Source organism: Idiotropiscis lumnitzeri, chromosome 13 (genome assembly GCF_059441095.1).
Source record: "Idiotropiscis lumnitzeri isolate Australia: NSW breed Sydney's pygmy pipehorse chromosome 13, RoL_Ilum_1.0, whole genome shotgun sequence".
NCBI lineage: Eukaryota > Metazoa > Chordata > Actinopteri > Syngnathiformes > Syngnathidae > Idiotropiscis > Idiotropiscis lumnitzeri.
In genome coordinates, this window is record NC_142403.1 from 13,157,425 (window position 1) to 13,283,184 (window position 125,760).

General features: G+C 43.7%; 1 protein-coding gene and 44 non-coding genes across 45 annotated transcripts; all 45 read right to left on the bottom strand.

The window, feature by feature from the left end:
* Positions 1 to 62,522: 62,522 nt before the first annotated feature.
* On the bottom strand, positions 62,523 to 62,595 carry trnaq-uug (transfer RNA glutamine (anticodon UUG)). Its single transcript has one exon. It is a non-coding gene; the product is annotated as a tRNA-Gln (tRNA).
* Positions 62,596 to 62,829: 234 nt separating this feature from the next.
* On the bottom strand, positions 62,830 to 62,901 carry trnaq-cug (transfer RNA glutamine (anticodon CUG)). Its single transcript has one exon. It is a non-coding gene; the product is annotated as a tRNA-Gln (tRNA).
* A 405-nt stretch (positions 62,902 to 63,306) lies between these two features.
* Positions 63,307 to 63,378, bottom strand: trnaq-uug (transfer RNA glutamine (anticodon UUG)). Its single transcript has one exon. It is a non-coding gene; the product is annotated as a tRNA-Gln (tRNA).
* A 315-nt stretch (positions 63,379 to 63,693) lies between these two features.
* Positions 63,694 to 63,765, bottom strand: trnaq-cug (transfer RNA glutamine (anticodon CUG)). Its single transcript has one exon. It is a non-coding gene; the product is annotated as a tRNA-Gln (tRNA).
* An 84-nt stretch (positions 63,766 to 63,849) lies between these two features.
* trnaq-cug (transfer RNA glutamine (anticodon CUG)) lies at positions 63,850 to 63,921 on the bottom strand. The gene has a single exon. It is a non-coding gene; the product is annotated as a tRNA-Gln (tRNA).
* An 84-nt stretch (positions 63,922 to 64,005) lies between these two features.
* trnaq-uug (transfer RNA glutamine (anticodon UUG)) lies at positions 64,006 to 64,077 on the bottom strand. The gene has a single exon. It is a non-coding gene; the product is annotated as a tRNA-Gln (tRNA).
* An 84-nt stretch (positions 64,078 to 64,161) lies between these two features.
* On the bottom strand, positions 64,162 to 64,233 carry trnaq-uug (transfer RNA glutamine (anticodon UUG)). Its single transcript has one exon. It is a non-coding gene; the product is annotated as a tRNA-Gln (tRNA).
* Positions 64,234 to 64,473: 240 nt separating this feature from the next.
* Positions 64,474 to 64,545, bottom strand: trnaq-cug (transfer RNA glutamine (anticodon CUG)). The gene has a single exon. It is a non-coding gene; the product is annotated as a tRNA-Gln (tRNA).
* A 240-nt stretch (positions 64,546 to 64,785) lies between these two features.
* On the bottom strand, positions 64,786 to 64,857 carry trnaq-cug (transfer RNA glutamine (anticodon CUG)). The gene has a single exon. It is a non-coding gene; the product is annotated as a tRNA-Gln (tRNA).
* Positions 64,858 to 64,941: 84 nt separating this feature from the next.
* On the bottom strand, positions 64,942 to 65,013 carry trnaq-cug (transfer RNA glutamine (anticodon CUG)). Its single transcript has one exon. It is a non-coding gene; the product is annotated as a tRNA-Gln (tRNA).
* A 388-nt stretch (positions 65,014 to 65,401) lies between these two features.
* Positions 65,402 to 65,474, bottom strand: trnaq-cug (transfer RNA glutamine (anticodon CUG)). Its single transcript has one exon. It is a non-coding gene; the product is annotated as a tRNA-Gln (tRNA).
* Positions 65,475 to 65,557: 83 nt separating this feature from the next.
* Positions 65,558 to 65,629, bottom strand: trnaq-uug (transfer RNA glutamine (anticodon UUG)). The gene has a single exon. It is a non-coding gene; the product is annotated as a tRNA-Gln (tRNA).
* An 84-nt stretch (positions 65,630 to 65,713) lies between these two features.
* On the bottom strand, positions 65,714 to 65,785 carry trnaq-cug (transfer RNA glutamine (anticodon CUG)). Its single transcript has one exon. It is a non-coding gene; the product is annotated as a tRNA-Gln (tRNA).
* An 84-nt stretch (positions 65,786 to 65,869) lies between these two features.
* trnaq-cug (transfer RNA glutamine (anticodon CUG)) lies at positions 65,870 to 65,941 on the bottom strand. The gene has a single exon. It is a non-coding gene; the product is annotated as a tRNA-Gln (tRNA).
* An 84-nt stretch (positions 65,942 to 66,025) lies between these two features.
* trnaq-cug (transfer RNA glutamine (anticodon CUG)) lies at positions 66,026 to 66,097 on the bottom strand. The gene has a single exon. It is a non-coding gene; the product is annotated as a tRNA-Gln (tRNA).
* Positions 66,098 to 66,332: 235 nt separating this feature from the next.
* trnaq-cug (transfer RNA glutamine (anticodon CUG)) lies at positions 66,333 to 66,404 on the bottom strand. The gene has a single exon. It is a non-coding gene; the product is annotated as a tRNA-Gln (tRNA).
* An 84-nt stretch (positions 66,405 to 66,488) lies between these two features.
* Positions 66,489 to 66,560, bottom strand: trnaq-cug (transfer RNA glutamine (anticodon CUG)). Its single transcript has one exon. It is a non-coding gene; the product is annotated as a tRNA-Gln (tRNA).
* A 228-nt stretch (positions 66,561 to 66,788) lies between these two features.
* On the bottom strand, positions 66,789 to 66,860 carry trnaq-cug (transfer RNA glutamine (anticodon CUG)). Its single transcript has one exon. It is a non-coding gene; the product is annotated as a tRNA-Gln (tRNA).
* An 84-nt stretch (positions 66,861 to 66,944) lies between these two features.
* trnaq-cug (transfer RNA glutamine (anticodon CUG)) lies at positions 66,945 to 67,016 on the bottom strand. The gene has a single exon. It is a non-coding gene; the product is annotated as a tRNA-Gln (tRNA).
* Positions 67,017 to 67,100: 84 nt separating this feature from the next.
* trnaq-cug (transfer RNA glutamine (anticodon CUG)) lies at positions 67,101 to 67,172 on the bottom strand. Its single transcript has one exon. It is a non-coding gene; the product is annotated as a tRNA-Gln (tRNA).
* Positions 67,173 to 67,256: 84 nt separating this feature from the next.
* Positions 67,257 to 67,328, bottom strand: trnaq-cug (transfer RNA glutamine (anticodon CUG)). The gene has a single exon. It is a non-coding gene; the product is annotated as a tRNA-Gln (tRNA).
* Positions 67,329 to 67,573: 245 nt separating this feature from the next.
* trnaq-cug (transfer RNA glutamine (anticodon CUG)) lies at positions 67,574 to 67,645 on the bottom strand. Its single transcript has one exon. It is a non-coding gene; the product is annotated as a tRNA-Gln (tRNA).
* Positions 67,646 to 67,729: 84 nt separating this feature from the next.
* Positions 67,730 to 67,801, bottom strand: trnaq-cug (transfer RNA glutamine (anticodon CUG)). Its single transcript has one exon. It is a non-coding gene; the product is annotated as a tRNA-Gln (tRNA).
* Positions 67,802 to 67,885: 84 nt separating this feature from the next.
* On the bottom strand, positions 67,886 to 67,957 carry trnaq-uug (transfer RNA glutamine (anticodon UUG)). The gene has a single exon. It is a non-coding gene; the product is annotated as a tRNA-Gln (tRNA).
* A 232-nt stretch (positions 67,958 to 68,189) lies between these two features.
* On the bottom strand, positions 68,190 to 68,261 carry trnaq-cug (transfer RNA glutamine (anticodon CUG)). The gene has a single exon. It is a non-coding gene; the product is annotated as a tRNA-Gln (tRNA).
* An 84-nt stretch (positions 68,262 to 68,345) lies between these two features.
* Positions 68,346 to 68,417, bottom strand: trnaq-uug (transfer RNA glutamine (anticodon UUG)). The gene has a single exon. It is a non-coding gene; the product is annotated as a tRNA-Gln (tRNA).
* A 396-nt stretch (positions 68,418 to 68,813) lies between these two features.
* trnaq-cug (transfer RNA glutamine (anticodon CUG)) lies at positions 68,814 to 68,885 on the bottom strand. The gene has a single exon. It is a non-coding gene; the product is annotated as a tRNA-Gln (tRNA).
* Positions 68,886 to 69,273: 388 nt separating this feature from the next.
* trnaq-cug (transfer RNA glutamine (anticodon CUG)) lies at positions 69,274 to 69,345 on the bottom strand. Its single transcript has one exon. It is a non-coding gene; the product is annotated as a tRNA-Gln (tRNA).
* An 84-nt stretch (positions 69,346 to 69,429) lies between these two features.
* Positions 69,430 to 69,501, bottom strand: trnaq-cug (transfer RNA glutamine (anticodon CUG)). The gene has a single exon. It is a non-coding gene; the product is annotated as a tRNA-Gln (tRNA).
* Positions 69,502 to 69,585: 84 nt separating this feature from the next.
* Positions 69,586 to 69,657, bottom strand: trnaq-cug (transfer RNA glutamine (anticodon CUG)). Its single transcript has one exon. It is a non-coding gene; the product is annotated as a tRNA-Gln (tRNA).
* An 84-nt stretch (positions 69,658 to 69,741) lies between these two features.
* On the bottom strand, positions 69,742 to 69,813 carry trnaq-cug (transfer RNA glutamine (anticodon CUG)). Its single transcript has one exon. It is a non-coding gene; the product is annotated as a tRNA-Gln (tRNA).
* Positions 69,814 to 70,201: 388 nt separating this feature from the next.
* trnaq-cug (transfer RNA glutamine (anticodon CUG)) lies at positions 70,202 to 70,273 on the bottom strand. The gene has a single exon. It is a non-coding gene; the product is annotated as a tRNA-Gln (tRNA).
* Positions 70,274 to 70,357: 84 nt separating this feature from the next.
* trnaq-cug (transfer RNA glutamine (anticodon CUG)) lies at positions 70,358 to 70,429 on the bottom strand. Its single transcript has one exon. It is a non-coding gene; the product is annotated as a tRNA-Gln (tRNA).
* An 84-nt stretch (positions 70,430 to 70,513) lies between these two features.
* trnaq-cug (transfer RNA glutamine (anticodon CUG)) lies at positions 70,514 to 70,585 on the bottom strand. The gene has a single exon. It is a non-coding gene; the product is annotated as a tRNA-Gln (tRNA).
* Positions 70,586 to 70,669: 84 nt separating this feature from the next.
* Positions 70,670 to 70,741, bottom strand: trnaq-cug (transfer RNA glutamine (anticodon CUG)). Its single transcript has one exon. It is a non-coding gene; the product is annotated as a tRNA-Gln (tRNA).
* A 254-nt stretch (positions 70,742 to 70,995) lies between these two features.
* trnaq-cug (transfer RNA glutamine (anticodon CUG)) lies at positions 70,996 to 71,067 on the bottom strand. The gene has a single exon. It is a non-coding gene; the product is annotated as a tRNA-Gln (tRNA).
* Positions 71,068 to 71,151: 84 nt separating this feature from the next.
* trnaq-cug (transfer RNA glutamine (anticodon CUG)) lies at positions 71,152 to 71,223 on the bottom strand. The gene has a single exon. It is a non-coding gene; the product is annotated as a tRNA-Gln (tRNA).
* Positions 71,224 to 71,455: 232 nt separating this feature from the next.
* Positions 71,456 to 71,527, bottom strand: trnaq-cug (transfer RNA glutamine (anticodon CUG)). The gene has a single exon. It is a non-coding gene; the product is annotated as a tRNA-Gln (tRNA).
* An 84-nt stretch (positions 71,528 to 71,611) lies between these two features.
* Positions 71,612 to 71,683, bottom strand: trnaq-uug (transfer RNA glutamine (anticodon UUG)). The gene has a single exon. It is a non-coding gene; the product is annotated as a tRNA-Gln (tRNA).
* A 396-nt stretch (positions 71,684 to 72,079) lies between these two features.
* On the bottom strand, positions 72,080 to 72,151 carry trnaq-cug (transfer RNA glutamine (anticodon CUG)). The gene has a single exon. It is a non-coding gene; the product is annotated as a tRNA-Gln (tRNA).
* Positions 72,152 to 72,391: 240 nt separating this feature from the next.
* trnaq-cug (transfer RNA glutamine (anticodon CUG)) lies at positions 72,392 to 72,464 on the bottom strand. The gene has a single exon. It is a non-coding gene; the product is annotated as a tRNA-Gln (tRNA).
* Positions 72,465 to 72,547: 83 nt separating this feature from the next.
* Positions 72,548 to 72,619, bottom strand: trnaq-cug (transfer RNA glutamine (anticodon CUG)). Its single transcript has one exon. It is a non-coding gene; the product is annotated as a tRNA-Gln (tRNA).
* Positions 72,620 to 72,703: 84 nt separating this feature from the next.
* Positions 72,704 to 72,775, bottom strand: trnaq-uug (transfer RNA glutamine (anticodon UUG)). Its single transcript has one exon. It is a non-coding gene; the product is annotated as a tRNA-Gln (tRNA).
* An 852-nt stretch (positions 72,776 to 73,627) lies between these two features.
* trnaq-cug (transfer RNA glutamine (anticodon CUG)) lies at positions 73,628 to 73,699 on the bottom strand. The gene has a single exon. It is a non-coding gene; the product is annotated as a tRNA-Gln (tRNA).
* A 17,411-nt stretch (positions 73,700 to 91,110) lies between these two features.
* midn (midnolin) lies at positions 91,111 to 116,242 on the bottom strand. Its single transcript, XM_088313294.1, has 8 exons — positions 115,978 to 116,242; positions 114,254 to 114,485; positions 112,214 to 112,301; positions 112,044 to 112,106; positions 101,491 to 102,030; positions 100,826 to 100,949; positions 100,393 to 100,716; positions 91,111 to 95,166 (listed from the first exon to the last, which is right to left on the bottom strand). The coding sequence occupies exons 1-8, from the start codon at positions 116,048 to 116,050 to the stop codon at positions 94,904 to 94,906; spliced, it is 1,707 nt and encodes a 568-aa protein (XP_088169420.1). The 5' UTR covers positions 116,051 to 116,242; the 3' UTR covers positions 91,111 to 94,903.
* Positions 116,243 to 125,760: the final 9,518 nt, after the last annotated feature.

Here is a 125,760-nt window from a genome sequence, read left to right on the forward strand (position 1 = left end):
ATAATTTATTAGCATTTCAGTCTCCAGATTTATGATGGCCAGGACACAGTAGGCTATAGTTAACAAATAATAAACAAAAATAAAGAATTATGTCAATACTTAACATTATTTTCATAGATCTGATTAGCAAGTGCGTGGTCCTATGTGACCCCCTCCAGAATTTAAGTTGCCCATCCCAAGCCTACTCCATTTGTAGTGTAGTTATGTATTAGCACTAGCTATGAAAGATAGCCATCTCAAGATCCATGCAGTAATAAGCTCTTAGTCCCCTCTAACAGGTCAACTTTGGTACGCTATTAGGAAAACTTCATGTTACTAGTCAGCCGAAACAACTAGTGGGCATTTTGGTGGTCTTTATTTTAAGATTTGAAGGATTTGTTACCTGCCAGAAGACACGAGAGTTAAGAGTAAGGGGGTGTTTAAAAATAGAAGTCCTCACGTGCGAACTGGCCTTCTTTTCTCGACACTTGTACCTCCCACGCGCCCTCAGCACTTCCTGCACAGTGGCGCACTTTTCCATTGTGGTTAACCGCGGCCTGTAAGCAGGTGCGAAGCTGCACTAAAATCCTTCACCAGCACAATTGATGGGACAACTCGTGTCTAATGTACATTTCTATCACACATCCAAAATAAAATCAACAGTTTTTTTTTTGTTTGCTTGTTTTATGGAATTGTACTTAAAGGAGACACAAGGGGGCGCTTTAAGCAAATAAACCTTTTTCCATGCAAAGTGGGCTTCCACTGTCATGTTCATTGACCGTGCGTGTACGTTTGTGTGCGCGTGCATGTGCGTGTATTTGGTCTGATGGCGGGGCTTGCCACACTGCGTGTGATGTGCTGATTGTTATTCTGCAGCCGCAGCTTTGCAGAGGCTCGCTGTTGTCATGCACCTCATTGGTCAGGAATATGTACAGTTATATAGACATAAAATAGATAGATACTATATGTATGCCAGGCAGTATAATGTAATAGACAGATTGCAAATATGCTATTTGCTCTGCACATATCGTGGAATGGATTTTCAATACTGCACTGCTGCTTTGTTCATGTTCAGGACAGTTTGCATGGCACATCATGATTGAACATGTTCAACTTTTACTAGAATGGGGATTTAAATTATTTGAATTTAATTGGAGACTTCAACAATACTTCTCTTTTATTTACAGTATGAACAGCCACTGGCGGAGCTAGGATTATTTTTCCTTTGGTGGCGACGTGCAAGGATTTTTTTGTTAAAAAAACCCAGAAATTTCTTCAGAAAACGCGGAGAAAATTCATTTTATGTTCCCTATTTGGACGGAGACAAAATGTGGGGGAAAAAATCCCAGGAAAAAAAACTAACAGAAAATACCCAAAAGTCAATTATTTTGGAGTACAAGTATATTTCAGTGGGGCGGGGCAAAAGTACACACATCAACTTTTAAAATAGGCTTAATCGAGGGAAATCAATGTAATTAACTAAAAGTACACCTAATAACAAGAATAACTTAACGTAATGTAGTACAGTATACGAGTTGCCTGACATAATCTCTCTTGCATATTTATTACTGATGGAATTTACCTAAACTAACATGCACGAAGCGTTTGTATAAAAAATGTATTGAATGGCATGAAAGATATGCTATGTTCATTTCTTTCTTTCAGTGTGCAAAGCTACACCTTTAAGAGCATCACATTGTTATTCTGGATTTGTCCACAAGCTGAGAGAGGAGGTGGACAGATACTGGTTGTGGGGGAGGGAGAAGGAGTGTGTGTGTTTGTAGATGTCTCCTCCAATGAGTCTCCAGAGGCTCACATGGATCGGAGCGCGAGAGCGAGAATGGGAAGGAGCGAGAGAGCTCCAAGAACATACAGGACGTCCTCTGCATCCGGCATGCTTTAAGGCCTCGGCTCAAGGAGTCACACATTGATCCCATCGGGCCGTGTTTCTCTGGGAATGTTGCGTGGGGGGGGGGGGGGGGGGTCTGACTCCACACTGGAGGGCTACTAAGCCTCCCATTAAGGAGCCAATAATGTGTGTCATTTTGTGAGGCGTGCAGCTGCTGCCGCCGATCCCTCTCGCATGTCAAACCTACGTTAGCCTGGTCATGCTACCCTCTCAGCCTTGACGTCTGCTTGCTTTTCTTTTGTTTTTATTGGAAAAGGCAGCACTTTGCATCAATCAACGCATTAAGTGTTCTCGAGCCGCTTCGTCACTCTGTTTTTTGCGGTGGGAATGTGACGGAAGCTAATTGGGAATGATTGAAAGACATCCACTGCAGTGAAGTCGCAGTGACAGATGAGAACACCTAACACACATGGAAATAGCGGCTCAGTGAATCATTCCCTCCTCCTACTCCTACATAGACGGGTCATACCGCAATGTCGAGCCATCCATTTTTGCTCAGCCACCAAACTCATTTTCCCATCCGTCAGTCATACTTAGCTAGCCACCTACCAATCTATTTTGGCCGTCTTACCTACATGACAAATTCACTTTCCCGTGCATCCATCATACCTATCTAACCAGCCACCTACTTGCAGTACTTACTACCTATCCATCCCGAGTCTCCATCTGATACGTCGGCAATGCATTACGAAAGAAAAAAAGAGCACAGCCAAGTGGTCTTATCTACATTAAAAAAAAAAAAAAATCGGTAAAGGTATTCCAACATGATACAGTTTGATTCTAACTCCGGGTTTGCGTATTCTCCCAGTGCCTGCGTGGGTTTCCTCCCACATCCCAAAATATTCATGCGAGGTTGATTGAACACTCTAAATTGCCCCTAGGTACGAGTGTGAGTGCGGATGGTTGTCAGTCTATGTGTGCCCTGCGATTGGCTGGCAACCAGTTCAGGGTGTCCCCCGCCTACTGCTCGAAGACAGCTGGGATAGGCCCACTACCCTTGTGAGGAGAAGTGGATCGGATAATGGATGGATGGATAGAGATCATGCGATTAAAAAAAAAAACAAACAAAAAAAAAATGTAATAACTGCTATAAGTCTAAATTTCAAACGGCAAAACACACTGAAGCAAAAACGACAAAGAAGAACATACAACTCTAAGTCTAAATTATAAACAGTCAGCCTGGTGCGCATGTGCGTGTACATGACAAAGTGCACCACCGCGTGGCTCACCATCCATTTGAGCGCAGCCCCCGCCCCACCCCACCTTGTGCAAATGCCAAACATGGATGAGAGGATACATTGCTTGTGACATTTCAAAGGAGTCATTTAATGCGTGTACATTGTCAGCATCGTCCGTGTCCTATAATGAGAAGGTGCATACTCACATCGCATCAGAAATAGAATGAGTCCCGCTTCAACGGAACACCTTTCGTCTGGTGCTATTTCGACCCCCGTGATTCACTGTGATTCATTGTGTGTTATCTCTCTGTTCTTCTCCACAGATGAGCTCAATGACCAAGGAGGGCGGAGGGGGGGCCGAGGGGGCAACAAGAACATGGATCATGAGCATGTGTGTGTGTGTGTGGGGGTGTGTGTGTGTGAGTGTAGGGTGTGCCACGTGCATGAGTGAGCGGTACATTGGACAAAGAGAGGAAGCGATGGAGTACTGACTCATGAAGAAGTGCCACATTTGTCGGCTCACTTTTAGAAATAGACATACTTGAAAGAGGAAGGAAGAAATATCACATGAATTGTCACAGCCGACTGGAAGGGTCGATGGCAGTGTGTATCACGGTGTGTGTTGGTTTGTTCTTACTCAAGTTTGATCACAATGTTACCAACTGTTTTCCGACTCGAATCAGTGCAAACTTATTTTCACTCCTTTGTAACAATACAACAATTGGAACGTGATCAATATATACTCAAAGTATAATTTGCCCAATAGTGCAAGGATGCAGAGTTTGGGCTGTGGCCGTCAGAATTTATGGAGGAATTTAAATAATAATAGTAAAGAAATCCATTCTAAATAGCAAGGAACTGTTAAATATTTTTTTTTAATTTCGTTTTAAATGCAAGCATAATAAATAAAACTACAATTTTTATATTATTTTAGAGTATCAAATATAAAATGTCATAAATAATTGAACAACTTCAATTTTATTTCATATATATGATATTAACATTTCAGATCATCAAGTTTTATTGTAATTTTTCTATTGAAGCAGTCTGGTGGTGTCCATTTTGAGTGACGTTACCAAATACGGTTTCTTGCCTTAAAGAAATACCTTTTGACACTGACTCACTCAACCCTGGCTGCACAGTCGACGACGCTTCTGTCGCGTTGCTGTCGTGCACGGGTGCCTGTGCTCTGCATACTGCATGCTACTTTTTTGTTTAGCAAAGGAATCCTTTCTTCAGCGTGTTAGTTCTCCAATTCCAAGCCAGTGTACACCATCTCCCAGTGACCATGTGGGTGTGTGGTGGGTAGTTGCAAGCTGCATGAGTAGCCAAAGGCCATGCAGGAAGACACAGACAGGAAGGGGAAATACAATTTACTGGTCGCCCACTGCTTCCTTGTCTCCCACACTTGCAAGCCCACGGACCAGTCAAAGAAACTTGCACGCTAACTTGGAAACAAAGCAACAAACAAGAAGCAGATGAACCGGAGCAAACAGTGTATTGGCATTGTGACATTATTGTCCACGGTCATGCCTGTTTTGTACCTGGCAAGTAGATCACGAGGCCTCAATAAGAACAACAACAAACTAAAGACACCAAACTGATGTCATAAAATTGTGACAATCACGATAATGTGACAACAAACGTGCTTTTGTCACACAAGAATCAAATGAAACTAACTGCTAACAGTAGAACAGTTGAGTCATTTGGCAGCTAGCTAGCTAGCGGCTTATATGAGAAGCTAACGTCGCTGTGTACATCTTCACTCAGTGCTCTTTCTTGCTTAACAGCACATACTGTACTGACAAATGCGCAGCACCGATTGATCAAACCCTTTGATTGCAGAATTTTGGTCAATGAAGAGTATTTTCGGGATGTAGAAACAAACCAGCATAAAAGCAGCATTAAAATAATGGCTTTGCAGAAGCAAGCTCCGCTACTCATTTACAGCTGCGGCCACAGCTCTCTCTTTCCCTCTCGCTCACTCGCTCTCTTTTCTTTTCTTTTCCCTTGACGCAGACTGAAATGAAGTCGAGTCATATGTGATAGGCTGAAAATTCTGGTCCAAATCCAACTTGCCCAAGGTTTGAATTGGAAACATTACGGAGAATTGACTTTTTAATTACTTGGATACAAATGGTTACGTCTCTTGAGTGCCGACAAATTTGACATTGTGTTTGGTGAGGTTTCGAAGAAGCACTGCATCTATGAGAGCGAATGCTTTTATGGTCCTTATGGCTGGTCACGTGTCGTGTGGGGAAAACACTCAATTCGCCAGCCGTAGCGCACACTCACCGGCAATATAACGAAAGCAAGTGTACTCAGTAACCTGGACAAACACAGCTAAACAGTGGCTGGAACATGCACACAGTGAGATCCAGCCGGTAGCCGGTGTCTGTCTGTCAGTCTGTCACTGATTGATTAACGTAATGGGCATGTGTGCCTTTGAGAGCCCGCTGTTACGCATACACTTGCTGGCAAGATGATGAGCGCCATGCTTACGAGTGATGCGGAATTAGAGATTTACCACTTGCCTGTTTAAAAGTTTGCACACTCACTGGTGAGATCCAGCCTACCCCAACATATTCCCTCGCCAGAGATCCAGCCCACTGCTACGCATACACTTGCCAGTGTGATGAGGAGAGGCAGCACCCTGACCAAAATGGTAGAGGAAATAACGCCGGTCAGAACGCGCTCACTTGCTGGTGAGATCCAACCCAGTGTTACACATGCACTCACCGAGATCAAAGTGTCTGTTACGTATACACTTGCTGGTGAGCTGACGAAAGGTAGCACCCAGAACAATGCAGGCAAGAAAACAGTCAAACCATGGCTAGAACGGGCACATGTTACTACCTGCTGTTAAGCATACACTTGCTGGCGAGATTACAAGAACCATACACGCCTGTCGATAAGGCGCACAATTACCAGCAAGATTGGGACCTCTGTTAAACATTCACTCACTAAAAATGGAGCCCACTGTTACGCATACACTTGCCAGCGAGAAGATGAGAGGCAGTCATCTGACCAAAGAGGAAGAGACAAAAACACCGGTCAGGAAGTGCTCCAACCCACAAGCATGTCATGTGCTATTCAGACACCTGAGAACTGATTTTAATTGTTCAAAAAAATTAATAAATAAAAACCTTTTGAAAGGCGTTTGAGAGTTGAAGTAGCTGGCCCCCCTCGGAGAGAACAGCAAGGCTGCAGAAGCGGGATTCAGCCAGCAGAGGGCCTTCTCTCACCAAATGTCGCCCTCATTTGAAGTGGGAAATATTTGGGATGAGGGAAACTATGCTTAACAAAACAATAGTAAGGGGCAGCGGTCTTTCAACTCGAGTTAATATTTTGGTCACATTTGAATGCAACGTCGCAACTATGTGGGGAGAGACTGACTCATAAGAGGCCCCTTGATTTTCACACATACTCTTGTTCTTGGAAGAGGCAAGCGCCACCCATCCTGCACCCCTCAAGCCCCCCCCCCCCAGCCCTTCAGGGTTTCCCACATCCCCATTGAACTTTCCACCCACTCACAGAGGAATGCACAAAGAGGGAAGAGTGTGGGAGGAGCAGGGGGGTCTGCGAGAGGCAACCATGGGGGCACTAATGGAGAGGAGAGGAGAGGAGATGGCAAACACAGGGGTGTTAGTCGTTCTTTATTTTGTTTGCCTTTTGGGAGGCGATGCTTTTAAAGTGCATGAAATGTTTGAAGTTGCCAACATTCATTAAACATATTTGTTAATGATTAGTGTAATTATCTTGTCCATGAAAAGTCACTATGTTGCCAAAAGTTCCACTTTTGACACGATGATCTTTGCACAAATCATCGTTTTGACCATTTAAGATCTCACTCACGGTGAAGTCAAGGTATCGAAGTTATTTTATCCCTGGACTACTTTGACGTTATCAGAAACTTCCATCGCATCTGGTTCGCAGTCCTACTATTTCGAGGACATATCGTCTAAAAAAACGCGAACAAGAACGATAAAAGAACGGCAAAGGGTGGGGCTTACCAATGCTGCAGTTTCTAACAATTGAGCCTGGTGGCTCTTTGAAAGGAAAATCCCCAAATTCAACCGTACTCTAGCTCAGGGTTGGGCAAACTTTTTGATTGACGGGCCACAATGGGTTCTAAAATTTGACAGAGGGGCCGGACCAGGAGCAGATGGATGGAGTGTTTTGGTAACCTCACCTCATCGGAGAAAAAATAAATTAATTTAATTTTAAATTAAAATGAACAAAGGCATTACAACAAAATATGTCTTTGACACACCACAGTATTTAGAAAATAAAACATGAACAAGGTTTATTTATTTAATTTTTTTCAAGTTCGGCGGGCCGGATTAAAATGTTTAACGGGCCGCATGTGGCCCCCAGGCCGTAGTTTGTAATGAAGATATTTAACTATAGTGTGAGCTATAATATTAAATGTTTTGTCTATATGGTGGGAGATCACTACCTTTGATCAATAAGATTTATTTTTAAATATAACTATTGAAACTGGTATTTTGTCCAGTCAATAAATAATCTCAGACTGGTAACCACAAATGAAATTATCAACATACTCAGATTCATTTACACGCCAAAAATAACAATATATGATGTTTAATTGATAATTCTAACAAAGCAAAAAAAAACAAAAAAAACAAAAGCAATTAAATGTTGTATTGATAAAGTCAAAACTGACAAAAAAAAAGCCAGAGGAGCTTCTTTCCCTTTGAATTGTTTGCCGCTTCCTTCAAGGATCCAACACAGCAGTTGGAGGCATCATTGATAAAATGTGAGCCTGTTTATTATTGTAAATGAAAAGCCCCCGCCTGTCTTGTGCCTACAAAAAAAAAGGGTGGGTGACATTTTGCCTGCATCATGTGTATATGGAAAAGTGTCCGCGGCCAAATGCCACCGTGATCAAAGCCAAACAGAGACGCTGCTGCACAGAAAGAGCCGCCGAGACACCCTTTGATAGTTTCACTTCCCACCAACCTTACCTCATCAAAAGCTATTAGGAGCCTCTGCGCTAATCACCTCTGCTTTTAATGATAAACATTGACAAGTTTGGGATTAGGTTGGCTGCTTGAATTTGAGTGTGTTCAAGGGCACGGTGCAGCATTGGAAGCTCTGTGGGTGGAACATGAAGCGATTTCATAAGAGGAGGCAGGAGGCAGGTGGCGGAGACGTTCTCGCCCGCCCAACGGTGACTTTGCGTTAAGCACGATGACTCACTAGATGCCGCTGTGTTCCCCTCTTTGTTAGATGTACTTTATATTTAATACAGAGCAGCCAATGCATATCTTAAAATAATCTTTATTTTAACTCATTCAGTACCAGCCAAGTAAAAAAAAAAAAAAAAGGACATTTGACGTCTTTAGCCGTCAATGGCAGTAAGTGGGTTAATGTGTGTTTTGATGTGTTACAGCTACTTTGGTCCCACATTTCTGTGCTTTTTTTCTTTTGAATAACATTTATTCTATTTAATACAGAGAAGTGATTCATAAGCAAAATGCATTCGTATAATTTAACGCTTCTTAGAATCCATGTTATTTTTGGGGAGCAATTTCACTGCAGCAGGGGCAAGAGCGGCAGTGCCCCACCATCTGGCGATGTATTTTGTAGTTAATACAGAACAGTGGTTCAATTGTCAAAGATGTGCGCAAAGTATTAATTTACCCCGTCTCACCTTTCTACCCTTTTTTATTTTGGGGGGGGGGGGTGGTCATTTCACTGCGTTAGGGACGAGCGCAGCGGTGCACCACTAGTTCTGTTAAATAATTACAATTGGAAAACCCAGCGGTCATTCTTTTTTTAACTAGAAAAAGAAATGTGTGGAGAAACGTCATTTGAGGAATGGTATGGAATCATGCAACGGAATTATGTCGAACACTATGACATGGAATGAGGTTGAATAACAATGAAATAAATCATGGTGAAAAATATGTAATATGTTGATGAAGAGTTTGCGATGATACGGCATGACATTGAAAGTTATTTCATGATGCTGGTAAAAAATACATAATTTGGGGTATACAGGAATTTTTGGAATGGGGAAAATCGTTCCCAAGGTGTTCACAAAAATAATGAAAAATATTCAAACCAAAAGGATAAAATCTGCTTAAAATTATTAAAAACTTTTTTTCCCAATTTAAAACTGCCACTGTAACCACCCGTCTCCCCCTTCGCCATTCACCCCTCCAAAAACAAGACCGGATAGAGCTGGGTCTTTATTTTTAAGGCTCTTTGTGCAGGTCAGCCATGCTGTTCTGCGACCTTTCCAGCCAGCAGAAAGTCACAATAGCGAGGTCAGAGGTTCATCCGTGTGAGAGGTTATCACAGCAACATGATGTCCAAAGGTAGCCCCCCCCCACCCCAAATGGAGCAGGCAGACTGATCGGGAAGGCAAACACGAATGGCGTATTTGCCTTTTCATGTGAAAATCAATGGGCCCAGATGGCGGCTTGTTTCCTCGCTATTTACTCGACAGCTCCATGACAAATGTCCTGGCAGCCTCTCTTCCCGGACAGCCGCCCCACAGGTAAGCAAAGCGCCCTCCCCCAACACACACACTCACCCCTGCTCCAAACTACAGCGCTTGTCAAGATTTGGTGACAAAAAGCTGCAGCACCCACGTGGAGTGCAGCCAGAGGGTGGCTCAAAAGCCCCGATCTATCCTGTTTTTCCTATTCCAACACAGCTGATTCAAATGATCATCTCATTAGCAAGGTTTGCAAAAGCCTGATAATGTTCCCGATGACTTGAATCTAAAACGGACTTGGGCACGCCTCCGCTTCACACACAATGCTAACGCTAAAGCCAACAATCATGCATCCTCATTTGCTCACTTCCGCGTCACTCAAATGGCAAAGCCCGCCTTTTAAAGGTACACACACATTCAACGTCACAGATACTACAGTATAGACCGCAAATAGCCAGATTTCATCTCACAGACATGCATACGGCATATGTTCTTATCACTGCATTATTTTAAATGCTTTTAAAAAATAAGGTCATAAAATGTGATTTTGAAACATTTGCATGCGTGAGTTACGTTGTGGAATGGGAGGGATGTCGTCTTTTCCGGCAACGTGTGACCATTCGTCTTGCTCATCAGAAGCTTAAAAGTAGCCGGACAGTTTTTTTTTTCTGTTCCATGGACAAAAATACAAATTGCTCACATGAGGCAATGTGTGAATATTTTTAGTGGAGAGGAGATTCCAGCTTGTTAGCGGAGTCTGGCGTGCAAGCAGACTTCCCTATACTGCAGACTGCATAGAGAGATATTTTTACTCTGACAGTGGCACTTCCTCTCAAACGCACTAAAGGAAGAAGCCCGTGGAGTGGATTTGAATTTCTCAGAGGTTTTCGACTGCTTCCCCTTTTATTGGAAGGACGTACAAGCCCAGATGGGGGTGGGCCTGTAAAGTCAGCATTCCGGTTGGAGCGAGCAGAAGGTCGAGCAGGCGTTGAGCGTGCATGGGTGGAGGTGTGGGTGGTTGTTTTGCGGCGGCGGTATTGCCGTGGGCGTCGCGGGGCGGGGAGCAAAGAGCAGTTCCTGATTCCTCAACCTTGAGCTCACCACTTTTTTTTTTTTTTCTGTCACCACTCCTGCCCCCGCCACCCCCTTTCTTATGCTTATTAAATACAGATCTTAACTACAAGCTAAGCCATCCTTTCCCTACACTCCCTCCGCTATGTCAATCCAGCTGTTAACTCCTTATTGGGAATAGTCATCAGCACTGGGAAGAGGCGGGAGGGATCGCAGTTATGGATCTTTCCTGGAAGCGAGGGCGCGTTTTTGCAAGAAAAGTGATTCACCACACATGCCGCGGCGCTATATAATTTGCCCGGCGATTCATCGGAGAGCTGGCATGACAAGTGAACGCATCACCGGATCAATCATACACCCGGCGGCCCTCCTCTCTGAGCGTGAGCTACATCAAGTCATGAATATTAGCTTTATGAGAGCATAGAACAATAGCAGATTACGGCTATCAAGGCAACTATTACCGTGTCATCCCATTCAATATGAAATATGAAAGGCCGGTTAACAATGGAGCATTATTCCAGCGCACAATAATAAAAGAATTAAGCCGGCCGGGAAGGGATGGGTGGCGCACACACACATAAGCATACACACGTTGCATGACAGTGAAGACAACAACATCCTGGACTGGCAAGCCATTGTTATTTATGATCTACTTTTATGGTTAAATTCATTAAGGGTATTTGCATTGTGCAAAACTCAACACGCGAATCTCACAAAGGTCAATTTCTGGACAACCTGAGAATGAATAGAAATATAAATAAGCAGTTCAATCGGTTTTAAGTGTGAAATTTTTGCTAACTCACCACATCAATTTTTTAAGTGAAATTGTAACTTTCTTAACGGTGTTAATTTTCTTATTCACTTGACTACTCGAAACCTACTCAGCCTCGCCTAAACTAAAGGCAAGTGCATGTTAGATGAATGAGGCTCACTGTATTGAATGTGTCATATTCAGTAAAAAAAAAAAATACTTAATATTGTTTCGCTAGCATTCGTAAACGGTCGTAAGACGTGTTGCCAAAGTTCTGTTTTTATTCTAGAGAACACATGACTGTGGTTCCAATATTTGCAGACACATTTCCCTATGTAGCATTCGCCAGCATCGGTAACCATGGCATCGGAACATTTGGAAATGTATGGCTTGCCACGGTCACTTTACAAAACAGACGTCAGGAGACACTAACAGCTTTTTCTACCATGTGGAGCGTGGTGCTAATAATGCCAACGTGGTCAATTCAGTCCTCGTACGGGACAGCGAATTTGCATGTAGACGTGCAGTTTTTCTTATCTCACGCCTGTATGGATGCCACAGGCACGTGCAAGTATTTTGGCAAAAGCGCCGTTCCCCACCTTTTTACCGCAGCTGACCGATTCATACAACTCATTTCGCGAGTATTTGTGTTTAAGATTAGCGTCTGGCGGCAAGCAGGGTTCCCACTTATTACAACAGCGACATTCAGTGGACTGGGTTAATAGATTTAGATGCCAGTCCGTGATATACGTCATTGCATGAAACCGGTCCCTTTTCTTTTTTTTTTTTTTTAAAGAACACAAATTCATGTTGACACATCCGGATGGTGTGGGAGTGCATTCCACAATGTTGTACCTGCTCAGGACTGGGTTGGGCTCAGCAGGTAGGTGCAATCACTCGTCATGCTGTGTCACACACTTGCAACTATGTGTGTGTGTGTGTCTGCAGAATATTACACAATGAGAGCCACACACTGTGATATTTGAAGGTATCGAGTGTACTTTGGCGAAGCATGCAGGTGGCGCGTGCGAACTCAGTGGAAAGAGATGACCTTACGACGGAGCAAGTGACTTAAACGCTCAACGGGTCTCCGCCCCCGACACACATAAACACAAATGCGGTATCCGCTTTTCTTTCTATGATTGTGCCCTTGAGACATGGGAGGGGAATCTTTTTTTTTTTTTTAGTATCAGAGTCAAGTTCTCAGTGGGTCACACAATATGATGAATGAAAAAAAAATTATGCAACAACCGCCCAAAGGCCTTGTTACGATTCCTGGTAGCATTTTTTAGTATTTGATCCTATTTCGGTTGCAGACTGCGCGTCAAAAATACATATGTAACTATTAAATGCATGTACTGAACTTTAAATACGATGTCCTTATTTTTTTTAGATTGTAGTTTTGCATTAAAAATACTAAACAATATACCTTATTTGGTGCAATTTAACAAAATCAAACAAAAACCAGAAAATGTGTAAAAAAAAAAAAAAGATTATATACAAAAAAGTCCTTTATTTTTTAATAAGAATTTCTCAACATGAAATGCAATTGACATGTAAATATGTCGACTTACATAAACGAAAAAAAATAAACGGCACTCATGTTTTTGAAGGTTATTTTTGGAAAATGTGGGTCTCAAAATGGAGCCCGTCGAGAACCAACGCTTTTAAGCCCTTTTTCGCCCAAAATCAAGAGCTCCTCAAAACTTGCAAATTAAAAACCACCGTGTCATACTGTACTCTTGTACGTTGTATTTCATACTTCACCAGCTATTGACTCCATAATCTTTTTCTTCATGCAAATGTGCTCCATCAGCACCAACTAATCGTCAGCTAATTACTCACCGTTTCTGATTACATGAAGCGATTTAGTGGCAGAGGAGAGAAAAGGGTTAATGAACTTGGCCTGTGTCTTGTGCATGTGCTGGTGCGCTCTTGGCTTTTGTGGTACAGAGGATGTCAAATGTAAACACATCCAGTCAGTGGCGAGGAATGTGTGAGGCACGCAGAAAAACCCTGCGGACAAACTCCAAGGGAGAGACGAGCTGAGGGGGGCAGGGGAGAGGGGGGGGAGTTCTGGGACGGCGACATGGGAGTGGGGAGAAAGGAAAATCAGGTGAAGCAGAAAATGATGTGAGGAAAGAAGTGGGACATTAGCAGCAGAACAGACTTTGATGTAGTACTGTCTCAGTGGTGGAGAAGACTGAAAATAATCAAATAGAATAAAAAGTGTTGTGGTGGTTCACGCAGCCACCGGAGATAACAAGTTACTTTCTCACATCCAGCAGATACCAACAAACTTGCTTCTTATGAAAATAACACCCGGATGCGTTTGTTGGTGTAAGACGATCTCAAATTGCCCTCGTCACATGTGGTCGACTCCATCATCCGCAAGGGGAGATCTTGCAGTTTTCCTTAATTAAAGCTCATTGCATGATACAATGTCAATGTCGATTTCCACTTCCGCAATGTCAAGCACTGCGTGCATTTTGACCGCCCTGATTCAAATGCAAATGAGGGCATTCACTATTCTTGACCAGGATTTGACTACTTTGCATCTCACAACCACGCAAATGGCTCCTTTATGCCCATTTCGAGCTGTGCAAAGTCAAGGAAAATAATCGTCAGAAAACTCCAAACTCGGCTAGACTTGCACTGGGCACAGAAAAGAAAAAAAAAAAGAAAGAAAAAAAACGGCCTTTAATTGTCGTAATGGCTAGACTAAACAATTAGAATGTACATTGTTTATAAATATGAAAATTTAATTTGGGAACCTCCTGCAATCTGAAGGTGCGTTCTCTTCAAGTTTGTATGCATTCTGTGTTGCAATCCACATTTTTTAAAAATATTTTCGTGTTCATGAAGCTAGATGATCTGTAGACGCGCACACTGTGCAACCAACAATATTTTTGTCTTCAGCTGATACAAAGTCAAAAATTACTGTACTGTGTACTCCAGCTTGAAAACATGAATCTCTCGCCTTGCCATTACCCGCCAAAGAGATGGAGCAACACTGCGGGAGGACGTCACCCCGGAGACAGAACTGCAAAGCGGAAGGACAAGAAGTTTGATTGCAAAAAAAAAAACGGGGGAGCGAGTAGACAAACGAAGGGAGGCTGGGTGCAGGACGGCAGTCCATCACTCATTGCTCGTCGTCCGGCGTGAGTTGAAGGAAAAGCCATGAGCGACTTCAAAGGCCTCATCGGAGCAATGGGGGTTCGGGTTCTGTAATCCAAGCGGAGGTTAGGGGTCTGCAACTCTGATCCCTGCTGCTGCTGAAACTAATTTAGCCAGCGGAACCCGAGCGAGGCCCGCTTGTAACTGGAGCAGCTGTGAGTGACAAACTGCAGGCGGAGATGCACAACATAACGCATTTGCTTCAAGAGTGCAAGGCGGTGGGGACGAAAGTAAGTGCGCCCATTCAGAAATACTTTGCTTCGACCACATCTTTCAATAGGCCTCGGGCGGGGGAAAAAAAGGGGAACTAATTGCTCATGAGCAAGCCAAGTTTTGAAAGAATTAAGCACTTTTGCAAACTGGTCGCTGCGACATAGTGGGCCTGAGTCATTAAAGATGTGCACATTCAAAATGGTTGCTAATGCAAAAAGGAAATATGAAAGTGATCAACTAATGGGATACACTCGGGATTACATCTGCCAAACAGCTTGGCTGCGTATTCTGCGAAGAATCTATGCAAATAGCACACGCAATCTGATTGATCCAACCTGAAACAAATGGCATTGGCTGATTTTGTGTCTTTAAATAAAGAGTGTGAAAGGGAAGTGCAAAGCGGCAAATTCTCCGGTGCCAAAATGAGAGAGGGCAGGGAGAACTTTTTGGAGTAGCGCGACATATCTATTTAAAATTGCAATTTAGCAGATTCTGAATGCTTTAAGTGCTGCATGGAGACAGTCACAGGGAACAACAACTTATCTCACCTCATCTCAGCTCTCCATGCTGTAACATCTCTTGTTTTTCTTGCCAAAGGACGACTCTTGGGGGCCTATTTTTATGCCCAACGTAAGACGAGTGCAAAGCGTAGTCTGACTGCGTGCATGGGAGGAATTTTCTTTCTTTTGGTATTTTCCTAGACAAGCGTAGGTAGAAGAGGGCGTTTGCGCCGTTGTGGGAGGCAACGCAGCCAAGTAACAGCTGGGCAAAGCCGCTCCTCGCATTCCCTTTAAATACAGTGCAGAGAGAGCCGCGTGATGTAAAGTTACACCACCTGTGCTAAAATCTACACCTGGTTTTACCTTACACCTGGAATCTACTTTTGGTCACCAAATTGCCAGATATGCTTGTCCTGCCATGAAAAGGAAGATACGCCACTTTTTATGCCGAGCGTACCGCAACCTGTCTATAGAAATGGGGCGCTTGGTGTTTATTACAGTGATATAGACCAGATCTTCTACTGTGATGCGACAATTTTGCAGGAATCTCTGCGTGAAAGATGTCATACATTAGTGGTTGACCTCTATACAGAAAGACCAAATACATCTGCTTTTCTGTTATAACTCATTTGCCTCAAAGGTCGAGGCATGAGGTGCACACGTATGGCGCATCCAGTAACAATGTATTCATTTCCCGACAAAGTTGATTCGCTGTTCAAACAATTATGCGTTTGCGATCACCCACATCGAATTTCTTCTTTTGCTGACTCATGCCAAGTGACGACATTGCCTCGGAAGCATCCAAAAATGACAGAGGGTTGTAAAATGTGGGACGGCCCCGCGAAAGCAGACCGAGCGCCGGTTGAAAGGAGTCTAACATCAAGCGTCGACATATTAAACGCGCCAAAGGCATTTGACTTTTGACTGGGACTGCATGTGCGTTGTGAAACGCGCGTGTGGGTGTGTGCAATAAATACAGATATGCAACGATGTGCATGTGCGACATCAGGCCACGGCGAGTGAGTCATCTTGCATTAATCATACAAGAAAAGGCTCGGATCTTGCTCATGTCTTTGTCTGGCGGCCTGTATTGAGTTGTCCATATACGGCGTTTATGCAAAAATCAAATTGGCAAACTATTTCGCCGAGCTGTGCAGAGATGATAAAACCACACGTCAAGTCATGAATTGACTCAGAGGAGTAGTCAGAGCAGATTTAAAGCGGAGGGGTCATGATAAAGGTAGGACGCGTAGCGGTCGAGGCTGTCTGAAGTTTTGCCCAGTCCAAACTCAGCAACTAGAATTTAAAAAGCATGCAAAGCATTTTAACTGCGGCAGATGGTATAACTTAGAAGGAAGGAAGGAGACAGGGTCTTTTATTTAAACAAGTCAAGATTGGGAAGGGCCTTTCTTTGTATGCATTCATTTGGTATGCAAGAGGTTTGGCCAACAAGCAGTCTGAAAATCTCACAGCTCATGCTCCGTCCTAAAGATTGACTCAAGAGCATCTGGAGTCGAGCTTCTCCAAGACCTCTGATCCAGTAGGGGCTTCATCAGTTCTGACAGACTTGGCGGGGAGCTGGAGACAGATATTTAACCTTTTGCCGGAGGACTTCTGCAACACAGCCCCCCCCCCCCAAGGGGTCTTGGGATCACATGTGGTTCTTCTGTTGTCTGACGGGGGAAACGCAAGACAGCAAATGGACCTTGCTGATCTCCAAGAAGATGTAACGATGACAATTTGCTCACCAATCTTTACACGTCTATTGGTTGGTCAGTTAGCACGATTGTGCAAACACACATTTTCTCTGAAACTTAGCGGATGGTACAAGGAGGACCCACAATAATCTATTGCCTTGCCAACAAAATATTTCCGCCACGGGCTATGTCTGCATTCCACTAATTTCTTCTGAATTCTATTTTTGAGGCTCTCAGCTTTTCTTAAGACTTGAAAATATTTGTATTTAGGGGTGCCCCAACTATACGCTGCATGCAGCTGTAATTTTTGCCCACGCAAGAAAATGTTGGCTGAGCATGATGTCATCAAAAGTGGACAGAAGAGGGCGAAGACAAAGTAATCACTCTCATTCAAGGAATACGGACGGAGTAGTTGGTGTCTCCGTCAGCTTTTGCGGTGTGTGCGTTCGTCATTTTCCGGACACGCAAGTTGGGCACGACGACCGACGTCCGATTGGTGTGTAGAGACCTTAAGGCTCCTTCCAGCTTGAATTCCTGTCTTTGTAGATCCTCTTGTTTAGTCTCTAATTTGGATGGCGCATGTCTTCATTTGACTGGCTGGTGTGTGTTTCCACCAGTTTGAGGTGACTTTGGTCAAAGCGTATCACACATTTTCAAAGAAGCACTTCTTTGGAAGAAATCAATGGGGACACGTTGACCTCATTTTCGCATTGCACATGCTGCAAAAAAAAAAAAAAAAAAGTGGACCTGAGGTGAGCAAACGTGTTTATCTAGGGAAATGGAAAGCCCCCCCCAAAAAATGATCATAGTATGGGAATCGAGAATAATGAGCATCCCCTTGGCGGCGATGAAGGTGGACATGAATGAGTTCAAATGCTGCCTTAATGGAGACAAGTGGCCCCCCCCCACGTCTTTGCAAATTGCAGCAGTCGCCGAGACACCCGAAGGTGCTGGGTGACCTAGTTAATACGTCCCCCGCGGTGGGTGGTACTGGTTACTCTGACAGGCTCGCATACGCATTTTTTTTTTAGCTACTTCACTTTCCGTCTGACTCTGGTCGACCTAACGCACTCCTACGTGCTTTATCTGTCCACTTAGTATTTATTTCGATTTATCTTATCAACTGTACATCAAGAGAACCTCCTACGGACTACTTTTCATTCATCGGTGCAAAGGTTCCTTCGACAAAGTAATACTGTAAATTCCTATAGCATGTACAGATTCTAACGTAGGCTGATTTTAAGCACCCTTACTCTCCCACAAAAAATATATATATTTTAGAAAAATAATGGAAATAGAATTTGTGTTTCAGGGTCAAACTATCGCTCTGAATTTAGTGGCGATCATTTCTATACAGTGATCCCTCGCCAAATTGTGCTTCACTTTTCGCGGCTTCAGTGTTTTGCAGATCCTCCACCAAAAAAACATTTTTAAAAATCGGAAAATTGGTTTCTAGATCACGTTTCTCTCACAGAATGCAGCTTAGTATTAATTCATTTTTGTTTTGCATTTTCAAAATTGAATTTGTTGCGTAACAAACGCGTCATAACAGCGTAATCGAGCCGTAAATCCTCCCAAATTAATATAAATAAATAAATAAATAATGACATGAGCCATTTTCTATATTACTTCTCCTAATTAGTGATTTGGGCAAACTGGACCCGGTTGCAGCTGACTTTGGGTGAGAAGTTTGGGAGAGGAAACTTTGAAAAGATTGAATTGGAAGGGTGATTGGAAGACAAACAAATTGATTACTGACTTTCCAGGAAAAGTAAAATCCTTTTCCAGTAGCAGCACCATATAAAAGCCACGATTTCTCGGATTGGAATTGTTCAGGTAATTGGCGGCTATCTGCTCATACTGCATGACTTTTGTTTTTAAACTTGGAACAGCACGTTCCAAAAAGCTGCTGGCAGCACAAATGATCACAACGTGCTGAAAGACCCGGACACAAGAATGCAGAGTTGAAGAGACTTTTGTCAGGTGGTATGACAGGACTCCTTTTTGTGACTGACTTAAATTCAACGCTGAGATCATTTTCAAGCTCCAAAATTGCATTGCCAAATAGACCACGGACTATTTTCGTGTCTGGCGCGATCTAAATCTGCGCAGGGGCGGGTTTTGGCATTTTCACAGATGGTGTAGTTAAAAAAAGGTGTTTTGCTCTGTTGTGGGCGTGAACACACACACAAACACGACTTGATTTTCAGCTTGTTGAATCAGCTCCTCTCATTCCAATTAAAATTGGCAAGTTCATGCAGGTGGTCATTTATATGGAACTGGAAGAATATCCTCCCGTAAGCCGTATGATGGGAAGGGATGAGGCACCTTCCATGCCGTAGGTGTCTGTGTGTGTGAACAACCCAAGTTGCTCGGTCTGAGAAAAAGCAAAACGTCAGTCCTGTGATGCCTGCCGCACGTTTCCTCCCGTGCCAGACACGTGTTCACACGCGTGTTGTGAATTGGTGTCATTCACAGCACTTTTCAGAAAAAGGTGATTCTCAGAATGCGGCATTGAGGTCACAGTGCACGTACGCAATGTGTGTGACGTTCAGACGCTGATGTCATCGCAGGGGCGGGGCTAAATGTGCCATTTGGGAGGACGATCACAAAGAGGACACTCCAGATCAGCTTTGTCGTCTTTTCATTTCCTGTAGCATTTAGCATCGCCCTCTTTCTATCTTCCCTCCCTTTTATTTCATTTCTTACCATCCCTTTTTCCTTCCATTGTTCTCTTCTCGCCTGTTTCTCGACCGTTTGACCATAAAAGAAAGAAGTCTTTCTTTATTCCCTTCCTCAATTCCTTTTTCCTTCCTCATTGCTTCTTCAGTTTTCCCATCTATTTTCCTTTACCCAGAGCTCATTCTTTCCTTCTCCCAACAGTGTTTCGTTTTTTCCTTCCATGTTTCTTTTCCCTTCATTTCTTCTGTCCTCATCCATTCCTTGCCCAAATCTTTCTTTCGTTCCTTCCTTCTCCTCAAATCCTCTCCCAGATTTTCATTTCATCCATCTGTTTCAGTTTCCTTCTTTCTTTCCACCTTCTGATGTTCTTGCATTCCTTGAAAATAAACTCATTTTTTCCTCTTTACGTTTACTCTTCCACTTTCTTTCTTCCTTCCTTACGCCCTTCCTTCTCGTTTTTCTATCTTTCTTTCTTTTTCTTCCTTCATTTCATTCCCTTGCTCGCTACCTCCCTCCCACTTTCTCTTTGTTCCTTTGTTCCTTCCATCCTCTGTTTTTCTCTCCCTTTTCTCAGTTTCCTTTCCTTCCTTCCTTCCTACATTGCCTGCCATCTTCCATTTTTTCCCTTTACCTCTTACCACAGCCCTTTCGCCTTCTGCTCTGTCCTCTATTTCCGTTTTTATTCTTCCTTTTTCCTCTCCACCTTTCTTCATTCCTCTTCCAGCAGCTACAGTATATTCTCACGCATTTTCTTTCTTTACACAGTGGCTCCGGGGTTAATGACCACCGCGCATGGCAGGCAATGAGCTAAGCACCAGCATCATGTTTTGCAATTTCATTTCTGTACGATGAATCCAAGTGTGTACGTTGGAGCGCATGGTGAAGCCTGCAAGAAAAGCAACACGTAAGAAGAGCAGAGGAGAAGGTGCGAGTGGGAAGAGGTAGCTGTCAACTGTGGGACGTGATGAATGACAGATAGTGGGGGTGTGGGGGGAGGGGGGGGGGGGGCACATGGGGGGGGGCTAATCCCAGAGCTTGTCGTGACTCCCGTCCTGACCCGTCCAATGACCAGGAGAGTGGGAGGATGAGTAGAGAGACGGATAAACACAGACACGGACCGATGTGGAGGAAGCTAAAGAGGGACAAGGGAAAAAAGAGAAAGCGAGAAAACAAACGTGGGCCGAACTGTTTGAATTTTTCTCTGCAGCGAAACGGAGGACACGGCAGGAGGGGTAGGTGGGTGTCAGAGTGGGAATAGAGCATCATCTATTTGTCATCTGTCTTTCTCGTTCCCATGCAGGCAACTCTCCTGCGTTTTTCCTTCTTTCCACGCCTCTGTCCTGCTGTTTGCAGCTCGGCTCGTCGTGGGAGTTTGGCGCAGGCAAATAAACAGCCATTGTTTCATTTCGCCAGTGGGGACTAACAGTGCATTATTAACCTTGTGCTACCTTGCCTTGGGTGAGCTCAACTTGTTAATTTGTGATGAGGAACATTGTGTGACGACGCCTCCTCCTCCTACTACAGCACAGACGCATGCAAAGGCGATGAATAGGAAAGTTAATGCACGGATGCACACACGTACTGTTCGCAAATACCCTCACTTGACATTTGCTTTTTTGCGGTTCCCAGATTTCTTTTGTCCCCCCCCCAAAAAAAAATGTTTGGCCTCCACTCAGCCATTCAAGCTCCCCGCAAGAACAACAAACATGATTTATTTTGTTGGAGGTTATCATAGTTTTGGTCTCTTAAAAAAATGTTTCTTCAACAAAGATCATAAGAAAATAACTCATTTATATTTGGTTGGTTGAAAGAGCGCAGCTAAACAAACAACACGGCCTCAATTTGTATATTAATGACGGATTTTCCACCCGACGACTGCTGGTGACGGGCTGCTGTCTCGCTTCAAGCCTTTTGAAAACTTTTGTTTTGCATCCAAAAAGAGTCATACCCTCTTTTCATTTTCACCTTTTCATTTTACCTTATTCGCAGTTGATTTCTCCTTTGATTTGTTGAAGTTTGTCAGATTTGGGGTCAACAAAAACTGTACATTCCCCGCTCAGTGATCATGTAACAAGAAAGCATCATAACTAGAGTGAGACGGTAACTAGACTTGGGATGTCAATGCAGTAATTACGATTAATTAATTACCCAAAAAAAGAATGTTAAAAATAATAATATATATATATATATATATATATATATATATATATATATATATATTCGATTTGCAGAAAGAGCACACACTTACACGTGAATGCACGCACGCACGTACGCACGCACAGGCAGCTTATTAGCTTCCAGCGTGCCAGATGTGCCACCCACACACAAACACGTGAGTCCCGTCGTTTGTGCTTGACAATCACAGGAAGTTTGTGTGCGTTTGCTTGTCATCTCCCAAAGGACACCATGTTGTGACAAAATGATGGCAATCTTTCGAGTGTACATGAATGAAATTAAACTACCTTAGCATCTGTTATTTAGAGCTGAGCATTGAAACTATGTTGAATCAATGAAATTACAATAGAGACAAATATGAGATTTAATTAGGATTCATGGGGTGCACCGGCACAATTGAATGACATCCAATGCAAGCAGTTTATCAATAGAGTTTCAAATATTTGTATTTCTTTGTTTCAGAATTATTGTACGGAATCATTATTAAATTAATCAGGGTCTTCACATAAATTAATGTTGTAAATTATAAATAACAAAGGTGGGCCCCCCAGCCCTAATAACGACAACATATAATAATATTTCACGAGAATACATCAAACTGGTAGCGTTCACACTAATTAGCAGCCAGAAAAAAAGGTCGGTGACCCGGGCCAGGTCGAGACAAACAGCCACAAATCTTGAGGGGGCATCGTGCTGCATTGTCTCCGTAACCTCCGAATGACCATCACAATTGAATCGCTACACGAGTGTTCTGTTGTATGCCACTTGTTTACAAGACTGAGTCCCCGAGGAGAATGAGATACACAAGGTTGGGACAGGCCTGCTGAAAGCTTTGCAGGGGTTGGAAAGTGAAGATGTAAGATATCAGCCAGATTGCAGAAGTTGGGAGGGGGCGGGGCTTTCTCGAGGGGCCGGCACACAAAGATAATTTATGCTCAGTCTGTGGCAGGGAGCGGACGGGGGCATGACGAGGCTACATCTTACCAACTGTAAGAATTTGGTTATATGGTTTATTGTTGTTGACTGAACAAATGAAGATTTTCAAGAAAAACATTAACTCTTGTTTTTATTTTATTAGAATAGCAAATAAATATGTCACGACACAAAACACGATGAACGAATTTAATAGCTCATTTGCTTCGCATTTGCAGTTGACTGCTGCAAACTGCTATTCGGAAAACAGACAGTGGCTCATTTGCATACTGAAGTATGATTGGAAGTTTGGTCTCCGCTCACTGCAGGCGGCTATCCCTCACAGCGAGGCCGATACTCTGAGCAGAGTAAAAAGCGGAGATGAAATGAGAAACATGACGAGAAACAACTTGATATGTTTTATGTTTGTGGGGGAAAGCAAGACTTTTGGGGGCAAAGCCCCTTTTTGCCCTTTCCTAGACCTGGCCCTGCTGACCCCGGCTTTTTTTTGTCAGCTTGGTTGGACTGCTTCTCTTTTGATGTGATACAAAAACTAGAAGAGGCTCTTAAATAAAACTTATTCCGTCCACCATGTCATGTTTGCAGCCTCATGACATCGCCATCTACTGGCCCGGCATGCAAATGACAACATTTTCAGCCATCTGTATGTTGACACTTTACACAATTGTTGTTTTTACTTGACGTGATAACACAAGCATGCACGCATGAATGCATTGGGTGTGTACCTGACGCCTCCCTTCCTCCCGTGCAGACACTGCCATAAAGAGGTGATAATTACCTCTGGCTGGATGTTGTTTGACTCAACATGCGCACAAAACGTGACACAAAGAGAAACAGCCGCCTGATTGTCCTCCAGGAAGCTTTTTGTCGGCCATGTGCGTGCTTGCCCACATGGGTGTGCGTGCAACCACACTCAACCCCCCCCCCCCCCCCCCCCCCCCCGCCTCCCAGTCGTTTACAGCCCCGCTGCGATTCGCACCTCCCGCCTTGGTAGCGTCTCTTCACCTCTGACCCAGTCTGGAGGTGTCGAGCCTGCAGCGATCTCTCCTTCTTTGCCCCGGGGAGATTTGGCTGAGTAACAGCACAGGCTGCCGGGCACGAAGCGGACGTCCAGCGTGCTACAACAGCTGCTCCCACACACATCAACAAAGAGCCATATAAGCCATATAAACTCATTCGTTGCGATTCTCAACCACTGGGCCCGTGAGAGATCATCAGGTGTGCTGCGGGAAATGATCCAATTTCACTTAATTGGTCCGGAAATTATTTTTTACTGCCAATTATGTATCGTTTGCTCCTCTATGTCAATGATTCATAGTGACAGGCAGAACACTTAAATGGCTTTCCATTTGGTCTATTTATATAAAAAAATAAATACATAATCGTAATAATAAATCAGTCAGGTCAATGTCTCATTGTTCTCCGAAAAGAAGGCGCAGATTTCATAAAAAAGTATTCTGAAGATTTGATTTACGTTGACAAATTAGAGTCAATGAACACAACATGCATGATTTTGGAATTTGGGAGGACGGCAGATAACTCATAGAAAACATGCGCGAGCACAGATGCTATAACCGATAGCTGCATATGTTACACACAAATAGGGGGATATAAAAAAACACGTAAAAAAAAAAACCATGAATTCCACTAATACTAAATGTCACTTAGGGCACAGGTCCCCAACAACTCCAAAACTTTTGCGGACCGGCAACCAGGGGGGTGACGAGCGATCTTTGTACATTGCCATCGTTACTCATTTCGCTAGCAAGTGTGGTTAATATCAGAGTAATACGACTGAGACAATTACCATGTTGACATCCGTCAAATGGAATTTTTTTTTCCCATCTGTGCGGCCCAGCTCAAAGTCGCCTGCGGACCGGTACCGGGCCACGGGCCAGTGGTTGGGGACCTCTGACCTAGGGAACGTTTCACTCCCCTGTCCACTCTGTTTCTGTCAGGCCTATAAAGCATGAGTAGTTTTACTTTAGAGTAGTCAACTTTTTTTTTATTTCCATTCGACGTGTGAAGAATGTTAACTTGCTACTTAAAACACCGTCTGTTCACTTAATAAAGATTTGATGGTGGAGACAGTTTGACAGTACGACCCTGGAATGCATCATTTGTATTCATGTGGGAACACATTTTTGAAGGGGGCGGGGTTTGTGGTTTTCACTGCACTATATCATACCACGGCTCGACTCTCATCACCAACTGTGGAAAGCAACTTATTAGAAACCGTGTCGTCCAATCCGACGGAACCACGCTGTCATCGAAATAGTCGTCGAAAAGACAGTTGGCTCGTTAAATTGTTGAGGTGGCCCATGTTGTGGTCAGTGGATATTTACAGAACAAGAAGTGGAAGAGGGAGTGCATTGATTTAGTTGGTGTGTGCTTTACTGGCACGGAAAAAAAACAACATGTTTTCCCGAAGAAATTTGATGCTGAATTATTAATGTCTTCATTCAAGTTTGATGCCTTTTGCTTTTGTTGGAGAAGTTCCTGGCCTTCATATCAAACCTCCTCCACCACTGGCACATCCACACATCTGTCTTTCACCTCCATCACCCCATCCTCTCTGGCCTGTGTAGGAGCCCTGCTAAATTGGATGGGAAGAGTGCTCGAGAGGGGAGAATTAGATCATGTAATGGGAGATGCTGGCAGTGTGACCAAATTGACTAACTATAGCTAACAACATTACACACTGTCCATCTGGGCCTGCCTTGTGCTCCCTCTGCTCCTCTTTGTACAATCAGCTATGTGAAGGACTCCCTTATCCACCAAGGGAGCGGGATGCTTCTCCTCTTGGGAATAGCAGGAAGCCAGTTGTGAGTCCAATGAAATTTGGGAACGTGATCTCATGAGAATTTGGTACAAAATCAGATAAGAACTCAAGATCGGTTATTACGTGCATGTCACTGGATTATTTTCGCATATGACTGGATTATGGTCGCTAATGTTGGAGCAGCAACAGTCACCCATGATGCATTCTGAGGTTGACTTCACAGTAAATACAAAGCAAGTGACTACTCAAGAGAAGATGTTTAAGGAGGAGGGTGTCATTCCCACAGAAAAGAAACCTATTTGTTAAAAGTGTCATGACCTAAAAAAATAAAAAAATAAATAAAAATAATAATCAGACTTTGCACATCTTGCCACTTGTAAAAAAAAAAAGGATTTTTAAGAAATGACCACACCCGCGGAAAAGCAACCAATCAGAGAACTAGCTGATTGCGTAAATGTCGATTTGAATGCCCGCCGCTGTGCACTTTCCTGACATTTGATGATTTCTGAAAGGCACGGTATAAAAAGTGTGCTGGATCCTCAACGGTCCCAGCCTGCGTCAACAGCTGGCCGCCAGCCTGGTTTTGACGCCAGGCAAGCTGTTGTGCCCCGTAAGAACGTACAGCCGCTGCCCAGGCAGATGCCGGGAAGGATGCCACGCAGGCGTCCGTCGACACAGGCGGACTGACGTCGGCGGCTCTCCAGAGGTGCTTTGAAGCCAAGATCATAACGCACGGCCACCGGATTAGAGGCTTAAAGCGGGTTTGGCCTTCCAATGGGGGTTATTTTTGAATGTACAGATAAAATGAGCAGATGGAAGGAGAAGGGCTGGGAACGTCATGGTGTAAAAAGAGTGGGCGGGGAGGATTTTTTTTTTTTTTTGAAGAGCGACTGATGGATGGGGTTAGCGCAAGCACGGAGGCGCAGTGGAAGTGAGGCGGAGAGAGGGAAAGAAAGGAGAGGAGAAAGAATGAAAGAGAAGGGATAATAGCCGGCGAGTAATAGCACACGGCTTCCAGGCAAAGATGAAATATTTGCAATTCCGTTGGGTCTCTGGGCTGCAGGCTCTCACTCCATTTGTATGGAAATGAGTTTGTCTTTCTTTGCCTGAGCACTGAGGAGACCATCGAGGAGGAGGAGGAGATGCGGGGAAGGTGCAGAAACTGTCAGCAATATTGTGATTCCTGCCAATGCTTTTGGAAGTCCGGAAGGGCCCCCAGTTTGTTTCTGGGCGGCACATATGGATGAAATAAATCCATGCCTCGATGACACGCTGATCAATGTGGCTGTCGGCCAGGGAGTGAAGGCCTTTGTCTGCTATTGACACTTTTGCTCACCTTTCCTCTCACTCTCTCCTTCTCCCAACGTCAGTGTCCGTGCACGCCGGACGCACAGCTGGGACGACTCTCATCCCTGATCCCGCTGCTGCTTTTCATCCAAGATGGCGAGCAGATGCTGCAGGAGGCTTTCTGTTTGGCTATTTTCAGCAGCGGCGGCAGAGTTGAGGCGGGCTGCCACTCATGTATTCATGGCCAGCTGCTCATCTCTACTCGCCAGGCTCAGAGGACGGTAAAGCTGGGTTAGGGGTGGGAGGACATCTCATCTCGGGCACCCTCAGCTCGCTCCCTTGACTCCTTCCCTCCCTCCCTGCCTGAATTCCTCTCTGAGTCACAGCCGCTAGCCACAAGTCTGAGTCATGCCTCAACTCTCGTGAGATGTCTGTGAAAGCACCGACGTGAGGTATGAAAAGAATGGAAGATGAGAACAAGTGTGATATGACGTTAGATTCTTGTACTGGGCAAGAAACATTTCGGGATGAAATATCCAGATTTGAGAAGCACCCTGCATGTTGGGTCGACATTTCAATCCAGCAATAAATAAAACTAAACATACTGATGAGTTAACGCTGGCAAGAAAGTGGTAAGAAGTAGATCATTATAGCTGCGGTTCAAAATAATAAACATTTTATTCCCAACATATTCAAGGAGGAAGCGGCCTTTCGGATGTAACACAACCTTTTTTTTTTTTAATCACAGGTTGGGACCAGCAGTGGCTTGGAATTGGCATAAAGGGTCTTTACAAGGGACTCAACTAAAAGTCTGCAGGATTTGAATTTCCATGTTCAAAGTCATCCGCGGGATTCCCTACTGACTCATCCAACCAACATTTTCCAAGAACTTCACATTAAACTGACATCCACTTCACGACACCATAACTGACCAAAATGCTGACCAGCTTCAGACCACCCGAATTCAATCTTCAGACTAATTGACAGGGTAAAAAAAAAATGCATTCAATCTTGGGTAAAAGAAACCTAATCTTAAAATGTGGGCGTGTTGCTGGACATATATCTTTGTACGTTATCTGTTTGCTGGCTTTCATATTAGCGTAATGCGTAACGGCAATTAGAATCTTGACATGCATCAAGAGTCCATCAAAGATGGAAGTACCAGAGAGAAGCCGGTCACTTTTCAAAATAAAATATTTTTCAGCCTCAAATAATAAATGAATTGTAAGTACTGCAAGTTTTTTTTTCTTTTATCTGTGCGGCCCATCCAAAGTGGCCCGAGAACCGATACCGCGTCGCGGTCCGATTCTTTGCGACCTTTGCGCTACACCACGGTGCTGCTAAATTCATAAAATAAAATCATATCGGAACACTTAATGTTGTGGCCTCAGATGTTTGCGTAATCGTACATGCAGTGACATTGTTGCAACCCATTTCCCCTAATCACACACATTTAAAAACAAAGCAGGCAGTGGACCTGACCTTCAGAGTCAGCTCCTCGTGCCAGCCTGCACCCAACTTCCAGCCTCCTTCGATATTCCTGCTTCAGCCTCAGCGCTACCGTCCCGAGGTCCTCGAGGCGGCGGTCAAGCATTATTGATCCCCGGAGGTGAGAGTTCACATGGGGGCAGCCACGCCGCGGGCGAAGGGTCAAAGCAAAGCGGGTCAAGTGAGATTGAATGTGCCCGTCAGCTGGATCCAGTTCATTCTGTGACCCCTGCTGGTCAATAGTGCCGCCTGTCTATTATTAAACTGGGATTCCGTATTAGATTTTTAGATTAGATGTGTTGCCCATGTGCATAATTCCCCTAAAGGGAGGAGAAAGGATGCATACCTTCGATTGATTGGTAATTATCTTAACCTGCGGCAAAAAGGGAGGTTACTACTTCCTGTCGATAGCGGACAAAGCGGGCTGATTTGCTGCTTTTCACGATGTGTAATGCAGAGCTCATCAACTGGGTCAGCAGGCCAATTGCAGGTTTGCAGGTGTAGACACTTTCCTCATCACAGCCTTTACCAGCGTTATGATTGGAGGTCAGTGAAACACTGCACAGGACTCAAAGACTACAGTAAAGCCCTACAAGACTTTTTTTTTTTTTTATTTAGTTTTGTGAGGTCATCTGAGTTCTTGTGACCTGCATTGCACACAATTATTTGAACAAGGGTGTGTAGACTTTTTACATCTATTGTCGCTTTCCTACACTTCATTTGTACAACATTGTAAAAAGATTTTTTTTTTTTTTACTTTTGCTTTAATTTCACTGCATCATTCCCAGGAGAACTCAGTGCTGCCAGGCATGTTGTGGCAGAAGCTGGTACTACACCAAAGTCGCACAACCACGGACTTTCCATAATAATGTCAAAACCCATAAAAAAAAACTATTGTCAAAAATATTGCCACATAGGGGTGCAAAAAAAAAAAATCAACCACAATAATGCAGAGACAATGAATATAGTTTTGTGAAAGTCACGCCTAGATCAGATATTAACAGTGATTGTTGCCGTAGGATATGTACGGTATAATTACTGTACTCGCAGTGATGCCCTCACATGTGGGAAAGGAGAGGCCTCAGTCACAGGTGCTCTTATCAGCAGTTAATTGAATGCCAGAAGGACCATAAAACACAATAAGCACACTCACACAGGAGCTGCTGTCGGCCGCATCTCACACTCAAATGCCGACATCACGCACCAAACCAAATATGGTTTTCAGTGTGTTTAAAAACTGTCTTTCAAAAACTTAAAATTTGCTTAAAGTATGTGGGTGTGGGGAAACTATTTTTTTTTTCGCAGTCAAGGGTTGACTGAACTCTCGTTTACCGTCAGAGGTGCAATTTGCTATCTATTCCCCCGGAGGATGCCAGTCGACCAGAGCAAGTCTTCGGCTGCTCTGCGCATCCACCCAAACACACACCCACTGATAAAAATTTCGGAACGCACAGCAGTGAGGGATGCTCTCACAATACATACAAGGTTGCTGGCCTTGGCACAGGACTTGGAAGCAAGACCGGAAGCCCGAGGAGGGAATGTGGGAGGCGAAATTTGCACACAGAAGAGACTTCTTTGTGAGCTTTATTGGGAAAATATTTTTACTATTGTGCATCGGGCGGAAAAAAAAATAGAAGACAATGGCAATAGTGTGAATGCTTGTTTGCCTAAGAGCCCCGCAACTGATTGTCCGGCGGTGTACTGCACCTTTTAACCAGAAGTGAATTGGGACGGGCTCCACCTTAGCCGAATGACGACAAGCGCAACACAAAAGAGAAGCATAGAATCAAATAATAAAAGTCTTCTTACTTTATTATTTTGTCTTGCTTAACTGAGGAAAATTGAAAGTGGATGATAAATGAGTTCATTAGTGGAATATTTTGGCAGCAAGATTTTTTTTTTTTTTAGCTATTGTGGGTCATTTCTGAGGAAAATCACATTCAACGTGTTTGGCTTGTATTGTATTGTTACTTTACTGAATGGCAAATATCGAAAGCAAGACGTTTACTGCTATGTTGCTCATAACCTCTAGGAGGCATATTTGTTTGTTCTGTGGGCTCTGCAATGACACACTGCATCATATCCAGTAAGTAAGTAGAACCAACCTTAATTCATGACTTTATTTGAGAGGGGGGGTTGGAACCCAGCCCGGTTTTCTTTCTTTCTGAGAACGTGCATTGCTTAGTTTGGCTTATCAATCTCCTGCAGAGTCACACTAAACGAAAAACAAACTACGAGTGTTATTGTTTTCATATTTATGAGGGAAGCGCAATTCATAAATTAACCATGGCTGTTTTGTAGCGGTGCTAAAAACAACTCTCCTCTTTTCCTCTTTAAATCAGCTATTCTGTCTTCCACGCTGCTTGTCACTCTGAGGTGTGTAGGCAGCATTGTGATAGGAATAGATGCCCCCCCCCCTCCCCTCGCCCCCAAGCAAGACCTACAGGAGCCATTTAAACAAAAAAAACAAAACAATAAAAATCAGCTGAATGGAGAACAGTAGGTAAGAGTGGGCCACTTGTGTACTTTTATTTCTTATTCTGCTCCCCATTTGTCCAAAACTTCTCTTCCTCACTCCATCTATCCAGCTCACCTGTCTCTCTCTCTCTCTCTCTCTCTTTTTCTCTTTGTATCTGTATGTCGATCTCTCGCATTCACCGCCCCCCGCTCTCTCTTTGCTCTGCATTTCTTTCACTTTTTCTTTCTTTTATCTGGGCACACATTCCTCTCCTCCCACACTCGAGATTCTCACTAAATGATTCCAAGTGTCTGGGCCCCGTGCCTCTGTGAGCCATACACACACACACACACACACATGCACAGACATAGAAACACAGTTACACCCACAGAAAGATGTACGTAAGCGTCACAGTGGCTGCTGCAGCAAGGGGATAACAAAGTAAACAAAAGGGAGAGGAGATGAGGAGAGAGAGAGCGAGAGTGGAGGGGGTGGGGTGCACCGGCGCTCTCTTTATTCCATTCTGCACAGAGAATCGCAGGCTAAACATCATCCATCCTTCCATCAATCCGTCTATTCAGCCAACAGCCAATGCCCTTTTATGCCCCGTCGCGAGGTCGCAATGCCATATCGCGCGGATTGTGTCCAAACTGGAGTGCAGCACTTTTGACGCCGAAGAAGGGATGTAATTAAAGGGTAGATCCGAAAAACGGGAGGATAGAAATTCACTTGTTTGTGTGTGTGCAGGCTGTGGATGTGCGCTCCAATCCGCAATGAAAGGAGCAGCTAAACTATATGAAGAGGACATATGGGCCGCAGCGAGACAACTCCAACTAAAATTTTGAAAAAATGTAAACCAAAATCTTTGTTTTGCTGCACCCTGAATATTATATCACAGCACCAGCAGTGCATTTATGTCGATCTATGTGAACCACTACACTACAAAAGTCTTCTTTCCAAAAGAATTCATCACTCACACCCGAACTGCATCCTAGACTGGTGGGCGGTCAGTTGCCAGGTGATTGGCCAATAGCCCATCGAGTGAGAATTTGTCACATTCCAGTAGTGCAAAAGTCATCTATGTGAATCAATACACTACAAAAGTCTTCATTTGGTTTTTTAAATAAAGCAACTAGTAGGAACTGATCCTATGCCAGCAAGGTAAGAGTTTCTTTTTTTTTCTCCACCAGAAAAAAAAGTTATTTTGTCTGAAAAAACAAAACAAAAAAAAACCCCTTGAAACCTATTGATCCAATGGTAGTTGTCAAGTCTACTATGTTAACTACTACACTAGCGATCACCTTTTCACGGAAATAACATCCACCCACCAATGACACTGGAATGATCACCAGTCACTGAAAGAGCTATTATGAGTAATCATCGAGCGAGAATTTATATCAACTCTGTAAACCACTGCACAAGCAATAACTTTTTAAAAATGACAACAATCACTGTAGGTCAACTATGTGACCCATTAACACTACTTTTTTTTTTTTTTACCGTTACTTTAAAAATATTTTTATATACGATGTGTGTATTCAATCTTTAAACTTATGTGGACTGGCATGGGAGGCAAAGCAAGTTCATTTCAGGTAAGCAGTTGAACACAAATGAATCTTTTATTGGACACCAACTTGATTTGATCTGATTAACAGTCACAATTTGCAGTCGGTGGAGATTTCATTTAGCGATAAAACAGTACTTAATGATGAAATCACGATTCTTTTCTCCGTCTTGCATCATGCCTCCTGTGCGCCTTTGTGTTGTGTTTTTTTCGGCTTCTTTCTACCAAGATATCAATAATTCAGGCTTGAAGTTGAGGATGAATAATTCACACGCTGATGTCAACCATAAAGCCCACTTTTAGCGAGAAGCTACTTTGGAGACAAGTTGGGCTCAATTGAAACCTCTCGAGCCCCCCCTTTGCCCCCACCCCTTTGCCCCCAACCCCCTCCTGCCTCTCACCTCTGCTCATTCTTCCCGCTGTCATCCCATTTCTGCTGCCTTCATCCACATGGAGTTCTCCTTTTCATTCTTCCTTGTCTGCTAGATTACATGCATGTAGAGCGAGGCGCCTCTGCCTGAAAGAGACAACACGGGGACAAGGATAAGTAGCGGTGGCTGAAAAAGGGATTTGACTGCCTATCCTGTCAGCGCACAAAGCACACCAACAATCCCGGCAACTAATCCCATCGCTGCTTCAAATTGGCGGTGTGAAAACATTGAGGGGGGATTCGTGCATGTCGGCGGGCCGCGCCGCTGCCGCACTGGAGTCATTTCTTCTTTTTAGTGGTTCTTGTCATTCTCAGGCTGTGTGTTGCACTCTGACTTCATCGGCCTCCTTCTCGTTGCCCGTGTGACTCACAGCCTCTGACTGATTTATCCAGCCTCTGGGTCTATTTAGGCACACGCACTGCCTTCTTAACAAGAGCCGGCATTCATCGTTTGATTAGGCATGACGCTAATTAGGATTCATCAATACCATTAATCTGCTCATCCAGCCCCGTGGATCAGAATATCTGACTCATTTCCATGAAGGTGTTTATCCACCGATTGAGTTTTCTTGTCAGACGGCCCGTCTCCTCCCATCTTGTCATGCAGCGATGCTTTGTCACCGCCCTTGGCATTCAATAGCATTTATTTATTTTTGTACACAGCAACCTGTCTTCATGTCCGCAACGTAAAGCCGTATGCGGTGAGTCATTTCGATACGCGCGCACACATCTGGACAAAGAGTGACTCATGTAAGCTTGACCTTGGTCACAGAGCTACAAGCTGAATGGGACCTATATTGTGAAACTGCTCATTTTAGTGGGTATCAAAAAAAAAAAAGGGGGGGGGGGGAGACACATTACAGACAATGAAAAGAACTTTGACCAGCAAGTAGGGCTGAACGATTTGTTCGTTTTGGGAGCGAAATTGCGATCTCAGGTCGACATTGTCAAAGATGCATTTTTTTTAAAGAGCTGCTGACGAAATGTTTAATTATTCCATAGAGCCACTACATTTTTACAGTGATTTGCAGCATTTGGGATTCAGCACTCCAAACATTTCATCGCAACATCCCACGCTCACCAGACAATGAGTCGTATTTTGACTAAATACAATACTATAAAAACAAGTGAGCCAAAAAGATATTAGATAACTGGAAGCCTTGGAAAAGCAGTGGTGTGAATAATAAAAAATAAAGAGTCAAACAGAGCTGAGCAGAAGCTGCACAGTAGATAAAAGCCCCAAACCCCCCACACCCCTAAAAAAAAATAAAGAAAGAAATAAAAATATCATCTGAAAGCTTGTGTGGCAAACTCGTTTTGAAGAGCACTTCACTCCACAGACATGCACATCTTCAGGGAGTGGGAAGGTGCTGTGACAGAGGCGGACTTTAATCGGGAACTAGGCCAGGTTCGAGGGACCCGGCGTGGGAGAGAGGCGGCGGGATACAGGCCTCATGTGTAGGCACCAACTTAACCCTCCACTCTCCCCTTATCTCCAGTCCTGTGCTCACCCACGCGCTCTCCTCCATCCCCCAACTCCCCCTCGCTTCTCTGTGTTGTATTCATCACCCTCTGCCCACACTTCAAAACTTCACGCCGAGACCGAAGAATAAGAGCGCCGGCTTGCACTTTGGCTAAAAAAAAAGTGCCACGGGAGAATGCGCGATGCAGCGTTTTCATTGCGACTTGATGAAAGGTGGAGTGAGTAAAGTCAACAAACGTGAGTGGGGTCAGTCGCATCAAAGCAGTGTGTTGTGTTCAACGTCAGCGGAATCATGGCAAGTGTGACAGCGCAGAATAGTGAAAAAGGAGGCTATTTCAATTTTCATTCAGTCTGCATGAATAACTATGACGCGTTGAGTGAACCAATAAATTTAGAATCACCTCCTCAATTCCACAATTGGTGCCACAGATTTTTTTTATCTAACAACGAGCTGAAAGAAAAAATCGACAACAGGTGTTTGAGTCAAAAATTTGCAAATACATCCACTTGCATGCCTCCATCTTTGTTGCAACCTGCTGCTCTTAACACTCTTGGTCTTAAGATGCCAAATATTGAAGAGCATGTTGAAGACAACAGTTTAAAGGGGAGGTCAATACAAAAAAAAAAATAAATAATAATAATAAATATATAAATATATATATATATATATATATTTATTATCATTATATATATATATATATATATATATATATATATATATATATATATATATATATATATATATATATTAGGGCTGTCAAAATTCGAGACTAATTTAAATAAAAATGTATGCAATTAAATATTTAAATTTTAACTTTAAAGTTGTATTTTCTTCAAAAATATTTTGCACATCTTGCAAAGCCAAATTCAAACACTGTACCATATAAGCTGGTACGCACAGAACAAAACACTGTGCTCAAGTTAACACTGGGGATTGCAAACCAACACTGCTGAAGTGCGGCGCTTGTCGGAAGAACGAAATGTATACGTTTTGAGAATTGTTTCGAAGCAAAATGCGCGTCAGCTCTGCAAACTATAGTTTTCTTTTCTTTTATCTCTCTTATTGTTATTCGTCAAAAAGTGCTCCAGACATCCGCTGACAGCTGAGCTAATACGAAGGTCAGGTGTGAAGGAAAGTGCTAGCATTGTGACTTAAAGGCCTGCGGTGGATGTGGTCAGCACTTCCTTCTCCTTTGAACCCCCCCTCCCCTCCCTCAAAGGGCAGCGTGTGCTCTTTAGCGACGGCGACGCTTCCCTTGCAGTTTGCTAGCTGCTCTCGTGCATTTTCAACGCAAGCTTTATCTCGAAAAAAGCATTCTTCACCACTTTCTGTTGGGTGCTCAAATCACCGGCCATTTATGAATTTATTTATGAAGTTTTTGAGCTAAAATGGATTCTATATTTTATTATATATTATATTCTATTGTTAAATGTAAAATCTGCATGCAGGATAATGCTCGGTTTGCACCAAATCAATTGCGAGCAATTCCGGTGGCGCCATCAAAGCAAAAGACTGTGGAAGGTCATTTCATTTTTCGACACAAAACCTTTTTATTTTTTTATTTTTTGAGGATACGGTAAGGAGTCGCAGTAATAGGCAAAGACGAGAGTATTTGCTGGCAAACGTACACGGGCTGAAGCAGACAGATTGCTGGTTGTGTTTCTGCTCAGTGGCACGTTGATATTTCTCTCCAGTCTGAAGGCTGCTGTCTAGCTGTCAACACAACACTCCCCCTTATACAATCTGCATAAACAAGAAGCGAAGGCAACCGAAATGTGTCAAGACGCCACTCGTGCACGTCACAATTGCCCCCCCCCCCTCCCTCCGACCTGCATCAGCAGCGTATGCCTCTGACGTCACACGAGCAGCGCACGTGTCCTAGCGCACTTCCTCGAACATACGCCTTGGCCGCAGACGAGCGTCACCTTAAGCCAAATAGCAGGCCAAAGAATAATGGAGTGGAACATAAACAGCCAAATCAAGCATAAGAGGAGAGGATGAGAGAAAGACTATTGGACCAACGGGAACATAACTCACTTTGTTATGACACAAAACAACAGCCGGGGTGAAGTGAAAACACACAAAACGAAGGAATGAGAGACAGGAAAATGTTGAAATGAAAGATAAACAAAGCCTGACAGCTAGAATAACATCCACGCGAGTTCTCCGAACTCGGCTATGGAAAGAGTCTGCAATATCAATTATTTCAGCAATGAAAGTCTCATGGGCACAAAACGCAGGCAATGACCAAAATAAGGATTTGGTTGACACGCTGTGACTTAGCGTTTTTCAAGAGTTCATTGTGACCATCAATTCGTACTTCACATTAGTTCCAGAACATCTAAACGGCAGGAAATTCACGTTTTCTGCCGTCGACGACGAAGCAGCTAATGAGCCGCCAATTGGGCTGATTTGGCAGAACGATGCGAAACGACCGTGACCTCCCAAAGAGCACGTGCCCGGGCCTGCCCTTTTCCTTCCTTTCTGTCCGAGTCTGCCCGGCAACAATTAATGCTGAAGTGTCGCCTGCCATGCATTGCAATCTGCTTCCAATTGATTGGTACAAAAATCAATGTTGCTCGGGGGACCGACTGCCAACATTTATAGAGTTGTCATTGCGGCCTTAGCTGAGCGACGGGAGTGGCATCGGTGCACAATAGCTGTACGGATGTTTGTGTAAGGCCGGGGAGGGCCTGTGAGTGTTGACACAGCTGCCAGGGGAGACAGAAATATTTGGTAATACGACATTGAGTCTCAGGGGGTTGTTGTGGGGACAAACGACTTTGAGAGAAGAACAGGTGACTGCTCGAAGAATAGTGCTGAATTGTTTGCGGAGTGAAGAACGAGCGACTGTTTCTACGATTCAAAGCGTTACTGTTACGCCGATTGGCTGGAAGGCAGTATGAAAGGAGCTTCTGTTTGCGTAACTATGAATGTGTCGCTTTGGCCTTTTCAATGAGAGGAACCTTTAACGCGACGCAAGCCTGCAGCCAAGGACTATTGTCTGTCCCGCAGAGTGCAACTCTTCCCGGAGGCAACGATAACACTCCAGAATAACCCGCCAATAGCTATTTTGGTTTCATGTGACAAAGGGCCCCGACTGTGAAAACGTTTTATCGAATGGGAAGTTGTCAGGGCACAGACGTCAAACGGAGCATTTCTGACTAGTAAGCACAGAACATTTAAAATGGGCAGAATGAATCGGTTGCGGGACGTGCACGCGTCTGCCTTCAGTGAAGTCCTACTCAGTCGGACTTGAATAACCACCCATCATAATAACATCATTTAAGACACCACAGCTGGAGAAATAATATAAAGACACACACTGGGTGTTGGACGACCTAAAGCTTGCGAGAGCGAGCTTAAAAAAGCAAGAATATATTTTAGATATTTGAACAGTCGGCGCGTAAGACTGTCTGGTGTCGATTTGTTGATTTCGCACAGCGCTGCCCTTTCACAATATATCGAATCACAGGACGCTTTCGTCACCTTTAACTTGAGGCCTGATCACAGAGTGTATAAAAAAAAAAAAAAAAGATTAGAAAAGAAAAAAATCTAAATAAATAACTGATCACCATTCTGATTAGGATGGATAAATCTATTCCAAACAAGAAGGAGCTGGCCCACAAATGGGCAAAATTTGTCTATAATTGATGGCCAATGAAATGCACTGAGGGAGAACTGGCTGACTCCAAAATGAAGTGCATTACAATAATCTAGCCAAGATGTAACGAAGGCATGGATTACTGTTTCAAAGTGCTGTTGAGAAAGTAAGTGCATCACATTAGCTTGCTGCCTAACACAAGAAAAAAAAAAAAGTTGGATCGAAAAACAAGACTGATCTGCTGGTTCAATTTAAAATCATTGTCCAATTGGCTTTAGATAAAAAAAAATCAATGATAAAACAAATTGTACAACTTCAGGAGCATTCAGCCTGAGAGTTTCACCTGTTGTTTCATTTGGAGCTTCACTGGAAAACATTTATTTCATGTCACAATAGACAGGCGGGGTTTATTCATAAAGCCTTTTAATATGGCACAAATATCCTCGATATGGATTTGAATAAAAGATGTACAGTATATGACAGATACATCGGAATGAGAAAGCAAGAAAAAAGATAACATGGATAAGACAAAATTAGTTTTATGTACTTTCTTTTTCTCAATATTATTCTCTCGAGTACCATTGGGTATTTTCGCGAAGGAAAACATGTTTTAATGAGATACATATACAGATTTTAAGAAGTGTTTCACATCAGCCTTGTCTTTGCCTCGATTGCGATAAGTATTTTTGGGCGTTTGCCCAATAATTCATTTCAATAAAGAAATAACATTACGTGTAATTGTAATCATTGTTGGAATGATAACTTGAAGTTATCATACACAGTGACAATAAAAAACGCCATCCGCGTAGAATTGAAGATCATCCGCGAGTGGCAAGTCTCCACTCTTTGATTCATCGGAAAGACTTTTTATATGCCTCGGTAGGTGCTGCTGTTTTGTTTAAAAATGGAATTAAAATGGGCTCAGCGGTTACTCTCTTAATGAGACCATGAAGTGAGATAAATACATTACATTGGCTTGTTTTTTACCAGATGGGAAAAGGGAGACGATTATAGGTGGATGATGCAACCAGCGACTAATTGGGGCACAGTGTCTGTTATTATCTTTGAGGAATGACTGGATGAAGTGGTGATACTTATTGACACCTCATGACTCCGTGTCAAGTTAGGCAAAATTGAAAGAATTGAATGAATGAATGAATAAATAAATAAATGAATGAAAAAAATATGTACATATATATATATATTTATATAATTTTTATTGATCTTTTTTTATTTATTTCCCCCACACAAAGTATTACATATCCTCAACCTATCATCCAAATATTCCTCCAGCAACAAATTGAACTGAATGTATAGCCACACCAACCTATAATTCATTTCCATTGTGCCAATATGAAACGTATGAAAACAACAATGGTGGCCAGGGACCAAATTACCGCTTTCAGTCAAATTAGCCTCTGGAAACTAATGTAATTATTTAGCACTTGAGTGGGTCATTGAGAAGAGGAGAAAGCATGCTCGAGCTGACGTGATTTCATGCAGAAAATTTATTCAACTGTCAATATCATTTAGATGTGTCTGGGTGAGCACCGGAGGCTGTCGGGGCGGGGGGTTGTGGTGGTGTTTTTTTTTTTTTTTTTTGCGGATTGGCGCTCGATCATAACGACTTTCTCCTCAATCCTCACTTCTTTGAGGTCTGGTTTGTTGGACGTCCTCTCACTCAATGCAATGTGCATTTACAACTTTCAATACCATCGACAAATAATGTGCCTTTTTTTTTACTGGCCTTAATTTCAAAACGGTTATTATTATTTTTTGCCTGGAGAGTAAACCGTTGGTAGCATTCCCTTGTGCATGATGGATGGTTGAGATGAGTGCTGTCTAGTCTGCAGCCCTGAGTTTAATCGTCTTTTTTTTCTATTGACCTGTAGTATTTTCTAAAAATCTAATTTAACAAACATCGATACATTGAAGGAAAAGGCATTTTAATTGCTTGAATAAAGATACGCTCGAGTAATTCATTCTATGACTACCCTTGAGTAACAAAACAATAAAATACATGACAACTTTATTTATATAGCGCGTTTCACAAGAGCTGGAGCCGTAACTAAGCACTTTCCATATAGTGTAATATAAATTAGCAGGAAATTAGAATACAAACTAAAACACATAAACACATATACAATAGATACCAGAACAACAGTAGAACAGTGACAGTCTAGTCCTCGGCACCTCCAGCAGCATTTGGTCCGGAGACCTGAAGCAGCAGGCAGCGGGCAGGTGCGGAGGGGTGGAGGAGTTCGGGGAGGTACGTTGGGGTGAGGCCATTTAAAATATCTTAAAGCAAACTCTAAAGAGAACTGGGAGCCAGTGAAGAGAGGCCAAGATTGGAGTGGTGTGCTCTCTCTTCCGAGCTCCAGTTAAAATAATCAGATGATCTTTCCAAACTCATTTGACTGGAAACGTCATTAATCTGTTCCAGCCCCCATCAGATACCAACAAATGCAAAAAAAAAAAATAACAAAAAAAAACTGTACAGTAAGTCACTTAATAAAAAAAAAACACACACAGTATAATATTATTATATCCAATTTTCATGTATCGTGATTTTTTTTCTTCTGGTGTGTGCGTCTTGTCCACCAGTGGGCAGTATACTACACACGTACAGTACGTGTGTAAACTTTCCGTTGTGTGTTAGCATTAACCTGGTGGAAATTTGTAAGACAAAGTCACGTGGTATTCTGATTCTATTCTATTTTTTTCAAACCCAAAAATGAAGAGCATCACGGAAGACTACGAATCCAAAGATTCCTTCGTCCAGTGTTGGCCCATTCAGTGCTATCATCGCACTCATCCCAAAGTATCGCTGCCCATGTACAGTGCGCAACCATACTGTAGACTAACAGAACACGATAGAGCCACATGCTAGTAATTGGGATTGCTTTATCGTTTGCTTCCTAACGCAATGAGTCAGCACACAAGAAAGGATCGACACAGAGACACTGGCAAAGAATAGATCCTGTCCAAGATTTGCATTTTTAAGCTTGAAGCCTTAAAGCTCACAAAGACATATTTGCATCACCCCCACCCCCCTGGAGTCATTTGCAAAAGGCAATGGAATTGGCCTGCTGAGACAGACATATACCTCTTGTCAGTTGTGACTCAAAGCAAATCTTTCATCTGTAGACTGACTGATTCCCTTTGTGCATTATGCTTGCTTGAAACATGGAGTTATGTAAGACAGTCATAAAAATGCATGCGCGAGCGCCCTCTCAGATGGTATCAAGGTGTCTATTAGTATGTCCTGGAGGGCGGGCAAAAGAGACAAAACATCACAGATGTCAGATAGAGAGAGAGGTATGAGCCCCCGGGCTGCAATATAAGCAGACACGGCTCTGCGTGTTCGCGTTGCAATATTACAGGGGGCGAAATTACAGCTGGAGCTGTGTTAGCGAGCGCATATCGTTCTAATGCCTTTGACACAAGGGCAGGAAATAGCACTGTTTATATTGCGCTAGTTCAAAATGATGGTTTTTACAAAGTATGAATAAATGTCAGTTGGCGTCATCCATGCAAGGAAGACTCAGAGATTGTAAATGTTTTTATGCTGTCGATGAGCTATATTGTCGGGGTACTCGGGAATAAAAAAAAAAGTCTCTATCACAATGTACTGATACAATATTAATACAGCAGTTTCAACATTGTTCAAACGATGCCGTTGAGTTATTCAGAGTGCCCCAAAAAAGGAGAGCTGGAGCCGGACTGCGTCAGACAGAACAGATGGAAGCAGTTTGAGCATGAGATGCTGATTGGTTTCTAACATAGGCCGCGCACAGCACTGCTGCTTCTCCAAACACACACACACACACACACACATTACGGCAGCAGGGCATCAGTGTGAATTTCCCAACACACGCCGGTATTGACGACAGTGAACGCGTTTCTGTTGGAAGAAGCGTGTGTTTCTGGGAGCAGTAAAGTTTTTTTTCATTTTAGTTCAAACATCTTACTTTAACTAGAATCTTGAGGCACATTGTGGCCAAAGGTAGAATTCTGGTCAGTTATTGCACATTTGGATCTTCGTTGTGACGTAATGCTGCGGTTCAAAAAAAAATAATTAAAAAAAAGTTGAACAGTTGAAAGGTTCTTCTGCTTCCATTTTTTCTTCTACTTTTCTTTAAAGGTTGGCAAATATTTTCGGTGCATTTACGGCCGCCCGCTATTGCATGTAGTAAAGAAGGACGGCACGGGCGGCAGGACAACGGCTTCTTCTGTTTGTTCTATTCTTCGACTTTCTTTTGGTGGTTGACGAGTGCTTTCGGTGCATTACCGCCACCTTCTGACACCAAAAGAAAGTCAACACAGTTGGGGAGTAGAGATTTTGTGTGCTAGTCCGAGGTCTAATTTTAAGATAATATAAGTCATACGCTACAAGTCATTTTTGCAGCGTATAAAGTATATGTTCCTGTGAATAATATTATTTTGTCAGTTCACAGGTGTTGCCACACTATTTGTGTTCGGATATTTGCTGCTTAATTAAAGTGTTAAAACAATCACAATATCAATGCTACGTTCATTAGCCTTTCTGCAGCATTTGACATAGCGCATAAAGCTAGCAGACTTTTGAAGTTATGTAACTCTCCACTACAACAACACCCAAATGTTTATTTTCCTGTCCTGCTATTTGTGGATTATGAAGCATGACATGGACCCATTCCCAATCTTTAATAATCTTTATCCGTAACTTAACCGCGTATGTTACGCCTCACCCTTGTTGAAGTTGACTATTCCTGGGGTCCATTGTACTGCATTTGGGTCTCATGTCAAAATGGATGCCTGGATGGAATTTATCTCATTTTCAATCTCTTCCTTTAAAAAAAAATGTAGAAAAGCAAATTATACAGTTCGGGGTAAAAGTACATCTATCCACTTAATAAATGTTTCTTGTAAGTTACTTGTCGCAGTTTTAGTTGTGTTTTCTTTCAAACTGATGTGCGTCGCTATCACTTTTCTGCTTCTTCATCCACCCTCATCTCCTTCCCCTGTCGGCTTCTCATATTCCTCCACCCACACTGACCCTGTTTTATTCAAGACATACTGTATAATAAAACACAATATACGGGGGCTTGGCTCGCCGAGTGCTTCCGAGGGCATCCTCATTGGCTCGGCATCGTGCGCCATCTCCCATGCACCTGAGGCCATTGTGGGTGGTGACAGCGGTTCCGGCCCGGCTTTGCGTCATCCGAAGGGGGGCCGGGGTGGCTGAGAAAGCGGCGTAAATGTCAGAGGAATTAGCTGCTGCGGCGGCGCCCACAGAACGCAGCGTGACAATGGGTGGGAAGACGGGAGTGAGGACAGAGGCTGTAGTGCATCTCTAAGCCGGAATCACAACTCTTCTTTTTTTTTTTTCTCCATCTTCCTTGCCAACTTCCTCACTCGTCCTCACGCCCTCGCTCTCTCCTTCTCGTGCTCTCTTTCTGTATCACTGTCTCGCCCACCTCGCCTCTGCCCGCGAGCGGTTTGGAGCAGATTATAGGCCTGCCACCCCCACTAGCCCATATACACAAGCATTCACTCACACTCCTGCAACGGCAACACACACTTTTGTCGACTTTTTCCTGCGCCACCTACGGTACCACTACAGAGGATTCCTCATGCAGAAGAACATCCTGTCCGGTACAAATGTGGTTCGGCCTGTGACAAAATGTCCTCGCAAGAGTAAACGGAGCCAGGAGGCGAGCAAAACAAGTTGGCCAAAGTGAACTGTAAGGCAAGCGTGTCCAAACTGTTTTAGTTTTGCGGAAAAGTGAGACTTGTAATTAAGAGCCATTGACTGTATGGGCTGTGTAATTGTGGGAGCGCAATCTGTTGGAGAGAAAAGACTTCCGTACCATTGCTTACTCTGCTGAAATGAAATGAAAAGGAAGTTTTCAAACATGCTTCAATGCACCATTGATTACGTCATTGTTGGATAATTTCAATGTCAGTGGCTAGACCGTCCATTACAGATTTTAAACTTGGTGTATTTTACAAAATGAATGCAAAAAGAAACACGACTTTAAAGATATTTTAGATATTTTTAAAATGAAACATTCCCATTCAAAAAAAAAAAATGAATTGAATTGTATATTTTATGCATGAGAGTCCTTTGTATTGGTGGTTAAAAAAAAAAGTGGTTATATTTTGATTGTTCAAAATTTTTGTTGTTGAGGGCTGGATCGTTTATACTGCACATGCAAGAAAAATGTCGTATGAATGATGAAATATACTGAGGGCAAGTATTTTCTCCATATTTAAAATGGCCCGCCCTCCCCCAATTAGCACCAATGACAAATTGCGGCTTTCTCCAACATTTAAGTTGCCTGTCTCTGACCTCTGACCTACCTACTGACGACACATTTGAACAGCACTACAAAATGGTGATTCTAAACGCAGCCTGATCCTCTTTCTTCCCTCTGCCATTCTGGGCCCTTTCACATCTCCATGCCCCACTCACAAAAGCACACGCTCACACACTCACACCACACTCACGTAATGGGGTGAAAGGTGCTCGTCCTCACATTTTGCTTGTGTGGCCCAAATGAAATGTCTACACAGAGAAATGTCGGCCACACAATAAACGAGAGCTGTGCCATACAACCAGAACGACAAGAGCACAACACACACGCACGCACACAATTATCTCAAGAATTACAAATTTAAAAATGTGTTTAAAACTTGGCTTTGATTTCTTGTCCAATTCTGTTTTTTGAATGAAACTACTCCAAATAAAATCATCAATCAATCAATCACAAAATTCCAATATATAAACAAAATGTGAATACAAATAATTTCACTGGCAGTATAGAATGAACAGAGACAAAAAAAGGTGTTGTAGCATCTAAACCTGCTGCAGTGTGTTTTGCAGCATGTTGGTGTGCATCCTCTGTCGTTAATGGCTGCCCTGAGCACTCCCTACAACACCTAACCTATCCTCTAATTGCTTTTCCTCCTCTGCATTTATCATCATCCAGCCAGCCTGTCATGTTAGCAAATCTGCGAGGAGGGACTGTCCACTGGAGGAGGCAGTAGGGATAGTAAGCTGGCCACTGTGATTGTTGCCGGGAAGGTCACCAAAAAGAAGTGAACGTTCAAATGGTGATTGGTGATTGACCGCTTCCTTTAAAGTTAATAGTAAAATGCAAAATGGATATCACTTAGATGTAAAGCATGTTTTTTTCATAGCAAAAAATAGAAAAAGAAACAAAAAACAGAAGCACTGAGTCGAGTGGAGACCTCCACCAAGGCAATTGTACCCTGAAGGTGACGGTAAGGATTGCAGTTTCCCACCCCCCTCCACTCTGATAAGTAACACATTCGACAGACATTCCGCATTATAGGAAAATATATAAAAGAGTGGGTTATTTATTTTTTTTTTTTTGACAATCTTCGACAAATATGTTGTACATTCAATTCCAAGGCTCCATCAGTCTGGAGGCGGCTTATGAATAAGTGTGACAGTGGATCTACTGTATTCCTTGTGTCTACTGTAAGCAGATTTCTCCTGTTTCTTGCAAAGACTGAAGTACAGTTATATAGAAATTTTGTCATAACACGGGTGGAGGTAAAAAAAAAAAAATCATCAACTAATTGATGGCTAGTGCATGAAAATGTTTGCACTGGAATTTGGCATATATGGTGTATTTAAAATATTTTTCCTTGCCCACACACACACACACATGTATTTTTTTCTCCACAAAAAAAGTCACGATTAAAAGTTTTTTTTTTTGCCATTATTTACTTCTGTAGACCAACATACATGGTCATATGGTAAAATGGGGCCGTAAAAATTAAAGTGTTAACTCTGGAGATTAACCTAAAAAAAAATAATGCAAACAAACACTGTCGGAGTGTGCTGCTTGTGGGCACAACTAAATGCACTGTATACATTTTGAGAGAAAAAAATTGCGTTTGGATCATATTCAAGGCTCAAAGAAAGCTATTAGAAGAGTGATTTTACATCCATTCCAATATATTATTAAAGTAAATATCTGTTACAATCTTCACAAAAAATAGTACTGGAAAAATTTGATTATTCGTAATTAATTACAGATTTAATCGCTTGACATCACTACTTTTCTCGTGAGCATATTTTAGGTTCAATGTGACAGATGGTAGTTTAAATTCAGGATCGTGCGTTTGTTCAGGTGATTCAAACAAGTCAATAACCTCCATGGAAACTACACAGCTCAAGGATGGGGAAACCTTTTTCCTATAAGGGGGCAAAAGGTGACCCACCAGTCATAAATGGACAGTAAAAATACATTCAAAATGCAAAGACTCCTCATCACGTTTCCACAAATTGCCTCATTCTTGCAAGGAGGCCCGCAGTTAAGGTGCAAACGCGTGTGGAAAAAAAAAGAGGACACATAGACCGTACTGTATGTAGGGGGAGGGGCTTGGCTCTCCTCCTGGTGGGGATTTGATGCTGATGAGGTCTGTAATGGGAGAGAAAGCGGAGCGTGAGGGGAATAGATTGGGACCCCGCACCTCCCTCAGCACTTTTTCCACGCATGCCTATTTATTTCCATGCGCCTTTGCTTTTGACCTTTCTCCAGCCAATGATGGTAAAAATCACATCGCCGCCAGAGAGTCACACATCTCGTGTGACTTCCTTGTTTCTTTTTTTATTTCTGCCATTGCCCAAGACGCACGGGGTGCGACGTTTCATCCGAGGGGGAATGGAAAGCTTATGACTCAGATAAATTGTACCTGTGACATGGTGCATAAGCTTTGAATATGCAAATTAAGAGGCAGGCATGGACTGAGAACACATGGATTCATACTTGCGCTCATCCATTTGTGCTCTTGCTTCAAACACAATCTGATTTTGCTTCCAGGAATTCGCAAAGCTTATCTGCACTTCTGGATGAAGATAGGATTTTGATCGAGAAAATCTGCAATAATCAATATGCTGGAAGTAAAAAAATATGAAAAATCCCCAATGTTAGCAGCTACAGAATCGATGTTTGATACTGGTTTACTGATATTAAATTATATGATACACATCAATATTATCTGAATAATACGATAAGCCACAGGTGTCAAAATGAAGGCCCGGGGGCCATATCTGGCCCACCACAACCTTTTAGAAAGTGTGCAATAATCACAATGTTGGAAGCAAAAATGCATATTACATCGCAATATTTGATGTTAATACAATATATGACGATAATGGTAAAGTACCAAAGCTGACTAGCATTTCTGTAGAGGATACACAGAAGCCCGCGCATGTGGCTGAATACACGCAGCGATAGCAACAAATGTTGCTATGCATTACAAAGACAATGCTGTGTAATAGGAAAGAATCCAGATCGAGTGGAGGGGGGAGGTATAAACGTATTCGTGGACATGCTGCGTGGCATGACCGCCTCAAACAAAAGGAAGACACGCAGCCAAAAACACAGATGGAAAACACTCCCTCTGTCTGTTCTCCTACCTCACACACACACACACACACACGCACACACATGCTTCCTCCTCATCCTCCTGTTGTGCAAAGCAGATGCAGGCAGCCCGGCAAAGATAGAGAGTGCGTCGGTCCACACGAAAGCAGCCATGTGACTAAAAATAAATGAATCCTCGGGTGAGGGAGAGCCACGCTCAAAGGTCTTAAAATAGCCGCTCAAACAAAGGCACGAATAAACGAGAACGAGTGAATGGGTTTTATTTTCAAGAGGAAACCACCCACCCGACCATCCTCCCCACCTCCCGCGCCCGCCTTTATCACTCTTTCACGGCAGCTACTCCCCGGTTGCTAGGTTACGAGACTTGTGGCCGCCATCCTCGGCCCAGAGGTGCTCTTGCTTGTGCATCATGTTTTTTTATGGGGTATATTTGCGTTGTGATTTAGGGAAGCACTGGGACTGGTAGCGAGGAGGTGGTGGTGGGGGGGGGTGTCCTACAGTTCAATTTGTGAGACCACAAGCTTGTGTTTGGTATGCACCATGGAAACAGAGGAGGCTAATTTGAGTGTGCTAACTGTCGCTGCAGGGGGAGGTGTATGGAATGGAAGGCCCACATGTATGCTCATGTCTTTTTGTTGTGTAGGGAATGTAATATCAAGTCATCTGCTTGTGTTTTTAAACGTATGCATACACAAGTCCTCAAATCGGGAGGCGGAACACCAGCGGGGTGGTGCAATGCGATGCAGTGGCGGTGCGGGTGCGATGCTTTGCACACGACCTGGGGAACATGTTTTTGCCGTGAGGAATGAAGTGTAATTACACATCCAGTACAGTAGGTGGCAGTGGCGCTCTCATTTATCTATTTTTATTTCAGGCAAATTTATGAACTTCAAATCTTTTCTGTGACAAACTAAAAAAAAAAAACATGTCTTTCTTTATTTTGTTTTCATTTATGTTAATATGGCAGAAGTGTACTGAATTTTATGGGCAAATGATGCCATTTATAGTCGCATCAGAAATTTCTTTGGAGGGGCACAAAAAGTTTTCTTCTTCCTGGGTGGGGGAGCCTAATATAATCCAATAATTTGTTATGATGAGAAAAGGAGCATCTAAAAATACTTATTTTTATTTATGGATGCAGCTTCAAACAACCTTGGTGCAATGGCACCATTGGCACAAAGCGGACACTATTATTTTTTCTACCTTGCCTGAGGGAAGCAACTCACAAAGTGAAATAAAACACAAAAGTGACTCATGCACTTTAGTGGGAACAGTTGTTGCCGTTGATGTTCAGCTCTGCATAATTTGGACCCCTCGTGTGAAGCAGCGGAAGAGCTGCTCACTCGGTGAAGGTGACTCTCTGATGTGACGAATACAGCTTCAGCATGATCCCATCAGAGAGGCTTTGCACAGTCGCTATGAAGCGAAATCCATCTTATCACACTGGTTTTCTTTTGCCACATTCCTGACTTTCTCGCCATTTTGGAATAAAACAAAGTAAAAGGAATGTTTCCTCTTAAAAGGATACCTCAGGTAAGTATGCCATTTGCAGCAGAAAAAAAGTTCATATTTTGTCTATAATTAATTTGGTAACTTCATTTTTTTTCCCATTCACACTTAATAACTTTAAAAAGCATTTTAAAAATAATATACCGGCAGCTGACCGCCATGTTCTTTAAACACATCAGTAGATAACCATCACGTGTGTCAACTTTGCACAGTGATACACACACACACACACTCACACACACACAGCTATGGCGAATAGAACACATTCATAGCATTAATCCGAAAGAATGAAACCATATCATTTAAAACCAATACTAAAAAAATCTACAGACAGAGATTCCACTTTTGATGTGAAAGATGCAGCGCCGGATAGTCGTTTCATGTACCAAAATACACTGTGGAGAACGAGCGATTCAGAAAGTTTAGCAGACATGGTGCAAGTTTGCTTGTGGGACACACACAGAGCATGCTGGATAGATTGTCCTCCTACCCCTGCGTGCATTATGAACGCAGTGCTGCTTTGGTCCAGTGTCTCAGTGGCTTCATTTACAAGCGCGGACTCCACTCGCATTATGGACATAACGACCCAGAAGCCACCACCTGAATGGCGAAGGGTTTGACATCCCCCGGGATGTGTTTCCTTTCCCTCCCGTGACTTATGGGGGCTTGGCGGACATTGCTGATTGGTCACACCAACCTTCGCCATCGCCTCCCTCTGCCAACAGGGAGTTGGCCTGTTTTTAAAGCCCACGCTGGGTCCAGGTGATTTAAAGCAGCTTGTGTTTTAGCCAACCCATTCCACCAGTTCCTGTCTTTCATTTGTGCAAAAAAAAAAAAAAAGGTCACAGTCCTTGTGTTCCACTCACCTCGGGCGGTTGTTATTGCATCCTGGGGAGATTTACTGGGCAACCTTGTGTGTCAGGAGATGCTTTTATTGGTTCTTTTCACTTTCATTTTCAGGCTGTTGCACGACGACCTCGCAATGCACAAGTCAACAACTGGGAAGCAGAAGAGTAAATAGTCATTTTGGTAATTTAGTTAATCCTTTTGTTACATGAAGTCAGTGAGGCATCAATTTTGGGATGTACCCAAATGTGAAGAATTCTCAGAAATTGTGGTTTTCGGTTTAACAGAAGATATTTGAGCTGCAAAGAAAAATTAAACAGCCTAATATTATTTTCCTTCAATTTCTGTAAAACAATGGCACATTACAAACATTCTTGATTTGGATTAAAATGTGTAGTTTTTCAAATGACTTCACATATGGAAGTAAAATACATTGGAAAAAATTATATAACAAGAATGCTCATACATAACATGTGAGTAAAAAGTTTAATACAACATGGGCAAAAAAAGTCCTCAAAGAAACAGAATACAGGTCAGCCAAACAGTACACATGAAGTACACACAAACAGAGACATACACCGGATTCTTTCGGGTGGGGAGCTTTGCCGCTGGCTAGCAGACGCTAAGCAGGAGACAAAATGTCTTATTAGGAAGTCAATGCGAACCAGATCTTCTCTGAACTTGTCCTTCGCAAAGCATGCTGGCAGGAAAGCGGAGGTGAGACGGTCATGTGATGGGGGGGAGCAGGAGGAGTGGTGGTTGGGGGACACTTATGGGACAAAGTGCTCGTCCCTTCAAAAAGAAGGAAGAGGAGGATATTGATCTGGCCCACGTCTGTGATGTGAACACATTTATTTAGACGCTCTGTGTTGTCATTTTCTTTTAAGTTGTCCGTGTTGGGAGCTGTGCGGTTTGCGGGGGTGGAGATGAATGCTCCCCGTCAGGCCCGTGGCAAGGACTTTTTAGAGCCAATAAAAATCACTTGAGCAGAGCGCTGATTGATCTTGTGTCAGCGGACGTCTGATGCTTGCTGCCAGACTTGCTCGACTTCTACATTGGCACATGCAAGAAATGTTCCTCCAGCAGGTGGCGATGCCTCTAGGCGGAAGGTAAACACAGGGCGACGTTTCACTTGAAGACACGTTGAGAAATGACACATAGACACCAGATTCGGTACACTTGCTCAATGTCTACAGTTTGTCTGAGGAGAGTGACCCGTTGAATGTTTCACCCCAATCATGGAATAGTGGCCTCCACGTCAATGGATGCCATCCCACAGTAAAAACTAAATGCCTTCCCTCAAGTAGACCTATAACCTAAAATCTAACAAATGGGAAAATGGCGCTTCAATAATCTTTTTCTTTTCACTTTTGTGAGCAGTTCAGCCTTGGTGGAGGTGTGAAGTCTTCGAAGTGCTATTTTATTTTCTCCAGCTATTCTGTTGAAGCCATCGACTGAAGATCCTCCGAAGCTCTCCAGTGGGAATACATCCGAGTTTGCGGCCGTCACCAAAAGTCCCTGTGGCGGGAAGCGTGGGATGTCGCCATGGATCGTTTGCGGGATTCCCTCTGTTTAACCCCACTCGCTTCCTGTCCCGGCAAGGAAGAGTGACGCGCTCGCCAGCGACTCCCCTGGCAGGGGACACAAGCCTGCCGAGCTTTGACTCACGCAGCAACCTTCAGCCAAACCCTCATCAAACTCTCGCCGTCCAATAGTATCCGAGGGGGAATTTAAATTCTTCTAAAAGGAAAAAAAACCTTCTATGCTGATCCAGAAATCAGTCTGATTCATCTAGCCACCTTTAACACAAATTTCTAAAAACAATAATAAAAACAGGAAAAAGAGAATCATCTAATTATAGAATTCACTGGAAAGTCACAAGGACTTAAGACATTCACACGCACGAAAAGTACTCGATTAAATCGACAGTGAAACCTTGATGACAACCAAATCCAAAGCAGCATTTCTCATGGGAAATAATGTAAATCTCATGAATGTGTTCCGGACAGTACAAACGTCAACTAATAGCTAGCAGACAAAAAAGAGTTTGAAAGAAATATAAATGACTAACGAATTGGATAACTTGACTTTGACCTTTCTTGAAGACGCTTGATGGCGGAGACAGCGAACAGGGAGAAAGGGGCGCCGTTATCCGAGCTCTTTCTCGTCTTCTTTAGGAATCGGTTGGGTCCATGAACTTTCTGTATTCGTGTTGTATATAATTGATGCAACAGATGGCAGGACAAATTCCACACTGCAAGCTTTTATATACAACTTTAGGCAATACCAAACCAATAGGTCTGCTCGGCAACATTAGGTAAAGTTGGGGCAACATTGGTGATACATCCTGTCAGAAGTCAGGCCTTCAAAATAAAACCAATCATTGAATATTGCCACCGTTTCACATTTTATTTACTCCTTAGGTGGTGTATTTAACCGTTACACTCTATTTCGTGCTTGTTTATTGACTGTGACTTTCTTTTTGTCTGTTGCCTAGAAATTTGCGTTGGAAATTGCCTGAATGTGCATCTACTAAAAGAATAACCAACATTTGTGTGGAAAGAAAGTAATTCAATATAAAGTGAACAAACCTGTAAGACCGTCACATTGTATGCACGCCGACTGAGTGATGAGTGATTGTTGTTGCGGGGCTGCTTCCTTCCTCCCTGCTTGTTTTCATCGCGGGCCCCTCAGACCGAGACGGGGGCCCGAGCGGTGAGCCTGGACTACATCAAAAACAAAACAGACGCTCGAGCCGGAAGCCAGGCAGGAACTGGTGAGGCTCGTTGCTGTCTGTTATCAGGAACCTGACCTAGAATGAGCACAGACGGGCTCGCCAGGTGGGGAGGGGGACAGAAAACTAACATCCAGTCTGCTTTTGTCTGCGAAGAGAAGATCTCCCACCTGTGTTTTTTGTGTCTGATTACTTAATGGGACTCTCTCTGTGTAGCGTCATTATCCCAATTTGTCTGCAATGCTTTCTCTTGTTACACCGCCTGATGCTTTTTGCTTCTTTGTGAGTGCAGTCACGTTGACATGTTGCCATATGGAATTCACTGGAGCAAAGTCATCCGCCAAGGCCAAGCAATAGTCACTGAAAACACACAGATGCAACAAAGTCAACTACAAGATCATGGAAAATGGAATTCATTTCAGTAGTTCATTTAAAAAAACTCATTTCACATACAAAGTGAAACGTTGCATGATTTTTATTTTTCATCCTTGTTGAGTATTGTATAAACAATTAACATGATGAGGATATAAATTAGCTCTAGGCATTGATTGACTTGGGAAACTGCAAAAAATCAGGCTAACAAAGACCAACAAAGTAAAATGGCGGATTCCATTTTTTAACCGTACTTTTGAGCATAGTAAGGAAACCATCGATCCATTATCAAAGCCACTTCTCCTCACGAGGTTCATGGGGGTGTTGGAGCCTATCCCAGCTATCTTCGGCAGTAGGTGAGGTACACCCCGAACTGCCAGCCAATCGCAGGGCACACATAGATGAACAACCATCGGCGCTTGCACTCATACCTAGGGACAATTTAGTGTTCAATTTACCTACAGGTCTTTGGAATGTAGGTGGAAACTGGAGGAACCGGGGAAAACCCACATAGGCACGGGGATAACCATGCAAACTCCCCACAGAAAGGCCGGAACCAAACCCTGTACCTATGAAGTGAGAGGCCATCGTCCTAACCAGTCATCCACCGTGCTGCTCGTAAGGCAACTAATGAACTAAAATTCATAGGAGACTGACGGCAACGCGGCAGCAAAGTGGAGACTGTGCACTAAAAAAATACAGCAGTTCAAACGGCACAGGACGGGGGTTAGCAATTCAAAGCATGCTGAGTAAATATGGTAAATAATGACTGCTCGGCAGTGGTTTTTATAAGGTATGACCTTGCACACTGAGAAACCTGGTTGACGAGCTGCTTGAAAAAGTACCTAGAAGTACCTGCTTGCACTTGCAAAAAAAAAAAAAAAAAAAAATTAGAAATTTGCCAACAGCCAATGAACAGAGAGCGGGTGTAAACATGGCATTATAAAATTCCAGGACATCTTCTTTAAACATTTTCTCAACATTTCAGCATGAAATGCTAACATGTCATCAGTGAACAAGACCAGACGAGACTGAGCGGAACAAAGCTGGAGGTGGACCAGAATCCAGCCGCTGTCAACTGTCCATCAGTCTGGCCGGCAAGTCGTAGTCTGTCTGGACTCGAATTGATCCCTCCGATTGATCCGAGGCTTTGTCCATCTGCCTGACGCGGGCCCTTAATGCCGCAGAGTACACACGAGCTAAGGAGGCGGCAGGACGGAGAAGATAAACAGATAAGGAGTCCGATAATGATACTGCAGGAAGTGGGTGGGAGGGGGCCGTAGTGAATCTCGCCAGTCTGGTCTGGACAGCTGGTGTTGATAACTAATCTGCCCATTTGCCGGCCGCTTTTTTGTCAAACATGAAACCGGGCAACATGATATAGCGCAAATTAATAAATGAACAATTTCTTACTCAAGGGGACTCTCACCTCCTTCTCCATCGGGGCCCCTTTTCACACAGCGAAACAAAAGATACTGGGAAGGGGCTACACAGATCGGCAGACGGCTGAGAACCACTTGATCAAATAATGAGACGGAGAGATGATACGTGGCCCTTGAGGAAAAACAAAGTGTCGGACTCTGATTTTTTTTTCTCCGCGGGTAAAATGAGGTCGCCTTGTTCAACCAGGTGGGTGGTAAACGCATGGAGTACAGTCTGTTTTTGGGCCCCGGGCATTGGGAGCATCGGGGTAGGGTAAAGAGGTGCAATGGCTTGGGGAGTTTCTGAACACTCAACATATCTCTTTGAAAAGGAGTTCCAAAACGTTCGACAATTGATGGCTGTGATCAATGCAATTGATGACGAAAGACGAAAAGAATGCCGCCCGGGTGTGTTGGGTGTGTAGTGATGCGGTAAAGGAGTTGAGTAGCGGGTGTTGGACTGTTTGCGGGCTTGGCTGAGGTAAAGTGGCAGGTGGGGCAGCGAGTCGAAGCAAGCGCGCAGTTCAGAGCGAGGAGGAGTGGAGCAGGCATGCGAGCTATGTGATGATTATCAGAAAACAGAGGGCCCGTCTGTTCTCCGCCCCGCATGCCCCGGGGTTGGGCTCGAGCACAAGGCGTTGACGGGGAGGGGTGCGATTGTCGGGGTGGGTGGGGGTTGTGTTGTTGCAAACCGTGCTTGGCGGCCAAGCAGGTGTGCACGGCGAAGGAACATGAGGGGGGGATGGGTGGGGTGACAGCCGGAGAAATCAACACTTGGAAAATGAAAAGAAAGCAAAGCGATACGGAGGGCGGACAAAGACACTCGTAAGACCAGTGGGTTCATTTCGTAAGTGTCTGTGTTTTAAAAGGGATTGAAATAATGAGGTTGTGTAAACATTGTTTTTGTACTTTCCCAAGCGGAGGAGTTCAGTACCACGAGGGTGGAGCGATACATAGTCCATTAAAAGTAAGGATGTGACTCAAAAAAACTTTTTGATTTTTGGGAGTCATTTTATGCCTGATGATCAGGTCTGTACTAGACGTCAGGCTGAGCTGCCCGGTGGGCAGGCGTCTAATTCATTTTTGCAATGTTTTAATTTTTTTGTTTTCCCATTCTTTTTCACCCCAAGAGACCATCCCATTGAGCCAATTATCACACAGACGGTAAATTGAACCAATCATTGGCAGACCTTAACGGTAGTCGGCACTGGCTAGAGGGAACATCTAAATGCCAACTCTATCAAAATATGTGCTTTCGCGAAAGACATTTTATTCTTACAACCAATGTAAACAAATTAATTGCCTTCACACTACAGCAAGCCTTAAAATGCCAGCGCTAATTTCTGGCGCCAGTCCAACCCTGCTGATGATTCAACTACTTGAGAAAACAAAAAAAGAAACGAGGGGCTCGTGCACTGCTTCAAGTTCCTTGTTCTTGGGTGTCATTTAACCGACAAAGCACAGGGGAATGCAGAGATAAGAAAACAAGAACCAGCGTTTTAACCGATGGTCGGTGCGCTGTTCTCTACCTTCATTTCACTTACGCCAAGGCAAGAATGAACAATGAGTGAGAAGGAGAACAACATTCTAAGTGTTGAGGGTGCAAGCTAATCTGTCTTGGATGCGCTCCGAAGCTGCACGACTCCGAAGGTGGCCGTTTTTAAAAAGTGAATTTCTATTTCTATTTGGATTCTATTCACTGAGTTATGAAATGCATTATAAAAATAAATTGTCCTTACATTGTCTTGCCCTGAACTTGGCGGGACCTGAAAATCTTAAATTCTATCAAAAATGCAGCCAAGTTTCTTCGTATGAACATGTGACCCAACCAGGAAATCTCGCGAAGGCGCAATCGTCCTATTTAATGAGCTGACGTGACTTTTTGGAGTTGCCTCTTAAATCGTCACCTTCGTCATTGCACTGCGTCTTCCGGTGGCTACATCTTTGGAATTGAGACACAGCGACCAAGCCAGATCAAGTTCAGTTCCAAACCCGGTGGTGGACGGCTACGTCCTACACACCATCAAAAGTGCAGTCCTACTTTTAGTTCCATGAATTATATTGACTTATTTCCAACAGTCCAGTCTCCTGATTTCATAGCATTTTTCTTGTAGTAAAACCGGAATGACTGCAGACTAATAAATGCTTATTCTGTTCTATTCTGCAGTATTAGAGGAACAGGCAGGTCTATTGTTGGGAGATATAATAAGCTCGTTGTTAATCAAATTTTCGTCACAGTGTAATCATAACAGGGCATTATTACACTTGTAAAGGCAAATGTTTTGCGACAATTCTTCAATTGGATCTCATTAGTCGCAGGTGTACCTAATGTTGAGGCCCTTGAGCGTTGCTAAGTGAAGGAAACACACACACATGCGCACATTTATACAGAGTAGTCTGCTGCTGGTGCAGAGTGTGGTAGATCAGGCACATTTCTCTCCAGAGGAAGTGATGGTTTTAGTGTTTGTGTTGAGAGACGTCCAAACGGTGCTTTCATTTGGAGAGGCCTGTCATTAGAAAACGAGGCTCACGCGAGCCGCCCCGGCAGCTCTTTTTTAACAGCGCCGCCGAGACGCTTCAAGGGGCTTATGTGCTGAGCTTAAAAAAAAAAAAAAAAACTCAACCACTCCGCTTTGCAAATAAAGCGATACGCGGTTGGTATGTTGGCTTCCAGCTGCACATGTGCATGCAGCTCATCTCTGCCTGTTTGCTATAATGAATACCTTACGCCGGAATGCCTGAGCTAAGTGTGGCTAGGGCTTTTTAATGCTCTTATTGTTCTATGCGCTATTGAAATATGGATCAATATCTGGAGACAACACAGGCATTAATCCAAACTGTCGTTCACAAACTGAGGTCCCTGGAGGCATTGCTTGCGGGAAATAAAGGATTAGATTGTGCCATTTGGAAAAAGAACCTACCTACAGATGGGGATCAACGCAAACATTAAAAAAAAAAACATAGTACACCAATTTCTCAATTCCTACCTTAGCTTTGGGCAAATTAAAAGCCCTAATGAATAAAATGCTACATTAATAAAGCCCTTTTTTTTAAGAACAAAAGGCAACGTCTCATTATTTTGGAGAACAAAAGGCACATTTTCTCTTGAATATAATCCCATTTTTTATTACAAGAATGAAGTGACTCTTCTTGGCGTGTTAAAATTTATTTTCTTATCTCATAATTTTTTTTTCATGTCATAATATGATTTTATCTTCAGAAATTACGTAAGGCCCGCCACAAACCAAGCGACGCAGCCGAAACCGACTAAACTGGTGCACATTGTGTACAGAAATACTTAACTATATTTAGACTTCAGTATATATACCTGTGGTAAGAAAGCAAAGTGCGGAGAGTCTCTGTCGTCAAAATCCACATGTGTAGACAGTGAACAGGGGGGGTGATCATTGTCAACAGCCTTTCAAACTCCATATTTTCTCTCCTTTATTGTTTGTTATTATTCTTTCTGTCTTATTTTATGTTTGTATGGTTCACAAAAAAAAATAATACTCTATTGGAAACTTATAACACGATAGAGGGTTACAGTTTTTCCCATTGCAGAGTGCCGATAGATGCGCGGTGCTCAATCGCTTGGTGTGTGACGGAGAACAGGCAAGTGATATATTTGCAATGGATTTTTTAAGTTGCTTTGGGCACGGTCGCTCTGTGCGGAGAGTCTAAGATTCTGATTTCTTTTGTCCTGGCAAAATGTACGTTTGTTCTTGGAAAGTTAATTTTTAAAACAATACAAGTTTGTTCTCAGTATCTCTCTCTCTCTTTCTCTCTCTCTCTCTCTTTCTCTCTCTCTCTCTCTCTATCTATCTATATTTATATATATATATATATATATATATATATATATATATATATATAGGGAGGAGTAGTCTACTTTTTCTTGAAATGAAGTAACTTAAATTTCTATAGCATTTCGTTATATTTAATTGGAACGAGGAGTATGAGGATGTACTCAGAAAAAAAAATGTTCCTCATTTGGACCAAAAAGTTTGCAAACACTGAGACTGAAGTAATGTGTGTTAGTGTGTGCGTGTGTGCGTGTGTGTGCGTGTGCGCTCACTGTGCTCCAAAATGTTTCCCAACAACAAGCACATCTTGCACCACCCCAGTCATGAGGACGATGATGAATTGCCTCTAAAGCGAGCCACAATTAAGATTGGATCAGGATAAAGGTACAAGTTAAATGATTTTCATGAGTGCCACCAAACAAAACATTCCTCCACCGAGTGGCCCTGCCTTCTGAACGCGGGAGGAGTCGGCTTCCTTAAATTGTTTGTGCTTTTAATTAATGATCCTGACATGTTTGTGCGCGCGCACGTGTGTGTGCGTGAGTTTTGGTGAGGTAAACAGGACAGCTGAGCTGGGAGGCTCATTAAAATGTTAAGAACAGACACAAGATCCCTTCTTTTCTCCTTGGAGTTGAACTTCTGCTTTTGGAACATCCGCTTTCAAAATCAACTCAATGACGGTTTCCTAAAAAGCGTCTCATTCAAGTCACGACATGTTCTGCATTTTATTCTTGCTCAAGCCCACGTTAAGGTTATTTTAATATGTAATCAATTCACTGAGCAGTTTTGCAGCCTCCCTCGGGGGGCCGCCAGGGGACTTCATGGAGTGTGGAGAAGCTTGAGAGGAATAAAGAAAAAAATATCTATTTTTAAATCGACAAAATGTGTTATTGTCCGATGTAACTATGATAGAACGCTTTGAGCAAAAATCCCCAAAAGTACTGCATGTTTGACGCGCATACAACACTGATCATCACCAAAAGATGATGGTGATAGCATCATGCTTTGGGGCTTTTTTTTCTCCAGCTGGAAATGGAGCCTTTGTCAAGATGAACACAATTATGAACAGTTCCATTTTAGCACAAATTCTTGAAGCTAGAAAACAAAAAAACAAAAATAAAAATCATGTAAAGCCTTCTAGATCTATGTAAAATGTAAAAGATTTTTTTAATGTTATATTTTTTCCCCCAGTTTCATGAGTAGGGGAAATGCTAGAGTTTAAATAAATTAAGATTTTGTAAATTTTTCATTGGACAATAATTTTCTCAAATGTGTTTATCGCCGTAAAACAAGCAAAAGATTCGGTTCAGATGGTGTGGTGTTTTTCTTTAATCAACAAAAAAGTCATGGTCTCAATATAGTTTTTCAAGCTGTTTTAGGGTGACTGGCTGGCTGCTGGAAGCAGTTTTGTTAGTGTTCCATGGCTCAGTCATTGTCTGCATACTAATCCGAAACATCAACATAGCAGTGTGTGGAACGCTAAACTCCAAATTTTCCATTTTATTCGGATCAGGTTTCTTTGACACCTGTCCAAAACCAACGTTTCCCCTTTCCTCGTGACATTTAGATAACATTGCTAAATTGACACGCAGCGCTCCAATTAGATTGGCTTGGAGCACATACACAAACATTTGTTCACATCTTCGAAATTCCTAATGTGGAAAAGTCTTTGTTTGTTTGCACCACGGGATGTTGAAGTGTATCTTGGCCACAGTCGGAGGCTTTTTTTTTTCTTTTTAATCTAAATTTCCAGGCAAGAAAACTGCAGCTAGACAAACTTTGATGACTTGTAATTGTTCACTCAATGGCATGTAGTAGTTTTCAATGAATTCTCAAGTTACATAACAGCATGTTGACCCGCTGAAATTTATCTTGTGACTATTCCGATGTGGCTGACATTTTTGTTAGTCTGATATAAAGGAGATTAAATCCAATACTTCCTGTGTCAAAAATAGCAGATGATACAGTATGTCACAGAAGTGAATACTTTGTGAAGAGTCCAGAAGTGGCCCAGTGGTGCTGCTCATCACGAGTCATGACACAAAGAAACACACATTTATGAATACTGCACAGTGACATGGCTTGCAACTTTGCAGTGTCTTAGTGTGTGTTTGTTTTCACATGCTCTTTGTGAAGCTGCTTGTGTGACAGAGGCCAAGAAGGGGGATGAGAAACACAGTGTGGGTGGGAAACCTTTTGACAAAGTTCCCCATTTTCACAGAAAAAAAAAAAAAAAAACCTTCCCGTTATGAATCGTGTGACACGCGAGAGTTACTCAGAAGATGACGGCGGCGTGCGAGTTTGCGTTTCCACCACCAGACTGCTAATGAGGGGGGAGTGGCCGCTACCGGAGGCGTCTGCATGAGGTCAATTTCCAAATTAATTAGCTCATCCTTTGACATACAAATACAACAGCCAAATGTCAACGCGCTCACATCGGCCATAGGAAACACAATTAGTGGAAGTCGTTATTGTTTTAGCAATGCCGTGCTTGTCCAGCTCCATTTCCCGTGGCGCCGCCCATTCCTCGGGGTACTGCTCCGCACTGTGTGCCATCTGACTTGTTAGCATCGGCCTACCACAACACAAACTGCACTGTTATTCTGTGTTAGCAAGGGGATACTTTTCCATTCAGCTAAGTTTCAGTGATGTCATTTTCAGTCAATATAACAAGTTTACAAATCCCTGTTCAAAAGTCAGGGTGTTGCAATCTAAAAAAAAAAAAAATAAATTAAAAAAAATTACATCAAGATACAATAAATCCATCCATGAACCGCTTATCCTCACAAGGGTGGCGGATGCACTGGAGTCCCATTGCCCAAAAAAAAAAAAATAATAATTCCCACCCAAATGAATGTGAGCTTTAACCTGTTCAACTCAACTCAAATCAAATGTTCACGTCAAACTCAACAACTGAGACATGATGTTACAAACGTGAGCACATCCTCTCATAACTGGGATGTGGCTGTGTTCAGAATAAGCCAATCACGTTCAAATTCATGTGAGATGGGAGTCGGCACACCTGCCACCATTTAAAGCGCCTCTGATTCATCACAAATTAATGTCAGCTTTCCTTCCAGGCTTTCCTTGATACCACAAAGTAAACACTCGGGAATATCTTTCAGCAACGTCTGAAATTTGTGCTTTTGCACTGGCTCCAGATTCATTTTAGGATTCAGTACAAAAAGAATAGCAGTTACTGTCAGAACTTGATTGTTTTTATTTGTTGTTTTTTATTTCAATCTGATTTATGTCATTGATTTGTGTTTGGGGCAACCATTATTATTACATCCTAGAAGAGAACAAGCCATTTTCAACACATTTCAAGATTTGTCAGCAATGTGTAAAAATAAAACTAACATGTGCCAACTGGTTTGTTAAAAATAATGTTACATTTCAAATTGACCAAATTGTGACATGGGAGCAATTTGCAGACTCAAAGATGAACTTTTATTTTGTGTAACGATCAATTTTCTTGTAGACGTGGTCACTCCTTAATATAATGTGAGTTATGTTTCAGGTAGCCATGTGACTTTTTTTTTTTTTAATTCCCAGTCTAGTCTTGCTGTTTATCTGCCTTTCGAAACATCTTTTGTTTTGAACTTCACTTTTGCTTGACATTAATTGTAATTTAGCGGTAACATTGTGTTTGTACAAATAGAGGCTTCCCCCAAATAGTCTCCCTGCCCTCCCTCCATTTGCAGTTGAATAAATAAACGCCCACAGCCACTATTTGCGTAACTTCGGTGTATGGTTTTGTACAATGAAACATTTTAAAGTCTTTGTTATCTTTGTGAGTGTACCTAAAAGCATGTGGGGGTGTGTGTGGGTGTGTGTGTGTGTGCGAGTGCGTTTGTATTAAGTTGAGATGCTGACAGGAAATACTTGGCCTTGTATCTTTACTTGCCACACCTTTGTCTCATTACGCTAATGGATGTACGGGGTTGCGTAAACACAACAGTTGGTCAGAGGAGTGGAAGCGCCGTGTGCTTACACCGGGTGGAACGAAATCTTCGACACAATGGAGAACTTGGTGCAACTAGTGTAGGTGCAATTTCCTGAGGTTGGGTCTTTTTATCAAGACTTATCTTGACATGATGGAGTTGCTTGCCAGACAGAATTAATCCTTTCCTGTGGTGCAACTATCTTGTCCTTCTATCTGCAATGCCATCTGGGCTGGAGGGTCATGCAAGGAATCGGAACCCTCACATGGAAAATTGGAGGGTAATATGATTTAGTAGGGCTGCACTAACGGGACGGAATCAATTGTTGAGAAAATAGACTTTTGAGGTCCCACCAAGAATTGAACTCAGATCACTGGATTCAGAGTGCGGAGTGCTCACCATTAAACCATGGAAACTTCACATACCGGGTGGGATGGTAATACGTTTTTGTAGGGCTACGCAAACAGGCCTGAACAATTTGTTGAGAAATCAAAACTGTTAGGTCCACGGAGACTTGAATTCTGATCAACGGATTCAAAGGCCAGAGTGCTAACCATTACACCATGGAACCATCACATGAAGTGAAGGAGGGAATTGCGTTTTTGTGGGTGTGCACAAACGGGCCTGAAAAATCGGTTGAGTAATTTGACTGTTGAGGTCCCACCGAGACTTGAACTCGGATTACTGGATTCAAAGCCCAGAGTGCTCACCATTACACCATGGAATCCTCACACCGAGTAAAGGAGGGTACTACTTTTTTGTAAGTGTGCGCAAACGGGCTAGAATCAATTGTCGAGAAATAATACTTTAGAGGTCCCACCGAGACTGGAACTCAGATCACTGGATCCAAAGCCCAGAGTGCTCGCCATTACACCATGGGACCATCACGGAAAGCATGGGAAGGTAATACGTTTTTGTAGTGCTACTCAAACAGGCCTGAACAAAGAGAAATAAAGACTTTTAGGTCCCACCGAGACTTGAACTCGGATTACTGGATTCAGAGTCCAGAATGCTAACCATTACACCATGGAACCGTCACACGCTCCGTGGGAGGGTAATACATTTTTGTAGGGCTACACAAACAGGCCTGAACAAATTGTTGAGAAATAAAAACTATTAGGTCCCACCAAGACTTGAATTTCGATTACTGGATTCTGAGTCCAGAGTGCTAACCATTACACCATGGAACCCTCACATCGAGTGAAGGAGGGTAATACGTTTTTGTAGGTTTGCACAAACGGGCCTGAACCAATAGTTGGGGGGGGGGGGGGGGGGGGGGGGAAGACACTGGAGGTCCCACCAAGACTTTAACTCAGATCACAGGATTAAAGTCCAGAGTGCTCACCATAACAGCACAGAACCTTCACATGCTGTCTAGGAGGGAAGCAGGATTTTGTAGATGGAAGCAGGGGCCTAAATCAAACGTCGAGAGACTTTAGAGGTCCCACCGAGACTTGAACTCGGATCACTGGATTCAAAGTCCAGAGTGCTCACCATTACACCATGGAACCATGACAAACAGCGCGGGAGGGTAATACGTTTTTGTAGGTTTGCACAAACGGGCCTGAACCAATAGTTGGGGGGGGGGGGGGGGGGGGGGGACACTGGAGGTCCCACCAAGACTTTGACTCAGATCACAGGATTAAAGTCCAGAGTGCTCACCATAATAGCACAGAACCTCCACATGCTGTCTAGGAGGGAAGCACGATTTTGAAGATGGAAGCACGTGCCTAAATCAAATGTTGAGAGACTTTAGAGGAGGGTACTACGTTTTAGTAGGTGAGCGCAAACGGGCCTGAATCAATTGTTGAGAAATAAGGTTTTAGAGGTCCCACCGAGACTTGAACTCGGATTACTGGATTCAGAGTCCAGAGCGCTAACCATTACACCATGGAACCCTCTCACGGTTTAAAGGAGTGTACTACGTTTTTGTAGGTGTGCGCAAACGGACCTGAATCAATTGTTGATAAATACGGTTTCAGAGGTCCCACCGAGACTTGAACTCGGATTATTGGATTCAGAGTCCAGAGTGCTAACCATTACACCATGGAACCCTCTCACAGGGTAAAGGAGTGTACTACATTTTTGTCGGTGTGCGCAAACAGGCCAGAATCAATTGTTGAGAAATTAAGTTTTAGAGGTCCCACCGAGACTTGAACTCGGATTACTGGATTCAAAGTCCAGAGTGCTAACCATTACACCATGGAACCCTCTCACGGAGTAAAGGAGTGTACTACGTTTTTGTAGGTGTGCGCAAACGGGCCTGAATCAATTGTAGAGAAATAAGGTTTCAGAGGTCCCACCAAGACTTGAACTCGGATCGCTGGACCCAAAGTCCAGAGTGCTCACCATTACACCATGGAACCATCACAAGCAGCAGGGGAGGGTAATACGTTTTTGTAGGGCTACACGAACAGGCCTGAACAAATTGTTGAGCAATAAAAACTATTAGGTCTCACCGAGACTTGAGATCGGATTACTGGATTCAGAATTCAGAGTGCTAACCATTACACCATGGAACCCTCACATTCTCTGTCGAAGTGTAATACATTTTTGTAGGTGTGCACAAACGGGCCTGAAAAAATTGTTGAGAAATAAAAACTATTAGGTCCCACCGAGACTTGAACTCGGATCACTGGATTCAGAGGCCAGAGTGCTCGCCATTACACCATGGAACCCGCCCATCGAGTGAAGGAGGGTAATACAATTTTGTAGATGTGCACAAACGGGCCTGACCTAATCGTTGAGTAATAAGACCTTAGAGGTCCCACGGAGATTTGAACTCGGATCACAGGACTCAATGTCCAGAGTGCTCACAATTACACCATGGAACAATTACATATGGTATGAGGGGGTAATACGTTTTTGTAGGGCGACACAAACAGGCCTGAACAAATTGTTGAGAAATAAAAACTAGTAGGTCCCACCGAGACTTGAACTCAGATTACTGGATTCAGAGTCCAGAGTGCTAACCATTACACCATGGAACCCACACATGCAATGTTGAAGTGTAATACGTTTTTGTAGGTGTGCACAAACGGGCCTGAACCAATTGTTGAAGAGTAAGACTGTAGAGGTCCCACCGAGACTTGAACTCGGATCACTGGATTCAGAGTCCAGAGGGCACACCATTACACCATGGAACCCGCAGTTATTGCATAGGAGGGTAATACGTTTTTGTAGTGCTACACAAACAGGCCTGAACAAATTGTTGAGAAACAAAAACTAGTAGGTCCCACAGAGACTTGAAGTCAGATGACTGGATTCAGAGTCCAGAGTGCTAACCATTACACCTTGGAACCCTCACATAGAGTGAAGGAGGGTAATATGTTTTTGTAGGTTTGCACAAACGGGCCTGAACCAATAGTTGGGGAAAAAGACACTGGAGGTCCCACCAAGAATTTAACTCAGATCACAGGATTAAAGTCCAGAGTGCTCACCATAACAGCACAGTACCTTCACGTGCTGTCTAGGAGGGTAGCACGATTTTGTAGGTGGACGCACGGGCCTAAATCAAATGTTGAGAGACTTTAGAGGTCCCACCGAGACTTGAACTCGGATTACTGGATTCAGAGTCCAGCGTGCTCACCATTACACCATGGAATCCACATATGTTGTCTAGGAGGGTAATACAATTTTGTAGGAGTGCACAAACGAGCCTGAACCAATAGTTGAGTAATAAGACTGTAGAGGTCCCACCGAGACTTGAACTCGGATCGCTGGATTCAAAGTCCAGAGTGCTCACCATTACACCATGGGAACATCACAAGCAGCATGGGAGGTTAATACGTTTTTGTAGGGCTACACAAACAGGCCTGAACAAATTGTGGAGCAATAAGAACTATTAGGTCCCACCGAGACTTGAACTCGGATTACTGGATTCAGAGACCAGAGTGATAACCATTACACCATGGAACCCTTTCACGGGGTAAAGGAGTTTACTACGTTTTTGTAGGTGTGCGCAAACGGGCCTGACTCAATTGTTGAGAAATAAGGTTTTAGAGGTCCCACCGAGACTTGAACTCGGATTACTGGATTCAGAGTCCAGAGTGCTAACCATTACACCATGAAACCCACACATGCTCTGTCGAAGTGTAATACGTTTTTGTAGGTGTGCACAAACGGGCCTGAACAAATTGTTGAGAAATAAAAACTATTAGGTCCCACCGAGACTTGAACTCAGATTACTGGATTCAGAGTCAAGAGTGCTAACCATTACACCATGGAACCCTCACATCGAGTGAAGGAGGGTAATACGTTTTTGTAGGTTTGCACAAACGGGCCTGAACCAATTGGGGGGGGGGGGGGAGACACTGGAGGTCCCACCAAGACTTTAACTCAGATCACAGGATTAAAGTCCAGAGTGCTCACCATAACAGCACAGAACCTTGACATGCTGTCTAGGAGGGAAGCACGATTTTGTAGATGGAAGCACGGGCCTAAATCAAATGTCGAGAGACTTTAGAGGTCCCACCGAGACTTGAACTCGGATCACTGGATTCAGAGTCCAGAGTGCTAACCATTACACCATGAAACCCACACATGTTCTATCGAAATGTAATACGTTTTTGTAGGTGTGCACAAACGGGCCTGAACAAATTGTTGAGAAATAAAAACTATTAGGTCCCACCGAGACTTGAACTCAGATTACTGGATTCAGAGTCCAGAGTGCTAACCATTACACCATGTAACCGCCACAAGCACGGTGGGAGGGTAATACGTTTTTGTAGGGCTACACAAACAGGCCTGAACAAATTGTTGAGAAAAACTATTAGGTCCCACCGAAACTTGAACTCGGATCACTGGATTCAGAGACCAGAGTGCTCACCATTACACCCGCACATGTAGACTAGGAGGGTAATATGTTTTTGTAAGTGTGCACAAACGGGCCAGAGCCAATAGTTGCAAAAATCCACCTTATGGGTCCCACCGAGACTTGAACTCGGATTACTGGATTCAGAGTCCAGAGTGCTAACCATTACACCATGGAACCCTCTCGCGGGGTAAAGGAGTATGCTACGTTTTTGTAGGTGTGCGCCAACGGGCCTGAAAAAATTGTTGAGTAATAAGACTGCAGAGGTCCCACCGAGACTTGAACTCGGATCACTGGATTCAGAGTCCAGAGTGCTAACCATTACACCATGAAACCCACACATGCTCTATCGAAGTGTAATACGTTTTTGTAGGTGTGCACAAACGGGCCTGAACAAATTGTTGAGAAATAAAAACTATTAGGTCCCACCGAGACTTGAACTCAGATTACTGGATTCAGAGTCCAGAGTGCTAACCATTACACCATGGAACCCACACATGCTCTGTCGAAGTGTAATACGTTTTTGTAGGTGTGCACAAACGGGCCTGAACAAATTGTTGAGAAATAAAAACTATTAGGTCCCACCGAGACTTGAACTCAGATTACTGGATTCAGAGTCCAGAGTGCTAACCATTACACCATGGAACCCTCACATTGAGTGAAGGAGGGTAATACGTTTTTGTAGGTTTGCACAAACGGGCCTGAACCAATTGGGGGGGGGGGGGGGGCGGAGGGATGACACTGGAGGTCCCACCAAGACTTTAACTCAGATCACAGGATTAAAGTCCAGAGTGCTCACCATAACAGCACAGAACCTTGACATGCTGTCTAGGAGGGAAGCACGATTTTGTAGATGGAAGCACGGGCCTAAATCAAATGTCGAGAGACTTTAGAGGTCCCACCGAGACTTGAACTCGGATCACTGGATTCAGAGTCCAGAGTGCTAACCATTACACCATGAAACCCACACATGCTCGATCGAAGTGTAATACGTTTTTGTAGGTGTGCACAAACGGGCCTGAACAAATTGTTGAGAAATAAAAACTATTAGGTCCCACCGAGACTTGAACTCAGATTACTGGATTCAGAGTCCAGAGTGCTAACCATTACACCATGGAACCCACACATACTCTGTCGAAGTGTAATACGTTTTTGTAGGTGTGCACAAACGGGCCTGAACAAATTGTTGTGAAATAAAAACTATTAGGTCCCACCGAGACTTGAACTCGGATTACTGGATTCAAAGTCCAGAGTGCTAACCATTACACCATGGAACCGCCACACGCACGGTGGGAGGGTAATACGTTTTTGTAGGGCTACACAAACAGGCCTGAACAAATTGTTGAGAAATAAAAACTATTAGGTCCCACCGAGACTTGAACTCGGATCACTGGATTCAGAGACCAGAGTGCTCACCATTACACCCGCACATGTAGACTAGGAGGGTAATATGTTTTTGTAAGTGTGCACAAACGGGCCAGAGCCAATAGTTGCAAAAATCCACCTTATGGGTCCCACCGAGACTTGAACTCGGATTACTGGATTCAGAGTCCAGAGTGCTAACCATTACACCATGGAACCCTCTCGCGGAGTAAAGGAGTATACTACGTTTTTGTAGGTGTGCGCCAACGGGCCTGAAAAAATTGTTGAGTAATAAGACTGCAGAGGTCCCACCGAGACTTGAACTCGGATCACTGGATTCAAAGTCCAGAGTGCTAACCGTTACACCATGGAACCCTCACATGAAGTCTAGGAGGGTTATACATTTTTGTAAGCCTGCACAAACGGGCCAGAACCAATAGTTGCGAAAAACTGGTTTACAGGTCCCACCGAGACTTGAACTCGTATCACTGGATTCAAAGTGCAGAGTGCTCACCATTACACCATGGAACCATAACACATAAAATGGGAAGGTAATACGTTTTTGTAGTGCTACACAAAGAGGCCTGAACAAATTGTTGAGAAATAAAAACTATTAGGTGCCACCGAGACTTGAACTCAGATTACTGGATTCAGAGACCAGAGTGATAACCGTTACACCATGGAACCCACACATACTCTGTCGAAGTGTAATACGTTTTTGTAGGTGTGCACAAACGGGCCTGAACAAATTGTTGAGAAATAAAAACTATTAGGTCCCACCGAGACTTGAACTCGGATTACTGGATTCAGAGTCCAGAGTGCTAACCATTACACCATGGAACCGCCACACGCACGGTGGGAGGGTAATACGTTTTTGTAGTGCTACACAAAGAGGCCTGAACAAATTGTTGAGAAATAAAAACTATTAGGTGCCACCGAGACTTGAACTCAGATTACTGGATTCAGAGACCAGAGTGATAACCGTTACACCATGGAACCCACACATTCTCTGTCGAAGTGTAATACGTTATTGTAGGTGTGCACAAACGGGCCTGAACAAATTGTTGAGAAATAAAAACTATTAGGTCCCACCGAGACTTGAACTCGGATCACTGGATTCAGAGACCAGAGTGCTCACCATTACACCCGCACATGTAGACTAGGAGGGTAATATGTTTTTGTAAGTGTGCACAAACGGGCCAGAGCCAATAGTTGCAAAAATCCACCTTATGGGTCCCACCGAGACTTGAACTCGGATTACTGGATTCAGAGTCCAGAGTGCTAACCATTACACCATGGAACCCTCTCGCGGAGTAAAGGAGTATACTACGTTTTTGTAGGTGTGCGCCAACGGGCCTGAAAAAATTGTTGAGTAATAAGACTGCAGAGGTCCCACCGAGACTTGAACTCGGATCACTGGATTCAGAGTCCAGAGTGCTAACCATTACACCATGAAACCCACACATGCTCTATCGAAGTGTAATACGTTTTTGTAGGTGTGCACAAACGGGCCTGAACAAATTGTTGAGAAATAAAAACTATTAGGTCCCACCGAGACTTGAACTCAGATTACTGGATTCAGAGTCCAGAGTGCTAACCATTACACCATGGAACCCTCACATGCTCTGTCGAAGTGTAATACGTTTTTGTAGGTGTGCACAAACGGGCCTGAACAAATTGTTGAGAAATAAAAACTATTAGGTCCCACCGAGACTTGAACTCGGATTACTGGATTCAGAGTCCAGAGTGCGAACCATTACACCATGGAACCGCCACACGCACAGTGGGAGGGTAATACGTTTTTGTAGTGCTACACAAAGAGGCCTGAACAAATTGTTGAGAAATAAAAACTATTAGGTGCCACCGAGACTTGAACTCAGATTACTGGATTCAGAGACCAGAGTGATAACCGTTACACCATGGAACCCACACATGCTCTGTCGAAGTGTAATACGTTTTTGTAGGTGTGCACAAACGGGCCTGAACAAATTGTTGAGAAATAAAAACTATTAGGTCCCACCGAGACTTGAACTCGGATCACTGGATTCAGAGACCAGAGTGCTCACCATTACACCCGCACATGTAGACTAGGAGGGTAATATGTTTTTGTAAGTGTGCACAAACGGGCCAGAGCCAATAGTTGCAAAAATCCACCTTATGGGTCCCACCGAGACTTGAACTCGGATTACTGGATTCAGAGTCCAGAGTGCTAACCATTACACCATGGAACCCTCTCGCGGAGTAAAGGAGTATACTACGTTTTTGTAGGTGTGCGCCAACGGGCCTGAAAAAATTGTTGAGTAATAAGACTGCAGAGGTCCCACCGAGACTTGAACTCGGATCACTGGATTCAGAGTCCAGAGTGCTAACCATTACACCATGAAACCCACACATGCTCTATAGAAGTGTAATACGTTTTTGTAGGTGTGCACAAACGGGCCTGAACAAATTGTTGAGAAATAAAAACTATTAGGTCCCACCGAGTCTTGAACTCAGATTACTGGATTCAGAGTCCAGAGTGCTAACCATTACACCATGGAACCCACACATGCTCTGTCGAAGTGTAATACGTTTTTGTAGGTGTGCACAAACGGGCCTGAACAAATTGTTGAGAAATAAAAACTATTAGGTCCCACCGAGACTTGAACTCAGATTACTGGATTCAGAGTCCAGAGTGCTAACCATTACACCATGGAACCCTCACATTGAGTGAAGGAGGGTAATACGTTTTTGTAGGTTTGCACAAACGGGCCTGAACCAATAGTTGGGGGGGGGGGGGGGGGGGGGGCGGAGGGATGACACTGGAGGTCCCACCAAGACTTTAACTCAGATCACAGGATTAAAGTCCAGAGTGCTCACCATAACAGCACAGAACCTTGACATGCTGTCTAGGAGGGAAGCACGATTTTGTAGATGGAAGCACGGGCCTAAATCAAATGTCGAGAGACTTTAGAGGTCCCACCGAGACTTGAACTCGGATCACTGGATTCAGAGTCCAGAGTGCTAACCATTACACCATGAAACCCACACATGCTCTATCGAAGTGTAATACGTTTTTGTAGGTGTGCACAAACGGGCCTGAACAAATTGTTGAGAAATAAAAACTATTAGGTCCCACCGAGACTTGAACTCAGATTACTGGATTCAGAGTCCAGAGTGCTAACCATTACACCATGGAACCGCCACACGCACGGTGGGAGGGTAATACGTTTTTGTAGGGCTACACAAACAGGCCTGAACAAATTGTTGAGAAATAAAAACTATTAGGTCCCACCGAGACTTGAACTCGGATCACTGGATTCAGAGACCAGAGTGCTCACCATTACACCCGCACATGTAGACTAGGAGGGTAATATGTTTTTGTAAGTGTGCACAAACGGGCCAGAGCCAATAGTTGCAAAAATCGACCTTATGGGTCCCACCGAGACTTGAACTCGGATTACTGGATTCAGAGTCCAGAGTGCTAACCATTACACCATGGAACCCTCTCGCGGAGTAAAGGAGTATACTACGTTTTTGTAGGTGTGCGCCAACGGGCCTGAAAAAATTGTTGAGTAATAAGACTGCAGAGGTCCCACCGAGACTTGAACTCGGATCACTGGATTCAAAGTCCAGAGTGCTAACCGTTACACCATGGAACCCTCACATGAAGTCTAGGAGGGTTATACATTTTTGTAAGCCTGCACAAACGGGCCAGAACCAATAGTTGCGAAAAAGTGGTTTACAGGTCCCACCGAGACTTGAACTCGTATCACTGGATTCAAAGTGCAGAGTGCTCACCATTACACCATGGAACCATAACACATAAAATGGGAAGGTAATACGTTTTTGTAGTGCTACACAAAGAGGCCTGAACAAATTGTTGAGAAATAAAAACTATTAGGTGCCACCGAGACTTGAACTCAGATTACTGGATTCAGAGACCAGAGTGATAACCGTTACACCATGGAACCCACACATGCTCTGTCGAAGTGTAATACGTTTTTGTAGGTGTGCACAAACGGGCCTGAACAAATTGTTGAGAAATAAAAACTATTAGGTCCCACCGAGACTTGAACTCGGATTACTGGATTCAGAGTCCAGAGTGCTAACCATTACACCATGGAACCGCCACACGCACGGTGGGAGGGTAATACGTTTTTGTAGTGCTACACAAAGAGGCCTGAACAAATTGTTGAGAAATAAAAACTATTAGGTGCCACCGAGACTTGAACTCAGATTACTGGATTCAGAGACCAGAGTGATAACCGTTACACCATGGAACCCACACATGCTCTGTCGAAGTGTAATACGTTTTTGTAGGTGTGCACAAACGGGCCTGAACAAATTGTTGAGAAATAAAAACTATTAGGGCCCACCGAGAATTGAACTCGGATCACTGGATTCAGAGACCAGAGTGCTCACCATTACACCATGGAACCCGCACATGTAGACTAGGAGGGTAATGTGTTTTTGTAAGTGTGCACAAACGGCCCAGAGCCAATAGTTGCAAAAATCGACCTTATGGGTCCCACCGAGACTTGAACTCGGATTACTGGATTCAGAGTCCAGAGTGCTAACCATTACACCATGGAACCCTCTCGCGGAGTAAAGGAGTATACTACGTTTTTGTAGGTGTGCGCCAACGGGCCTGAAAAAATTGTTGAGTAATAAGACTGCAGAGGTCCCACCGAGACTTGAACTCGGATCACTGGATTCAAAGTCGAGAGTGCTAACCGTTACACCATGGAACCCTCACATGAAGTCTAGGAGGGTTATACATTTTTGTAATACTGCACAAACGGGCCAGAACCAATAGTTGCGAAAAACTGCCTTACAGGTCCCACCGAGACTTGAATTCGTATCACTGGATTCAAAGTGCAGAGTGCTCACCATTACACCATGGAACCATAACACATAAAATGGGAAGGCAATACGTTTTTGTAGTGCTACACAAAGAGGCCTGAACAAATTGTTGAGAAATAAAAACTATTAGGTGCCACCGAGACTTGAACTCAGATTACTGGATTCAGAGACCAGAGTGATAACCATTACACCATGGAACCCGCACATGCTCTGTCGAAGTGTAATACGTTTTTGTAGGTGTGCACAAACGGGCCTGAAAAAATTGTGGTGAAAAAAAACGATTCAGCCCACTGAGATTTGAAATCGGATTACTGGCTTCCGAGTCCAGAGTGCTTACCATGACACGATGGAACCCTCACATAGAGTGAAGGAGGGTAATACGTTTTTGTAGGTTTGCACAAACGGGCCTGAACCAATAGTTGGGGAAAAAGACACTGGAGGTCGCTCCGAGACTTTAAATCAGATCACTGGATTAAAGTCCAGAGTGCTCACCATAACACCACAGAATCTTCACATGCTGTCTAGGAGAGTAGCACGATTTTGAAGGTGGAAGCACGGGCCTAAATCAAATGTTGAGAGATAAGACTTTAGAGGTCCCACTGAGATTTGAACTCAGATCACTGGATTCAGAGTGCTCACCATTACACCATGTAACCATCACATTGAGTGGAGGAGGGAAATAGAATTTTGTAGGAGTGCACAAACGGGCCTGAACCAATGGTTGAGTAATAAGACTTAAGAGGTCCCACCGAGACTTGAACTCGGATCACTGGATTCAGAGCCCAGAGTGCTCACCATTACACCATGGAACCCGCCCATTGAGTGAAGGAGGGTAATACGAGTTTGTAGATGTGCACAAATGGGCCTGAACCAATTATTGAGTAATAAGACTTTAGAGGTCCCACCAATGTTCATGCCCCTTTAAGACGGCTACAGTGCGTCTAGTCACGTGACTCCACCCATCTGAACAAGAACGAAAGCAGACGACGCGGTCGTAGCTGGCGATTCGAATCAAGAAGCGGCTGACATGGCTGAAGACAAAGTAACGTTAGTTGAAGTTGTTCCTGTTGCGCTAGTCATGTCATTATCCACACCGCTTATCTTATACAGGGTCGCGGAAGGGTGCTGGAGCCTATCCCAGCTGACTACGGGCGAAAGGCGCACTACACCCTGAATTGGTTGCCAGTCAGTCACAGGGCAGGCATAGACACCGTCACTGAGTGGGAACTGAACCCACTCTGTCCGCACACAACTCAGGCGAGTGCAACACTACACCGTCAGTGACTGTTGCGCTAGTCCCAAAGAGAAATTCGACATCAGTTGATTGGAAATGTTTTGGGTTCCATAAAGACGATGTTTGAGCAAAAGAACACGAACTACAAAGTGCGCTGTGAGCACCAAAAACAGCGCGTTCAACCTTTTCTTTTTCACTACCCACAACACAACCACGCCATGCTGAAAGTTCAAAGTGAGAAGTAAGGTTCGACAAGTGACATGCCACACGAGAGAGCGTCTCAGAGGTGGATGTGATAGCTTAGCACATAGCTAAAGATATAGCTCCTCTGGCTACAGTGGAGCACACGGGATTTAAACACCTCTTGAAAGTAGCCGACAAGAGGTACGAAAATATTTGTCGCAAACCATACTTCCCGATATGGACAACATCGGGACGGGAGCTTAGACATGTCAAGCATTTTGCATCCACATCCGACTTGTGGCTGAGTCGCAACATGGATCCCTGATTGAGCCTGACTGTGCATTACATAGACGACAAGTGGCGACTGCGCACCAGAGTACTCAAGACGGCACCTTTTCCCGATGATGCACACTTGTTTATTTGGCTTCCATTGACATTTTGTTTTCATTTTATTTAGCATTTTTTTTATTTGGCATGATTTATATTGTTTACAAGAGACCTTTACACAAATCGAGGTCTTTGCACACGGCATGCTTGCATCTTGGCGCAATCTATTTGGAGAAAAGGATTTTGCAAGAGGTACCCTTTTTCTCCTGTTCTTTGTGACATTGTTCAAGTCATGCAAAGCAAGCTATTTGAAATGTTTATACAAATGATTGTTGTACTTTTATTTTTCATTGAAAGTAATCCAGTTGGTCAATAAAAAAAACAGTTAATATGCATTTCCAGCATTTATTTTGATTTTGGCCCATGGGGGGAATTTATCGTGCATTTATCATTATCGGGGTGAAATTGCTCAATTTATCGCGATATTGATTTGAGGTCATATCGCCCAGCCCTACGTGGTGTAAAGGTGAGTGCGCTGGACTCTGAATCCTGCGACCCGCGTTCAAGTCTCAGTGAAGCCTGTGGTTTGTTACTGTGTGATGTTGTTGTGCTTAAAATTACGCCATTAAACCCTGATAACCCCTACACGAGAGTATATAGGTTCCCAGTAAATGACAAAAGTATTTAAGAATTTCGCTTCACAGAGACAGCATCCACAACATTACACCATGGAATCTGTGTTAGTGGTGTGGGTGGCGTACCCAGAAAGCCAACAGAGATCAAGCAATATGAACCGAGCGAAGCAGACGTCAACCACTTCTGGTAACTCCCTATGCTAAAAAGTTGTTGAGAAATCTGAATCACCAATTTCATTATGTTCGACCTTGTACTGTATATGAATTGGGGAAAAAAAATATCAGACACTTATTGAGTCTTCTTCCCACAGTGGGGGTGTTCCCTCTTTCTTTTCATTTAAAGTCTTCTCCCACAGGAAGATCCCACAATGTTCATTATTGCTGAAACAAGATGAGAAAAGATGTGATTTCTATCATTCCATTCATCAGGAGGAAGTTTTGTTGCGGAAGGATGATGGTGATTGCATGGCATGCGATTGCAAAGGGACAACAAGAAAAAAAAAATAATAGGGAGGGTTGCGGTAATATGAAGCCATCCTTGAGGGACTTCTAGCGACATAAAGGGAAGTGCAGCGAGAGAGTGGGCTGTTTATTTACTGCACACAAGCTGCCTCCCTCCAGGGCTTTTTGAGTCGAGCTTGTCCCCATCGCTACCTCGGCTCCCAGCCTCCAGATAAAACGCCCCACGCTTTTAGGCTCCGCCCATCCATAGGAGGAACACTGCAGATGGGAAGAGAGAGTGTGAAAAGTCCCTTTTCCTCATCTGGAGCAAAAAAACAAGCGCCTCATAAGTCCCAGTCCAAATTGTTAGTTTTTTCTCCTCGCTTCCCTCTTGCTCATTGAGGCAGTACAGCTACAAATATGCAGATGTGACACTTGAATAGGGCTACTCCAGGGCATCTGCGAGTAGTAAGGCAAAAGAAAATGAAACAAATGAAGGAAAAAAGGGGTGCTTAAAAGGCAAAACTGGAGGAAGCCTGAGGGATGGAAATATTTGAAATAGTGAAGAGATTGTTCGTGCGAGTCGGTGCAATGTGGGGGCGCCACTTGTCAGTGTGGCCCCGGTCCCAGGTGCCCTCCTGTTTCATGGCTCTCGCAGCCTGTCAGGGAAAACAGCCGAGCCGTGCAGACAACTGTGCTCGGGGAGGCTGCGGGGGCGACGGCAGAGGAAGAGGAAGAGCGACTTTTTGTTTTCCATTTGCCGCTTCGTCTCCATCAGTGTCCCCGTTTATACCTTCATTTCATTCCCGGGGTCTTTCAGGGGCCACGCGAGAGAAAAAAAGAGTGCAGTGGTGCCTTGAAAAAATAATGACTTCTATTCCTTATGAGACCATCCGTCTTATGGTCGTTAAAATACGGTAATCCGTTCTTGGCCTCCCTAAAAATATATATATTTTTTGTTATTTGCATTTAATAAGAAAAAATATATACTATTTTTTGCTCTTTTTAAATTCGTATTAAATAATATTGTAATGTATAGAAACACAGTAATGACTGGGACAGCGCTACAGGATGGCCACCCCCATGATTTTTTCCCCCCATTTTTTTCTCATATTATCTGCATATTTAAAGAGTAAATGTACAATTGATCAGAATGCAAACTCTAAAACAATCTATATTCAATTCTTACAATCATTGCTTACACACCAACGGTTGGCGGTAAAAAAAAAAAAAGGAAAAAAAAAGGAAAAGCCCAGTTGAGAAGAAACTACGAAAGTGAGATGATTTGAGTGGCGCTCTGCAATAATGCGCAGCGTACCCTTTCGACATTTTCAGGGGAATTAGCCTAGTTTGTGAAATGTCATGGCCATCGCTCACCTTATTCTCCCCTGTTAGCATGTGACCTTATTTCTCTTATCTGTGGCGGCCATGCAGGACCTCTGCTCATCTGCGTGTGTGTGCGCGTGTCACTCGCTCGTATTATCGTTTTCTTTCTCACAATGTGGATATTTTCATATTTTCCATGCCGGGTTTCTTTCGTTGGTTGATCTTGCGAAGAGCTCCATGTGAATTTGACGTTAATATAAAAAGTCAGGAAAGCTTTTCATCCCGTCCGAGCATGCATTGATTTCAAGGTGCAATTTTATCGACAAGAACGCCACCCCCCCCACCCCTTGTTCCCTTGAGTTCATACCCATGGATGCTGCGTCTGTGAATTCAACATTCGAATCACAATGCAGATTTTTTTTTTTTTTTAAAGCAATTTAAATTCCAAAGAGGTTTTAACTGTCTCACTTGAATTATTTACCTACGGATTTGATGGAGAGGAGGGAGCAACTATTGATTTGAGAGATTTAGGGCCTGTTGGCTGAGCTAAATGAAGGAGCGTGCTGGTTACTGGAAGTTCTCATACGGCTGCCGCACAACACTCTTGCAGTGTGCGGGGTTCTGTCGCAACATTTCACAAGGGGCCGAGTCTCGCCCCTTGGTATTGTGGATATTGAAATTTTGAATCGCAGTTGCACATGTGGCAAATACAAAATTCCGGGAGGCTTTCACATTGGCAAAAAATCAATTTCTGTGATATAAGCCCGTGAGACACAGCCGCCCACCATATGCCGCAAGCAATATTAGCACAATATGTATAGTACAGTCCACATATGTATTTTGTAATTTTTGGTATAATTTTTTATGGCGCTGTGGATGAATTAGTGAAGCTTACCGCGCCACTTACATTCAAATTATTATCATTTATATTTTTTTATTATTTATTTTTGTGTGGGGTCACAAAAAGGCATAGGGAAGTATGCTGGCTCTCAGTTGTCTCCCTCTGTCCTTCCTCTCCCTGTAACTGTTCACCCCTCCGCTATCTGCACAGCCGAGAAGGAGAAAAAAAAGTGTCTCGCTCCTCGAAATTATTTCAGAGGCGAGCAGCCTTTCATTTTGCAGCTGCTAGCAAGTAATCCAAAAAACAAATCAAAAGAGCAACTAATTAACGGTGACAGACAGTTTTAGTTGCAATTGAAGCTTTGACTTTTTAAAACCAAGGTAAACCATCAAACCAGTTATGTGCCCATGCCCATTGTCAGAGATACTATTTTCCAGAATGTCTCACTTTAGCTGAATAGTAGCATTTTATACATTTCTGTTTGCTTTGTTTTGCCATGTTGTGTATATTTTTGTATTTTTCTTCATCAGTACTATGAGGGAATCATTTTTATCTTCATATTTGTATTTTCTTTATGCTATGAGGACTAGTTGTAGTAGAACTAATAATTATGGAGATTAATATCGTACCACACAGTCTTTAAATGTTTGTTGCATATCGTCAAAAAATGTACAGGTTCCATTTCTAATTCCATTCAATATTATTTTTCAATTTCTGTCAACGTGGCAGAATATTCAATGTCACAAAATACACGTATATAATTAGAAAGACGCCAAATATCAAAATTGACGAAAGTGATGGTTGTTGTTCACCCTTTGTGGGGCTCTGCACTCTACTGTTTATTTTGTTTTTCCAAGTCAAGATGCACCCAAGTGTGTGTAGAGGATGTTTGGTAGCAGGTGTGACAAAGGGTCACCCACAAGCGGCCTCGGGCCAACAACCTTAATACTGGCTCAGACTGCTACATGTCTGCCGTGATGATGATGATGATGATCCAAGGAATGGTGCGCGAAGGGTCAATGAGGGTGGTGGTATATGGCGTATGTTGCAGGCGGGGTTGGGAGGGATCAATACATAATATCTTACAAATTGAATTCGACCTGGATCAACCCGGAGGGCGTGTGTGACCGGCTGAGAAGTGCGGACGAGAGCACAGTAAATCCAACTGATCATCGCCGAGGTGGGAGGTGGGGGCTGAGGGCCTAATGGGAGGGGTTTTGGAGGGAGGGCGCATTAGGGAGAAGGTGCAAAGAGCTGCCTTTAGACAGGAGGCGGTGGAGCGGATGGGGGGAAGACGGAAGAAATACAGGTTTATCACCCCCAGTCAGCCCCTGGGGGCAAGCAGGTTACTGATTGTGAAGAGAGGAGTGGGGGGCTCTTTGTGCTGTTATCTTCAAGAGGCTTTACCTCAGCCTTGTCCCTTGTATGGTCATTTTTATCATCTTATCTCCTAATGTCTATTTATGTCCATGCATGAGTGCTCAGACAGAGTGGAGCATTGTAAAGAGTATTAAAGGGTGTGATGGTTTGCTCTGTCAGCGGCAGTAATTAGCTTCACTGAACTGTGGTCAAATCCGGAACGAAGACCTCTACCAAGGTGAACAAAAGTGTGAAAAGAAGTTGTTTTTGTGTTGGTTTGTACAACCACATTGAGGCAAGCTGCGTTTTCTGCAATCAGAAACGTGCGCTATGCAAAGAATGAGCCAGGAGATGAATATACTGGCACATTTAATTTGGAAAATGGGCAGGTTTTGTTCAAATGTTTATGTAAAATATGGAAACAATCATGTTTTAAATTTAATATTTAGAATAAATTTTATTATAATTTGCAAATATTTTATAAAATACACAAAAATAATTTAGTCTAGGCAAAAAAGTGTTTTCATATAATAATATAAATAGGTGAACTATTTATGGAGGTAAATTAATAAGAAAATTAGTCAATGAATGTACCATTTTTTAGAGGTAAAAACTGCTTTTTTTAGTCAACAAATATTACAAAGCCTTATTTATATGAATGCTCAGTCAATTCAAGCCAGCCAACCGTATGTTGCCCACAACAGAAGCAGCTGGCCAGTAGGGGGGCCCACAACTCGCTTTGGTCGTCACATTCATTTACTTGAAGACTATTTAAATATTGTCAAACAAAATTTTGTATAAATAATATTTAGAGAATGATTATTTGTAAATCATGACACATTTCGGGTCTGGGGTGTAGATATGTATCGTTACCTACTGACTCATACTTTGATATGTCCAGTAGCTCCTCTTCAATAGATAGGGCCAACGTGGGGCGCTCCACGCCACCACTCCAAAGCGAACAATTTGACTTCCTGCCTGCTTTGTTCTTCATATACACCGCTATTTGTCGTTACCGCGTTCGCTGTGCGGCGACGTCTCAACATCTGCAACTGGCAGTTGAGTATGTTGCTCAAGGACACCTCGACATGGTCACAATGGCCGGGGATCAAACCCACAAACTCTGGTTTGGGAGACGACCACTCTTCTACTAAGCCATGACACACAATGTAAGCATAACAAAATCTCTTGAACGTTCTCTAAAAGTTTCAGAGATTTATTTATTTTTTGTTGCGGAGCAAAAAGGAGTCAAAGTATCCATAACCTCAGACATTCATTGAATATTCACGACGAAAAATGTGCTTGGTGGTGGCGATGGTGTCTGTGGTCACATATTGTCTGGCTGCTGGGGGGGGGGGGGCAAAGGTCATGGTCAATGTGAAAGCCAATCTGCGTAGCGGAAAAGCCGCCGCTCAGTTCAACGGCCCTCCACTATCGCCCCGGCTTGAGTGACACGGGGGCCAGCGAGCGGGTGTCGCTTACACGGGAGGCTTGGTGTACCGCCAGCCGGCCAGGGTGGGGGCCACATTTATTTGAGGGCATCTAATTGACACGTCGGGATCGATGGCGCAAAGGAAAGCCTTTCTACGATACCCCCCCAACCCACCTCGACCTCCTCATGCTGGGGGGGCTCGTCACAACCGTGCCAGTGAGCTAAAAAACACTTGGCCCCCCCACCCCTCTCGTTAAATCCCCCTCACATCCCTTACACAGACACACACAGATGGAGACAGACACACACACATTCTGGGAAACAGACACCAGAACGACCTCCACAGCGGCAGGCGATCGAACGCGCAAAATTCCTTATTGATCATCACCCCCTCACTGTTTAGTGGGGAGGGGGGCAAGGCAGGGCCGCATAGCAGGAACCCGACTCTATCGATATTATACTACGGCCATGTTGTTCAGCAAAAACTCATCATATTTTGGTGTGAATTTGCACAATGCCTCAAAAATTAGTTCTGTCGTGCTTGAAAAGTAGTTCAGATGTCATGCATTAAACGGCTCTAATTTATAACATGGCAGATGGATCATTTGCCTGATCGTGGTCATGGTCGGAATATGGCGGCCAAGAAGCTAGCGTAGCTCGTTAGAAAACTTCAAAGACAGTTAAAAAATAAATATATATATTTTTTAAATAATATATATATATATATATATAAATATAAATATATTTTTTTGTACAAGTGAGAATTATACAATAATTGCAGGCATAAAACCTACAAATGCTCATAATATATACAGATATGTGCATTGTACTTTTTTTTTTTTTCCCATCTATTAAGTAAGGCCTTTGGAGGGCTTATTAAGACGCTACTTAGCCAGGAGGCAGTGGCACCTGTCCCTTTGCTGTCGGGATCACAAAGTAACTGGGGGATGATGACGGGGAGGCAAATAGGTCCAACATGATTACAGGGCTGAAACCACCCGCATGAGGGCATGTGTTTGTCTTTGGGTGGACCGCCAGCATGACATAGATTAGCATAGATTTGCATACAAGCACACGCCTGCCGGAACATCCCTCCCTCTTGCACGTGCCTTATATACAATAATCCCCCCGCATACACACTTGACACACACTGGGGTCACCCTACCCCTTACTCCCAATGTAAATAGGATTGTCGTCTACCGGTTTAGCCTTGACACAAACCTTCTTCCGTCAGTTTTATGTAAAGCAGAGCGGGGCAACCTTTTTTTCCTTCGGCATGTTCAATAAAAATGTGATATGTGATGGGACAAACGTTAATGTCGACTAGGATGTAAAATTACATTTTAGCCACGCACCTATTTTCTGGAGTGCGTGTCCTTATAATGGTTGTACTTTGGGTCAAACATCAATGAACCTAACTCATGTTTTTGGAATGTGGGGAGAACCAAGATTCAAACCCTGAGCTTCAGAATAGTGAGGCATACATTAACCACTGTGTCACAGTTTGTAGCGCTAAAGAACATATTTGCCCAATTCTAACACTCTCTAATTACAAAACTCAAATCGCCTTGACATGCGTTTTTAATGAGACAGAGTGATGAGCCAAATCTTGAGGGACTCCTCCTCTTGGACACGTTTTACTCTTTTTTGACAGGTGCTGATAATTGGCGTCAAAGAAAAAAAAAAAGGAAGAAAGGAAGCCACTCCAGTTGGCACAAAGTAGAAGCGTCATTGGTGGATGTAAATGGATCAGCTGCATCCAATTGCCGGCACTCGGTTGAGATAATTGCAAGGTCGCGTTTAAACGCTTCGGCCCCGCGGGCGTCTTGCATTTGAGCCATGACCTAAATATGTGACTGAGATATTTCTGTAAAGAGGTGACCCCCTTTGTCGCCCCCCCACCCGTCCTGTCCCCCCATCCCGGTGTGGACACCTCATCCGGATGGGGGTTCTAATTGGTTTGGGCCATACTATTGTCAAATGACTGTAATAATAACCACACAATGGAACCTTAGAAGGCAGCCACAATTTGTCACAGGCATTCCCTAGTTTGATTTCCCCATGGCAAACAATCGGGAAACATTTATTTAATGGACAGGGGAATGTGCTCATTTAAGAGAAAAATATTCATATATCTGTCCTGTGATGTTTATGCATGACTTATTTTCAAGGAAATATTACATAAATATTTTCTGTGTTGTGTATGTGACGGTGATCGCCTCCCCACACTGAGTTTCTTCATCCAAGACACAGTCATCTCGACTGGGCCAAGATCCAGAGACCCTTTCAAGCAATGGACCAGAATACACTGATAGTGTTAGCATCTAATAAGTGGAGCATGTCGAATTGTTTCCTACTTCATGACCCTTGATGATTTGCACTGCAGATTCTAAATCATTGTATATAGAAACAATACAACACGCATGCACCTCTCGGTTGTATGAGATCCAGAAATGCTCCATATTGGTAATTTGGCATTAAAGCAATGAGCGTTTGCATATTCATCAGTCACACGTCTTACAAATACACTCTGATTTTCTTAATGCTGTCATTTGCGCTTTGTCCTCCTTAGTGCTTGCTGAACATATGGGGATTTTCCGCCACAATGATTTTGTTGAAAGGACAATGCAGGCACAATTTTTTTTTTGTTGTGTCTCTCGTCATTATTGTGCGCGTGTTTGTGTGTGTGTGTGCGCATCCGCGAAGCTTTGTGTGCCGCGCAGCTGCTGCCTTTGAGTCAGTGCTACTAGAAGTGACGTCAAGAGCGCCCAGCAAAGCGTATTTCTCACTGCTTCGGGTTTCACTTTGTTACCATGGCAGCAGCTGCTACTTCCTGCCCGACTGGGTCTTCCTGTGCTCATTCATTTATTTTTGTAGCATGCTTACTCCAGATAACTGTTTACTGTTTATTTACCATATATGGTGCTCCGTGCATGTAGGGTTCCCCCTTATCTGCCTGCGCACAACAGTCATGTGCCATGCGCCCAAATTAAGCATTGAAAAATGCAGCCATTTGCACACAATTATCACCACCTACAGTTGAATGGAATGTTAATGACTGGGCAACATACAAAAGCAGCACAAGTTACGTTTTGGGGGGGGCTCTCATTATTGGCTATAAATGTAAATTGCATTGTTGGTTTCATACCCAGCAGGGGGTCATCAAATGTCTTTGAGATGTATTCTCAAAACGGCTGCGGGGTATGTTAACATGTGACCATTTGAACTGGAAACTGATGGAAATGTGGCGTTTTAACCATTCATAACAAAAGACTCGGAAGAACAAAGTTTGTAGAACTGTGGAGAACAAGGACTATCCAACAACCAACCCAACCAATTTCTACAGCACTTTCCCTCATTAGGGTGAGCCGGAGTCTGTCACGGATGACTGGGAGAAAGATGGGCTACATCCTGGATTGGTCGCCAGTCAGTCACATATAAAGACAATCAGTTATTCACACGCATATTCATACTTCTTTGGACAACCTTTCTACTATTTGGCAGATGTCTTAACCACTACCCCACCATGCTGCCCACCAGTACCACATTTGGCGACAAGAATGAAGTAAATCACAGAATAACACTGTCAAAATAGGCATTCCGAAATATATTTAGAGTCCTTGCGCAAGATACTGAAACCCCAGTTGCTCCTGATGCTTCATCATCAGTAGGTAAATTAGAAGTAATTGTAAAGTGCTTTGCGTGCCTTGCAGGTGGTCAAGCGCTATAAGTGAGAGAGCACAGACCAATAATTTGAATGTAGTTTGAGCTACTGTTGCATAAAGAAAAGATATAGGGTATAGGGCTCAAATCCACAACATTGAGCGAGCCAACAAGTCATTAGCTTTCATCCAGCCTCACCTACACGGTCAAAATATGCAGTTACCATGTCTGCTGGATTGATTCAGTCAGTGCGCTCTGAGCTACTGTTGCCAGGGAACACACACAAACCAAGTTTGGTAGTTACCATCAGGTCGCTAGCAGCGTCTGGTTTACTGGACAATTGTGATTGTTTCAACTCGGCCTCAAGCATAGTATACTAGATATGGGTGTAACCCTAATAACGGTAGAACTGCCTATGGCAGATCTGGTAGTCTAAGTTTGGGTTTAGCTAACTCTAGATTCAATGAGGAGGTTGGTTGTAACTAAGACATATTGTAGAGGACAAATGAAGCACACAACATATAAAGTTCAAATTTTGAAATAGTGAATATATTCAAATGTTCCACTGCTAATGAGTAAATACAATAACAACAGCACTCAGAAAATGAAATAGATAGGGAAAATGTATTCAGATACAATCCAAAGTTTAAACAAAATGTCTAAGATCTCAAAAAAAAAAAGAATGAAATTGTCCTACCGCCACTTTAATACTTTGCGTTTCACTCAAGACGTCCAAGAGAAAGGAACGCAGCGATGACTACAGATGAGATGGCTGCTGGAGATCCAGGCATCAGGCCAAATGAAGATTAATTGTTGGAATTAGACATCACGAATCCAGGACCAGAGAAACCTCAATAAAGTCAAAAACAGTCTGCACAAAATGTGCGGAGAATTATTCACTATTATGTTGCATATAACTCATTTACTAACTTAATATAAGACTATAACTTTGCATTCAAATGTCCAACTTGAACTTTAATGTACATCAAAATAGGCATCAATATAGGCTGACATAACCATGATCAAGTACAGCATAATACTTTATATTAGGCTGCTCTAAAATAATCATTCTCATACTTAAAACGAATGAATTGGAATGCAATTGACCTTAATTAGTCACAAAACACATACCAATTGCAGAAATGCATTCGATAGTTATGTCGTGTTGCATAAAGTTGGGACTTGTGTGGCCTCTATTCAAACTTGTAAAATTGCTAATAAGATATTCTACACACAAAATGGTAAAAAGGTTTCCAAACGAGATTACACATTCAACAGTTACCACAGTAATATCTTTATGTAACCCCAACTCTTTATTTTTCAATTTCCCTAAAGGTGTGAATTAAAACCAACGTTGAAGGCGTTTAAACGGCTCCTCAACGACTTTAGCATGCTAACGTAGCACAAAATGCTAAGGTCACAGGACTCACCGGGATAAGCACGTTTCATGATTCCACGATTCAGATACAAGTCCAGCATAAGAAGCTCCTAAAATATGTTTAGAAATATATATTATATTAGTTTCAATTATGTTCGTAAATCGACTTCTATTCACTTAAGATATCATTCCATGTCTCTTGTCGCTCTCGGCGTTCGCAATGACGTCATCATAAGTAAACGTTTCGCTGAGTGAATTCTTATACTGCCACCAAGTGGCGAGAGTGTGAAGTACACATCAGTCAAGTACAATGTAATTATGGAGAATTCATAATCCAACCATAATTGGGCCAAATTAACAGGATCACACTGGTATGGGGGCGGCACAAATGCTTGTAAAAGCGTGCCAAACGAGGATATACTACTCTCAGCTATCATCGCAAAAGCAGATGGCCCATACAGAATCAAATCCACGACCTTGGTGTTATTAAAACTAAACTATAACCAACTGAGCTAACCAGGCACGGATGTCTTTGCAGCTTCAAGTACACACCCTGTTTGGTAGTGCCCTGTTTGATCGCGCCTGGTTTACTGGACAAGTGTGACTAATTCAAACTGTGCTCAAGCATAGGACACTTGATAGGGGTGAGGGGAGCCTCCACAAATGCTTGTAAAAGAGTGCCAAACGTGGATGTGCTCCCCAAGCAATGTTGTCGTTCCTCCTGTCCGATATTGATATGAACGACTTGAAATAGAATGACCGCAAACGGATGAGCTGCAATGCACACTGCATGTGACCAAAAAAGATGAACAACCGCCCATGAATGCTCAAGTGCGCTCAAGTATGGTACACTTCCTTGAGGCCAGTGGGAGCTAAAGTCTTCAAATTGTGCCTAGTTCCTTATTAATATTAAACGATGTACACAGTGAGTCCTTGGTGTCCACCTTGGATTAGATCTCATGCCAGCTGCATAAAGTCACAATGTGAACAACTGCACTTTGTTGGGCTCTCATCTGTGATCTCGTGTTTAAATAATCTCAATGGACAAAGGCAACAAATGAGCATTTGACTGTGATAAAAGCTCCATCTGCAGTGGAAAGTTCTTCTTTGCCGACTTTTTTGGGGGGGGGTCGTTGTGTTTGTATGGTCAGCAGGGTCCTTGTTGTCTTTTGTCTAGTTTTTGTTTGTGCGAGGAACAGAGTGGCTCTCTGTATGAGACATTACCTGCTCCATATTTATGCAGCTGTGAGAAGAATCTTTGATATCCTCCCATGCGCACTCGACTAGGGATGGCGCACACACACACGCGCACACACATGCACACGCAAACATGCACATTGACATACATGTCGCAGTTGAAGGTGTTCAGCTGTCCAACGCCATCAGTGTGTCTGCATCTGCGTATGACCCCACAGCTTGACCCGGCGACACGGCCCAAAGGTCATAGTTAAAATAAACGCTGCAAACTGTGTAAACAGGATGTGTACACATGCCCAGACATATGGCGCTCCCTAATCAAACGCTACAAAATGTGGGCTTGGGTCAAGACATGGAAATCTGCTGAGGTTATGTGGAAGTTTAATGGGAAGAAAAGTTTTATTAAAATATCAGTCTTGAAAAAGAGTCTTGTGTCAATTCTATTAAGCCATTTTCTGTTGCGCTTGTGCGCAGGTGAGCCGGAGCTCTCAGCTGATTGGGTTAGAGGCGGGGTACCCTCTGGATACGTCAGCCAATCACAGGGCGCATAAATAAAAGGAAGCATTCACACTCACATTCACACAGGATAATTGGGACTGCCGCCTCGTAACACAAATGTAAATGCAGAGCTTTGTGTCATATGTGATGTTTACTGCCTGTAAGGCTCGGTTCACATCAAATGGATTGTGAGCGTTTTCGGCAGCGCTGTTGAATTGAAGTCGATTGAGTAACTGTTAATGAGCATTGTGTTGCGTGTTTATGATTACGGTAACGTACAACTTTTTTTTAATTAAAGCTACAGCTTGATAAAAACAAGTTACAGGTACTTTAAAACTTAAAACAAGCTCTTCCATTTAAGACAAACTATGGTAGGTCAATTTCATTTTCAAGTGCCTCTTTTTGACAGCAGCAGCCTATTAAGGCGTAAACTAAAAATACACATTTTTCTGTTTCTCAGTGCTTGCTGCAGTCAAAACTCCTCTGAAAAATGTCTCAATAATCCCAACATATACAGGACATTCGTTAAAGGGAAGAGATCCTGGTTCCTCATTAAGCATTCAAGTAGAGGCAATCTTGCGTTCATCACTCAACGGGGATATCTCAGTCAACTCCTTCCCCCAGCAGGAAACAGCACTTCTAATTGTGTGGGCTTAACATCTTGTCACTCAGCCACCAGTTTCTAGGAAGAGGCAAAGAAGTTGTGTACTGATTAAACAAAAAAAAAAAAAAAGAAAGAAAGAAAAGCGCCTGTTTGGTCGCAGTTCCCACAGGATGTCTCTCTTTAAATGTTAAATTAGGGTCTTGATTATCCATATTCATTTCCATTCTTATTCATTTAGATCCTGAAATTATTCATGAGCTGAGAATAAAGACTGAAGGCACCGGGAGAACATGTAAAGTCCACACAAGAAGTACTAGATGTGGTCGGGTTGCTAGATGTGGACGGGGTCCTTCGGTAGCCTTTGCGCCTGCTGATGACGTCACGCGTTCTAATATATTTTTGTAATATATTTATTTGACTCCACGTTTGTCACAACGGTATCGAACGCTGCACCTCTGAACTGTGGGGGCGGACGTGCTTAACCAATCATCCATCGTGCCGCCCATTTTGGATTCCCATGGTCATTAAATCATATACATTAATGGACTTTTTTTTTTTAATGGAATAGAATAGTGTTTAGAAACACACTGTCATGCAAGCCGATTTTTATTTTATTTTCTTAATATTTGGAGGCAATTTAAAACTGCTAATAGGTAGGCGCAGTGTTTTGCTGTCAGCGCGTGTGAACAGATGTACAAAAACTGCCGTCACAAATTGCAGCGCAGTCGTGTGCGTGCGTCACCGCTGTTGACGTCAAAAAAATAAATAAAATAGCAATGGAAAACAACACGTGTTAACACCGGCATGACAGGTAGGCTGGCTTTGCTTTGCATTGCCGTGCGCAGCCAGCCCTCATTATGACAAGCAAGTACAACAATAACACCCTGCAAGGGCTGCTGTGGCATGTTTGCGTGAGTGTGTTTTAAATTCAGCAGCATGTCTTTATCTTAGATCTCACCGAGAAAACCCCCCAACTTTTTGGAGCATCTCTCTCCATCCTGCAAGGAAGGACCAGCTTCTCTCTCCATCTCTCTCTCTCTCTCTCTCTCTCTCTCTCTCTCTCTCTCGCTTGCCCATGTCTGTCAAAGAAGACGGTTGAATGCGGAGGCCGAGAGTGACAGCGAGAAAGAGGCAGCTACTTCTCAGAAGAGGCCTCCTGACAGTTGCAGTTTGACTGGAAGTCATGAGAAGGTTTGCAGTGCCTGAAAAAAAGTGCCACATGACACTTGTATTTATAATCAAGTGTGTGTTTTTTTTTTAAATGTGATGTCAATTGTCAACGAAAGGCCTTAAGAAGCTGCAATTCGCCCGCAAGAATTCCGGCGAAGAAGGCAAGGAAAATCTCCTTCTAAGGAGGAGAAGCCCAACTGAAACGTTATCTCTTCTCGAAGTTTTGGTAGTCGGGCAAGCCCCAACAAGGTTTGAAAAGAGGAAGAAATAATGCAGGAATGTACCAGTATGTGAATTTACTTTTTTTTTCCCATCATTTTGACAAGTGACATTTTTTTAAACTTGTAAGACAGTTAGCGATGTTTAAATGAAATTGATGCACAGATCACCTTCACCTTACACAATTAAAAAAAAGTTATTGCACCACAAATCGGCTTTTTTGGGGGGCGGAGTGATATTGTATTCATCGCAATCTTTTAAAACAAAAAACAGATCTCCTGAGCCCAATTTTCACATTTTTTTTTTAATACTTAACGTGCATCTTATTTTTACAACAAAGTACTAAATTTCAATGCAACTGTTTGATTTTGGTCTTGAGCTGAAAAAAAAACTGCTTTTACGAGACAGAGGCACACCTGGCGGGAATAGTTATGGATGTTGTCATGGAAACAGATTTATCAGAACTGTTAAGAACGTGAACTTTGCTCATCACGAGTCATTGCCAACCCGTTCTGAGACAGACCGATTGATGCACAAGATTCAATGACACTCTAGTTTGACTTCCTTCCCCATTTTCATGCCGTTGCCGTTTGTACAGAACAGAGACAGAGAAACCAGGTGGAAAATGGCTTCCGTACCGGTTGTGTAAAAAGCGCTCCATCGATGCTGTCCCGTCTCGCTTATATAGGAGAGAGTGAGTCGTGATACTAAGAGTCAAGAAGGAAAATTGGCGAGTAGACCTCATCCCTTCATTCCGCGTCAATGCCGTCTATGCACAACTGCGACATGGGGGGAAAAAAATAGCGTTTGTATGCAGTGTAAATGAGCTATAAAAGCACCACCTGTGTGACTGATCAGATATTGTCAACTAAATTCCAATGTTTTGTAATTTTTAACACAGTTTCAAATTCTTTCTTGTCCTTTCCTCTCGCGTCTTAGTAAGAGTTAAAATAGTCATACGGCATCCAGTCAGTAAGCTTGTCAGTCGCACCTTGGCTTTAATATTAAGACACACGCGCGGGACACAGTGCCTAGCTTAAAAGCTTCTCTCATTGCTTTTCAAACAGAGGTGCTGTGTCTGACCATCTGAAATGTTTCCTAGCTAGTAAAAACATTAGCTAACTCCTACTTTTAAAAACATAAATATTGAGCGACAAGTAAATGCGACAAAAAATGAGGACGGCTAAGAATGATTGTGCGTTGGCATTGATTGGTTGACGTTAAGAAATGTTTACTGTGCATGCTGGTCCAACATTTCAGGCGACTAAAATCAAAAGCTTTATCTGACATTTTTCGGATACTCTACACACCTCTCACTGTCTCATTTCTGAGACAAGCTGCAGTTTTGTCAAAAATGTAATGGAATAATGTGTGTCTTGCATGTTTATAAAGGGCATACATATAATAATGTCTTAAATTTTAGAGGTGCCAGGATTCAATTTAGGGGGTCTTGACCACCCCAAAATGCTTGCGTTATGATTTCTAGATGTTGCCATAGGAGTTATATTGGAAACTCGCCTGCCTTAATAGGCAAATATGGCTCGCTCCAGTTAAATGTAATAAGAGTGAGATGCTATGTAATCAATCCAATACTTCTCTATTTGATTTGATCACATTACTTGAACAAATAGATTCTCCCATAAAATCTTAGACGGGATAACAGCTTTCACTCAATGTTATCGAATGCAGATGTAAAGAACACGCATGGATACAAGCTTGGATTCTCATTTTGGCTTTTTTTTTTATTTATTACCTAAAAAAAAGAAAATGTTCTATCACAAGTCACACTGAAATGTATTGCTTAAGAAAAAAATATATTCATATATATTTTAACTTTTTCCTTTTTTTTTTGGGAGAAACATGGTCTGTTTCCATTATATTTCCACCAACAGAAAAAAAAAAAATCCAGACACGAGCAAGAGCTGCTGCCTTGTCCCCCCCCACTTCAAAAATGCACAAAGAAATACGTAATTCACAGTTACCATTTTGGTTTCATAAATTAATACAGTCACACATGTGCTACACCGGTCTAGAGCTAGAACATTGTAAATTGTATTCTTGAATCGGGTTCAATTTCAATAGTTGGCTACAAATAACGACAGGCAACTCAAACTGTTGTGATCTGGAATTTCATTAACGTCATGTTTTTTTTTTGTATCCCTCTGTAATGCTCTATCATTTTTTTTTGTCATCTTTTTCAATTTCACACAGAAGTGAGGCACACAGAGTATAGTTCATACATATACAAAAAGAAAATAAATAGAATTTGACAGAGGAGTGGAGGGACAGGAGGATGAACTGTCCTTTTGGTAATGTTGGATCCGAGGAAAAAGGAAGTGCTTGTGGTCCTCACAGGACCTTTCTGGCTCTTTTGTGCCAACAGTTCAAATTTCGCCTCTTTTTTTTTTTCCTTTCTTTCTTTTTCTGGGACGTGAGGCCGAGATGATGAAATGAAAACGAACATTTCATCGACACTGCGAGGGCAACGTTTTAAGGCACAGAAGCCTTGACATAATAGAGACTCCACCAGCTCCAAAACACAAAACAACACATGCCCCGTGTCCTTGGGAGACCGACGCCTCTTTCGCACAGACCCTGCAAAATGACCCTGCATTTATCCGCCATTGCCTTTTAAGACTGAGCCCAGCAAAGGCAGGACAGATCCGGAGAGCGTGACCCCTGTAATGTCACACTGGAACGAACTCAGGAGGATTTTTTTTTCATGCAATATAAAATGGGCTACACAGGCACCGTGCAGGCTTTGATAGAACCTCCGTAGGTGGAACACTGATAGTTAATGAATGTTGTTCCGCAATTCCAAGTTGGAGAAGTTTAAACACAAGAGCGACAAGGAAATAGGGAACGGAAATGACGGCTTTTACGGGGAGATATGACCTATTATAAAAAGTGGAAAATTTCAAAGTCGACTTATTCCGTGCCAGCGCATTTTAAACATGAAAATATTACAGAATTTGCACACAATGTAAAAATGGCTACAGCCTACGTCTGAAGGCTATAGGCAGAAAATTGAGGGATAATTTTGTGTTGGAGACTTAGCAGTGACGTGGAAACGAAGCCAGCAAAAAGCCGCCCTTTTCAGGCAGATGCTACCTCCAACAGTGAACAATTCAATGTTGCCGCTGTTGATAGAGAATGAAGGGGAAAAAAAAATGGGAAAAATTCTGGCTTTTACGCACAGATAATCTCCAAAAGGTAGACAAATGCCAAATCCACTTTCTATTTCGGTTATGTTTATGCACAACAGTGACACCAACGCATGGAAAAATGAAGCAGATACTACCTCCAAAAACTCAAACCTTGCCAAATTGACTGTCCTCACAATCCATGTCGGTGACGTTTATACACAAAAAGCGACACGGAAAAGGTGGGTGTGTAAAACGGCACTGTCCCACGTCTGATATTACCTCCAAAGATGGAGAATTCCATCCTTCCTTGACAATTACTTTTCTACACAACAGCGACACTGAAAGAGGGCGGGAAAACACTTTTACCGGAACATTTGACCTCTTAGGTCGGCTTCGACTTCCAAGTGTGTGCGCCTTTTATACGGAATGGGGAGGAGGGGGATCGACTTTGGAGGGGGTTTGACATGCAGTGTAAAATGGGCTACACACGTGCTCTTCTGCTGCTGTTACAACTTCTGGGGCTTCTGACACTACATCAGAAAGCGGAAAATAGCTGGCTCCGACTTCGTACGTCATTTAAAAAGAACCGGAACACAGAAAGAAGGCGAACAAATGAGGGCTTTTACAGGAAGTGCAAAAGGGGTTACGAAAGTGATGCCTTGATGACAAATTGAAAACGATCAACAAATAAACATTCCCGTCCCCAATGTCCCCAATTTCTTTGTGAAAGGTAAGGCCACTTAACAAAAAGATGAGGTTGACCCCAGAAAAATGGTAATCTCTCACTGCAATCGCTTGGGAGTGCAATTGTGGCGGGGGCGCTCGCAAGTTCAGACAAAAAGTTGCGTGGAAAAAGTTCCGCTGGTTCCTTCAGCCTCCGCGAGTGCGTCCGTGTGTCATCCTCGGTCTCCTGGCGGGAAAGGTGGCTTCGAAGTTTTTAGGTTGAGAGGCGGGGGGGGATTGGCTCCGACTTCATTGTCACATAACAGGAATGTTCAGTGGGGCGGGCACACTCAACTTCATCTGTTCTGGTTTGTTGTTACTTTCATATGATCCCATCCCTCCCAAATACGCACGAGTAAAAATTACAAAAACCTTAACAAAAGCAGCACTGTTTGTTTTTTTTTTGTTTGTTTTTTTTTTTTTAATTTTCATCAGAAATTCATGCATGTGAACCTCCACCTCTGCTCTTCTTTTTCCATTTCATCCCCACGTCATCCGCATGCAAAGAAAACTCTTCCTGACACCTATTTTTTTTTCTATTTTTTCGTGTAGCAGCAAAACTGTGATATGTTCATGGATGTCCCGGTGGAGGCACTAGGTAACACACTGATCACACTTTTCCCCACACTTTGCCAATAAAAATAGAATTGCTAGGAGGACTTCAAATGGTTATGAAGGAAGGTGGGGAGGGGGTTTAATTAGCAAAAACTTGGTAGAAGAAGACAAACATTGGGGACGGGGGAGCAACGTACACCCTAATAAATCTTTGCCAATCGTTTATGTACATAGTCTAATTAGGTTGCGAGTTGCGTCATTAAACCGCATTTCCAATGTTTATTGGTAGTCAACCACAAAGCCACAAAGGGCTGCTGCTTTTGGAAAACAGCAAGATAGGAATAGAAATAAAAAATAGATTTTTTTTTTCTTATTAAATGTCTTCATTTGCTTTTGTCAAGATTTTAAAATCCCCCTTCTAAAGCACTTTCAGTTCATCCTTTTATCACTCCGATCACTGAGGTGGATGTCAATACTTCCAAATTATTTCTGCACACTGGTTAGAAATCGAGATCCTGTGCAAATCAAACGTTTTGAACTGTTCTATGAAAACCTGAATGCTTTGTGAACAATGCTACATCTTCTTTTCTGCTTTATAAAATAATATGTTTAAAAAAAACAAAACAAAAAAAAAAAACAACAATGACAAAACAAGACATTGAACCAGCCTGAAACAGGTCAGAAGCGGACTGCTCAAGTGAGTTTGGAGATCAGTAAAGAATGCCCGTCGCAATATTCCAAAGAGTTCGGCAGCTCTGCCATTTTTTGAGAACACTGAGGCATCTGGTGCTTGTGTCCTGTTGGGAAGTCCACTTGGAGCTCTTAGTCACTGTCCAGAGTGCGCCTCAGCACACACACGCACAAAAAGGTTTGAAAAAAAATACCACCACCACGGAATTCTGCTATGCTCAAATTCACGGTTTCATCTTGAGTCCGAATCCAAGCATCAGACAAAGTCCTGTTGCTGTGAAGGATGATGGGATTGAAGTCTGCAAAGGAGGGGCGGGGTGGGGTTTTCCTATCATCTCGCAGCCCTGCCAGCGGCCAACGCCCCCTGACCTTTGCTCTGCGCGTCCTTCCTCCTCTCAGGCCATGACGAACTCGGACTTCAAGTCCGCCTTGACGTCGGGCTTCCACACGGAGTCGTCAAAGTCCAGGTCCAGGGAGCCCTCGCTGGACATGCTGCTGTTGCTGTTGCTGCGGCCCGCCTTGCGGTTTGGCAGCCAGTGGTAGGGGCCGCGCTGGTCCCGCCGGGCCTTCCGGCGCAGGCGCTTCTGCTGCATCAGCAGCTGCAGACGCTCCACCTTGCAGCGGGTGGCGCGGTTCTCCGTCTGCCGGACTCGGTCGCCTGCGATGGGAGAGGAGAAGACAAAGTGAGCTGGGGGACCTCACACACCATGGGTGAAAGAAAAAAGACAAATATATCCGTAGCTAGATTTGGAGTTTGGTTCATCTTTCTACTCCTTGTTCTTTCTTGCGGGAAGAACAGGCTATTATTATTCCTCACTGGGTTGCAGAGTATATTGGTACCACAAAAGTACCACGATGCCTTGCCTTCAAAAACCATGCCAAGAGTGTCTGTCTACATTTCTGTATGGAAAGAGAGAAAGCCGGGCGAGTGCACCGCGGTAAATTGTAGAGTACTTTATCCGGCATCCTGAAGTAGCCACCGAAGAAAGGTCTAAATTTATTGTAGGTATATGAAATTTGCAACTAACATTAATAAATATTGTATAGTGCCTTTAAGCACAATATTGTCAAACCAAAAACAGTTTTGTGGAATGAAACACTGCTTAATGCCAACATATAATTGGAAACACCATAGATGGGCTAACAGGATTTAGTGTTAATATTCTGCACAGCCCAGTATTATTTAATATGTTTACATATTGTTTCAAAAGTTGAAGTGATAAAACCGCAGATGTCTGTCTATATACATATAAGGCTCGGAAGGACGGTGCATGTCACCACAATCTATTAGCCAGCTCCATTAGTATCTGTCTGGGAATTAAATAATGAAATAACGGGCTCCCATGTCGATAAAGCAAAGCGGGGCGGCCCATCGCCGAGCTGTGGCTCCGATCCGGCATCACATATTTGTCCGCATAAACACGCACACACGGGGCAAAACAGTGCATGCACACACACGGCAACAGCCGCAGTAGCTTTTAACGTGGATCGATGGCAAATTAAAAAGACCTATTGATTAAACCTTAGCTCTAGTGCAGCCATCCATCTCAGGCGAAGGACAACGCTATTGGCTTTCAATAGAAAATGCAAGCGAATGGAAATTGTACGCGGTGAGAGAGTGCGAGAGAGACGGGGAGATTGGGTTTTTCTTCTATTTTTTTTCCCTCATTCTTTATGGCTTCCTACTTTCCGCTCATTGACCCACAGAACCCCCCCCCCCCTCCTCATTTCTACGCTGCTCCCTCCTTTGCCTCCCCTGGGGATGCAGCTAGTTGGGGCAGTGTGAGGAAGGGCACTGGAGGGGAGGGTTAAAGAAATCCTCCCCAAGGGGCAGAGCGAGGATGGAGGGCGGAGGGGTGAAGGATCAGCCATCGGTGGCAGTTTTTCCCAATCGATAATACCCTCCTTTGCTCTACCCCCATCGGAATGACTTGTGGACCCCGCGTGGGCTTCATTTGCCTTCCCCGAGCCTTTTTCCTACTCTCTAAATATTAGCCACTGTAAATAGGAAATATGCTGGCATGGGCTGCTGAAGATCAGAAAGGATGTCAAAATGACATTTCTAAGGAACAGAGCAGGGGGGAGGGACTCCTAGAGTCAAGCCCTTGTTCCTTGGCCCCGGTTCCAATGGATTTCTTTGGGGCGTCTATTACAGGCCGTTTTTCACTATTTGCAGACCAGTACATAAATTTGTCCATATGTGAAATTAAAAATCCTATGTGCAAACCCCCAAAACCACACCCCAGTAGTGTTGATGAAAAATTGTCTCCTTGCCACCATTTAAGTTGCCCATCCCTGCCCTCAAACATTGGAGCTTTTGTTCCCTCTCCGGTCTTCCTTCTTCCCTTTATGTCCGACACATGACAAGCACTTTCAATTCTACAAAGAACTTTCCAAAATGCAGTCGCTAATACAACAAACAGAGAGCACAAAAGGCAGTTTGATGGTGCTGCAGGAGGTCTACGGCCTTTGGCTTGGCAAGTGTTTTGGGAATGTGCTTGGAGCACCACCAAAATGAGTGCGAGCGCGTGTTTGCGTGCAGGCATGTGTGTGTGTGTGTGAGACCATTCATCAGCGTCACTACCGGAGCCCTGGGCGGCTGGGCCGGACACAGCTGGCCACAGGGATCTCCAGTCTATGTTTATGACAGTAGGGCTATTATTAGGGCTGGCTAAAAGGGACAAACCATACACACACAAATGCATTCATGCTGGCTGGCTGGCCCGGAGCCTGAGTGTAAAGCTTTGACGTGAGCACAACAACCTTGGAGGATCTAGACTGAAGTAGGGAGTGAATGGGCGAGACAAACAAATCCATTTTGACGGAAGCCCAGCCCAGCAACAAGACCAAAGACTGAGATAGGGAGAAGGGCTGGAGTGGGAGGAGATGCAGGGCCGCTGACAGCCCTGTAGGGACGCACGCTCTTCAATGACTTTTTAGACTCGATTTGCATTCTCCCTTCTTCCCTCCCTGACAACAACAAAAGGGCACCTGATGTGCTTGACTGGCTTTTCGCTCGATAGCGCCGCGCTGTACTGCGTCACTGGTCGCTGAGCCGCCGCCGCACGTGTGAGCAGGATCTTAGCGACGGATAACGGGTGCGACGGAATCGGTTCAAGCCGGTCGGAGCTTAAAATGCAGAGAGGCAACGATCTCGGATTCTTGCTCACCCGCCCCTACTCGTCTGGCTTGCCCAGGACGCTAACGTGACCTGACAAATCTAAAGGGGAGAAATGGGGGCGGGGGGGTTTGAAGAGATCCGGAAAGGGTGCGGGGGTGGCGCAGGAGCTTTCAGAGCTCTATTCTGTGGGCTTGTGTTGAACTAAGGCAGCTGCAGTGGGAGAAGGACTAAAAGGCAGCCCTATAATCCCAAAGTCCCCTCCCTTTCTCGACTCCACAATGGCTCAGCCTGGTGCCCTGTATGCAGCCCCTGTCCCTGGCCCCTACACAATGGCTTTGGCCGGGCAGGAGGGCTGGAGGGAGGTCCACCCTCCCCAGTAATGGAATTTATCTAACAATCAGCCTGCCGGGCCGTGAGTCCCGACCAGAAAAAAAAAAAATCCCCAAACTCAGCAAGTCCTTTCACCGGAGCCACGAAAGCAAGCTTTTAACCAGGCGTTTGAGGCCGAGCATGTCAAGCTTTTTTATTCACGCTTGTCTTATCCCTCCTGCACGTGAACTTGCAGTGGAAAAGGGTAAAGGCTCTCTGGAGAGAACCCAGCTATGTGACATTTTCAAGAGGCTGCCTCAAGTAGAAGTGCGTACACGTACTGAGGCGGACGCAACAGACTGGTTAGCCGTGCGGCTGAATGGAGGCAGGCCTCTGTGAAGTCGAGTTAAGCCGTCGTGTTAAGTCCAGTAAGTCATCCGTCAGGTGTCTGTAGATAAGGCTGTCCGAGCATGCTAATTCAATGGCTTCCACGGGACGCCGGGCAGGCAGAACAGGATGCACGCAGCCACAAAGAGACCAGGGTTTATTATAACAGTGAGCCACACCGGATTTGCTTCAGCTTGTTCCCCATTCATATCAGTTCCCAGAAGTTTCGATGGTGAACAGGAAGTTGGGGCAAGGGCTGTAAAGTCAAAACAAGCTTTCCTTTCACCCATTCTATTTTTTTTTCTCCCCTTACACTGGAAGCCATGGTCAATCCGCAGCTAGTTGGCTGGCTGATGGACAGGATTTAACACCACTATGAAGAATGATGGCTCAGTGTTGCGGTTTTAACAACCCCCCAGTGCTCAAGTTCAGAATAAATCTATTTCCAGGCCAAATGAACACAGAGAATGTACAGTATTGATGCACAACACAGGCATGGAAAACGAAGCAGGGGAGGCTGAATAGGAGGAAGATGGACAGATGGATTTTACAGGCGAGGCTGCTTTTGGATGACAAATGGAGGGGGGGGCGCAATAGTGTGGGCTGTTGAGTGCAGATGTAGAGACAGGAGAAGGGGAGGGGTGGGAGTAACAGCAAAGCAGGCAAAGGGAAAGGTCTTAGTTAAGAAAATAAGTTCGTGTTATTGCAACTGTTCACTGGACACTTGTGAGGGCATTCGGGTTGATACGGGACCGACTGTACATTCTCGGTCAGTCAGCTGCTAAAACTGAACCTCTATTCTGCTCACACAAAAGCAAACAAACAACAGTCACTGCATCTCAGGACCGAACCCAGCGGACAACTTCACCAAACTCCATTTCCCCCGACGGGAGATAAGGCGGCCGCACAAGACAAAGCTGTTTTCTCTCAGTGTAACCTTACAACACTGGCTCAATGTTATCTGTGTTGGACATCTGTCTGACACTCCAAATGTGGTGTCTCCTGCCGGAAAGGTGCTTTAAGAGAGTGTCATCTGAACTCCAGCACCTGCCCTTGGGCATGGGTATGTCCGATGTTCAGTCCATACTAGTCCTGACCCGTACGCACCCCTGTCGTCTTAAAGCAGCCGAAGCCTAATCTACTCTAAACATAGCTTTGCCCGGGGGTGGAAGGGGTAAACTTATCTCCTTGCTGCGGGAAAACAAAGCCATCTCGCTGTGTGACGAGTGATGCCCGACTGTAAAAGTCGAGAGAAGCTTGTATCGCATGCTATTCCGGAGACTATGTTCACACCAAATCCATTGGAGTGTTCCGCTTGGCTTAATTCGCTGGGATATCACAGGGGAGGTGTTCACAACGCAGTCGCTCATTCGCACTCACGGGGAGGGGAGCGGCTTCGCTTTGTGACGACGACAGTGTTTTCAGGAGCAAACAAAAGGAAAAAAGTTTCGACATTGCATTCAATCGGCCGACATTGTGCTAAAGCTAATGGAAGCAATATTGCAGTCTTGGTAACGTTTCAAAAAAATAAAAATTAATTAATTAATTAAGGTGTGTCCACAGACAGCAACAATCATTATCTTCTTTCCTCTCTTTTCAAAAACCCGCCAAGTGTACATGACACTGAGTATGTGACGTGGTAAGAACCGGAGCTGACTGGCTGCTGCGACACGATGCATGAAGAAAGGTGAATTTTTTAATTTTTTTTTCTTTAACGGCACCGAAAGGGCTAATGGGGGAATTTCCGGTGCTTTGCTCTGCGTCCCATCGCTCCAAAAGCATCATCCGTGTCACCCCGCACGCCACCGCGCGAAAGCACCCCTCTGTCTTTCACAAAAGGCTGTGCCAACGTTGGTTGGATAATTCTACTTTTCCTTTGGCACGTTATCAAGGCCAAAAAAATAGCGTCTGATCAAGAAAATGATGAACTGGAAATGAACAGATTCTTTCAAGTGAACAACAGGAACACATCTGTGTCATGAGTGCTTCAAAGGCCTGCATGGTGAATGAATGCGCCTGCTTGTGTGTCTGTGATTTCGTGTCATGCTTTCATGTGCAGTCACTCACCAGGGGGCTTGCACATGCGGATCTGGCTCTGGCACTGCACCAGCGGATGAAGGGTCGGCGGAGGGCTGCTGGGGTTGCCGGCGGGCACCGAGGTAGCTTTGGCTGAGAGTCCCGTTGCGCCGACCACAGGGGGCGAGGGAGGCGGCGACGGGGACGGCGAGCCGGGTGTGCCGCACTGGGTTTGGTAGCGGAGCTGGGTGAGGGACGGCGGCATGCCCTGGTAGTGGCGTGTGGCGCTCAAGAGGTCGTTGAGAATCTGAAGGATGGTACCTATATCTCGTCGAGGGCGCCCATTGCTGTCCTGGCAGTTCGGGTGCAAAGTGCCTGAGAAGAGAGAAGCGGCGTATTGCAGCACGTTTCTAAATATAGCGCCACTCGCACGCTCGAGAGGAGAGTGTGCATGTTTATTGCTCAGAGGATCAATAAAGCTCACCTGAAAAGGTCCCTGAAAAGACTCCGGGAGCGTGGTTGACAAAGCTCTCAATGATGGCGCCAGGTTTACGGGAGCGTGCTGATGAACTTGTGCCACTACTGGGGCTGTTGGTGCTGCAGCTGGCCTGGAACAACAAAATGCGAGTCGATCACAACGTGTGGGAAAGCAGATTGAAAAAAAAAAAAAGATTTTGACATTTACGTCATGATCTTGCAACTACTACTAGAAATGTACATAAAAAAAATACGAACTGGAAAATGAATACAATCGTAACCGCACAGCGTCTAACCGAATTGAATTGTTCCCCTTTCAAATCGAACGGTCCCTATTCGCACCCCATGTATCAAAAACTGGATTAAATCTTTTGTGGGGAGATGCACAACGGGCACACTATGGACCAAAATGACAAGGTATAAAGTTAGAGCAAAGGCCAGAGCAAACTTGGCAACTTCTGCAATTAATTGGACATTCGAGAGTGAAAGTCAAACCTCTGCGATATCCTGCGGGAGTGGGAGTTAAGTCACTCCAAATTAAACTTGTATTTTTAGTGCAGGGATTCTTACATCAGTTCTGTAAAGCTTTTGGGGCGTTTTGGTCAAGTCACTTTTATGAAACGCTAAACTGCAGATGGCAGCGGCTATGTCAGTGATGATTTTCAGGCTTACCTCAGGGCACAAAACGGGGGCTACGGGGCTGGCCTGGCCCATGTTGTGGCTGGCCTGGCCTGAGGAAGGCTGGTGGTAGTGGTGGTGGTCTCGCAGGTGATGGGGAGGAGACCGGAACAGACTCCCGGGGGCATGCGACGTGCGAGGGGAGCGGGCAGGAGGGGGAGGGGTGGCCGGGCTGCAGTGAGGAACGGACGATGGGGACTGATGGTACATGGGGGGCAGGGATTGGTGGTGTGTAGAGGGAAGAGGGAAGGTTGAGGTGCTCGTGGATGAGGATGTGGATGTGGAGGGCCCGGGCTGAGGCACCTGGGGATGATGTGCATGATGAGGGAGATGAGAGTGCGGTTGAGGGATACAAGGCTGTCCTGTGGGCTGGCCCACTGCGGCGTCCGAGTTGCCCCGGGTGATAAGGTGCCTGTGCTGGAGCTGCGGACCGCCCGATTGCTGAGCCGCCAGTTGGAGCTGGACGAACATCATGTGATCACCCACGCGCAGAGCCAGCGTGAGGGGGGAGCGGCCAGACAGGAAGTCGCTGACCTGGAGATAGAAAAAAAAAAAAGATTTGATTTTCAATACATAGCCAAGCCACCACAACAGCATTCATAACATGAGTCGAGCCGGTCGTCCAGCCACGCTACAGAAACTCAAGCGATCCAGTGTACAATTTCTCCTCATTGTGCCACTACACTGAACGACTAACGAGACTCAAAGTGAGTCTGCCAAATTGTAATGGGTTCCTCCTTGTCCCTTGGCCTTTCCCGAATTTAATATCGCCATAACGCCCATTACCAACAAACTGACTGTAATGAATGCGGCGTTATTAGCAGAGGCAAGAGAGAACTGTGGCAGTCAAAAACCGAGAAGCTCCCCTGCGCGTCGACTTCCTCTTCTGTCAATGAACAGTGGACAGCCGTTGAAGAACAAACAACAGAGCTTTGAGCTCCCACTCTCATGGAGACACAGACGCACCACATTAGGCCAATCCTGCAATCAATCAGCATTTTGTAACACTGGGCTATTTACATCTGCTGGATGGGGCCGACTGTTGGAAAACACACAAACAGAGCCCACTCTGACTCGCCTCCCACCGGCCTCGGGCCCGTTCTTAGTCAGCAGTGTCATTCAGAGCGGGGACAAAAGCCACCCTTCTCTCTGGCTTAGGGCCTGAAAAATCGGTCCAGCGTCCAGGAAATACACCCAGCCCGCCACGCACACACAGAATGGACAATTGTCCGTGGCGGATCTGGAAGGGATGCCCATTTTTGGAGCGCTCACAACAACAACAGAGGCCAAATGGCCGTGTGTGTGTGGAGAAGGGGATTCACTGACCCGCGAGTGGCCCAAATGGACACACAAGAATTCCACACAGACACAGCCGACTTGGAGAGAGGATTCGCGTGAAGCAACAAGAGCTTTGTTGTCCTCGACTTTGCGTGCATGGGACTTTGCTGCATCGTTTTGCCACTTGTTGCTGAAACCATGCGTGCATGCGACTGTATTTTGTTGTGAGAGTCACTCAAAAGCTTTCATCAGGTCCGCAAGCCTGAACAGTCGCAGATGCAATGTGACGCGTCGGTCCAATAAGGCGCAATACCCGCTACAGCCCACGACAGAGGGAGGGCAACAAGGAAGGGAGTGTGTTAAGTGGAAAACAGGAAGACAACAAGCCGAGGAGAGTATGAAGCACGCAAAATCAGAAACAAGTCAAGTCTTTCTCTCCTATCAAGTCTCTGTTCGGCACTAACTGGATGAGCGCGAATTGCGGGCTATAAAGTCAACCAGTCCATTTTAAGAAAGGTGACATAAGGGTGTGAAGTCCAACACCTTTGACTGATGTCATCCAGTTAACTGATTGCGGGAATGCTGGGTTTGTAAGAAAGCACCCACAAAGGTGACATCTTTCTTTGTTTAATTGAGCATGAAAATCAAAATCAGATTAAATCTGGCTCTTCCTGTTACGGCTCTGATGCGACAATTCTGATGTGTGTGAGAGAGGCTTAAAGAAAAAAAAAAAAACAGCGATGTCACTCTGTCAAGACTTTTGGGCGTGCTCTTGAGATGTTGGCCGGTGGTTAACCCTGTGAATCAGCAGGCTCTGCCCTCAATCACTCCTCTCGCTTCCGAGCTGCTTATTTATTTATTTCTCTAGCAACGGTCGCCTCCCTTCTTTTGCCAGGGTGACCTTTGCACATTGGTATTGAAATGGGTGTGCGACAACAACGAAAAATAAAAAATAAACGGCCGCATTTCAACATTCAGTAAAAGGAAGGTGATTATAATCAGCATACAAGGGAGGCTTTGGGATAAATACAAACTCAGTGCTTTGGCAGTGTCAACGCGGCCTATCAGGGTCTTGTTGATACAGTCCACACCCACCAAGATTACACCGTCGTGGTAAAACGACAAACCCAGCAGGCCTGAGGCTGGGTGTGAAAGCAGGGTTGGGCGACGCATGAGAAGGTGCAATCCTAGAGGGGTGTGTGTGTGTGTGTGTGTGTGTGTTGGGGACTGACAGGCAGCTGTCAAGAGAATGAGTCTTACTGGGCCAAAACACACAACCCTGGGGGTGAGGGAGGGATATTTGGGTATTCAAGGTGATGTTTGGTTAGAGGAAGGCTGGAAGATGGGGTGGGAAGTGTCTGACTTCAGGTCATCAGTGTGAGCTCCACCCAGGTGTGGCCTTGCTTATTTGTTTACGGGAATTACACGTAGATTTATATAACAAAGCCCTCAACTGTAATGTCAGATGAGAGAACAGATTAGCTTCGCATACAGCTTTATCATTTGTTGTGCATCTCTTGGTTCAGTGAGGATTAAAAAAATAATAAGAGATGCTCTTGTTCCACCTATTTAAGTATGTATATCAACAGAGCAAGCTCCCAACATTAAATCAAGAGCTAATCAAAGTAAATTGCCTCTGAGTAATTTTGACCTCCTATGGTGATCTTTTTTTTTTTATTTTTGTCACTGTTGACTCATACAGTCAATTTGGTCCCTCACATAAGTGCTTCCTTGCTAAAAATGTTTTCAAAACGCAGTCTGACTCACAAAAGGGTCTCCAGTCGCGTATGCGTGCGCCGCTGCAACCTTGTCCTCAGAAAAAAATAAAAAAATAATCAAAAGGCCAAAATCAGCAAATGCACAAGTAACAGGACATTTCGATGACTAGAATTTGGACAAATGCTAAACAAAGCAGAGTCAAAGTAAATCTTCAGGTGTACAATTCAGACAGACGTGCACGAGAAGCAGCTTGAGGATTTGGCAGTGGTGGGGGTTGCTGTTGAGTGGAACACCTGAAATGGGGCCCCGTTTCCTGAGGGAGGGGGATGATACAGCACAGTCTGCTTGCCAGCGGCCACATTGGCGAGAATGATCGTGTAGCAACAAGCCTCTTCCAGACGGACAGAGACTGTGAGAGGGAAACAAGGGGAGGGTGTCTGTTAAGTGTGTATGTGCAGTAAGAGGATGAGGCGTGGGGGGGGGGGGCGGCGGGGTTCGAGTGCTGTCGAGCTGGCTAGTGAATGATTCCCAGAGGTCTCAGCTATAGCAGCTCAGCTCCAGTCCAAACATGCCTGTCTGCTCTCAGGAGCCCGGCCAAGAGAGAACCAATGTGGCTGGCTACCATTGACGTCAGGACAAACACCAGATAGAGCTTTCTGGAACATCACAGGCAAACAAAAGCGAGGCTTCCAGCCATGTCTGAAACCCGCCTCCTCCTCTTCCTATACTCCTCTCTGCAACCTTTATTTCCTCCCCACCGGTGCTCCTCGCAGCACACTTGAATTCCAAAGCTTTACAAAAGCAACTTCTGTAGTGGTTTGTTATGAGAGACTCAAGAAGAGCAGAGCGGAGCGGAGGGGCCTCACTTGAAGCCAGCCTCGCATTGTTCCCTTTCACATGCAGTGCCTGCGTGGTATGCAAACGTGTGGATTTGCCCGAGACGACGCACACGCGTGATGAAGCCCAAACTGGGTGGTGTTAATGAAGAAGAAGCCACAGTGTCGTCGGATTCAGGTGCTGGTATTTTCTTGAGTGGGAGGCAGGGGTTGCCATGCAGGGATGGGGAGGGGGGCATGATAAGGGGCAGTGAAAGAAGGAGGAGGGCTTGGGAGAAGATGGTGAGAGAAGCGGGGGGATGGCGGATGCGGGCGGTGGGGGCAGGGTGTCAGGGAGTATTGGTGGTGGTGGGTGATGAAATATTCAGTGAGGATGTGCCTCTGGCTCCTTCCCTCTTTTTTTTTTTTTCTTTCGACATCTCTGGCTGACAGTTTTATTTATTGGGGTCCCTGTGGTTCAAGGAACTCATTTGCAGTCGTTCTTCCTTTGCACACTAAGCGAAGTACGGCGGTGGAGATAAGCAAGGAGGATAGGGGGGGGGGGGTGGAGGGAGCTGGCAGCGCCGAGCTGACATTCATGAACAACTGAGCAGCTTTGTGCTGGAGAAAAGAGGATAGAGGCTTGGAGGGCGGGACAGGAGAGGAGAGGAAAGGAGAGAAGAGGAGGGGAGGGGAGGGGCGCTGGCTGTCTCCTGCAGCCATATTCTGGTTCCGATGAAGCCGCTCACCTGTCAATGTCATTTTTATTAACCCGGCTATCGACTGAGATGGTTTGATCGCACCAGGACGCTATTGACAGTCTTTGTGCAGACACGTACCAGCCAAAGATGCAATAATGTGCTTGCAAATGAAGAGAAGGAAAAAAAAAAATAAAATCAATGACTTGCATCATGCCCTAAATCCTGAAAGCAGCCAGGGGGCTCTTCAAAGACCCCATTAGGAAGACTGGCAAGAGTAATACCGCCTGATATGAAACAGAGACGGGGAGGAAATAGCATGCATAACGGTGAAATTAAGTTCCCACTAAAGCCACTCCTTGTGGTCACGGCACAAGCCGAGCAGAAACGAGAGCAGCCTCGATAGGAGAAGACTGGAGCTCATTGGTTGGCACGGTATGGCAGATGGAGGCTACGTTTACATGACAACAAGCCAGGAAGAACGCTGCACTGGAAAGCTTCACGGACAGATGACGACATTTGGCATAAAACATAAGAACATAACATCGACATGGGCTTAGAAAATGCGAGTAAAAAAAAAAAGACGACCAACCATGCTGGCCAAGTGGTGTGCCATCACGGTCTTTGGAATATATTTCCTTTGACATGCATGTGATTTGTGATGTCAAATTTTCGGCGAGACAGATTGTGTTATAAGAACAAATTCTACTACAGCCTTGCCCAAAGGCCAATAGTGTTTGGACTGACATTCTCACGCATTCCCAGACTGAAAACTTAACGCAGATTTCCTAGTCCAATTTTCGATTTGTTGTCATGCTATGCTCATTGAATTATCTGTGAACCCAATAAAAAAAAAAATCCTCTTTGTTTTATTGTAAATAACTATTTTATACAACAATCCAATTGACCTCATTTGACTCGGTCGTGGCCATCACGAGTCCGATTTTACCGTCTCCGTCCGTCTGCCCACTCGGCAACCCAACCGGTCACGACGTCTGCTACTTGAATCACAAAAGCTCCGTGTCGCCAGGGGGAGTACAAAAACAATGGCGGTCACGACTCGTTTAGATGGAGAAATTGTTATTGCCGTCGTGCGCCGGAGCGAATGAAAGAGGCGGACATTAAAAATGGATGCCGGCCGACGCGTGGTGAACGAAATCTCCTGCAAACACACCTTGACTACCCGCGCCGCCCATCCTCCCCCCCACCTCCTTTCTCCTGCTGTGCATTAATACATCACAAAAGGGGGATTAAACAGGTGCAAAAAGGCTGTGTGATCATCTTATTAAGGCCAGTAGCAAGGCCGCCATTTATATGAGCGGCGGCTCGAAGGGGCCTCGCCATTATTGGAGCATTGTCTTTTATCTCAATTTGAATTCACATGTTTGGTAATTGGCCTTTTTCTGTTACCCTTTCTAAAAGACAAAAGACCCCCTTTAAGATGCACGCATTGAAAAAAATAAATAAATAAAATAAAAAGCTTTTATTTGAAATAGTGGCAGGGAGGACAAGCTATTGGCCAATACATTGAGTCGTTCTTTAGCTTTGGAGCACAACTATATCCTAAAATCCAATAATAATGATTTGTCAATACAGCTGATTAACTGTCATCCAGATAAGGTGCATGACTGGGAAAAAAAAACACAAACATTGAGCCCTTGCAATGTGATGTACGGTATGTAACAGTCATTCCATTGAGGCAGATTTCTGTTTTGGAGCGTAACTCAAAGACTTTCCAAATCGGAGGCAAATCAAATGAAACGATATGAACGTGACCCCAAAGGTGCCTCTTCAGACTTTCACATCACACTCGTTTGCATCACTCTGCTCACAGACGCAATGAGCGTGATCCGACGCTCCCTGTGGAGGAGGAAGTGTGCAAGGATGAGGGGAAGTGTGTGTGTGAGGACAGCAAGTGTGTATGTCGAGGGGGGTTGGGGGAAGTGGGTCAGCTATGCAACCGCCCTCTGTGGAGATGCCGGCAATGGCAAAACGCGGCCTCCTCCCAAAGCAATCTGTTAGCATTGAAGGGGAAATTTGTCAATCCGCAGCCCAAGCAGAGGCCAAGAAATTGATTGGGGAAGATGGTGAGGTCTGCCGATGGATGCGAGCAAATGAAAGCTGTCCGTGAGTGGGGGTGTCCGTGTGTGTGTGTGTATGTTGTCTTAAGAGCCCACCTTAAAACCTCGATCGCAGTGACGCCTTGGAAGGGCTTGTCAGTTGGTCAGGTTTGGTGCTTTAAGACATGAACAAAGAGGTGGCTGCATGCGGGGGAAGGGCAACGGGGGCGGGGGGGATGGGAAGGGTGATGGCTGCTTGCCTGCTTGCTTGGATTTTCGTCCAACATCAATGTGCATCAATGAGCAAATAGACCCTTGTGTGCTGACAAGGGGCATATAATCCTTCGCTTTCTGTCAAATGCCAAGATCAATAGCTGGAAAGAGGACGTGGCAGCCAACAAATGCCCAAAATAAAATTTCAAATATGCCGCTTTGAGCGCTTCGCTTTCGTTTTCTTCAGCGACATCTCGTCAGTCTCTGAAGAGGAGCAGAAATCCTCTTAAATATGGCTTTTCACGTTGCTGTTCTTTCGGGATGTGCATATGCAAGATGTACAAGACAAAACCATTTCAGGTTGATGAGAGTAGCCCTGCCTCGTTCTGCGCTTTGACGGGGCTGTCAGTAGGAAGTGGCTTAACTGCCGCTCGGATGTCATGCCGCGGGTCTGGAGTCAGGTGGCAGAGCAGGAATTAAAGGAGGCCGGGATTGTCCTTGTCATCGCGGTCAAACTGAAACGGGGAGTGTTTCATTGGGAGAGCCCCGACTCATTTGAGTAACGGCTGGGCTTCCTTTCTATTATCATTACTCTGCAAACTTCACGTGAGGGATCTTGAGATTATATACACACACGGGTATGAAAAGTATTTTCGCAAATACACAGGAGGCCTTTTACAACTCTATCAAATGAAATTACTTCATCTTTACGGGGATCTCATTAACAATATGCTAGAAGACTGCTCACTTGATCTGAGAGACCGTTTAGGTGCATCGGGAAGTGCTTCCATTTTGGTTTGCAATAATTCAAATAGCCTCAGATGCTTAACTGTATGTGTGTTCACAAAAGATGAAGATTGTGTTCCTGAGCGTTTCGCTAATATGTAGAAAGATATATAATAGAATCGCTTTGCGTTCGTAGGACTACATTTCCCATAATTCTTAGGCACGGAAGGAGGAAGTAGTTCTAGTTGCGAATGAGAACGCAAACGTTAATGTGAAAGTGAACAAGAGATTTGACTTAAAGATGACGTGTGACACAAAAGCCAACATCCTGCCTTCGAGGTCTGGGACAGGTCATAGGTTAGCGTCTCAGGCTACCACAGCTAACTCCCCCGCCCCAATTCTGCCTAACACATGCACACATTTCCCCGAGGCTATTTTTGGATGTATGGTCGTATCAGTTATGGTGTCAGACACTTTTAAGAGCTAAGTGCATTGATTGATTTTTGATAGCCCCGGCATTAAAGGGGAAGGGGAAGAGAGAGTGGGGGGGTCAAATGAGAGAAAGCTTTGGTGTTTGTATTTTCCAATCGAATCTCGCCGGGATCTAGATCGTCCCGTTCCGCCTCATGAATTATAAAGAGAAATCCATTTCTTTGGATAAAAACACGCTAAGCAGCCGAATGTAACCTTTTACCTCGCTATCAGGCTGACCGCAATGATCCAGACTGCGCTCTTGTGATTAGTTTTGCAATCAGGATGAGCACAGCAATAACGCGGGATTAAGAAAATCCAGAGAAAGGCACAAGACAAGGGTGACAAAACATCCAAAGTGGATGCATCACCTGTCAGTAAAGATGCAAAGACCGAGCGCTCGAAAGGCAGCCCACTACTGACTGTTCGAAAGTGCAAGCCGCCGTGCGCTGACACACACCTACACACATCAAGTCATTGGCTTCTTTTGCTGCAACGAGTTCACACGCTCACTACGGTCAACAAAGTTCACATCAGGGAACAAAGTCCGGCCAAAATGTGCTCTGAAGTCACCGGGCAGCTTTTCATAATCATCTCAGAGCTATTTGCAATTCCTTGACTTAAAGTGCTAAGCGCCAAATATTAAAGGTGCAAAATCCCTTTTTCTTCTAATTACAAAAACGGTCAGCCTAACCTGACAGTAGTACATTAGTCGAGCGATCCGTGGGAACCTCTAATTTGACTTCAGAGAAACCACCACACTCAAGCAAAGAAGTGAGACTGTATTCAATGCTAGCGGTTTTGAAACGCCACCTTTAAAAGAGCGTGTGACACTGGTTTTTTTTTCTCCCCCTCGAGATTTGGGAATTTGGAATCTGATGCATTATTTAGCCCGAGACAATTGTACTGCGCTGAGTAAATCCAAAAGTTTGAGGCGCCAAAAGCTAATGCCGTTATTTTTGGAGTTTCACTAATGAATGGCTGAATAAAAAACAGCATCTCCTCTGGTTTTTAAATCAACACACTCTGTGCACATCTCGCAGTTGCACAACGCTGCAAAAGGAAGTCGCCGAGGGCGCTTCATATGTCACACAGTCGTCTATGTGCGTGTTTAGCCTCGCCGCCTTGGTGGCTTAGCTGCTGCTAGCGATCGCCGCGGTTGAGTCATACCCTGACGCGGCCCACAACGCATAAGAATTTTTCAGCGGAATCCGGAGGAGCGGTTTTTGCATCAAGTGCAATGTGTCGCGGCCCACAAGTTGCTTTTAGAAAAGCTGGCATTCATCTGACAATCCGGCATTTGCGCTTCGAAGCGAGTGTGGCCCCAGCACACTTCCTGGAAACTTGTGAGTGTTACATGAAAGTATCATTGCAGAGCTAGAAGGGCAGACGCTTCCACATATAAACCGCAGATGTTACTAGGATACAGGAGGGTGTTGCTCCCTGTTATATCTCAACGCACGACGCTCGCCGGGCTCGCTTAAGAGGCGGAGATTAAGTCGTACGAAAGAGGCTTGTGCTTTAGAGGCTCATCCGCTCTGGGCTGCATTGCTGGAGTGACAAAGCTGCCCCTTTCCACAAACACGGACACAATACAGTAGCTCAAAACGTGCTTTCACACTCGCCCCCTTTCTGGTATACAGTAATTGCCGTGCTTCCTCTAGTGCAGTTGAGTTGTCTTGACAAGGTAGTGAGCCCAACCTAACAAAAGGAGCGAATCAGGTTTGTGGTGACGTAACTACAGGTAGCGTGTCAACAGATGGCATGTCTAAGACTGCGCGTGACTCACACTGTCCTCTTACAGTGCACACAGTTGCTTCTTTTTTGGGTGTGCTGTAGCCTGCTGATCGGGGCTCTATAGCAAGGTTGCCCAAACTGTGGTTGGGGGGCTTCTAAAGGGCCCACATGTACATTTTTATTTGGAAGCGTAAAAGTTGGATTGATGTTAATTGTGGTAAGTTTGTGGTTGACGAGTAGGTTATGACATATGACAGTTAGAAATGACACACAATGAACTAGCTTGCACACTAACTGCAGAACTTGCTGCTTTTCATTTGGTTGTTTGACATTTATGACCTAGAAGCATTTTATCCATACAAATATTGACTGCACTAAGAATAGAATGTGATGTTAGTATGCTCCAACTTGCGTACAAATTCGTGTTACGTCATCACTGTAAAGTAGGGAGCCCCTCCCATGACACAATTTGGTAAATTTAAGATTGCTTCACAAATCTATACTACTGGTCAGTCCAAACATGAGGGTGTTATTTATTTTATTTATTTTTTCACACATGCCTAATCTGAAGTCACTTTGATGATGCAAAATTAATAACTGAACAAACATGGCATTTTTGCTGTCTCCTGAGCTTGGGGATAGAAGGATTCCACCCGACGCCAGCAATAAATTTATTTGAACATAATACATGGAATATGTCATTGGTCATGTCAACAGTCTGGGAAACTCAAGATGACTTAAAAACCGTATCTTATGCCTCGCTATGAAAAGGAAACGACGCAGGATCATGTTTACAAAGCCATCAACAAATAACCACGCAGACGACTTACCTGAGTTTCGGTTAAGCTCTCCAACGCTTGCATTACTGACTGCTCGGGTCTTGACGCTTGAGACTGTGAGGGGAAAAAACAAGGTAAATATTTGATTTGAAAAAGAAAGAAATGAATACAAATGGATGACATATGTTGAAGCGGCGACCGGCTAGGCAAGCTGGCCTCACCATTAATCCTGCTTCGACGGTCGGTACGAGTGTTAACTTGCTCCCATCGGAGACGCCAAGATCCTGGAGTTTGCCCGAACTTAGTCTGCTGCGGGGTTCAGAGAGGAACAAGATAATTAGACTGTGCTGACAATATCTCTCTTCACACACGCACGCACAAACACACACACAGCCGTAGCCGCGGGGGCGCGCTGACTTCAAAACTAGTTTGGAAAAAGAGCCGAGGGTGAAGGGGAAGTATTGATCTGGCTGTCATATTTCAATTTCAAGTATATCGAGGCTCTCGCAATTGCTCGCAGTGGATATTTGGCGGCATTTGAGGTTGTATGTTAAACCGAGGAGCGCGATTGATGAATCGGATGTCCGTTTCCTTCCCCAAACAAACTAAAATATATCATGTATGTAAAATATTGCGAAACACAACAAAAGCTTGCATGATGATCAATGAAATGCAGCACCGTATTAAAGGGAGTTTCCCTTTTCACGTGACGTGACGTGACGCAATGCACGTGACTTACACGACGGCGCTTACGATGTGCAGCTGAGTGAAAAGCCAGCGCGGCCCAAATCTCACCCTCTGAACAAAGACCCCCCCAACACCAACTTGCTAGCTGTTCTACAGTTACAAGGGCAGGAGGGGATTTTAAAAAAATGGGGGGGAGTGAGGGGGGTTAGGGAGGTTTTAAAGGATGATGCGATTACAATGAGCAAGAGTGGGTATAGGCTGAAAAACAATACGTACTGTTTGCATCTTCTAAAGCACCTCCCCTCCCTTACTTACATTTTTGCATAAGACCACCTTGCGCTTTTGTTAAACCCTGCTTAACCTGGCCTTCAATCAATCATTCATTCATTCCTCCACTCGCTAATACAACAGCGTTATAGTTTCGCTTCACTTGGAACGAGAAAAGCCACTATCATTCCCGTCTAGGCGGCGCCCACCCTAACGTGATACTGCGACGGACACACGCAAGAGCATGACTCACCCTTGACATGCAACATGGGGTTACGGAGAGAAAGAAAATCTCTGATGGAACTATATAAAATGGGACTTGTGTAAGGTTACTCACATATATGAGTCGCATACGCACGAGCATTATCAATTTATTCTGGCCTCCCTGTTTAGAAGGTGGGAGGGATTAATCAATGCACCGTCCCATCAATATCATCCCCGCGACCGACGCGTCCCCTGTGTGTAATTGCGACACCATTGCCAAAACATTGGGTACACCTGCACAATGCTCAGGTTTGATATGATCGATCCATTCCGGACTGTGGCTGGATGACTGCACCGCATTGTACCGAGTGCTCCTAATATGTCAAAAGGACACAATGCAGCCCGGCAACCAGGACAATAAACACATTGTTACCCGAATACTTCTCGAAAAAAGACATTATGACGTTACTTTTGCTTTTCTGTATTACTTGCAACGTATTCTTGAAAACGTTCTTCTCTGAAATATCACTAAAAATTGACTAACACTGCCAAACAAGTGTCATTTTTAGGTATTTTGGGGCCCAAACAATCCATGTCCCGATTTGGTAATGGCCATATTCCTTCATGAATCGGTACCGTTTGTAAGTCCACATGCGCAAGTGTTACTTTTTAAAAAAAATAATTGATCAATCTTAAGTGTTGAAAATGGCTGCCTCTCTTTGACAATGCAATGTAAATGGTAGAACAAAAATACAGTTTTTGGATTCTCCTGAAATGTTATCATTTCGGAGGCACGGGGATTCCGCCCAACGCCAGCTCGGGTTGTGGAGCCTTATTTTTTCCAGTTTCAGATCGCAGATGGCCAGAGCAAAAATCTAACGCAATGATCCAATGCATGTTGAACATAATTATCTATTCTGTGCATTCCGGCTTTTAATATAACTTCTTTCAATATTTAATTTAATTTGAGAATCGCATGGCAGGCCCACGACCTTGAGGTTTCCCACCCTTGCAGTCAATAGTTCCTGAGACGAAACTCGATGGAGTTTTCCTGCTAAATGACGAACTAAACCATCCACACAATAAAGTAACATTTGACTCACGTTTCTTTGTGCAGCAACGCGAGCCTCTCTTTGGGTACTTTCAGCCGCTGCGAGAGCCTCCTCTTCAGCCCGTCCACGGTCTCCTCCTGGGGCAGCGAGAGCTCGAAGCGGGTGCCGGTAGTGGAGTGGATGTGCAGGTTCATGGAGGGCTCGGCGGGGGCGGCCTCGCAGGACGAAGAAGCCCCGCGGCTGGTGCAGCTCCGGGCGCTGGGATGCTGGTCCATCCGATAACCTGTGGGTCGCGGGGACGTGCAAGATGATCAGGCAGGGAGGGGTGGACTGGAGTCGACGAGGGAGACTAAGAAGAACAGAAGGAGGTCGTGGTGGAAGCCGATCCGTGGCTTTCGTGTCCCCGCAGCTAAATGGATGTGTGGAATGAATACCACACAAAAAGGGCCAGGCTGGTCCACGACAAACAAACGCACGTATATTCCTCTCGGTTTTAAAAGGACGCGTTTCAGCTTCGACACCCGTACCCACGCAGGCTCCCGTGGAACATGAGCGACAATGAACGTCGTCGCGCACACAAAAAAAGTATCGCAAAGCTCCAACGTCGGCTTTGAGGCCAACCCCGCCCCCCTGCAAGGCGGACCAATTGTGAGAAAGCACACCCGGGAAGAGCCAATAGGGGGGCGAGGTGTACACCCACGTGGAGGGAGAGCGAGTTAAAAGCCATTCATAATAAATGACAGCATAGAAGAAGCGAATGTGGAGCACAAAGCTCGAATTTCAGCCCATTTATGCCAATATAGTGATGTTTTGTTTTGTTTTTTTAAGAAAAAAATATTTCGCAGCATCTCATTCTACCAATCATGTAGACTATCGAGACCAGATACTGTTCTTAAATTTTTGACGCAAGTACCTTGCAATACTATTTTTCCATCCATTTTATACACTTCGGGGCAATGCAACTGACGAATAAAATGGAATCTGCTATTAAGTGATTGCTGAAATAGGTGCAACACTGTTTGCACAATCCTTTCACTCTTGACGTTTCAACTCGCATACTGCATGTGAGTGAGATGATTCATTTGAGGTGGGAAACACTAAGATATAGTAAAATGACAAGAATGAGAATAATTAACTAGAATATCCATATATATGTATATAAATGTAATTTATTTGAATACGTTGAAGAGAAAACCACTCCATATCTGCTGTATTTTTTTCATCATTTTCTCTTACGTTGTGAAAAGCCCCCGTCTAAGTTAAAAGATCTCGATCGCCCCCCGGTGGCCCCCAATGAGACTTTCAGCACAATAATAGGTGACTCGAGAGTTTTCTTTCAAAATTACATAAAATGGTACAAACGGTTGATTGCCCAAACTATGAATAGAGAAACAGTTAGATTTATTATTTTTACATTTTGACTTTAAAAAGATTGTATATTGTGCTTTGCTGCACCGGCGGCGGTTGGTTGGTGTTCGCGAGCACAGCACGAAAATTATGTGGCAGTTATCGTTTTAATTAACACGAACCGGCTACTAATTATGTATTTTGTTTTACAGTAACAGCTCGACATTCACCACTCGGTCGATACGAACCGTGTGGTGAAGTTAATAACGTCCAACACAATTTACATGGCACTCCCTTGGCAACATGCTTTATTATTGATCTTTCGTTAGCGGTCAATACAACAAGCCACCGGCCTCTGGAATGTTTTGGACGGAACAGAACAGCAATATGATGGGCTGTATATTAAAAAAAATGTGTACGGTTCTTACCGATGACCGTGGCGAGAACCGCGAAGCTTCGCGTGGAAGTAAAAGGTCCAATTTGTTCCCCCAGCTTTGGCATGTAAGGTACGACCCGACCGGAACAGCAACGAATTCCACAAAAGAAGGTGAACTAAATTAAATATCCGCAAGGTAGTCGAAAAAGGATTCGGCCGATTGCTTCCAAGCTACCCGGCCAACGGTTCCTCTCACTGGGTGTCAAGAGCGTCGGTGAGTCGGCGTGGCGCCTCTTAAGGAGACTCTTCTCGGATGTGATGTCAGCAATATGATTTTTTTTTAAGGTGGACTCGCCCTCCAACTGTCACCGTCGCAAAGTTCTATTTCCGTAAGAATGTTCCAACAACATGACGAAAGGTTAAACAAAAACATTTAAAATGAAACATTAGTGTCTGACCCGCACAAACGTAGAAAATGAAATTTGAGCATCTGAGTTTTTTTTTCTGTTCGACCTTAAAAAGCAAAATAAATAAATAAAATCAGCGTGCCAGTTTTGTTCGTAGATTGTGACGTCAGCAGGGCAGGTAATAACCACGCCCCCTGGATACAAGGTACACTTGTAAACAAACTCGTCATATCCAGGAACCAAGCTTGTATGTTGTACTTAGAAGTGATACTTGAGTAGAAGTTCGAGTATCTTGACAGAAAACAACTTTAGTATCAATCAGCTTGTGGAATATCGCTTGATTATTAAAGTAACTGACATTCATCATTTTTTGCGGTAACATGTAACAAAGATGGTGGAAGGAAGTACAGTACGTGCACATTTTACTTGGAAAATGTAATTGAGTAAACATGAAAGTTGGCAGAAATATAACAAACAAAGTAAATTAGATTTGTATTTGTACTCTGTTATATTGCACGATTGCCAGGAACATTCAACTGAAGACACTAACCGTTACTATATTAGTAATAAGTTAGAAATGTCATACATGATAAGATGATCATTGACTTTGAAATTGACTTGAAGCATTTTATAATAAAGCTAACTACAGGCAACCAAACAATAATACTGAAATAAATACATTTAAAATAACCCCCAAAAGTTCATGCATGAAAAATTGACAAGATGCAAACAAAGAACATTTTCACCAAGATTATAGTGCTAGATGGCTTTATTTAAAAAAACAAAATAAGCTCTCTCATTTCTATTTTATTTCATTAACAAAGATGTTTTTTTTTCAATGTGAGTTTTACTTATTTTGCTGACGAAAATAACCTTGATGTGATCGTCACACACATTGATCGCTAGCCACAAACAGCGCCCACATACTCAATCTGGACACTGCAGTCTTCCAATGACCTGACATGCAAGTTTTTGGCATGTACTGTATAACTCCTCGGATAAAACGCCACACAAGCTAACTACACATTTCTAGGCTAAAGACAACATTCAAACCCACAAAAACAGAAGCATGCGCGCTAACTAGTAGCCCACTAAATGAGTACTTCACTAAAATGAATCTAATCTGACATCGAGTGCTTTAGGTATTTGTCTTCCGAGCAGTGAATGTCTCCATGCCACTGCTAAGAACTGAAATGCCTACACCGTGAGATATGATGATAATGATTTCAATGCAGTTCACCTCAAAGATGCACAAGAAGAGAGCGGTACAATGTGTCCAGAAGCAGCACAGAATGTCTGATCACAAACACAGCAGGGAGGAGACGCCGCGCAGTGAATGATCACACTGTCTGAGAACCGAATCATCCTGTGACAGTATATATATATACATGTATGTGTGTGGGGGTGTGTTTGCGTGTGTGTGTGTGTGAGAGAGAGAAAGAGAGAGACAGTGGAGTGTGTTAAAAAAAAAAAGACACAGGTGTTATCTTCCAGAGACGCCACGTGCAAACAAAGACAAGATAAGCCTTTGCGTATAAGCCACGCAACTCGCTCTGTCTCTTTATCGGTCGTCATCTCTTTTACATGCTGACTCAGTACAACAAAGTGAAAGGAGACGTTTAACTAGCACCCACTACCACCTTCAACCTTTCAGAAGTTAAGGTGAGCTGATGTGTGTCACTCTGGACTTCCTCTTTCAGCCATACAGAACGACCTGACCTCATTTGCCTGAATTAGACTCTGATTACGTTTGAGCTGACGATGCGATGAGTGTGTGACACGATGGTCACGTTAGACTCTTTCACGCGGAGGTTCTGCGTTACACTGCAGGTTCAAGTTCTCAATTTAGTTTGAATGTCTGGTGCGTTTAGATACAATGACCCGATTAACTTTTTTTTTTTTTTTTTTTAGAAACAAGCTCAAGTTTGAAAAATGTTTTGCTTTGACTTGCGAGCAAAGCAATCCTTCAACTAGCTTAATGCCAACACACACTGCAAAGTCGGGCTAACGAATACTATCGATTGCGTTATAACCCCTTTAACCAATGGATCGTTAAACACAAACGGTGCATCAGCACATGTACACAGACAATATAACAGGACTCAAAAGCATATATCCTTTATCCTCTGAAACAATTGACTAATATTATTGCAGTTTATTGATTCACTTAGCCTACAGTAGTTGTGAAAGTCTTCTTGCTTTGTGTCTTCAGGGCAAAGTCACACATGCCACACATTCCATCACAATGAATTAATCCTGAAGCGTAAACTGTTTAATTCATTCGATTTACTTAAGATATTACTGTGTATTATAAAAACATTATTGGAGAGTGCTATTGTCCATTTGGAAAAACACATGACACCATTTTTTCGAGGTTGGATTTTTTTTTAGGAAGAGGCTGCAATAGATTAAAGGCATTTCTGTTCATTTTAATGGGAATTGACGAGGCTATCGTTCTCGTTAAGTCTTAGAGTGTTTTTCACTATTTATCTGAGTTACTCTACTCTATTATACGTGACCGATCAGCGTACACATTTCAATGACGCAATTATAGGGTATATCCGATCCGGATGTTTCCGCTGCACTCCCATTGGCAGAGCCGATACGTATCAGATTTTCATCCACATTTGGAAGTGGCCGGATTCCGATCTGAAGTTATGTGATTCCCTGCGTTCTTTTTCCCTTTACGCTGCCATGACGCATTTCGTATTTGTCACTTGACGCAGAACACTACAAACCGAACTAATATTCAATATTCCCTTTATTAGTCCCACAATGGGGAAATTCGAGATTCGAACCCAGGCCTCCTGGGGAGACTGGGTCCTGAATGCGGCGCCTTAGACCACTCGGCCATCCTGGCAGCCTGGCACTGCATGTGCTTTCTTACAGAATGACATAATTAATCTGTGTAAAGGGAAGGATATGGGAGAAAAAATACCCGCAGCACACAACGACGTAACAAGACAACAGAACTCAAAGATCCATTGCAAACTGAACTGAGGTCACATAATATTCTGACACCTCAAAATGAAAGTTTTGTGCTACTTTAGTTTGTCGCTGAAATGTCAGCCAAACTTTCTCTCCTAATGAATTCAAACGGATACAATTCTAGTCCACTCAGTTCATTTGTTCTCATTCACTCCAGAAAGTACAAAATGTCCCAGTTTGATCCTTCATACGTTAAAGGAAAGTGTGTTAATGCATGCATTTGTCATCAAGTGGCCTAGAAAGCAAATGAGCTGCAGACAAGTTGTTCCGTGATGGAGGACATGAGTGCAACCCCCGTACGTGGACGCCATAATGCCTCTCACAGACTTCTGGGAAGGCTTTATTGACGAGGGAGCGAGGCAGCGGCGGCGTAGGCGGGTTGTAAAGATTTCACATTGGACATGAGATCTGGTGGGACTGTGCAGCCTGCGTGTGTGCCTACCACGGACTTGTGTATGTGTGAGCAACATGTGTGGGACATGTGTGGGCGTGCATGTGTGTGTTTGTGTGTGAGAGCAACATTCCTATCCGTCAAAGTCACCAACAAGACGCCCACTGCTTCGGGAGAAAAATGAAACATGTCCCACACGGACTCCCACCGTCGCTCTTCCTATTGCCGTCGTTTCCTCCTGATTCACTCTGAGTGATTGACTGATTGAAGAACTGAAGGACTGACTGAGTCAGTGCGGGTGGGACCGCCGCACCTCGCCTGCCGCCTCACCTCGCTGCATTCCCGATGCCAGCATACCTTGCCATACCTTTGTTACTTAACTAAAAATCAGATTGAACGTGTCACGTTTTGGACATATTTTCCCTTTTGCACTGCTTTTTGAAAACACGGAATGCAATGGCATATGAAGTAGGACTAGGGCTGCACGATGTATTGTTTTGGGACTAAATTGCGATCTCAGACATCGCAATTTCGAGATTGTCAAAGCTGCACCAAGCTATCTTGCGCTGCAGTAGTACGGACTTTATTTGTGCGATACGCAAGTCCGTGCGCAGAAGCAACAAGCTGCATCATGTGGACCATCTCTTCCGTGGTGACAAATAAAAGACCCCACTAACAAGAAGCATTTTAATCAAGGAGGCGAACGAGGAGTCGTTAAGCGTGCTAATCGCTAAAGTGAAATAGAGAGTCAGGAAAGACCCCAAATAAGTGCTTACGTGTTCAGTCAACTTTTAATTGAAGTCTGGCTAGAACAGCATTAGGGCGGAGAACCAGAAGCTATGAACACAAATGTTGCATTTCAAACCAATTTGATCGAGATATATAATAAGATGACGAATACATTCGCAATTTAACAGACGCTCTCACACCGGAACACTGAAACGGCTGACGTCATCAAGGCACAGTGAATGCCCCGCCCCTCTGTGCCACATTGCAAAGTGTGTGATATGTGGCTAAAAATATGTGGAGTGAGCAAAAACAGAAAGGTATATTTTGATTGAAAAGAATGGCAAGACAATGCGTAGCCTTTCACAGCGTTCTTTCATGAATGAGAGGAGAGTGATTACTTCATCTCCGCGCTCTTCTGCCCAGCCATTATGTCCATAGAGGAAATTTTGAAAATGAGCGAAGTTCATTTAGTTCCTGAGGAATAGCTTCAATATTCGCCGTTTGGCTCCCAATCGTCACTTCCGGTTCTTGTATGTGCAATGATTCGCTAGCTGACAGCCAATCACAGAGCTTATTTAACATGACAACTCGAACCGATTGTACATGTCGAATCAGGCGAACATGCCCCCCAGACACCCCCAGACATCAGTGTGTACAAGTGCCCGCATCACAAGACAAGCAAAAAAAAAAAAACTCCATCTCATCTGAAGTGCTGCTAGTCTCGACTCACAGCGCAGATGAGCGATGACACATCTCCAGCCCGGCGGCGGCTCGTCTGAGGAGTGCGGAGAATGTGCCAAAACGAACGTGCCGCGGCTTGGGGGACAAAAAAAGAACGTGTCACTTCAGACTGGGACGTAGTCACAGTTTACAGTAAGTGTGAGCTCGGGCACCCTTTACTTCAACGTGAGTCACGACAACGATACGAGGGGGGGGGGGGGGTTCATCGCAAGCTAACAAGAACAGTAGAACACAATGGCGACCAAGTTGTCCCAATTCCGAAATGCTCCCATAGGAAATAAATATGGCAATTTGTTCCAACTTTCAACTGTCACCTTCATGAAACCGCGATTAACTTCCATATAAGTATAAATTGAAGTTAACCATTGTATAATAAAACTAAGCCATGCAATAACAAGGTAACAGGAAATAGCTACGCTTTTAGGCACATGCTCATAATGATTGGTAGATAGATAATTGATATGTTCATCGAAGGGCACTACATATATTTAGGTTATTTCTCTTCTTCTTAATTATTATTATTATTAAATGAAAATATGCTAGGTACACTGCATTTGATAAAATTGACATTCGAATTATTGTGTCACTGATAGTGTTGTATCTCACTTAGCTCCATTTCCTGTTGTGTCGTTATCATCGCAATTTTTCTTTGTTGTGTCGTTATCATCGCAATTTTTCTTTTTGCTATCACAGGAACAAATATATGGTGGGAATGTAATGTATGTGTTCCAAATCTATTATATTTTGTTCCAAACAATAAAACATTTTATTTGACAAACAAGTAACTTCCGCTAACAACCTGTCTAAACCTTAACTCATCTCTGACTTAAAAAAGAAACAGTCAACAATAATCACTTCAGTATATAATAGCTGAGCATCGGTTCCGGAGGGGGGAAAAACTGGAAATGTGAATTGATGAAGAGTGAACCGAGAACAGGTGGGGGTTCATTGAACTCATTCAACTGGTATTCATACTATTGCTCTGCTCATAGGAGCTCTCATTCACTAACAATGACGCACATGAAAAGTGTATATTATGAAATTCATGAATCAGTTGATTTCAGGGGGGGGGGAAATCTCAGTCTGAACGGCGCCGACGGGAAAAAACTGGACGCGGGCCAAAATGTTTCACAAAAAAGCTCACTGTAATATGTCTCAATGACTATGCGTGTGACTGTTTTTTTTTTTTTTTTTTTTCGAGGGGGAAACTGATGAGGAACGCTGTGTATTCTGTTCCTGTGTTACAATCCATTCATGCCTTTAGTCACAACTTTCCATCGGCGAGTCAACAATCCATGCGCATGGAGTTTTCAATGTGACATGTCTTGACATGTGATACGGACAGGGCTCCCATCAGAGTGGCACAATTAACCTTCTTTGCTGGTTCAGTCAGAGGTCTCTTTATGTAAGCTGGGTGGTGTCTCTTTCTACACTTGTGCCTTTGACATTTCCATTAGTCACTCATTCAAGCGTTTCAAGGAAAGGAAAGGAAAGAAAAGAACATGCAACATTTTTTGCAGATGAGAACGAGATGCGTGATTCCTTCACCATAACCTTTGAAGTGGGAATCCATCGGGAATAGTGAACCACAAATAGGTGAGAGTTCACTGTGCTTAATATATATATATATATATATATATATATATATATATATATATATATATATATATATATATATATATATATATATATATATGTGTAGGGATTTTAAAATTAAAGCGTTAATTGGCGATTAATGTTAAATTTGTCAACGCGGTTAAATGGGTAATTGAGTTATATCAGTTTTATTTACTTAAAAAAATAATTTGCATACTTTGCAAAGCCAAATTCAAATACTGTACCATATTATCAAATACAATTATTTGAACGGTCTCTTTATTAAATTCTCATATTCACATGTTACATTATTTACAAGATATAATTCAAGTAAATATTACAAGCTTCACAAAAACAGTGGTTGAAAAATTGCAATTAATTATAAAATATTTTTGCGATTAATTACGGTAGTTTAAAAATGTAATTGATTGACAGCATTATATATATATATATATATATATTTCGAAATAAAAAGCCTTCCAACATACTCTCATTTCATTTGATTTACCTGTAAAGCGTGCAACTTTTTCCAACACACCCTCGTGGCGTCCTCCATGCAGGGTCTTTGTCATAAAGGACAAACTGAAGTAGAGATCAAGGCAAAAAGAAAGATTCGTCAGCGCGGCTTGCGCGTAGTAACACAGCGAGGCGTTGTCACTGTGGGAATGCAATGTTCTGTTATGGCTCAGCCTATCACGTTTGTAACAAGAATGATTTGACACCGCAACTCCATATTCTGCAAACCATTTGTCTTGTCACTTGTGTGTCACCGTGCTTGCATGAATCATTGTGGAAGTTCTCACAATCTGTACTTGAGTACAAGTACAAATAGTGGTTGAAAAGACCGGTGATAGTAAAAGTACTGGTGTAACTCCCTTATTTAAGTATGAGTAAAATAGTACAGACAGACTTCATGTGAAATAAACTTGACCAACTGTATTTTGATAAATCAATATATTTTTAAAATAGGTTAGTTTTTTTTAACGGATTATTGGATTTATTATGCTTATTTGATTCATTCATAGTTAGACCCATAGCAGTGCCTTAACAATGAAAATGCCAACTCGCTATAACATGTGGTCTCAGTACTAGCAGAATAATCTCACCGCATCGAATTTGAAACAACGCAAAGCTAATAACCGCAGCCTATATATCTAACCATTCTTGCACTCTCTATGAGTCTAGTCTCCACTCCATGCCCGGTCGTTCAGGCACAATATTTTCAGTCTCCTGAGAATCTGGCGAACATAATTCCAACACGATTCTTTTCCTGCAACTCTTCAAATACCTGGATCCCCTCAGAAACGTTTTGATATTTCGCTTCTTGAGTCAATTTCTGACTGGCTTAATTCACTTTCTAGGTTGAGCTCTGCCATAGTCGTCTTGGAATGACGTCACGCGTGCGGATTTGTCACTCGGCAAAATTTCACTTTGGGAAAATTATTATTTTGTCACATATACCAAATAAATATATTTCCACCTGTTTCAACAAATCAGCTCCCTTAAGCAATTTGTGTCTTGTCCAGGTGTACCTCATTTTCTCGACACTTATCTTGTATTATCACTGCATTCCAGAAAAGTAGCAAGCGGGATTTCCCACTATTGCGACCTCAAAGCGTTCCAGGTAAACGTAAACAAGAAAAGACACGCCTGATAGCAAGAAATGTTTTCTTTTGAATCAGAATGCCCTTTATTATCATTATACTCGGTGTACAACGAGATTGGAGCCTCCAGGAAACCTGCCTTAATCATTAATTTTATTTATATAAAAAAGTAATACCTCATTGTTACTCCCCAGCTCTGTTGTCAAGCACTGGCAAAAAAAAAAACCCAAAAAAACCAAATTGCGTCGCCTCAACACCCCCACAAACTTGATAATCGCTGACTCTTGCTGGAACTTGTGCTAAATAAGATAATGAAATCCACCCACTGGGACACGATGAAAACCTTTATAGAGGCCAGCTTGTTTATTTTGACAGCCAGCGGCGCAGTGCTCGAGGACGTGGCGGTCACAGACAGGTTAGGTGTCGGCGTGGAGAGCATGAAAGAGAACAAAGCGGACAAAAAAAAATGAGAAGGGGAGAAAGTGAGGCGAGAGTGGGCAGGGAGAGTGGGAGGCTGGGTAGGTGGATTTTGGCAATGTGCAATGAATGTCTTGCGCATTAGTTTTGGCCAAACAAAGAGCACGGACATTTAGTCGAGTGGTGATGGTGCTCTTTGGGGTCAGCCTGTGTAAAAGTGTGTACAGTGTGAGGGAGGAAAAGGAGGAGGGGGCACGGCAAGTAATAGAAAACACACACACACACACACACATTTACAAGAAATCAAAGCAAAGTAACTAAGTACAATTACTTGATCGACTTTAGTAGGGTTTTTTTTTAAGGTATCTGCGTTCCACTATTTCATATTTGACTACTTTTGACTTAATTTAAAAATAGACATATGTACGATCTAAACACGTTTGTCAAAATATACTTGTACATTTCTTAACTGTTGCAGATAACAACACAATTTGGTTGACTGAGATTTTAAGTAAGGTGCAGACAATTGTTTGACGAGAAGAATGATTCCAAGTTTTTAACGCGACAGGCCATCATTCTGATGAACAAAAATACTCGATGGCGGCAGCGAACTCAAGTCAACTCACTTCACAACAAGCAACAGTTTGCAGATGGTGAACAATTCTTCCGAAAAGTGCCTTCAAGCCATTTATTGCCACTCCTAGTTGAAGTTTACTGTAAACTAAACATAAAACAAAGCTAATTATATGTTGTGTATTTAAACAATCACATAATTATACCTTAATAAAGTCTATTTAACTTAATGCTAACAATGTGAAATGCCACAAAGTGAACTAATGAACAGCAACAATGTCACGATGTAAAACACAAAGCAACGGCTATGTAGACAGACAATACAACAGTACTCACATATATTTTTTATTCTCTCCTTACTGATTCCATTATGAAACATTTACATTTAT

What these genes read in the sequence shown, in the direction of transcription:
- midn (XM_088313294.1), bottom strand. Translation starts at nt 116,050, where the DNA reads ATGCCAAAGCTGGGGGAACAAATTGGACCTTTTACTTCCACGCGAAGC. An exon ending in CCGTCGAAGCAGGATTAATG is followed by an intron (nt 112,107 to 112,213) that starts GTGAGGCCAGCT and finishes TTCCCCTCACAG; the next exon opens with TCTCAAGCGTCAAGACCCGA. An exon ending in AGAGCTTAACCGAAACTCAG is followed by an intron (nt 102,031 to 112,043) that starts GTAAGTCGTCTG and finishes TTCTATCTCCAG; the next exon opens with GTCAGCGACTTCCTGTCTGG.